The 128668-nt window shown below is 35.7% G+C and overlaps 4 protein-coding genes across 6 annotated transcripts; 1 reads left to right on the forward strand and 3 right to left on the reverse strand.

Annotated features, from left to right (window-relative positions):
- Positions 1-2320: 2320 nt before the first annotated feature.
- Positions 2321-35494, reverse strand: LOC128547291 (conditioned medium factor receptor 1-like). Its single transcript, XM_053519522.1, has 11 exons — positions 35252-35494; positions 30623-30698; positions 27573-27721; positions 24607-24743; positions 21337-21448; positions 18692-18851; positions 17674-17853; positions 16011-16100; positions 13380-13524; positions 3523-3638; positions 2321-2983 (listed from the first exon to the last, which is right to left on the reverse strand). Exons 1-11 carry the CDS (start codon positions 35387-35389, stop codon positions 2862-2864), a joined length of 1425 nt encoding a protein of 474 aa, XP_053375497.1. The 5' UTR covers positions 35390-35494; the 3' UTR covers positions 2321-2861.
- Positions 35495-35539: 45 nt separating this feature from the next.
- Positions 35540-83291, forward strand: LOC128547290 (uncharacterized). 3 transcript variants are annotated; one of them, XM_053519520.1, is made up of 8 exons: positions 35540-35623; positions 55655-56415; positions 61832-61964; positions 62514-62832; positions 67563-67797; positions 68616-68802; positions 70702-70755; positions 73115-83291. In XM_053519520.1, the coding sequence occupies exons 2-8, from the start codon at positions 55707-55709 to the stop codon at positions 73347-73349; spliced, it is 1872 nt and encodes a 623-aa protein (XP_053375495.1). In that variant the 5' UTR covers positions 35540-35623; positions 55655-55706; the 3' UTR covers positions 73350-83291. The 3 variants fall into 3 exon arrangements, with proteins under 3 accessions (XP_053375495.1, XP_053375496.1, XP_053375494.1); XM_053519521.1 differs by lacking the exon at positions 35540-35623 and adding an exon at positions 50660-50860; XM_053519519.1 differs by lacking the exon at positions 35540-35623 and adding an exon at positions 55201-55464.
- A 2840-nt stretch (positions 83292-86131) lies between these two features.
- Positions 86132-104357, reverse strand: LOC128547292 (thioredoxin-related transmembrane protein 2 homolog). The gene is made up of 8 exons (XM_053519523.1): positions 104155-104357; positions 95265-95325; positions 94531-94644; positions 93599-93675; positions 92417-92523; positions 91741-91806; positions 90558-90687; positions 86132-89350 (listed from the first exon to the last, which is right to left on the reverse strand). Exons 1-8 carry the CDS (start codon positions 104329-104331, stop codon positions 89240-89242), a joined length of 843 nt encoding a protein of 280 aa, XP_053375498.1. The 5' UTR covers positions 104332-104357; the 3' UTR covers positions 86132-89239.
- A 13051-nt stretch (positions 104358-117408) lies between these two features.
- On the reverse strand, positions 117409-119733 carry LOC128547111 (uncharacterized). Its single transcript, XM_053518836.1, has 4 exons — positions 119592-119733; positions 118378-118554; positions 117926-118085; positions 117409-117571 (listed from the first exon to the last, which is right to left on the reverse strand). The coding sequence occupies exons 1-4, from the start codon at positions 119592-119594 to the stop codon at positions 117489-117491; spliced, it is 423 nt and encodes a 140-aa protein (XP_053374811.1). The 5' UTR covers positions 119595-119733; the 3' UTR covers positions 117409-117488.
- Positions 119734-128668: the final 8935 nt, after the last annotated feature.

Consider the following 128668-nt stretch of genomic DNA (forward strand, 5'->3'; position numbering starts at 1 on the left):
TGATATTTTTCCTAATATTAGAGACCTATCAGACATAACAAGTACGAGTACATACTCTGCTTAAAATGATATATATTCCATAAAAACCTAACCAGTGTTCCTCAACAAGTAACTTTCAACTTCACATAAAACCGGAGGTGGAGGACGAATGATTTCGGACAAATACCTTCTACCGGATTGTCACGCCCTACCCAGGGATCGGAAAAGCGATTCATAGAACTGATCTAAGTGGATGGGGTAAAAGAACGAAACACAGAAAACAGTGGTTGTGATGGAAACTCGCTGTAACTCATCAGCGGTTAAACATGTATAATTCTATGTTGTAATTATCTATATGAGCGACTCAAGAATCGTAACATTGTACATAGGACCAACGGTTCAAACTTGCTGGTCTTGGTTTCGTATCTACGAGATACTAGGATTTGTACCAGTGTATGTATATGTGTAAAATTTTATATTTTATTTATTTTTATTTTAATAAGCGTCTGAGATTTCAACATTCAGAATGTAACAATTTAGCAGTTCACTCATCAGATTTTATAAAGCTACGCTTATGCGTTAATGTAACTTTAGGATAGTATTCAAAGCGATACCTCTTATTGAGCCGTGCCATGGGAAAACCAGCATAGTGCATTTACGACCAGCATATATGACATTGGGATGTGTGGGCGGGCGTGCGTGCGTGTATGCTTATGGAGGAAAAGGGATAATATCAAGAAAAACTTTACTCTCGTGGAGGGCAAACTTAAAACTACATGAAACTGCTGTATAATACTGATCTATGATATTTTACAATAATTATGCTTTAACTTTTGTTTCAAATGTGAAATCTCCGAACTATCTACACAATTGCATATGTATGAATTCTTCATTTTAGCAGTGTGTTACAACGGAAAACTTGTTAATTTGGTACTTTGAATAAGAAAAAGATTTTAAAAAATCATTATTATATAGAAAATATATTAAAAGCGATTTTCAAAATGACTGAATTATGATGTCTCGAACGTATCTGCAGACGTCGAATTATGGTACAAAATTTACGCACGGGGGTGGGGGAAATAAAATCACATGCACCGAAAAATCTAAGTCGGTGACCCCCCAGTTTTATTTGTCATTTGGACTTGGTATACATTTTAAACACCGTTTATTGAAAAAAATCAAAAATTTAATTCAGGGATTTTGTAATATACTGATTTAAAGCCGAAAAATGCTGCGAAACTGAACGTCAAATTTTAGTCAAAAACGGCGATTTTTTCCATTTTTCAAATATTTGTCGGTGTAAAACAATACTTTTTACATCACCATAAAGGATAAATTAATTCCCGTCGAATAATGTATAATTTAAGAAAATTTGTTGGCTGGTGCCATTGCAGTACTCGTAACAGTTGCCAAGGATACGCGGCAACGTCAGTTTCAAAAACGGGCTTTGGTGGTCAACTTTGACATCTCATGTACAAAAACTCGTTGGCTCTATTGGTATAAAATAAACTGCATCTTGTTTGAAATATGGTCAACTTTACACATGCAAAATTTCAAGACGCTACTCGAAAGTTCGCAAAGTGTCGCGTTCTACCTTAAAGCAATAGCTTTGACCATTAAGAAGAAAAGGTGACCTAAACGCAAAACTTAACCAAAAAATCTGATATTTTTTAAGTCTAAAAGGTGCCATTATTCTTGCAAAAAGCAGGATGGAGTTATGTTTCTTGCTGTACAAAGTCAGCTTTTGATGATGAACAAGTGTTGCAAGTTTTAAAGCAATAGCTTTGATAGTTTAGGAGAAAAGCTGACCTAAACACAAAACTTAACCAAAAAATCTGATATTTTCTAAGTCCAAAAGGGGCCATAAATCTTGCAAAAAGCAGGATGGAGTTATGTTTCTTGCATTACAGGGTCAGCTTATGATGGTGAACAAGTGTTGCAAGTTTTAAAGCAATAGCTTTGATTGTTTAGGAGAAAAGCTGACCTAAACATAAAACTTAACCTGGCAACGCCAACACCAACACCAACACCAATGCCAATGCCAACGCCGACACCGATCAAGTGATGACAATAACTCATCATTTTTTTTCTCCAAAAAATCAGATGAGCTAAAAAGTATACAAAGATATGTTAAAAAATAGAAGTTTCTAAAACATATATGCTCTCCATTATGACACGAAGGTGATTGGTAACATCCAGTCTTAAAATTGATGTACCATAGCAGGCATCATCTACTGACAATAAACAATAAGACAACCACAAGTCCAAGCATTCTCTTGTCAAAGATCATAAACCTTTGTTTTTAAATTTGAAAAACCCCGACTGCAAAAAAATGTACATGAAAGGATTTCTACAAGATATTATAGAAACTTAATATCAGTAAAAATTTTGGATTTCTAAATATTTTCCTTGTTACCTTACCAGTCAGATTTCTGTATTTTTAAAGGTTTTCCCAAAAATATTCTCAATCCCCTTTCTGTATCTTTAAAGGTTTCCCCCAATAATGTTATTATTCAAAAGTCTGTATTTTATTTTTAAAGATTTTCTCAATAATATTGTCAATGAGTTTTCTGTATTTCTAAAGGTTTTCCCAATTAAATATTATCTGACAGTTTTTTTGTATTTTTACAGTTTTCCCAAATAATCTTACTAGTCCATTTTCTGTAGGTTCTCCCAATAATAATTTATCAATCAGTTTTCTGTATTTTTAAAGGATTTCCCAAGTAAAGATTATCAGACAGTTTACTGTATTTTTATTGGTAATCCTAATAATCTCATCAGTCTATTTTTTTAGGTTTTCCCAATAATCTCATCAGTCTATTTTTTTAGGTTTTCCCAATAATCTCATCAGTCTATTTTTTTAGGTTTTCCCAATAATCTCATCAGTCACCTTTCTGTATTTTTGCAGGTTTCCCTAATAATCTTTTCATTATCAGCAAAATAAGTTCAAATGTTATTGTAAAGGAAAATTCTGGCTTTAACATGTTGATCTTCGGTACACGTCCTGAAATGAATAAAAACATACTGCATTTAAATGATGTACATTGTATCCGCAATAAGCTTATGACATATTACAGTATTAATGAATGCAGAAATGCATGAAAGAAGGACAGGACAAATGAACACACATATGCAGTAAGGAACGAAGGAAAGCATGAATGAAGGTTTTAGGGAAAAACTAATGCATGCACACAGGAAGGAAGGATGGGAAGAACAGACAAAGGAATGAATAATGAACAAACGAATATTGCACTCTAAACAAACACTCCTCATGATGGATTTTCCCATTTTCAGTCATGTAATCAATACTCAAACCCACATTGGTGAGAGGCAAGTGGTTTAAAGTCAGCGATCTTAACCACTCTGCCATGGAGGCCCCAACACCTGTGTCAGAATGCAGCTTTTTAACTGATCATTTTAAAGACTGAGCTGAGAACCAACCAAACAGATGTTTATAACCTTGGACTCTTGTCCTAGTAAGTATGTTTTATCTAATTCAGTCTGAGAGTTGTAGATGTTTTATTTTATCTAAAGCACATTTACCTGTCATGATATCAGCCCATTTCAGGAGCATTTTATCTCCCTTTCTCTGTACAGCAGCTGTAGCAGCATCCAGCAAAATTGGGAATCGATATGTCATCTGACAAAATATCATTGACCTGAAATACAGTAATACTGTTTGACAGAATAGTAAACACCTAAATATACAACAGCATCATTAGATAAAATTGCACTGAACCTAATATAAAACAGCATCATTTGATAAAACTGCACTGAACCTAATATAAAACAGCATCATTAGATAAAATTGCACTGACACTAATATAAAACAGCATCATTTGATAAAACTGCACTGAACCTAATATAAAACAGCATCATTTGATAAAACTGCACTGAACCTAATATAAAACAGCATCATTTGATAAAACTGCACTGAACCTAATATAAAACAGCATCATTAGATAAAATTGCACTGACACTAATATAAAACAGCATCATTTGATAAAACTGCACTGAACCTAATATAAAACAGCATCATTTGATAAAATTGCACTGAACCTAATATAAAACAGCATCATTAGATAAAATTGCACTGACACTAATATAAAACAGCATCATTAGATAAAATTGCACTGACACTAATATAAAACAGCATCATTTGATAAAACTGCACTGAACCTAATATAAAACAGCATCATTTGATAAAACTGCACTGAACCTAATATAAAACAGCATCATTTGATAAAATTGCACTGAACCTAATATAAAACAGCATCATTTGATAAAATTGCACTGAACCTAATATAAAACAGCATCATTAGATAAAATTGCACTGAACCTAATATAAAACAGCATCATTTGATAAAATTGCACTGAACCTAATATAAAACAGCATCATTTGATAAAATTGCACTGAACCTAATATAAAACAGCATCATTTGATAAAATTGCACTGAACCTAATATAAAACAGCATCATTAGATAAAATTGCACTGAACCTAATATAAAACAGCATCATTAGATAAAATTGCACTGAACCTAATATAAAACAGCATCATTTGATAAAATTGCACTGAACCTAATATAAAACAGCATCATTTGATAAAATTGCACTGAACCTAATATAAAACAGCATCATTTGATAAAATTGCACTGAACCTAATATAAAACAGCATCATTTGATAAAATTGCACTGACACTAATATAAAACAGCATCATTTGATAAAATTGCACTGAACCTAATATAAAACAGCATCATTTGATAAAATTGCACTGAACCTAATATAAAACAGCATCATTTGATAAAATTGCACTGAACCTAATATAAAACAGCATCATTTGATAAAATTGCACTGAACCTAATATAAAACAGCATCATTTGATAAAATTGCACTGAACCTAATATAAAACAGCATCATTTGATAAAATTGCACTGAACCTAATATAAAACTGCATCATTAGATAAAATTGCACTGACACTAATATAAAACAGCATCATTAGATAAAATTGCACCGAACCTAATATAAAACAGCATCATTTGATAAAATTGCACCGAACCTAATATAAAACAGCATCATTTGATAAAATTGCACCGAACCTAATATAAAACAGCATCATTTGATAAAATTGCACTGAACCTAATATAAAACAGCATCATTAGATAAAATTGCACTGAACCTAATATAAAACAGCATCATTAGATAAAATTGCACTGAACCTAATATAAAACAGCATCATTAGATAAAATTGCACTGAACCTAATATAAAACTGCATCATTAGATAAAATTGCACTGAACCTAATATAAAACAGCATCATTAGATAAATTGCACTGAACCTAATATAAAACTGCATCATTAGATAAAATTGCACTGAACCTAATATAAAACTGCATCATTAGATAAAATTGCACTGAACCTAATATAAAACAGCATCATATTGCACAGAGCCTAATATAAAACTGCATCATTAGATAAAATTGTACTGAACCTAATATAAAACGGCATAATTAGATAAAACGGCATCATTAGATAAAATTGCATTGAACCTAATATAAAACTGCATCATTAGATAAAATTGCACCGAACCTAATATAAAACAGCATCATTAGATAAAATTGCACTGAACCTTATATAAAACTGCACATTAGATAAAATTGAACCGACCCTAATATAAAACAGCATCATTAGATAAAATTGCACCGAACCTAATATAAAACAGCATCATTAGATAAAATTGCACCGACCCTAATATAAAACAGCATCATTAGATAAAATTGCACTGACACTAATATAAAACAGCATCATTAGATAAAATTGCACCGACCCTAATATAAAACAGCATCATTAGATAAAATTGCACCGACCCTAATATAAAACAGCATCATTAGATAAGATTGCACTGAACCTAATATAAAACAGCATCATTAGATAAAATTGCACTGACCCTAATATAAAACTGCATCATTAGATAAAATTGCACCGAACCTAATATAAAACAGCATCATTAGATAAGATTGCACTGACACTAATATAAAACTGCATCATTAGATAAAATTGCACTGACACTAATATAAAACTGCATCATTAGATAAAATTGCACTGAACCTAATATAAAACAGCATGATTTGATAAAAAAATAGCAATGACCCAATATAAAACAGCATCATTAAATAAAATTGCACTGACACTAATATAAAACAGCATCATTAAATAAAATTGCACTGACACTAATATAAAACAGCATCATTAGATAAAATTGCACTGACCCTAATATAAAACAGCATCATTAGATAAAATTGCACTGAACCTAATATAAAACAGCATCATTAGATAAAATTGCACTGAACCTAATATAAAACAGCATCATTAGATAAAATTGCACTGAACCTAATATAAAACAGCATCATTAGATAAAATTGCACTGAACCTAATATAAAACAGCATCATTAGATAAAATTGCACTGAACCTAATATAAAACAGCATCATTAGATAAAATTGCACTGAACCTAATATAAAACAGCATCATTTGATAAAATTGCACTGAACCTAATATAAAACAGCATCATTTGATAAAATTGCACTGAACCTAATATAAAACTGCATAATTAGATAAAATTGCACTGAACCTAATATAAAACTGCATAATTAGATAAAATTGCACTGAACCTAATATAAAACAGCATCATTAGATAAATTGCACTGAACCTAATATAAAACTGCATCATTAGATAAAATTGCACTGAACCTAATATAAAACTGCATCATTAGATAAAATTGCACTGAACCTAATATAAAACAGCATCATATTGCACTGAGCCTAATATAAAACTGCATCATTAGATAAAATTGTACTGAACCTAATATAAAACGGCATAATTAGATAAAACGGCATCATTAGATAAAATTGCATTGAACCTAATATAAAACTGCATCATTAGATAAAATTGCACCGAACCTAATATAAAACAGCATCATTAGATAAAATTGCACTGAACCTTATATAAAACTGCACATTAGATAAATTGCACTGACCCTAATATAAAACAGCATCATTAGATAAAATTGCACTGAACCTAATATAAAACTGCATCATTAGATAAATTGCACTGACACTAATATAAAACAGCATCATTAGATAAAATTGCACTGACACTAATATAAAACAGCATCATTAGATAAAATTGCACTGACCCTAATATAAAACAGCATCATTAGATAAAATTGCACTGACCCTAATATAAAACAGCATCATTAGATAAGATTGCACTGAACCTAATATAAAACAGCATCATTAGATAAAATTGCACTGACCCTAATATAAAACAGAATCATTAGATAAAATTGCACCGAACCTAATATAAAACAGCATGATTTGATAAAATTGCACTGACACTAATATAAAACTGCATCATTAGATAAAATTGCACTGACACTAATATAAAACTGCATCATTAGATAAAATTGCACTGAACCTAATATAAAACAGCATGATTTGATAAAAAAATAGCAATGACCCAATATAAAACAGCATCATTAAATAAAATTGCACTGACACTAATATAAAACAGCATCATTAAATAAAATTGCACTGACACTAATATAAAACAGCATCATTAGATAAAACTGCACTGACCCTAATATACAACAGCATTATTAGATAAAATAGCACTGACACTAATATAAAACAGCATCATTAGATAAAATTGCACTGAACCTAATATAAAACAGCATCATTAGATTAAATAGCATCTCATTCATTATATAAAATAGCACAGAACCTAATATAAAACAGCATCATTTGATAAAAAAATTGCAATGACCCAATATAAAACAGCATCATTAGATAAAATTGCACTGACACTAATATAAAACAGCATCATTAGATAAAATTGCACTGAACCTAATATAAAACAGCATCATTAGATAAAATTGCACTGACCCTAATATAAAACAGCATCATTAGATAAAATTGCACTGACCCAAATATAAAACAGCATCATTAGATAAAATAGCACTGACCCTAATACAAGAGGGCCATGATGGCCCTATATCGCTCACCTGTTATCATTGCACTTGAGGACAAGAAGGTCCTCAGTAAAAATATTTAAGTCCAAAGGACAGGAACAACAAAGGGAAGAAATTTAACCAAAAAGAAAAAAACAATTCTTACAAGGTACAGATATGTCAAAATGCACCTAAAAATTGGAGGTACCTTTCATGTTGTACCACAGAAAAGTGGTCTCCGTTTTTCCCTACGGCCAATAATTAAAAAGTTACTAAAAATAAGCTATTTATAGTAACGTAAAAGGGAAGTAATTAAAAAAAAAATATTGTAAGTGAACAAAAGAAGGCTCTGCCAAATAAATCTGTTGACATAAATGAAATTTCAGATCAGTATCTTCATTAGTTACGGAGATATACCCATTTTAATCTGAAATAAAGGGAGGTAATTTGACATAAAATCAGTCCATAGTTATCTACCCTGATTGTCTCAGTCCAACTAATGACAACTATGAAATTTCAAATAAGTCCTATAAGTACTTACTGATATAAATCCATTTTGATTACAATCAGGGGAGGTAATCAGATATAAAATAACTCTGGAACCTACGATTGGATCTGATTTGTCATGGAATCTAAGATTTATTGTTGTTGAAGATATTTTGGAAGTTTGTATCAAATAAAACCATAAATGAAGTCTCTATATGGCTGCAAAAGCCAAAATAGCCGATTTGGGACCTTTAAGGGGCCATAACTCTGGAACCCATAATGGAATTTGGCCACTTCAAGAAAGGAACCAAGATCTTGTGGTGATACAAGTTGCGTGCAAGTTTGGTTAAAATCAAATCATAAATGAAGCTGCTATTGTGCAGATAAGGTCAAAATAGCTAATTTTGGCCCTTTCAGGGGCCATAACTATAGAACCCATTATGGGATCTAGCCGGTTCAAGAAAGGAACTGAGATCTTATGGTGACATAAGTTTTGTGCAAGTTTGATTAAATTCAAATCATAAATGAAGCTGCTATTGTGCAGACAAGGTCAAAATAGCTAATTTTGGCCCTTTCAGGGGCCATAACTCTAAAACCCATAAAGGAATCTCGCCAAGTTAAATAAGGAACCAAGATCTTATGGTGATACAAGCTGTGTGCAAGTTTGGTTAAAATAAAATCATAAATGAAGCTGCTATTGTGCAGACAAGGTCAAAATATCTAATTCTGGCCCTTTCAGGGGCCATAATTCTGGAACCCATAACGGAATCTGGCCAGTTCAAGAAAGGAACCAAGATCTTATGGTGATACAAGTTGTGTGCCAGTTTGGTAAAAATCAAATCATAAACTAGAAAATGCTTTTGTAAAAAAGCGCATGTCTCCCCCAATGCAAAGTCCTATAGGCAAGAAGTCAATAGGGGTCAGGAGCGAAAGTCAAAGAGACACTGATGGTTGGCTGCAATAGGGATCATCTACTTGGCATGTCCAGTCATCCCGCTAAATTTCAACACTCGTGGCCTAGTGGTTCTCAAGTCACTGTTCAGTCTCCTGTGACCTTGACCTTTGATCAAGTGACCTCAAAATAAACAGGGGTCATCTACTCTGCATGTCCAATCATCCTATTAAGTTTCAACATTGTAGGTCAAGTGGTTCTCAAGTTATTTCCAAAAAATGATTTTACATGAACAGGCCACTGTGACCTTGACCTTTAATAGACTGACCCCAAAATCAATAGGGGTCATCTACTCTGCATGTTCAATCATCCTATGAAGTTTCAACATTCTGGGTCAAGTGGTTCTCAAGTTATTGATCAGAACTGGTTATCAATGTTCAGGCCCCTGTGACCTTGACCTTTAACGGAGTGACCCCAAAAACGATAAGGGTCATTTACTCTGCATGGACAATCATCCTATGAAGTTTCAACATTCTGGGTCGAGAGGTTCTCAAGTTATTGATTGGAAATGGTTTTCCATGTTCAGGCCCCTGTGGCCTTGACCTTTAACAGAGTGACCCTAAAATCGTTAGGGTTCATCTACTCTGCATGACCAATCATCCTACGAAGTTTCATCATTCTGGGTCAAGTGGTTCTCAAGTTACTGACTGGAAATGGTTTTCAATGTCCGGGCCCCTATGACCTTGACCTTTCACAGAGTGACCCCAAAATCTTTAGGGGTCATCTACTCTTTATTACCAATCATCCTATTAAGTTTCAACATTCTGGGTCAAGTGGTTCTCAAGTTACTGACCGGAAATTGTTTTCAATGTTCAGGCCCCTGTGACCTTGACCTTTAATGGTGTGACCCCAAAATCGATAGGGGTCATCTACTTTGCATGTACAATCATCCTATGAAGTTTCAACATTCTGAGTAAAGTGGTTCTCTAGTTATTGATCAGAAATGGTTTTCAATGTTCAGGCCCCTGTGACCTTGACCTTTGACGGAGTGATCCCATAATCAATAAGGGTCATCTACTCTTTATGACCAATCATCATATCAAGTTTCAACATTCTGGGTCAGGTGGTTCTCTAGTTATTGATTGGAAATGGTTTTCAATGTTCAGGCCCCTGTGACCTTGACCTTTGATGGAGTGACCCCAAAATCAATATGGGTCATCTACTCTTCATGACCAATCATCCTATGAAGTTTCAACATTCTCGGTCAAGTGGTTCTCTAGTTATTGATCGGAAATGGTTTTCAATGTTCAGACCTCTGTGACCTTGACCTTTGACGGAGTGACCCCAAAATCAATAGAGGTCATCTACTCTTCATAACCAATCATCATATCAAGTTTCAACATTCTTGGTCAAGTGGTTCTCTAGTTATTGATCGGAAATGGTTTTCAATGTTCAGACCTCTGTGACCTTGACCTTTGACGGAGTGACCCAAAAATCAATAGGGGTCATCTACTCTTCATGACCAATCATCCTATGAAGTTTCAACATTCTGGGTCAAGTGGTTCTCTAGTTATTGATCGGAAATGGTTTTCAATGTTCAGGCCCCTGTGACCTTGACCTTTGATGGAGTGACCCCAAAAACAATAGGGGTCGTCTACTCCAGCAGCCCTACAACCCTATGAAGTTTGAAGGTTCTAGGTCAAATGGTTCTCCAGTTATTGCTCGAAAATGAAGTGTGACGTACGGACGGACGGACGGACAGGGCAAAAACAATATGTCTCCTGGGGGAGACATAATAAAGCTGCTATTGTGCAGACAAGGTCAAAATAGCTAATTTTGGCCCTTTCAGGGGCCATAACTCTGAAACCCATAATGGGATCTGGCCAGTTCAAGAAAGGAACCGAGATCTTATGGTGATACAAGTTGTGTGCAAGTTTGGTTAAAATAAAATCATAAATGAAACCGCTATTGTGCAGACAAGAAATTGTTGACACACGCATGCACGGACGCACAGACCACGGACGAAGGGTGATCACAAAAGCTCACCTTGTCACTATGTGACAGGTGAGCTAATAAAACAGCATCATCAGATAAAATTGCACTGAACCTAATATAAAACAGCATCATTAGATAAAATTGCACTGACACTAATATAAAACAGCATCATTAGATAAAATTGCACTGACACTAATATAAAACAGCATCATTAGATAAAATTGCACTGAACCTAATATAAAACATCATTATATAAAAATAGCACTGATACTAATATAAAACAGCATCATTAGATTAAATAGCATCTCATTCATTATATAAAATAGCACAGAACCTAATACAATATACGGTAATATAATATAATATTATACAATTATTGACTTTTTCATAGGCGAATTGAATATAACTTTTTGACGGTTGATAAATCCTGATATCAACCTATGAAAGTCAATAATTGTTTTATTACATGAATAAATGTATAGTCAGTCTTGTTATTACAATTGTATCTTTAATAAAGAAAAAAGGAATAAATTTAGACCAAATCAGGTTGATATTGATTTTCCAAGCACCTACTTCGATCTATTTTTATTTTCGTACTCTTTATAACCCAAGATAAGTTGATATGATATGTACTCATTACTTTTTGAACCGTTTTCAGCCAATCAGAGAAACTATAGAATACAGTCATGTAATATAATATAATATAATATAATATTATACAATTATCAACTTTTTCATAGGTTGATATCAGGATTTATCAACCCTCAAAAAGTTATATTCATCGAGCCTTTGGCTCGGTGAGTATAACTTTTTGAGGGTTGATAAATCCTGATATTTTCGGCTTGGTGAATAAAACTTTTTGGGGTTGATAAATCCTGATATCAACCTATGAAAAAGTCAATAATTGTTTTATTACATGAACAGATGTATAGTCAGTCTTGTTATTACAATTGTATCTTTAATAAAGAAATAAGGAATAAATTTAGACCAAATCAGGTTGATATTGGTTTTCCAAGCACCTACTTCGATCTATTTTTATCATCGTACTATTTATAACCCAAGATAGGTTGATATGATATGTACTCATTACTTTTCGAACCATTTTCAGCCAATCAGAGAAACAAAAAAATACAGTCATGTAATAAAATATAATATAATATAATATAAAACAGCATCATTAGATATGACATCTGCTGTAGGCTTAACTGGAAATAAGTTATCCATCCATTTCAGGTGGTGACTTTCATCAACTACCCATTCTAAACATGAAATCTTAACATACAAAAGCTTTACCAATATTTTCTGAATATGAAAAACAAGTATGCCCACGGGCAGAATGTTGAGCCCACCAGCTGTCAAGTGTGACCTTGACCTTAGACCTAGGGACCTGATTCTTGCTCTGTGTCATAATGGTGAACATTCATGCAAAACTACATCAAAATCGCACCGTGCATGAAGAAGAAATGCTCCAGACAAACTTCAATTTGACATTTGACCTCCACTATGACCTTGACCTTTGAGATAGAAACATGGGGTTTGCGCATGACACTCCTTCTCATTGAGATAAACATTCATGCCAGATATAAACAAGATTGGTCCATGCATGTCAAAGTTATGGACAAAATCGGAAGGACACATGGACGCACGGACGGACGCACGGACTCACGCACATACACCGACCCGCCAAAAGTGACGACTGAGTCCAGCTCACCGCAAGCGGGCTCAACAAAAACCAGAAGAATTTTGTTAAAATGTATGGTCATTTGATGTACCTAAAGAATTGATAGATTTCAAAGCATTCAATGCATATGTTGCTGATATTTCCACTAACGTTCTATCTTAAAAAAACCTTAGTTTTGTAAAAATTTACTCAGAGATATGGTACATGGTCATTTCAAGAGTTGTCATTCAAAGATAACAAAGATTAGTGTAAAATTTGATAAAATTCTGTCCAGTAGTTCCTGAGAGACCTTGCTCACATGCAAAGCTTTTACAAGCTAAAAAATGAACAAAGAAATACCATTTGAAATCATATCCGAACAGTTTCATCCATCTGTCATGGTAAATAGACATGACCTCTTTGTCATAGTTGCCATGGGCGATGACCTCATCTAGAAATTGGGCAGCTAACTTTCCTCCTTCCATAGCATGATGAATTCCCTCCCCTGAATTACAAAATTTAAGCACATATCCATTACATCTACTTCACTTTGTTTTCATCAGAGTAACTGAAATATTGGGAATTTTTCATGGCTGAGGTACAAGAGGTTACGGTAAGTGCAAAACAACAGAATATACTTTCTTGCATACCAGACGGGGATTTCTGGTGATTTCACCGGTGCTGGAAAACTCCATCTTACACCCCGGGGGGATGACTCTCGTGCTGTAAATGACGTATAACGAACTACATATGTACTGAAGAGGTGTGTAGTAATAACAATGTTTTTCGTAAAACGGGATAAAAATTATATACCTTGATAGTTCCTCTTTGTTCCTTATAATATATTTTTCAATTCAAAAAACTTTATTTTAAGGAAATAACATAACGTTTCATTGCAGATGATAAAACAAAACCGAAACTCTTAAGGTGTTTTCGTCTCTGTAACGTCATGATGTACTTCCTGTTTATGGGCGTAAAGTTCCCGCGCTTTGTTAATACGCTACTATAAGAAGAAAGTGCTATAAGAAAATCATTTGTTTGAATTTATTTTTTACTCTTCTTTGTTGAATATGGTATGCAAGAAAAAGATTCTATCACTGGCTGTAGGTGCAGATGGGAATATCCGGCTCTTGGGTAACTGTTTAAGCGGTTACTCGGCTGGAGCCTCGTAACCGCCTAAACAGTTACCCTCGAGACCATCTGCACCTGAAACCAGTGAAAGAATCTTATAACAGATTATGTAAGTTCCTGTAGCAAGAGTCTTCTACAACTTACATCTTACCTTAAAGAGGCATGTTGGATAGCTAGCAGAATGTCCAGGTTATCTGAGAGGCATGAAAGACCTTTGGAACATGTTACAATGCCCCAGAAGTAAATGCACTGAGAAAATCTAGCACTAATGTATCATATCTAATGATTATTTGTGTCAAGCCTTGGTAGCCACTTACTTATAGGATATGACCAGCATCTTCCACAACTAGACACAGTCTGTCATATCTGTATACTGTAAACATTTTTAAAAAGGTTAATGTTGCATATCCGTATACAATGTCCTTATCCTAACTGGCACATACCCATAAGTGGATCTCTCACTCCAGCAGCATCACCAACAACTAGACATAATATATGTCATATCTGTACATTATAAACTGATTAAACAAGAAATGTACAATGCCAACAAACCAGGTTTTCAAAGTTTACGGAAAACGTTTTTCTAATTTTCCAATAATTCTAATAATTGACCCAAGTAACACATAAAATCCCAACCTGCCTCAATTAAAACTATTTACACATCAAGTTTGGTTACAAAAGGTATAATCAAACTATAGATACTGAGTGGAACCTCTTTCTATTTGTAGTAACAATGACCTTGACTTTGACCAAAGCTACCACAAATACGACCCCAATCTTTGTCTTGATAAAGCTACCTAAATACCACATTTGCTAACTACAGGTGCACCAATACTAAAGACATTAAAGTTACAAACTGGTAAACACCATTATGATGATCACAGTGAAACAAAAATGATGTCTGTTTTTAGTTACTGTGACTTTGACCTAGACCTTTTGCTGACCTTGAACTTGACTGAAATAACCCCATATACAATCCCAACCTTGGTTTTTCTACAAGCCAAATTCAGTTTCTTTACTATCCAAACAAAAGTTATTGAGTGAAAATAGCTTTTTTTTTCTATTATTAGTAACAGTGACCTTGACCTAAAATCCACTGATCTCAAATAAAGCCCCAACCTCAGTCTAACTACAAACGACTGATAGGCCAAGTCTCATTTCAAAAACTCAACCACAACTAAAGTTATTGAGAGGTACTATTCAGTTTTCCTACCCAAACAGAGACATATCCCATTTTAACATGGGATATCCTCATACAAACAATGTCCTTTACTTGCCAGGCACTTAACTGTAAGTTGATCTATCACTCCAGCAGCAGTCCTGTAACAAGGCAGGGTCCTGTAAATTATATTCAATGATTCTAGCATGGGATAATCACCAGTACAACCTCTCCAGAGCAACCCTCTCTTAAGCAAAAACCTCTCTATAACAACATCATCAAAATTTCCCTAAGCTGAAATATACTATCAAATTTACCTCTCCAGAACAACAACCTCTACATAACAGTCAATATTTGTATTTCCAAAAGGGTGTCGCTCTACAGAGGTTGCACTGTACTTTAATTACACAATGTCCTTTACCATTTAATCATTCCTGCAGTAACATTCTCAATGCCCCTTACCTGGCCTAGTGGATTTATCATTACAATAGACAACAACTGTAAAAGCTTATCTGTAAACCGGAGAACTAAAGCTAACATGGGATGTCCACATATTCAAAATGACCATTACTTCGCAGGCACTTTAATACCTGAAAGTGGATCTGTCATTCCATCAGTATCGCCAACAACTAGACAATGTCTGTTGTATCTATACTGTAAACATGATAGTAGACAATGTATTTTACCAAACAGGCACTAACCTGTAAGTGGATCCGTCATTCCAGCAGCGTCACCAACAACTAGACAATGTCTGTCATAACTATACTTTTCACCACCAAGACGCAAGCTTGCTGAAAGAAATAAACCAGCCAGGCAGGTAATTTTAACAGAGAAATGGAGTTTTATGTTTACTGAAGCATTCAATGACCTTAACTATGTTGATAATTTACTGCATCTTGTTGATTTAATGTAACTGTTTCATAACAGGAGCTCGTAGAACATGAAATGCCCACCTTGATGCATTCAGTAATTGCGCAAGGAACAGAAATTATTTAGTCAATGTACACAATAGTTCTACTATTCTGGGTCAGTGTGACCTTGACCTTTGACTTACTGACCTCAAAATCAATAGGAGTCATCTGCTGGTCATGATCAACCTCCCTATTAAGTTTCAAGATCCTAAGCCCAAGTGTCCTCAAGTTATCGTCCTGAAACGGTTTAACTCTTCTGGATCACTGTGACCTTGACCTTTGACTTACTGACTGCAAAATCAAAAGGGGTCACCTGCTGGTCCTCCCTATCAAGTTTCCTGATCCTAGGCCCAAGCATTCTCAAGTTATCGTTCGTAAACGGTTTAACTGTTCCGAGTCACTTTGACCTTGACCTTTGACCTCAAAGTCAATAGGAGTCATCTGCTGGTCATGACCAACCTCCCTATCAACTTTCATGATCCCAGACCCAAGAGTTCTGGAGTTATCGTTCGGAAATCGTTTAACTATTCCGGGTCACTGTGACCTTGATCTTTGACTTACTGACCTCAAAATCAATAGGAGTCATCTGCTGGTCATGATCAACCTCCCTGTCAATTTTCATGATCCTAGGCCCAAGCGTTCTTGAGTTATCATCCTGAAACTGTTTAACTGTTCTGGGTCACTGTGACCTTGACCTTTGACCTACTGGCCTCAAAATTAATAGGGGTCATCTGCTGGTCATGACCAACCTCCCTATCAACTTTTATGATCCTAGGCCCAAGCATTCCTGAGTTATTATCCGGAAACCGTTTAACTGTTCCAGGTCACTGTGACCTTGACCTTTGCATGACTGAACTAGGCTCATGTGTTATTGAGTTATCATCCAGAAACCAATTGGTCTACATACCGACAGACCGACCGACAGACAGACCAACCGACCGACCGACCGACATCTGCAAAGCAATATACACCGCCTTCTTCGAAGGGGGCGTAAGTATGGACTAGACTTACCCTTTCTGTCGACAAATAACACATTTATAAGCATAAATAGTGCAAGTTTTCAAAGTATTCAAAGTAATAAATAAACACAGCTTCTTTTTTTTTAAATTTCAAATAAATCACATGCTGCGTCAACTCTTCAACGCCATCCGGCTGGCTTACAGAAGGTTGGTGGTTCTAATCAGGTGCCCACTCGTGATGAAGGTCTACCTCCACCACCAAAAGCTGGAAAGTCACCATATGACCTATAATTGTGTTGGTGCGACGCTTAAGCCCAACAAAAAAGACCCTCTTCAATAGTGAAGAAAGAAGTAATCAAGAAACGTTTTAAAAATTTTGTTTTCTCTATTTTGAGCCAAAGAAGAAAAGTAGCTGTGTCTAAATATTTCATCATTTTTGAGAGCAAATTCTGATATTGTACCCTCTGTAGACAAAGTATGACTAATACACTAACCTGCTTTCATTCTTTCAATTTTATAATCATTTCCAAGGGCACGACTGATATTTGGATCGTCTTTCATGAGATGATCGTGCCAGTATGCAAGATTATCCGAGGTACATTTTGGGTTCCCAGGTATAATGTAACAGCAGAAATTTAATACATCATTTGGATGTCTAAACAATGCAGCATATCCTGAAATTTCAATAATTCAGACACAGGTCTTATTTATATAACACTTGACTTTCCAAATATCATTTTTCTATGGTAATAATTGCAAAGGAAATCAGTTTGTCATAATTTTTTCTGTGTATTTCGTTTTTAGGTGGTGGGGGATGATGTCGTATACGTCAATTACTCAATCCTAAAATGACATTAAATACTGATGAACAGAAGTTTGAGATTTTTTATGGTAAATATGCAGTAAAGTACTGTAAAAGCGCATATTTTCGCTGGGTCAAAATTTGGCCAATTAATAATTTTGAGTATGCTTGCGAGGATTAATATTCGCAAAAATTGTAAAAATAGTATCCTACATGAATTTGAATTATATTAATGGTGAATATTTATGCGAGGATTAATTTTCGCGAGATGTAGGGCCTCGCGAATGTAGCGAAAATTAAACCCTCGCAAAAATTTCTGCTTTTACAGTACATGAGATAACGCATGTATCATGTTAATATGCAAAACTACAAAAGTTTAGGTTCGATAGCTTTTTTCTAGCATTACTGGAGATGGAAGACGCATTGCATGCCACTCTGAGGTCATTTCAGTAACTGTGAAATCAATAATATTCCTGGGGAACTAATTTTTGTTGATTTCATGGATGAGTCAACGCATGTTTAGGTACATTGTATTTAGAAAGAAGTCACTGCATGGAGTTTAATAACAAAACATTAACTTGACCTGGCTTTACAATCAATATTATTTAAGTTTCAATGTTTACTTTTTTTCAGCTAAAAATTGTGGCATAAGATGATTTCAGCTAGAGACTGTTAACTTAATATTTCTTTCTTCAGATTTAACTATTAACCTGGCAGAAGTTCTTTATTGTAGAAAACAACACCGTCTGCTTTAAATTTGTGTGTTCCACCTTCGACATATGCTCGTGAGCACGTGCTATCTGGTGGGCGATTCACAATTCCAAGCTGTGTCGCCAAGCGTGAAGGAGCTCCATCAGCACACACCAACACCTGAACAATCAAAACATACAGCATCTCCTCATTTCACAACATCTCTAAAGAGCAATCACTGTCTTATACCGTATATTTTTGCTTATAAGATGCACTCACTTATAAGACACGCCCCTAATTGGACAGGCAATCTCGGGTTTCTTTTTGTTTTAGTTGCCTTATAGTACATGCTAATAAGATGCTCCCCACTCTTGAACTGGAAATATGGCTCCTAATAATGAGTCTTATAAGGAAAAAAATATGGTAAAAGCACCTTCATTATGCATAATATCAAACTGAAAGTGTAATTCAAGTACAACCATTCAACTACAACAAAATTAACAAGATTGCATAATTATGTGGACTGTATGTATATAGTATAGTAACAAAAAACAAAGTCCAATAACTCTGCAGAATTTTTTTCTGAAAGAATCTTACACATACCATGCACGAGTAAGGTTGGTACTGATCACTTGCGTGAAGTTTCATTAAATTGTATGCAATGGTTCGAGAGATTAGGCGCGCACAAGATTGCATATGCAGACTCTATGTATACAGCATAGTAACAAAAAACAAAGTCCCATAACTGCAGAATATTTATCTGAAAGAACATAACATGCACCATACACAACTAGGGTTGGTACTGATCACTTGTGTGAAGTTTCATTGAAATGTGTGCAATGATTTGGGAGATTATGCGTGTGCAAATTGCATAGGCAGACTGCATGTATATAGTAAAGTAACAGAAAACAAAGTCCCATAACTGTGCAAAAGTTTTTTTCTGAAAGAACCTAACATGCACCATGCACATGTAAGGTTACCACTGATCACTTGTGTAAGTTTCATTAAATTGTGTGCATGGGTTCAAATTAGGTGCACACAAGATTGCATAATTATGCAGACTCTGTGTATATATTATAGTAACAAAAAATAATGTCCTGTAACCCTGCAAAGTTTTTTTCTGAAAGAACGTAACATGCAACATGCACAACTACTGTTGTTACTGATCACTTATGTGAAGTTTCATTAAATTGTGTCAAGCGGATGAGGAGAGTTGGTGTGCACAAGATTGTGTCTACAGACAGACAGATGGATGGACAACCTGAATCCTGAGTACTTTGAACTCTAATTGCCTACCAGTAAATAACTAACAAGAGGACCATGATGGTCCTGAATCACTCATATGTCCCAACATGACCCAGTTTTGAACTGAGTATGACTTTGTTTTTTCTATTATTTGACATAGTGACCTAGTTTTTGAGCTCATGTGACCCAGTTTTGAACTTGACCTAGATATCATCAAGATAAAAATTCTGACCAATTTTCATGAAGATCCATTGAAAAATAGTGCCTCTAGAGAGGTCACAAGGTTTTTCTATTATTTGACCTAATAACCTAGTTTTTGAAGGCACGTGACCCAGTTTTGAACTTGACCTAGATATAATCAAGGTGAACATTCTGACCAATTTTCATGAAGATCCATTGAAAAATATGGCCTATAGAGAGGTCACAAGGTTTTTCTATTTTTATACCTACTGACCTAGTTTTTGACTGCACGTGACCCAGTTTCGAAATTTATCTAGATATCATCAAGGTGAACATTCAGACCAATTTTCATGAAGATCCATTGAAAAATATGGTCTGTAGAGAGGTTTAAAGGTTTTTCTATTTTTAGACCTACTGACCTAGTTTTTGACTGTAGTTCACCCAGTTTCGAACTTGACCTAGATATCATCAAGGTGAACATTCAGACCAACTTTCATACAGATCCCATGAAAAATATGGCCTCTAGAGAGGTCACAAGGTTTTTTTATTATTTGACCTACTGACCTAGTTTTTGATGGCACGTGACCCAGTTTTGAACTTGACCTAGATATCTCAAGATGAACATTCTGACCAATTTTCATGAAGATCCATTCATTAATATGGCCTCTAGAGAGGTCACAAGGTTTTTCTATTTTTAGACCTACTGGCCTAGTTTTTGATCACAGTTAACCCAGTTTCGAACTTGACCTAGATATCATCAAGATAAACATTCAGACCAACTTTCATACAGATCCCATAAAACAAATATGGTCTCTAGAGAGGTCACAAGGTTTTTTATTATTTGACCTACTGACCTAGTTTTTTAAAGATATGTGACCCAGTTTCAAACTTGACCTAGATATCATCAAGGTGAACATTCTGACCAACTTTCATGAAGATCCATTGAAAAGTATGGCCTCTAGAGAGGTCACAAGGTTTTTCTATTTATAGACCTACTGACCTAGTTTTGGACCGCACGTGACCCAGTTATGAATTTGACCTAGATATCATCAAGATGAACATTCTGACCAACTTTCATAAAGATCCCATGAAAAATGTGACCTCTAGAGTGGTCACAAGCGCAAGTTTACGGACGGACGGATGCACAGACGGACGGACGCTGCGCGATCACAAAAGCTCGCCTTGTCACTTTGCGACATGTGAGCTAAAAACGATAAAAACAAGAATTGCATTGCTATACCCTTGCTTTATAAGCTGTTTCACTCTCTTCAATATTAATTGTCCATAGATTTGTGTCATTATCAAATTTTGCATCTGCCACAGGCTGTTCTTCTTTCAGATCTGCACCCATCCTGGAAACATACCAAAATCTTTTTAGAAGCCTTTTAATATATACTCTTTGAGAAACTTTGATGAAACATCAGAATATAATTTTTCTGTTTCATTTATGACAGTCTTCTTAACCCTTACACTGCTAAATTTCTATAATGAACTTGTCCATCTTTCAATTTGGACAGTACCATTAACTGTTAAGAGGGTGTTTACCAAAAAGATACTGACTGAATAGTGAACAATGCAGACCATGATCAGACTGGCGCAGTGCACGGATGTGCAAGCTGATCTTGGTCTGCATTGGTCGCAAAGGCAGAATCATTTGCCGCCAGCATGCTAAGGGTTAGTATTTATTGGTTTTGATCACATTTTGTTTGTTTGTTTTCATACAATTACATATCTGGGGTTATGAAAGAAAAAACCATGTTATTTTAAAAATGTTAAAATATACGCTTTAATCTTAAGGTCACTGTTACCTTAACCTTTAACTTGCTGACCAATAAAACCATATGGATAATCTACTGACCACAGGCAACCATCCTAAGAAGTTTGAAAGCTGTAGACCTAAGTTTGCTCAAGTTATTAATCGGAAATATGTTTTCAGTCTCATTGTCAACGTTACTACATGAAACTTATGGATGGGCCACAATACAACAAGATAAAAATCAAAAAGTGCAGTTACACCGATAATTTTCAAAATTACTTAGTCAAACGTGCAAAACGTGTATAATTTTATACGTAAACAAGAGGACCATGATGGTCCTGAATCGCTCACCTGTCCCCACATGACCCAGTTTTGAGTATGACATCGCTTTTTTCTATTTTTAGACCTACTGACCTAGTTTTTGACCGCACGTGACCCAGTTTCGAACTTGGCCTAGATATCATCAAGGTGAACATTCTGACCAATTTTCATGAAGATCCATTGAAAAATATGGCCTCTAGAGAGGTCACAAGGTTTTTCTATTATTTGACCTAATGACCTAGTTTTTTAGGGCACGTGACCCAGTTTCGAACTTGACCTAGATATAATCAAGGTGAACATTCTGACCAATTTTCATGAAGATCCATTGAAAAATCTGGCCTCTAGAGAGGTCACAAGGTTTTTCTATTTTTAGACCTACTGACCTAGTTTCTGACCACACATGACCCAGTTTCAAACTTGACCTAGATATTATCAAGGTGAACATTCTGACCAATTTTCATGGAGATCCATTGAAAAATACGGCCTCTAGAGAGGTCACAAGGTTTTTCTATTATTTGACCTAATGACCTAGTTTTTGAAGGCACGTGACCCAGTTTCGAACTTGACCTAGATATAATCAAGGTGAACATTCTGACCAATTTTCATGAAGATCCATTGAAAAATATGGCCTATAGAGAGGTCACAAGGTTTTTCTATTTTTAGACCTACTGACCTAGTTTTTGACCACACCTGACCCAGTTTCAAACTTGACCTAGATATAATCAAGGTGAATATTCTGACCAACTTTCATACAGATCCCATGAAAAATATGGCCTCTAGAGAGGTCACAAATTTTTTCTATTATCTGACCTACTGACCTAGTTTTTGACCGCACATGACCCAGTTTCGAACTTGATCTAAATATCATCAAGTTAAACATTCTGACTAATTTTCATGAAGATCCATTGAAAAATATGGCCTCTACGGAGGTCACAAGGTTTTTCTATTTTTAGACCTACTGACCTAGTTTTTGAGCGCACATGACCCAGTTTCAAATTTGACCTAGATATCATTAAGATAAACATTCTGACCAATTTTCATAAAGATCCCATGAAAAATGTGACCCCTAGAGTGGTCACAAGCAAAAGTTTACGCACGCACGAACACCGCACGATCACAAAAGCTCACCTTGTCACTTTGTGACTGGTGAGCTAAAAAGGGCGGGGCAAAATAAACAACTTGATGTGTAACATTTATCACAATGCATGTATTTATCTTTAAATAGCTCTTAAATAAAATAGTAGGAAATCTTCTGAATTCAAGACATCCTCAGTATTTTTACCTTTTTGCACCCATAGCTATGGCTTCATCAAGAAATCTTAACCTTTAACTTGCTGACCACTAAAACAATATGGATAATCTACTGACCACAGGCAACCATCCTAAGAAGTTTGAAAGCTGTAGACCTAAGTTTGCTCAAGTTATTAATCGGAAATATGTTTTCAGTCTCATTGTCAACGTTACTACATGAAACTTATGGATGGGCCACAATACAACAAGATAAAAATCAAAAAGTGCAGTTACACAGATAATTTTCAAATTTACTTAGTCAAACGTGCAAAACGTGTATAATTTTATACCTAAACAAGAGGACCATGATGGTCCTGAATCGCTCACCTGTCCCCACATGACCCAGTTTTGAGTATGACGTCGCTTTTTCTATTTTTAGACCTACTGACCTAGTTTTTGACCACACGTGACCCAGTTTCGAACTTGACCTAGATATCACCAAGGTAAACATTCTGACCAATTTTCATGAAGATCCATTGAAAAATATGGCCTCTAGAGAGGTCACAAGGTTTTTCTATTATTTTACCTAATGACCTAGTTTTTGAAGGCATGTGACCCATTTTGAACTTGACCTAGATATCATCAAGGTGAACATTCTCACCAATATTCATGAAGATCTCATAAAAAATATGGCCTCTATAGAGGTCACAAGGTTTTTTTTATTTTTAGACCTACTGACCTAGTTTTTGAAGGCATGTGACCCAGTTTCAAACTTGACCTAGATATAATCAAGGTGAACATTCTGACCAATTTTCATGAAGATCCATTGAAAAATATGGCCTCTAGGGAGGTCACAAGGTTTTTCTATTTTCAGACCTACTGACCTAGTTTTTGATCGCACGTGACCCAGTTTCGAACCTGACCTAGATATCATTAAGATAAACATTCTGACCTACTTTCATAAAGATCCCATGAAAAATGTGACCCCTAGAGTGGTCACAAGCAAAAGTTTACACACGCACGGACGCCGCACGATCACAAAAGCTCACCTTGTCACTTTGTGACTGGTGAGCTAAAAAGGTTGGGGCAAAATAAACAATTTGATGTGTAACATTTGTCACAATGCATGTATTTATCTTTAAATAACTCTTAAATAAAATAGTAGGTAATCTTCTGAACTCAAGACATCCTCAGTATTTTTACCTTTTTGCACCCATAGCTATGGCCTCATCAAGAAAGATTCGTTTACAAGCAAGAGCTGCAGGTATTTCTCCATAATCCTCCTTACTTCTCCCAATATAGCTAAGGCCTCCGGGACTGCACATACCTCCACTGTCTGACTAAAAAAGTTACAAATTACATTTAATCTTAATTCACTGATATATGCATCTGACTATTTTTTTTTTTTGATTTTGTGGTAAAGTCAATCCAAAAAATTTAACCCCAATGAACATAGAATATTCTTCTAAAGACTTCATTTTACCTTTAAATTTTGATTTCCACAATTTTATGCCCCCAGGACAAAGCAGTTTTAGCCAGAACCTCATTCATTTATACTTAATACACACAAATCTATAGCTGACATACAGTCAAATTCTGATATTCTCAGATTTTGACTGTAATATATCAGCAACAGGTTTGTGTGTATTAATTATGAATTAAATTTAAAATTATTGTATTCATTAATGAATACATTATCTGGTTAAAAAATTCATGTTAACAAAGGTAAAATCAGACCTTTAAAATGGGGTCACAACTATAGTTAAGACGAAATTTACTAATCCTTACTTTCTATGACAATTTCCCAAGTTATTAGCAACACTTTATGACATGTTTTACTTCATGTATATTCTGATAGAAATTTATTTAAGGAACAAAAAGCCACATTTCTTGCTGAAATGTCTGTTTTTTTGCCCTTTAATAAAGTTTCATAGCTACCTCCCTTTAAGGTGGAAATAATTAAAAAACTGGGTATTTCTTTTGATTCTTAGAGATTTCCTGTTTTTTATTTTGTAGATATTGTGACAGGGTGATGTTTATGATTTAATTTTTGATATTAAATATAATGTTTAACCCTTAGCCTGCTGGTGGCTATTGATTCTGCCTTTGTGACCAGTGTAGATCATAATCAGCCTGCACTTCCATACAGTCTGATCATGATCTGCATTCAGTCAGTAACTCTTTTGGTATGCACCCCTTTTAACAGTTGTTGGTACTGTCCAAACTGAAAGATGAACAAGTTCATTACAGGAATTTAGCAGGGTAAGGGTTAAAATGAATATTCAATATGCATTTAGGTAATTAAATTTACAAAAGCCCAAGGTATAAGTTCTTGCAGACTGTAAGGGTCATTAAAGCATTAGCTTCAGGTTGATAGTAATAGATTTATAAGTCTTTGAAACGTAATCAGGCATAACTATTCTCTATAGTTGGTCCAGTATTGTAGACACTGCATCAATTTGTAACATCTGTTTGAACCAACATTCAAAGACTTATCTATTACTATCATTGTTTCAATATCAATAGTATCGCAAGCCATTTGTACAATATCAATAGTATCACAAGCCCTTTGTACAATATCAATAGTATCGCAAGCCCTTTGTACAATATCAATAGTATCGCAAGCCATTTGTACAATATCAATAGTATCACAAGCCCTTTGTACAATATCAATAGTATCGCAAGCCCTTTGTACAATATCAATAGTATCACAAGCCCTTTGTACAATATCAGTAGTATCGCAAGCCATTTGTACAATATCAATAGTATCACAAGCCCTTTGTACAATATCAATAGTATCGCAAGCCCTTTGTACAATATCAGTAGTATCGCAAGCCATTTGTACAATATAAATAGTATCGCAAGCCATTTGTACAATATCAATAGTATCACAAGCCCTTTCTGCAAAATCAATAGTATCGCAAGCCAATTCTGCAAAAACAATAGTACCGCAAGCTATTTCTGCAATATCAATAGTATTTCAAGCCCTTTCTGCAATATCAATAGTATCACAAGCCATTTCTGCAATATCAATAGTATTGCAAGCCCTTTCTGCAATATCAATAGTATCGCAAACCATTTTTGCAATAATCAATAGTATCGTAACTCCTTTCCTAAATATCAATAGTATCACAAGCCCTTCTTGCAAAATCAATAGTATCGCAAGCCATTTCTGCAAAATCAATAGTATCGTAACTGCTTTCCTAAATATCAATAGTATCACAAGCCCTTCTTGCAATATCAATAGTATCGCAAGCCATTTCTGCAATATCAATAGTATTGCAAGCCCTTTCTGCAATATCAATAGTATCGCAAGCCATTTCTGCGATTAATCAGTAGTATTGCAAGCCCTTTCTGCAATATCAATAGTATCCCAAGCCATTTTTGCAATAATCAATAGTATCGTAACTCCTTTCCTAAATATCAATAGTATCACAAGCCCTTCTTGCAAAATCAATAGTATCGCAAGCCATTTCTGCAATACCAATAGTATCGTTACTCCTTTCCTAAATATCAATAGTATCACAAGCCCTTCTTGCAATATCAATAGTATTGCAAGCTATTTCTGCAATATCAATAGTATTGCAAGCCCTTTCTGCAATATCAATAGTATCACAAGCCATTTCTGCAATAATCAATAGTATTGCAAGCCCTTTCTGCAATATCAATAGTATCGCAAGCCATTTCTGCAATAATCATTAGTATCGTAACTCCTTTCCTAAATATCAATAGTATCACAAGCCCTTCTTGCAATATCAATAGTATCGCAAGCCATTTCTGCAATATCAATAGTATTGCAAGCCCTTTCTGCAATATCAATAGTATCGCAAGCCATTTCTGCAATAATCAATAGTATTGCAAGCCCTTTCTGCAATATCAATAGTATCGCAAGCCATTTTTGCAATAATCAATAGTATCGTAACTCCTTTCCTAAATATCAATAGTATCACAAGCCCTTCTTGCAATATCAGTAGTATCGCAAGCCATTTCTGCAATAATCAATAGTATCGTAACTCCTTTCCTAAATATCAATAGTATCGCAAGCCATTTCTGCAATATCAATAGTATCGCAAGCCATTTCTGCAATATCAATAGTATCGTAACTCCTTTCCTAAATATCAATAGTATTGCAATAGCACAAGAAGGCCTCAATAGTCACTTCTACTTACAACATGAACTTTATTTTCACGAACGAGTTGTTCATAAATTCCCATTTCCTTGAGTAACTCAATGGCAGTCTTGCACACTGCATCGCCGCAATACTTGTCTCGTGGAAACTTCTTTTTCTCAAGTAACAGACATTTCCAGCCAAGTTTTGCTGAAAGTTAAAATCACAGTAAGTAATAAATTACCATTAAAACAAAATTTTTGTGTTGAAACACTCAAAGCTATACTAGTCTATGTTGCTTTCCTTAAGTGCTCAGTCCTTGAACACATCATGCCAAAGACATGAAAAATGGTAGTAGAAACTCTCTTGTTTGGCACACACAACTTAAGTGGAAGCTGGCTATTCTTTAAGGTAGTTCTGCACATTTGGATCAATGTTTTTTCTACAATGTAAATTTTGATTAAACCTTCCTTTTTCAAAACTTCAGAATATATACTTTAAGAAAAATCAACAAATAAAAAAGATAGGGTTGTGTGCTCAATTTCTTTTTTTTTTTTTGCTAGACCGATTTAAAATATTTTAACCTAACGCAAGTTTTCATAATGGGAGTCTATGGGAAAATCACAATTTTGATAGCATTTTCACGAAAAGATTTTTCTGAATACAATGTAGATTTTAATGGAACTTCTCATAAGGCGTAATAAAAAAAATTGTTCATTTCCGGTATCCCAACCTACCCTAAATTTTTGACCTGACCCTAAATGTTTTTATGGCCTTGGAGAATAATTTTTTTAACTTTTTAACAAAAAAGTTGCAAAACTGCACTTTTTATGCTTTAAACATGGTCAGTGATGTTAGAAATCAACTTACTGATGCTCTAGGGGCATAACCCCCTTATTTGTAGTCATTTCTGACACAAAAATAATTTCCGAAAAGTCTCCCTTAATAAAAAGAAATTCCAAAAAAAAAATTTCCGACCTACCTACCCTTATTTTTTTTGGCATGTAACCAGAAACAAAGAATTTTTTTTTAGGCCAAGTCATAAATAAACATATGGCCTATAAGATAGTGAAATAAAATGTGTCGGTCTGTGTGCTCGTTTTCGAGATATTTGCCAATTATTAAAGAGATCCATGCATTTTTAGCCGATTTTAAGACATTTTTTTATCTATTTAACATGTCAGATGTTTTAATATCATATTTTAACTTAAGCAAGATAGTAACGTTGCTGAACTAAATTTACTCACCTGTTGCCCTTAATTCATAAAATGATTTTCATTGCCGTACACAGAATCCAGGCTTTATTCTACCTTTCCATGATAAATGACATAACACCGTTACTTCCGGTTTATTAAACATGCAGAAGTACCTTAAGAGGTCTAGAGTGATCTCATACCCTCATGGTGATGGATAACATCAGGAATGAGGTGTCCAGGGTGATCTCATACCCTCATGGTGGTGGATAACATGAGGAATGAGATGTCTAGAGTGATCTCATATCCTCATGGTGATGGATAACATCAGGAATGAGGTGTCCAGGGTGATCTCATTCCCTCATCGGTGATGGATAACATCAGGAATGAGGTGTCCAGGGTGATCTCATACCCTCATGGTGATGGATAACATCAGGAATGAGGTGTCCAGGGTGATCTCATACCCTCATCGGTGATGGATAACATCAGGAATGAGGTGTCCAGGATGATCTCATACCCTCATGGTGGTTGGATAACATCAGGAATGAGGTGTCCAGGGTGATCTCATACCCTCATGGGGATGGATAACATCAGGAATGAGGTGTCCAGGGTGATCTCATACCCTCATGGGGATGGATAACATCAGGAATGAGGTGTCCAGGGTGATCTCATACCCTCATGGGGATGGATAACATCAGGAATGAGATGTCCAGGGTGATCTCATATCCTCATGTTGATGGATAACATCAGGAATGAGATGTCCAGGGTGATCTCATACCCTGATGGGGATGAATAACATCAGGAATGAGGTGTCCAGGGTGATCTCATACCCTCATGGGGATGGATATCATCAGGAATGAGGTGTCCAGGGTGATCTCATACCCTCATGGTGGTGGATAACATCAGGAATGAGGTGTCCAGGGTGATCTCATACCCTCATGGTGATGGATAACATCAGGAATGAGGTGTCCAGGGTGATCTCATACCCTCATGGTGATGGATAACATCAGGAATGAGGTGTCCAGAGTGATCTCATACCCTCATGGTGATGGATAACATCAGGAATGAGATGTCCAGAGTGATCTCATACCCTCATGGTGATGGATAACATCAGAAATGGGGTGTCCAGAGTGATCTCATACCCCCGCGTCAGAACATACTAGCAGAATTATATGAGGTGTTAAGAATGATGTTCTAACTTTATGGCGGCGGATACATTGTACCAACAGGAATGAGCTGTCAATAGTGATCTCATACCCTCGCGGCAGGGTACCAGCAGCGATGAAAAGCTGAGAGTGATTAGTCCAAGTTATAAAACTTGTTTAGAAACTGTCGTAAAATAAATTAGTATATACTAAAGTTGTGCTACAGATCAGCTGAACATAGGAACAACCTAGCTGTAAAGACCACAGCATCTGTTTTGTGTAAAAATATTTGCTGTGTATTCCAGTTCAATTAGCACTGGAAATTTCTGAGATACTCTTGAATGTCTCCCACCTAACTAAGAGGCCTGTACTTGTTCTTCCCAGGAAAGACGGCTTCGCGTGTATCGGTGCTATACACCGGGCACGTTAAAGAACCAGCCTGTCTATTCACAAACAGCTAGGCTAAGTTAGCCCGACAGGCCTGATCTAAAAAGGATTTCTTTCTATCTGTTATCAGGGCTTTATCTCACACTGTCCCTCTGGTCAGATCACTCTGTGTCTGTACTAGTAGAGGATGAATTTCGCTGTGTGAACACGTTTATCATGAAAAGGGAGCTACATAAATCTGGTATAATAATAGTAATAAAATAATAATAGTAATTTTACCTTTAGCGGCTGTTTAAGCAATCAAAGCTATAGATGGCTTTTCTACTTCATGACTTTTTTTGCACAGACAGATAAAATTTCTGAAAATGATTTAAAGAAAGTATTACCAAGAAAGAAAGCTGTACTTGCTCCCCCAGGTCCAGCACCTACTATTGCCACATCATACCATTCACGCTCAAATGACTGAAATACACACAAAAAGACCTTAAGGCACTCACCTAACTGTGATCAGTTAAACTGAATATATATACAAGTGTGTAGTTCAGCTTAATTGAAGCAAGTGAAGTTTGGGTGGTAGGAGGAGCATATTCTTCCCTTCAAACTACACCCACTCCCCACCGCACCCACATAATTTTTGTGCCCCCCCCCCCCCCCATGAGTGGTGGGGGCATACAGATTTTGGTCTTGTCCGTGCGTTCGTCCGTCCAAAGTTTGTGACGCATCTAGCTCGAAAAGTATTTGATATAGATTGATGAAACCTTGCATGAGCCTTAATCATGATATGAACTTGCGCACCTCCTATTTTTCGTCTGGCTCTGCCCCCTATTTCAGAGTTATGGCCCCTGAAATAGTCAAAAATGCACATTTTCACCTTGTGACACGCCTAGCTCAAAAAGTATTTGATATAGATTCATGAAACCTTGCATGAGTCTTAATCATGGTATGAACTTGCACACCTCTTATTTTTCATTTGGGTCCACCCCCTATTTTTAGAGTTATGGCCCCGGAAATAGTCAAAAATGCACATTTTCACCTTGTGACGCACCTAGCTCAAAAAGTATTTCATATAAATTGATTAAACATTGCACGAGTCTTTATCATGATATGAACTTGCGCACCTACTATTTTTCGTCTGGCTCTGCCCCCTATTTTCAGAGTTATGGCCCCTGAAATAGTCAAAAATGCACATTTTCACCCTGTAACTAGTAGCTCAAAAGTATTTGATTTAGATTCATGAAACCTTGCATGAGTCTTTATCATGATATGAACTTGCGCACCTCCTATATTTCATTTGGGTCCGCCCCCTATTTTCAGAGTTATGGCCCCTGAAATAGTAAAAAATGCACATTTTCACCTTAGATTATGTGCCTAGCTAAAAAAAATATTTGATGTAAATTCATGAAACCTTGCTTGAGTCTTTATCATAATGTGACCTTGCACACTTGGCGTTCTTCTTGAGAATCTTAGCACTTATTACAGAGTTATGGCCCTTGAAATAGCCAAAATAGTGGATTTTTTGTTTGTGATGCTCATAGCTCAAAAAGTATATGGCCTAGAAAAATGAATCCTTTTCATAAAATGTTTGTTGAGGCTTTACCCCATTAAGACTGCAAACATTTGAATTACTGCCCCTTATTTGTGACAAATGTACCAGTAGGGGGCACACCCTGTGTCCAACAGACACATTCTAGTTAATTATTTTCTACACATGTTTCCACCTTAAAAAACTGACCCCTTCCTACTAATAGAAATGCTCTGTAACAATATGGAGAAAAATATTTACACTTAGTATTTAGACAGTATGAAATTCCTATAAATGCCGAGTGTGACCTAGCTTGTAAATACTCTCAGTCAATGGATTGATTAAAAATTTCATGTTGTTGGTCAGTTTACATCTTCTTCTTGTCTGGCAACTTGTTAGTCAGATGGACATGGACAACATGATAACAGATATTCCATTTAACGAGTGTTTATGCTATATGCAAGAGAGCATTCTCTACAATGAAACATTATTATAATGCAGTCTGACAGGAGATACAGATTCAAAGTGCCAAAATGATGGACAAACTCATGCACATGAAAATGGCAGAAGTCAAAGTGAATGCTTTAATTGATCCAAAACCAGCAGTCAGAAGGTGGTGGTTAACTAGAGAAAGGAAGAAAAGGCCTAATACAGCTCCTTAAGGAGCCAGAAATTGATATATGCTTACAAGTGCTGGAACTGTATTGGTTACTTATGCTGCTCTTTCAGTTGCTGCTATGGTGTTACCATTATGTTAGTATAGGTTATAGATCATTTATTGAACTTCTAATGCAATTAAGTTTGCCAAAATGGAGTGTAGCGTAGTGAAGGCAAAACTTAATGCGTTAGAAGTTCAATAAGTGTATCTATAACCTATTTATAGTTTAAACGCCCCATTTCATTTAACTGACAGGTTAAAGAAACAAAAAGCTCTCTCCGAAGTAAACTAAACCACGCCTTCTTCAGTCTCTTGGAATTCATTGGCTAGTCTTATCTTCACTAATGATGGAGAAGTACATGTTTACTACAACTTTATTCAACCTTTAGCAAAACAGAGGTTGATCCAGTGCTGGAAGATTTTAATTTAGTTATCATAAATACATAGCAGACGACTAAGTCTTATCGAGTAGTTTGTGGAACATAATTTTATATTCTTATTCAATGAAAATATAATATGCAGGTTTAACTCGTAATGATCTAACAGTAAAATTTAAGCAACTACTTGTTGCTTGCACACTGGCCTTCCAATCCTGAGGTCGGGAGTTCGATCCCAGGCAGCTACTTGGGAATTTTCAGGAACGCTTTTCAGTGTTTCCCACCCAACTAGAGGTGTACTGGTTAGGAACCCAGGCAATCCTTGCGTGTATCAGTGCTATACACTGGACACGTTAAAGAACCAGGCTGTCTATTCGCAACTAGCTAGGCTAAGTTAGCCGGACAAGCCTGTATCTGATTTCTGATCTCTCTGTAGTGGGGGCTTTGTCTCACTCTGTCCCTCTGGTCAGATCACTCTGTGTCTGTACTAGTAGAGGATGAATTATGCGCCCTGTGTGGCTGCATCTGAACTATGTAAAGTGCCTTTGAACGTGAAATTGATCATGAAAAAGGCGCTATATAAATCTGGTGTAATAATAATAATAATGTATAAATAAAACAAGACAAAGTAGAATCTAAGTGCACCCTGGTTTGTTTTTAGACCAGTAGAGGTAGTGAAAGGTGCAGAAAGGTCAAACTTGAACTATGAAAGTACAGCTTGCATTAAAATGAAATTAAAAACATAATGTGACATTTGAGCCGCACCATGAGAAAACCAACATAGTGGGTTTGCGACCACCATGGATCCAGACGTCTGGTCAGGATCCATGCTGTTCGCTTTCAAAGCCTATTGGAATTAGAGAAACTGTTAGCGAACAGCACTGATCCTGACCAGACTGCATGGATGCGCAGGCTGGTCTAGATCCATGCTGGTCGCAAACCCACTGTTGGTTTTCTCATGGTACGGCTCGTCCGTTTATTACACAGACACATTATTTTTTGTAAGCAGTCCCTGCTTTGGTAATTGCTCCGTCTTCTAGAATGTGGGAAATCCATAGTAGGTGAAACAATGAATAAATTAACTCATTAATTTTGAACTACTTCATGATTAAGTGGATCAGATTCTTCAGTTATGAAACAATATGAAAATAAGTTGGTTACTTTTTTGAAAATCCCTCACTTGTCATTGGATAAAAACGATGTTTGAACTATAACATTTCAAAAAGAACATGCTTAATGTCTAAGTACTAAAACACAAGAATTTCATTTTGCATAATTATATTTTTCATTTTGTGCGTCAAGAATAAATCATCTCGCAAAAACTTGCTAGTGATGATTTCTGATAAATTCTAACCTAGATCGCTAGCTTTCTCAAGCTCATCAAATCAAACAGGACACTCGCGGTAATATGTATATCTCGGTAATAGGTACATCTACATCTACATCTACATCGTTACAACCAACAATCGATTTCCGATTATGACTGGTCGGCGCTGTCAGAGAAACAGTTGTTAAAGAAATTTAGTATATTACAGTATTAAAAGTAAAAGATAAAAGGACAGTATGCTACAGTTAAAATAGGACAGAATGGAAGAATTACATAGTGACCGCCGCCAGCCTCTCTGTAAAGATACTGAGGCTAGGGCTAGCTTTGACTGATGTGGGGAGGGATTTCCAGAGACGGATGGTTCTAGGGAAATAAGAGTTAACAAAATATTGAGTGCTGGAATAAGGGATCAAGTAGTTCAGGTTTCTAATGGGGGATAAATAACCTTGGTCAATAGCAACGGTCTGGGTCCTTACTTTGTAAAACAAAAGTAATGAACATTTTAACCTACGGTACTGGAGAGTTTTCCATTCTAAGGATTTCAACATTTCAGTTACACTGCTTGTATAGTTGTAATCATTCATAACATACCTAGCTGCTGACCTTTGGACTCGTTCAAGTTTATGGGTGAGGGTTTTCTGCCAGGGATGCCACACAGTTGAACAGTATTCTAGCTGGGGGCGGACATAGGTGGTGTATGCAGCTTCTTTGACCTTTATGTTATCTGTCTTGACATTTCTCTGAATAAATCGAAGGGAAGAGGTTGCCATAGAAGTTATGTTTTCTATGTGTTGTGACCAGTTCAAATCATTGGAGATAGTTATTCCTAGGTATTTAGCTGATGAGGTGGACTTCAACTCTGTATTGTGTAACCTGTAGGGATATATAAAGGGATTTCTCTTCCTACTTACTTTAAGGACTTCACATTTGTCGGGGTTAAATTCCATTTGCCAGACTCTTTCCCATGAAGGTATACAATTAAGGTATATTATAATCCAGGTGAAGTCTCTGACCTTTTTACAAGCTTGCAATTGGCAATTAGCAAATGATGAATAGCATTTAGCAGATTACAATATTGGTAAATGGCAACTAGTTGACATGTCCCATCCCCCACACTGTAAATTCAATTACCTTTTCCTTATTCTTATCTTCTGGAAATTTTACTTCAAAGTCTGTGATTTTCTTTTTAAATATGAATTCTCTATTGAAAACAAAGTAAATTATTAATGCAATCACAAAAAGGACTGCACATGCAGTAAACGACAGCATGTTAAAAGTGAAAGATCCAGTCAGAACTGACTGTCAATCCTAAATCTCAGAATGAACTTTGTTCCGTACTGTCATCTGGATCACCTGATGTTGTTGTCGGATTATATACCAGAGGACAAAGTCAATTTTGCACCGCCTGTAGGTAAAGGGAGACTACCGAAACACTTTGCAGTGTAAACAAAATCCAATTAAATTTTATATTTTATATTTTCATATAAAAGCACGCTTTATGTGGTAATATAATGCTTATATATTTATTTTTAAGTTAATGATTCAATGTAACGGAATGAGTTTAATCTGTCAGTATATTAATGTAGCGATGAAATCGTCCAAAAAGTTTTCATGTTGCATAATTTTTCATAATTAGTAATGTCATTGTTACCGGATAATGTCACAGAATGGATACTTTTAAAGAAGAAATTTCAAGCACTTGGCTATTTTTGATAAACATGCTGCGTTTACTCATGTATATTCAGTGACCGACCCATTATAGCAAAGTCGTCTTTATTTTTTCTATTGGAAGTGTTTAGCAGTCTAGACTAGTAACGTTACTACATGCCTGAGTGGTCAATAGCTTACATGTATGTTTGAAATATTATTATGTTTACTGACAATAAATAAATACTGAATTGCCAAGGCTGTTCTGTAACATGTTTAAGGGTTTTCTAGGCATCTGATAGCCAGAAGTAACAAGGATTTTTTGAAAAGCAATTAAGTCCCCAGGCTAAGTGGGATCGAATTTCTTTAAGCTATAATTAAATTGTCAAACTGGGAAAAATATGTTGAGAAAACAAGTAAAATTGTGTTGTTTTTCTTAACATTTAATTATATTAGTTTAAAACCTTTTCTTCAAGATCTACTGGTAGACATTCAAGTGAATTACAAATTCAAAGTTTCCCGAAGAGAATGAATTTTTTCAGGATTTTTTTCTAAGTTGCTGATTCTTGATAGACCATGCAGAAATAGAATAACTCTTCAATTGTCATGTCTAAAGTTTTGTTTACTTTAAGTACGTTTTACCATAATTACAACTAAATTGTCCAAAAAGTAGTGTATGTGACATCAGGCCCTTCCCCAGCCGCATAAGGCGCCGCCCTACCGCGGCGCTTAAAACACGAAATATACCTTCCCGCAGCGCTTAAATTTCCCGCGCGGTGCCTCAATTATTAGCGCAGCGTCTTAAATCAGTAAGCGATTTAATCCCCGTAAGATACCTCAGGTAAAATCTATCTGGGTAGTTTATATGAATACACAGTGTGCTAGCTGTTTACCGTGTACTGATAAGGGTTTAAATACGACACGTGTTTATGAGTCTGTGTTTTCACAAGTTTGGGAACAGGAGTGATTGGAATATAATTAGTTAAGGATTATAATTAGTCTATGCAAAAAAATGGGATAACAGTTGGTGGCGGCATGCATGGGTAAGTTGATTGTTATCGAGTAATGATTAGCAGAGAAAGGCAACTGTATTAAAATGATCAGTGATTCTTTGACTGTTTGAAGTTTGAAATCATAATTTGTACCCGATAAACTGAAGCAAACTTTTTCGAGGATGTTTAATTACTATTGTTTAAGGTGCTATTAATTTCTAAATATTAAACTTTATCTACTATGATATTTTTGTTTCACTTTGCTTTTGTATATCTCTCAAAGTAAACATAAAAAGACCAAATGATACAAGTTTCAGTGGAATAACAAAATTTAGGGCAGGTTACCTAACCATCGTTCCTGGACAAGACCAGTTCCAAATAAACTGCCTACTTTCTCACGTAAAGAACCGGGCTAGTCGGTAAAAAGGATGAATGAATTCTCTTCTGCTGTATTTCAAGGAAGTCAGTAGTCTATTTCTATGCTAAATAAACATTGATTTATTTAGAATCTCTATTTACTGAATATATTTACAGCATCAAGTATGGTCCAAAGAATTTTAGAGGAGAAAAAAACAAGAAACTTATCAACAACAAAAAAGTTATGATTCATTTTGTCAAGTCATTGAAACATGTCATTGTAACTTGTGTTTCATTTCAGGCTCTTTCATCACACTTCTCCCTTGAAGAAGACTGGGCGGTTATTGAATGGGCACAGGCGAAAGCCACCCTTACCACAGATGAACACTTTGAGCACAATGGAGTGGATTATTGGTAACACCCAAACCTGTGCAAATCGCTACAGAGGGACTGCTTCTACCAACCTCCACAGCTGGTGTGTATACATGTTCTTTCTGAAACTTGCTGCTTGCAGTAAAATACATAGTTAAACTTGAAATACAGAACCTGCTTGTGTGTGTAAAAAAGCTGCAGTGGTGTTGTTAACACCCACAAATATTTAACAGAAATACTGTTGCAATTCATTGTGCAGAAGAACACAAGATAAATGTCAAATCTTAGGAACTTTTACAATATAAATCCATCCTTGGTTATCCTTGCTCTGGGAAAATAACAAATACTTTTTTTTGTACTTTCAGATTGTGAGAGAGGTTTCAGCAGTTGAATGTGTAAAGACCAACCACCATTCACCAGTGAGCTGCCTTACTCATGGTGTCCATGCAGGGACAAAAAATGAATGACTTTAATTTCAGTGGTGCAGTAAAGGAATGGCACAGTGCCAAAGACAGACACTTGAAAAAAAAATGCCTATGTGTTGTACAAAAGATGTGGAAGGACATATGTGTTGTTCGAAAATACTTATAAAAGAAGTGGACATCTGTGTAGTGTATATGATATATTGATGGTTATATGATTATGTGAAAATGCAGAAGTAATGAAATACATGTTGTTGTGTTTTTTTGCATATGGTATACTTAAAAAAGCACCATTTGGGTTCGATTTTTTTAAAAAATCAAACACGCGAGGGGAAACCCCTCCCGCACCCACCCCTTATCCCACCACGCAAACTTTACCCCAGCGCCTTAAAAAAATTTCTGGGGAAGGGCCTGATGTGTATTTGGGTACAGAAATCCAGTTGCAATTACATACATTGTATGTGACTCCTTACAGAAATATTATAATTTGCTGCAAACACTTGTTGCGATCATGCCGTGAATATCAGGTGCCAGAACATGCCGGCAAACACTTTTGATAAATTAGATACAGTGAATGATAGTTGGTTTAGTTTTCATTTTTCACATGCAAAGTAGATTTGTTGCAAACAAATTGTCATGAACTTCCCGGCAGGGTTGGCAAAAACCCGGGTAAGTTCATACATAATTTATTTATAGGTCGATTGTGAAGGAAGTTCTACAACTTATATTAATCTCTCTCTACACCTCATTCCTGATGGAATCCATCGCCACGAGGGTATGAGAGAAGAGGCCAGTTTCTGCCCTTTTAATGCTGAGCGCCAAGCAAGGGAGCCACTGGTACCATTTTTTACGTCTTTGGTATGACGCGGCCGGGGATCGAACCCACGACCTCCCGCTCTAGAAGCGGACGCTCTACCACTAGGCTGTCGAGGCGGTCTTATAAAAAACCCGGGTTTTAAGCATATTGCCCAGCCTAGTGGGTAATACTGGGAAAACCAGGGTTTTACTGGGCAATAGACTTTTTATTTATTTTAGTGGTCAATACTGGGCAATATATATTTCAGTTCAAACTTCAATACATATTTCAACACTTTAATTAACTAACAACCCATATAGTGATAGCAGTGACACCTGCATGCCTAGTGCTATTATATCTATAAAAATCTTAGTATTGAATAGACATTATTATGATGATGATTGAGCAATTATTGAGCAAGATTAGGGGGTTAAAGTTAAAGTGTGAACAACTTAAATTTGGTCATTTTACTCATGAAAATCAGTTAGATCACATTGTCATTTCTATCATATAACCATAAAACCTAAGGACCCTTAATGTTAATGTTACTGTGGATGATTAAAAAAAGATTGCAAAATGTAAAGACTGTGCCACTGTAGTGAGTGCCAAAATTGAGAGTCTGAAAGGTTATAGACTGAAATGTTACACTGTGTTAGTCAACTGAAAGGGTGTTTTCTAATTTTGGTATTATTCAGACAAAACTCAGAAACAGACTTGGGATCGAAAAAACTGCAAAACTTGTGCTCAGATACAGAATGCTTTGTGATAAAGAAGAACTAGACTGGTAGGATCTAGTTGTGACCTAGCAAGATCTAACTATAAATGTTGAAAGTTTTTTACTTTCACATAAAAATATTTTGTTGTGTAAATAAACAATAATTTTGTTAATGAAACTGTTCTGTCAGCTACCTATCACTTCACCAATGGTTTCAAAGTATGTAAAACTTAATGTAAGAATAAGCTCACATTTTATAGCATAGAAACTCAATTTTTTAGTATAAAAAAATCTTCTTCTTGAAAACCACTGAGCAGAATAACACCAAACTTCACAGGAATGATCCTTAGGTGGCCCCCTTTCAGAATTTTTCAAAGAATTGAATTCCATGCAGAACTCTGGTTGCCATGGCAACCAAAAGGAAAAACTTTAAAATTCTTCCTGTCCAAAACAGCAGGGCCTAGAGCCTTGATATTTGGCATGTGACATCATCTTATGGTCCTCTATGAAGATTGTTCAAATTGTGCCCCTGGGGTGAAAAGAGGCCCCTCCCCCAGGGTCACAAGTTTTACAAAGACTTATAATAGGAAAAAACTTTAAAAATCTTCTGGTCTGAAACCACAAGACCTAGGCCTTTGATATTTGGTATGTAGCATTACCTTGTGGTCCTCTATCAAAATTGTTCAAATTATGCCCCAGGGGTGAAAAGAGGCCCAGCCCGGAGGTGGGGGTGGGGGGGGAGCGGTCTCAAGTTTTACATAGACTTATATAGGAAAAAACTTTAAAAATCTTCTTGCCTTAAACTGCAAGGCCTAGGCTTTTGATATTTGGTATGTTGCATTGCCTTGTGGTCCTCTACCAAAATTGTTCAAATTATACACCTGGGTTGAAGAGAGGCCCTGCCCTGGGGGTCCCAAATTTAACATAGACTTGTATAGGGGAAAAAATCTTCTTGTCCAAAATTTCAAGGCCTAGGCCTTTGATATTTGGTATGTTGCATTGCCTTGTGGTCCTCTACCAAAATTGTTCAAATTATGCCCCTGGGGTGAAGAGAGGCCCTGCCCTGGGGGTCCCAAATTTAACATAGACTTGTATAGGGAAAAAAAATCTTCTTGTCTGAAATTTCAAGGCCTAGGCCTTTGATATTTGGTATGTAGCATTGCCTAATGGATCTCTAACAAGATTGTTCAAATTATGCCCCTGGGGGTCACTTGTTATATGAGTTATATAGGAATAAATACTTAAAAAATTATCAGATAATATTTCCTAGACTGCTTAATTATAATTACCTGATGACCTCAAGTGATTAGGGGTCACTTGAATGTGACCTTGACCTACTGACCTACTTTCTTGTTTTTTTAAGATACAGCCTTGAAATTTGGTTGACATGTACAGTTTTGCACACCGATCTTAAAACTGACTTTCAGTGACCATGAATGTGACCTACTGACCTACTTTCTAATATTTTAGCATCAGTTTGCCATTTTAAACATGTGGCTCATATTACCCAGTTGAGCGATTCAGGGTCATCATGACCCTCTTGTTTAAAATTTTACCCTGTCAGTCCTTCCGTTTGTCAGTCATCAATAGGTAACTGGAGAACCATTTCACCTAGAACCTTCAAACTTCTTAGGGCGAAAGGACTTAAGAGTAAATGACCCCTATTGTTTTATGGGTTACAAACAGGGGCACTAACTTATATGTAAGCAGGTATCTAAGTATCCACAAATGGGAATGGATTGGAACATCACACACTTAGTCTGACACTATGATGATCTGACATGCACACACAGGTTCTGTAACTCTACTGTATAAGTGGTTAAGTTAGCGAGGTGGAAATATTGGCAAATTTCGCGAATTGACAAAATTCGGTAACATATTCTGCAGCGTAAATATCAGCCAACCCATTATATGTTTTCAAGTAATTATTTTTTCATAAAGAAAAGACAAACAATTTTAGTTATGTGTAGCACATTCTTTTATATATGAACGTTCACTGGCTCCATATAAGGGATAATAATGCTGTCATGCTGCAAAAATGTAATTATTACGCCAGACACATTAGTGATTCTTATGAAAAGCTATTTTTACGCAAGTTGGAAAAAGGGAATTCGCTAATATTTCCGCACGCCAGTTGTCTGGAATTCCGAATTCACTAACTTTGCGACCCGTGGAAATATCTACTTATACAGTATTTGGCATTTTTATAAAGTTATGCCCCTGTTTGGACTTTTGTTGTTAGGTTTTGTATTTAAGCTTGTTAATCTCAGTGTGAGGGAATGGATTGAAATTTCACATACTTGTTCACTGTAATGATGTGGACATGCAGTGTCAAGTTTCACAAATTTATTTAGCATTTTCACGAAGTTATGTGTGTTTCAACTTAGTCATTTTTTAGCTTGACTATTCAAAGAATAGTAGAGCTATTGGACTCACCCATGCATCTGCGTCGGCGTCCGCGTCGGCGTCCCGATTTGGTTTAGGTTTTGTATGTAAGCTGATATCTCAGTAACCACTTGTGGGAATGGATTGAAACTTCACACACTTATTCACTGTGATAAACTGACCTACACTGCAAAGGTTCCATAACTCTATTTTGCTTTTTTACAAAATTATGCCCCTTTTTCAACTTAGAAATTCTTGGTTAAGGTTTGTATGTAAGCTGGTATCTCAGTAACCACTTGTGGGAATGGATTGAAACTTCACACACTTATTCACTGTGATAAACTGACCTACATTGCAAAGGTTCCATAACTCTATTTTGCTTTTTTACAAAATTATGCCCCTTTTTGACTTGGAAATTGTTGGTTACGGTTTTGTATGTAAGCTGGTATCTCAGTAACCACTTGTGGGAATGGATTGAAACTTCACACACTTATTCACTGTGATAAACTGTCCTACATTGCACAGGTTCCATAACTCTATTTTACTGTTTTACAAAATTATGCCCCTTTTTCGACTTAGAAATTCTTGGTTAAGGTTTTGTATGTAAGCTGGTATCTCAGTACCCACTAATGGGAATGGATTGAAACTTCACACACTTGTTCACTGTCATGATCTGACATGCACTGTGTAGGTCCCATAACTCTACTTTGCATTTTTTTTTCAAAATTATGTCCCTTTTTCGACTTAGCAGTTTTTGGTTAAGTTTTTGTATGTAAGCTGGTATTTCAGTATCCACCTATGGAAAAGGATTGAACTTCACGCACTTGTTCACTTAATGAGCTGATAAGCACTGTGAAGATTCCATAACCCTTTTTCCCATTTTTACAAAATTATGCCCCTTTTTCGACTTCCGTATTAATTCAGTTGACAAGGCTGTTGAATAGTCAAGCGTTGCTGTCCTCCGACAGCTCTTGTTTGCATAATCTGTTACCTCATTTAGCATCACTAAAGCGGAAAGTTCCATGACTCAAAATTATTGCACCTTTTATGCTTGTTTAAATTTATATTTTCATTATCATGATTATTTGAACTTTGTAAAGTGAAGCTTTTGAATAGTCAAGGATTACCATCCTCTTACAACATTTGTCCAGGAATGTCGCAATCACAAATGTTTACCGCAATCAGTCTTTTTGACAGCTGGCTGGCTGGACATGTTGCCCGTGGGCATCTAGTTTTTTTATAACACCTAAAATTAAATGCATGGGGATACATACATTTTGTAGCTCAACCAATTGAAGTTGCACTCGCCCCAATGTTGGTGTCCACATTTAGCTTAAAATTTTATGAAGTCCACTTCAGATATTCAATTGAAACTTGCTGTGCAGTATTAGTGTGACAAGATGTGTAACTCTGTCTGCAGTTTTTTCAGAGTTATGCCTCTTTTTTACTTAGAAGTTTAAGTTGAAGTTTTTCAAAAAGTACTGTTCCTTGTTTTTAACTTTTGCAGATTTTCACACTCATCTATCGGGTAGTAACATTAAAAGCTTTTGGCGTCAAGTCCTAATTTCTCTTATATGAATTTTAACAAAATTCTCCCCCTTCTTAGACTAGGTTGAAGTTTTGCATACAAAATGGTATATTGCATATATTGAATTGTAACTTGGTACAAGTTATTGAGGTGGATAAAACATACTGAAAGGTGCATGCCCCACAACTCTGAATTGTATTTTGGCAATCTACACTGGTGAGAAAAGAAACACCCTTATTCAAACTCATTGTACAATATTTTGTTAACCGTGATTCAAAATTAGAAAAGAAGAATTCCATTCACAAATCTGATGATTTAAAAGAATTGATGGTTGATTAGACAGCATTTCATGGTCACATTATGCTTAAAATCTTAAATTCCAATAGACTTATAAGAGGAATTTCACTGACACAGTGTACCTCTACTGGCAACCACAGCAGCAAGACGTTGCCTCATGGACCCTCACCAGTCACGTTGCAGATACCATGGGATTCTGGCCAACTCCATGTGGAGCACTGCTATCAGTTCCTGGACATTGGTAGACTGTGGTTGACATCGACGTAACTGCTGTCCAAGGTAATCCCAGGCGTGTTCAGTCAGATTGCAGTCCGGTGAGCACGCCGACCAAGGCAAAAGGTCAATGTTGCTTGTCTGTAAAAAGGTTCCTTATGACATGTGCAACGTGAGGTTGCACGTTGTCATGCTGAAAGACCAAGCCTTGAAGCTGACGGAATATTTGGACAACACAGGACGTAATATCTGGTTGATGTAACGCCTGGCTGTGCGATTACCTCAGATTACCTTGGCACACAACAAGTTGGGACTTAAACCTATGATTGATGGTTGCCCAGACCCATAGCTCCCCCCCGCATCCACTGTAAGGATTGTGCTGCAGAATGCAATTGTTAGCCTAGCATTCACAACATCATCTGTAGAAATGGATATGTCTTTGGCGTTCCACAAGTTGAAACATTACTCATCACTAAACACTACGTTCTGCAAACGCTGACCAAATGGTTGTAGGCCCAAATTAGACGTTGATGACGGTGAAGTAGCGTAAGAACTAGACCTCTGTAGTGCCTGTAGCAGATAATTTCCTATTCTCTAAGCCATTTCCCACTGTATGTTGACTTATAGGCCATCCGCAGTCAACTACCACTAAACATGACGTGGATTCAGCCGTCACAAATCTATCATGCAAATGCCGTTGATGTATGTAATTGTCCTGCTGTACTGATGTTACACGGGGTCTACCAGAACGAGGCCTATCAACAAGCATTCCCATGTCTCTGACACATCGAATGAGATGCAGTATTGTTGAACGAGAGACGTTAAAATGTCTAGCGACTTGTTCTTGCGTTCGCTCACATTCGAGCATGGCCAGAATTTGGGCCCTCTCTTTGAAATTTAGCCTCGGCATTATCAAAAACTGATTGTCAGAAAATTTCTGAACATATTTCATATGTCAACTAACACATGTACCTGTATAAAATTTGCTCAATAAAACCACATGGTTGACACAATGTCATATGGGCTGCATGAGGAAATCATGAGCAGGTACATGAATTTAACAATGGGCTGAATAAGATCGTATGAGTTTCGGTTGACTGTGTTTGTCGGTCAGAGTACATGTACATTACTGACATTGCCCAGCAAATTTTAACTACATGTATGTAATGAAAATTACGCCAACTTTTGTGTTTCTTTATCTCGTCATTAATAGTTATGTCAATTTAAAGTTTTGCATGGAAATTTTTAACTCCAAAACTAATGCAGATTCTTTGTTGAAACTTCACGCAGATTTTGGGTGCAATTGAACAAGATTACAGCCTTTTACTTGAACAACATACCTATTCTAAGATTGAAAATCCAGTTTACTGACAAGCCTTTGCTGTCAGCTGAGACAGCTCTTGTTTAAAAACAACTTTTAAGTTATCGAGTTCATATACACAACTGTTTTCAGGCAGTTAGCCAATCAGTGAACTGGTATCTAATTGACAAGCCTCTGTTGTCATGCAACAGCTCTTGATTCAATTATCGAGTTCATATAACTGTAACTGTTTTCAGGCAGTTAGCCAATCAGTGTACTGGTAACTTGTTCAGAAAGTAGTTTTAAATTTTTTTAATCTTTCAACAAGGAATTTAATTGCTTCATTTGTAGTCAGCCCGCCCGCTTAGCTCAGTAGGTAGAGCGTCGGTCTACGGATCGCGGGGTCGTGAGTTCGATCCTCGGGCGGGGCGTATGTTCTCCGTGACTATTTGATAAACGACATTGTGCCTGAAATCATTAGTCCTCCACCTCTGATTCATGTGGGGAAGTTGGCAGTTACTTGCGGAGAACAGGTTTGTACTGGTACAGAATCCAGGAACACTGGTTAGGTTAACTGCCCGCCGTTACATGACTGAAATACTGTTGAAAAACGGCGTTAAACCCAAAACAAACAAACAAATCATTTGTAGTCACCTGATGTCAATTGTAAAAAAAAGAGGAGCTGGATGTCCCTTCTGTTTGAGGAGGAAAGTCGGTCTCTGTCAGTTTTATAGGCTATTTTAGCTTGCCTGGTAAATAATGGATCAGACAGGGTAGGGGATTGACCATGATTTAGTTCTGTGCTATATATTCCAGACAAAAGACATAGAACTTTATATCTACATCTGTAACAGTAATTACTAGACACATGTCTAGGGAATGACTTCCTGCAATCAGTCAAGTGGTCTGGATTGGAAGTTCAGTGGCTTTAAAGCTGCCCTGCCAAAAAAAAAAAGAGCAGACATTGAATTGAAGAATGGATAACTCAGTCGTTATTGAAAAATTTGAAATATATATAATTATATTCTGAATATATAAGTATTAACTTTGAAGTCTTAAAAATATTTTGTAAATTTGTGGTTCACATTTACACAGTTCCTGTACCTGTAAGTTTAAGACTTTTTAAAATGGTGCAGATGTGATTTTGCAGCCATTGGAAGTGTGCTGCATGCAATAAATAGCAAAAATGCCAGCTATTTATTGTGTTTTAGGTTTGGGACTGGATTTAATGAAGAAAAACAATGAAAAGAGCTTTTGCTAAATCCTGGGAATTACAGCAGCCCTGTGTCTTTTTGATTATAGTTTCTGCAAGATGAAATAGGCCGACTATAAAAAGTTGTGTTTCTTTGTGTAGCCAGAAGTTCCTTTTCAGGAAACGAAGACTAAGAAAAGAACATCGATAATTTATTTCTGAATGTCATAATACTAGTTTGTGAACTGATGAAATTTTAATTGATGTTGAATATAATTTTCCAGTCCCCAGCCTTTGTTTCAAGAGAGGGGACTCTCTCAGTGAGTTTGCCCACTGACTTCATCCAACAAGCAGTCCCTGGGGAAGTGGACTGTTCTTGACATTTTTTTTTATGAAACATTGTACATAGATAAAGGGCAATACGGAGAATATGCGCCTGCTTTTATTTTGTTGCCTCTTGAAGTGTTTTAGCTATGGCATATTGGTTAAACATATATTGCAAAATTAATCATGTGTTAACTTCAGAAGTACAAGAACTTTCATGAAACTTGATACATGGATAGAATTAGGCAACAGTCAGGATACCACATCCTTTTATTTTGTCCAGCTAACAAAGAATATTGTCAGAAACTGTTTTATGGTAAAATGTTTAGCATTTATTCAGCTTGATGAGAACATGAATGGAAATAAGAACGATATCTCAGAACAGTTATCTAGTTCATGAACAATAATAAGTATTACTTAACAAATACTGTAAAACCTGCTTTAGCGGTCACCTCTGTTAAACAGCCAACCTGTCTTAAGCAGACAGTGTCTCATTTCCCAAAATGGTCACTCATTCTATAAATTACCTGCATTAAACAGCCACCTTCTGTAAGCAGCCACTTTTTCCCACTCCCTTGGCTGACTGCTTAAGACAGGTTTTCCTGTTCATAAAACAGTTTATCATTGTTTGGCATATATGGTTAAAAACTGCAGAATCCTTTATGTTTTGTATTAAATTTTTCTTACAGAATGCTGTTGCTGTCAGACTGGAAACATTCTGGAGACAGTTATTTTACTTTTTTTGGCCTTTCTAATTTACAGTTATGACAAATTGTACTTGAGAGAAGAATCAGGAAAATCTTCATGTTTAAAGCTCACAGCTGTTACATGTAATATTTCATGCAGAATAAAATTATAAATGATTGTGTAACATCTGGCTTCAATGTCTAGCTCTATGCATCCATACTTTTTAAAATGTAATATAGGTACAGGTACAAGAATTACGTATGACTCATGTTTAGGGGCTATTTGTCTGGTAAATTTTGTATTACTCAATCTACTGTCCTAATTTTGCTGTTGACTGTAAAGTTATATATTTTTGTGAGGCAAAAAGTTTGCACTATTTAAAATTGGTATTTTAATTTTCTCATGGTAGAATATTCGCCATTATGGCCAACTTGTTAGAACTATTTATAACAACAATTTGTCGCTTTCATGTGTATTTGATTTCGCAAATATATACAGTTTGTGTATACATGTGTAAATAAATCCCTCCTGAAAATTTTGGATTTTACAATATAATAATTATTACTTTTGATTTGGTTTTTGTTTTGCATCTTCGTGTTTTTTCCTTGATTTGATAGACTTACAGTCATATTAGCATAACTGAGAACTTACACTTCTACACTTAAATAATGTTCTTTTTGAAGTATTGCTGCTTATAGTTCAAGCAGCCTTTTCATCTATAATGTCTGAGCAAAGGATTTTTATGAAAAATGCAACTTTACCTACAGGTAGAGAGAAAGTTACTCACTTACGAAGTGTGCTGTGATAAATTGCAACACTGAAAATTTATAACAGTTCCTACATTATAAACTGCTGAATTTACCTTTATTTCATTACTTTTTTAAGACCTACATTCTGAGAAGTGTACATTTTCATAGAAAGAGTTTTAATTTTGCTTTGAAAACACATCAGATACATGGCAATTGAAAATCCATTATGTAAAGCACTCCAAAAGCACTTTCAACTAATGCAAGTATTTATAATGTAATGTTAATTTAATGCATTATTCTGTAAAGAACATGTAATTGACCCCCATATCTAAATGTAATGGTAATTTAATGCATTAGTCTGTAAAGTACATGTAATTGACCCTCATGTCTAAATGTAATGGTTATGTAATACATTACTCAGTAAAATATACATGTAATTGACACCCATGTCTATTAAAATGTAATGGTATTTTAATGCATTACTCTTTAAAGTACATGTTACTGACCCACCTCCCCGTGTCTAAATGTAATGGTAATTTAATGCATTACTCTAAAGTACATGTAATCCCATGGCTAAATGTAATGGAAATTTAATGCATTACTCACTAAAGTACATGTAATCCTGTGGCTAATTGTAGTGGTAATTTAATGCATTACTCTCTAAAGTACATGTAATCCCATGGCTAATTGTAATGGTAATTTAATGCATTACTCTCTAAAGTACATGTAATCCCATGGATAAATGTAATGGTAATTTAATGCATTACTCTCTAAAGTACATGTAGTCCCATGGCTAATTGTAATGGTAATTAAATGTGTTACTCTCTAAAGTACATGTGATTGACTCCATGTCTGTCACAGAGAGAGGGACAATGACATTCATCTGTCATTTACCTTTTCCATAGCTAGTTCATTTATTGAAATGGGGTGTTGGTTATAGGTCACTAATTTACTTTGAAATGAATCTTAAATTTTATTTGTTCACTCTGCTAATAATGCTCAGTTATTGTAAAACAGTGTCAAAAAAATAATGATTTGTAACCTTTATTGCTATACCTTGCTCAGGTGAACATGTCTAGACAGTTACAGCAAAAATTATCCAGTTTTCGGTACACACAGATGTGCAGCAATAATGGGGATATATTTTTGCTACTTCAGTCAATTTGTAAGAAATTAAGCATGGATGCTAACAAGCTTGAGGATATATAGCAAATTAGGAAATAAGGGGTTGTGAGAGTATACTTCCTGTCAGAAATATTTTGAAGTGTATTAATTAAGCTTTGTTTGCAATAAATGATTCTTTTCTGTGGTCATATACTGTTTTCAAAAAATGAAAAAAGTCCAGCTAGGATTGAAATATCTGTTCAGCCTTTGTTTTTTAAAGGGATTATTTCACATTGAACTTGGAGTTGTGAGTGATATGCTTAGGGAAGCATAACAAGTAAGAGGACTTTGCTGACCATCACTCCAGGTTTATTTCCAGAAACAGCAGTAATATTATGAATTTTCAGTGTAACAATTTTAGGTGACAATTATATTGAATTTCCGCCACAACATAATTATGGCAACTTTTCCAGCATTATAGATGGTGGAGGAAAGCCCCAGGTGCCCCATACAGGCATTATTTCAGGCATCGAACTGGGTAGAACTTAAATAACCTTCCAAAAATCCAGCTGAAAAGCTTCCTCTTATTTAAGAATTGTACTGCCCACTCAAGGTTCTCAACCCATAACCATTAGGGCCAAGGGATTAGAAGTCAGCAACCCGAACCACTTGGCTACCAAGGCCCCCGTGATAACTATGAAATGTAGCATTTGCGTAACAGATTATTTTAGGGTCAGTAACCATTGAAGTATTCCTCGGACAATGTGGTATTGAATTAAATATAATTCACTTCCAATGATAGCTTTATGTATTATTTATCCACCTCCTAAACACATCTCTCTGAGTACCTTTCACTGAAGTGAACCAATATTGATCAGAGTTTTCATTTGAAAACTGACAGTTTAAACTATTTTACTGGAAACATTTAAATGCTTCATTTATTTTATTTATTTTGTTGGGTTTAACGTCGCACTGACACAATTTTAGGTCATATGGCGACTTTCCAGCTTTAATGGTGGAGGAAGACCCCAGGTGCCCCTCCGTGCACTATTTCATCACGAGCGGGCACCTGGGTAGAACCACCGACCTTCCGTAAGCCAGCTGGATGGCTTCCTCACGTGAAGAATTCTACGCCCCAAATGAGGTTTCGAACCCACATCGATGAGGGGCAAATGGTTTGAAGTCAACGACTCTAACCACTCGGCCACGGAGGCCCCTTTAAATGCTTCAGTTTACAGAATATGCCAGTTTACTTATGTTACTGGTTACTTGTTGTTAGTTATGTCAGTACTTGATATTTTGCCAAAAAATCAGTGTGAATTTCTTTCTGCTTCTGCAGAAATAATCACAGGATTTTATCAATGGGGATTTTGCTTTGGATACAAACTTTTGTAGTCAACTATACATACAATGTATTTGTTTTTTTTGCACAAGCAGAATATATATATATATATTTCCCTTGTTGTATCGATAGGAGCTTCACTAATTGTTAACGTTTTCAGTTTCCCTTGTATCAGTAAATTATTTATCTCATTTAAAAGCCTGGAGTATCATGTTAATATATGCATTAAAAGTGCTTTTCAGCTGACTGCTTTTTGTTCCTAGGAAACATTTGTGAATTGGTTGGATCAATGGATATTTGCAATAATTTGGAAAAATGGTATGTTCTCATATCAGTATGATAAAAGTGATCAGGGGAACATAGATTTAGTTTATGGACTGATATTGATTTTGTCTTGTTTCGGATGCTGGCGGAAAAGTTTTTCGTTTTGTCTACTGCTGTTTTTATGTCACAGTGCAAATGGAAATTGATGTATTTTGTAGTTTAATGTTGGGTATTTTCTGACTGAAATATTCTGGAATTTCTGTGAGTTTATTTGATGTAGAGGGAAGGTTTTCAAATGTTTGGTGTAATATTTGCAACTTTTTCTGAAATGATATTATAATGCAAAGAGATTTTTTGTCTATACTGCTATTTTTATGTCACAGTGCAAATGGAAATTGATGTATTTTGTAGCTTAATGTTGGGTATTTTCTGACTGAAGAATTCTGGAATTTCTATGAGTTTATTTGATGGAGGGAAGATTTTCAAATATTTTATGTAGTATTTGCAACTTTTTCTGAAATGATATTGCATTATAATGCTTTTTCTGCATGATTAAATTATGATGTTTTATATTTTGTTTGAATTTTTCGGGGGAGGGGTAGTATTGTGTATAGGCAGAGGTCCTGTAGTAATGACACTGTCTGTCTGTCTATCTGTCTGTGTCAGGTCACCTTGTCCAAACCATAACTTGGTGACCGCTATGGTGGCTGTTACAGGCATATAAGTGTCTAAAAAATGAAACTGTTTTAGTCAACGACCATAATTTTGCACTTGGTATTGCAGTTCTGGTCATTTGAAAGATAAGGTAACATTCTGGAGCTTTTACAATATATATGCAGGTTTGATTATATATGCAAGCTGCTGCAGTTCTGTGCAATTGATATAAACAATAGAAAGCACACATACACATGTTTGTTGTATTATCAATGTTTAAAGGGTATTAAGTGATTTTTCACTGTATTCTTTAGCTCACCTGAGCAAGAATGGCTTAATTTGTTGAGCTTTTAGAATGGTTCAGTGTCTGCCTGTTTGCCTGTCCATCCATCATCACTCCATCCATTAATGGTTTGCTCACACTTTCAGACTTCTGAAATAATCTAAAACAAACTTGAACTCACTATGATATATAACGGTCATTCAAGGCTTTTGTAAGACTTGATCCAAGGCAAAATCAGATCATAATTCTAAATTGACAAAACTGTCTCTGAGTTTAACATTGATACATCAATAATTTCAGGGGAATATCTCGTCTGTGAAATATTTCGAGTCTAAAACATATAAAAATTGCTTGTAGAACAGTGCTGAAAAGTAAATGAAAAAAAAAGCATCTTTGCAAACTTAATTAGTCCAGTTTAGTATATTCTAAATCTAGGCTGAACTCTGGGACAAATCAATAATCTTTCAGTTATTCCATGCACAGTTTATAACATTGATTGCTGGTAGAAAAAGATTGATTTGAGATGATACTGTGTTTTCCACACTTACTGTAGGGGAAAATTGGTGCAATATGGGTGTACGAATTACCATGGGAAATTAGATAAATTAAATACTAGGTGCTTTACGAAGAAAAATGGTGATTTGTTTAGCAAATGAGAAAAACAAATTTTTAGGCTAATTAGATTTTTTTTCTGCAAAGTAAGCTAGCTGAATATGCAACTATACAATTACATTAGTACTACAATACTATGTCGGCCAAAAATGATGTTAATTTCATTATTATAGGATTTGCCAAGTTTTTTTGTGATATCTGCCAAGGCTTTTTTTTTCATATGCACCAGACATGATGTAGTACAATGAGGCAGCTCTATTTATTTTTAGGTTTACAATTACTTTAACGATTCCTTCTGAAGAAACTTTTTGTAAATATTGAAAATGCCATACTTCAGTCAGAATACTATTTCTGTAGAGGTTACAAGAACATGAGTTTTAGCAAAATTCAGTTTTTTTTTGGTTTTGTTTCTTTTAGTTCTATATACAGTCGAGTACCATTACCTCGATATTCAAGGGACTGTAAAAATTGCATCGACGTATCAGAAGTTCGACGTAACGATATCGACAATCTGGGACTTCTTTATACTTGTGTTGGACGTCTATATTCTCATTATATCCAATGCTTTTGTTCAAAGGTTTGAAAGGGGAAAAAAATAATATAAAATGTATTAAAATACGATTTTAATTTTATTTACAATAAAACATCTTAATTAAATACCTACATACAACTTCTTAATTTTTCAAAATATACATTTAAACATTAGCATTTTTATTCCTTCCCTAAACAAGTCTGAATGCAGCGGTAACGTTCCTAGTTTAGTAGTCATTTTGACTGTGCTTCAATAACTAAAATTAGCCAGTCAAATACGCATATTGTTACTCGATCCTAAATGGCAGATTTTTACTCCGTCAAACAGAAAATATTTCATCCAAATTAGTTGTTATATTTGAAAGCAGCTTTCCTGCTTGCACGGTATTTTATAACACTAATTATTGGGAATTAAATGCAAACTTCCTGACATTTAAATTGGATTAAAGATTAAATAACAAACAAATCAAACACACAAACTAACTTGAATATGATTAATACATCGCCGGACAACAATAGGTTGATTTTCACACCTTACAAATAACATGGATATTTTTGACAAGCTGTGATATAGACGAAACCAGGTGTAAAAACAGTACAGGTAAGTTGACGGGACTGAAAAATCTCATTGAGCTAAACACAATATCGAGCTAATCATATCGAGGTAATGATAAATATTTATATTAAGATAAATAGGGAAAAATCGGGACCGACTCAAACACATCGTGCTAACCGGAGTATCCAGCTAACCGATATGGAGGTAACGATATTCAACTGTATATATGTTTTTATTTAATAGGATAATGTCAAGTTCCAGAAAGATGCAAGTCTTGTAAAGTCAATGGCCCTTTTCACTCTTTAAGCACTTAATTTTTCTAAATGCTACAGCAAGATACTACTTTAAATGTCAGTGTAGAATTAATGCAAAAGTACTCAAGTACTTAAAAGATACTTTATAATGAAAGGATTACTATTAGGTGAAATAGAGCAGTGACTTACATACATGTATATACAATATTACCAGTAAGCTAGTAAAAATGAAACTGTAACCATTTAAGATCTTCATTCAATCTCAATTTATTACTAATGCAAACATCAAAAGTAAAGTTTTTGAATAAATTAAGATATAACAAAGAGCTGTAAAAGCTTTTAACTTGAGGGATATTTCAAGATCTATTGTGATTGATTTCAAAATCAAGTCTATTTAAATTATACTTGCATTGCTGTGTAATTATTTAGTCTTTGAAGGATCTTTAAGGAGTCAGCTAACATAGTTAAAATTGTAAGTTGTAAGAATTTTCTTAATATAGTTGATAATGTAAAGTATATTAGTGTTTGAAATTATTTTTTGTCCAATGGCATTGCAGTATTTTTCAAATTATCGGGAAATTAATTTTGGTAAATCAGCATTTACTTCCAGTCGTTTATTAACCCGGTAAGTAAACATACTGTAGGTGGAGCTTAAGTTTGTAAACAAAAAATAATTTCAAACTCTAAACAGGATAGTGTTTATTAGTAAGCATTTATTAAATTAAATTGGTCGCATGGCAGCCGATGTGCCAGACCAATTTAATTTGATAAATGCTTACTAATAAACACTAACCTGTACTAAGTCTAAATGATTAAGATTAAAAGGGATTCACATTGATTTTCAAAGAATATATGCTTAAATTGCTATTTTATACAGAATTTGTCAGATACATTGTCTCCAATCAAGAAGACAGATCTACAAAAACTAAAATCAGATAGATTGTCTCGTTCAAGAAGACAGATCTACAAAAACTAAACTTTTAAGGAGAAAATTTTCCAAGTATGATGCAAAATCCAAAGAAGAGATTGCAATTTAGTCTGTAGAACTTTCTCAATTCTGATATATGAAAACTGCAGAAGTTGCAATTTTGTTGGCTTCTTCGTCATGGTTTGACAGTGAATCAAGCAATTATTTTTGGACAGGACTGCATATTTGTCATTTTCCAAGATATTGCTAATTGAATTCCTATATTTAATCATGCAAAAATCCAGAAATGGCTGAAAATGTAAGTTCCACATCTTGAATGGGAGACTTTAAATACATTTGAAGTATATAAATGTAAATATTTTGCACATTGTTCAAACTTTTCATGCAAACAATGTTGATGAAACTGTATACTAATGTGGTTTAAAGTTAAGGTGAATTTACTTGATATGTACAACATTTTAACAGTTGACTGATCCTACAGGTAACATAAAAAAACTAGATACAAAAACTTAATACATCATTTCAAAATATAAAACTTCCATAAAAATCGGGTATGTAACTAAATTTGTGGGAATGTTACTTAGTATATATTTAAAGAAATTATTCATCATTATTCAGTGACGTACTGGGTGTATTAATTTATTTGACTGTATTTAGATATGATTGTTATTTAAGTCATAAGTTTCTTGGAAATCATTAATGTGATATTTGCTAACTATTTTCTACAAACTGTTTCAGTGGTATAGCTTGTTAGGCTGTGTTTTCTTGAAAATTATTTACAAATCTGAACACATTTGTTTAGTGAATATAATCTGGATGCCTCTAAAATGTCCTTCATTGGTGAGTTTTGGCTTCTTGCTATGTATCTGATTTGTTAAGATTATAAATGCACCCTTGTCTACAGGTATGAGTAGAGTGAATTCTTTTTAACATAAATTTTGTTCTCTGTCAGTGATGAAATAAAAGCGACATTTTCTTGTTAATTTTGTTTTAAAATCCTAAATTTTTAATGAAAAATTTTTATTTTCAGGGCAGAAGAAATGTAGATGAAATTGTGGTAAAGGTATAGTGGAGAAGATAGAATGAAAATACGGGTGTATAATGTCGCGCACGGAGAACATATATCATTGCACTTACCGCTGATCATTGGTGATATCGATTTTAAAACCGATGATGGTGATATTGAGGTGTGGAACTGTAGCAGACGAGAGAAATTGGCGACAAAATGGCCAGTTATAGAAGGGGCATTCAAAGTTTTAATTCGATTAATACCAGGAGAAAATGATATTAATTTTAAATACCAGGACGAGGTTCTTAAATTAACTCTTGTTTTTACATTCCCGCATTTCAAGCAGTTTGTACGACCTGTATATATTGTGTTAGCAGATGACGATGGATACTTTCAGGGCCCAGAAGATGAAGATTGTTCCGTTGATTCTGCCCTCGAAAGAATCAAAATTGGTGCTATGCTTATCCAGACGTTTACCGCGGAGAAGATGAAGGAGCACGGGTTTGGTCGTCAGACATTTCAGTTAGAGTGTGACGCAAATTACGAACCAGTCTGTAATGTGTTCAGAAGTAAATTAACTTTAGAACGTGCACACACTATGACCGGAAATGAGCTGTGGACTCATTTTGCACGAGAATTGATGACATCATCAAGTTTTACCGACAAAGATCTCTCCAAATGGTACTGCTTTATGTCTTTCACGCGCTACGAACCTCCACCTTTAGAAACCCCAAAAACTCACAGTGAAATTTTAAAATACACTAAAGGACACACAGCCTTAGGTGAGTTGTAGTTTGAATTTCAAATTAATTTTATGATTTATGTTATTTAGACTACCGGTATATTGAAATGAATACACCATGGATTTATATGCTTTTTCCTTCAGCTGATCTAAAAATAATACATTTTGTTAGTCTGTGGCTTTGCTAATTTTCTTGATCTATATTATTATGCTCTCCTTTAAAGAAGAGGGTGTATATTGTTTTACTCATTGTTGATCTGTTGGTAGACCATTTGGTTTCTAGTCAGTAACTTGGGAATGCTTGGTCTCACTATGGTCAAGTTTTATAGGATGATGCCTGTTGTCAGTAGAAGCCCTTTATGTTTTTGCCATCAATATGTCAAGATCACAATGACCTTGGAACTGAAAACTGTTTACACATGATAACTATTGAAAGTGATGAACTATAGGCATCAAATTTCATACGGCGATTGCCTTTTGTTTCAAGAGTCAGTAGGTCAAAGTTCCTGTTGACCTTGAGACTGAGAATGCTTTCCACTGCATCGGTAAAGAATACTTTGGTCTACAGTGTTGTCAAACTTTAAAAACTGATAGCCTGTGGACAGTAGATGAACTCTGTTGCTTTAAGAATCAGTAGGTCAGTGGTTAGTGTCACAGTAACTTTGAGACTAAAACAAGTTTTTTTTTGCTCAGTGAGTAAAGAAGTAAATGATGATTGCCAATAGTCAGTAGATAACCCCTGTTGTTTTGTTGTCAGTAGTTTCAAAGTCAAGGTCACAATGTCCTCAAGAGGGAAAATAGTTTCTGCTCAATCACTAAAGAATGCTTTGATCTACATTCATCAAACTTCATAAATTGATTTCCTGTGGTCAGTAGATAACTCCTGTTTATTTGGGGGTTGGCAGTAAAAGGTCAAGGTCACAGTGACCATGAGACTTAAAAGGCTGCTGCTCAATAACTAAAGAACACTTTGGCATATAGTTGTCAATGATTGCATTTGGTCAGAGGGCAAGGTCACATTGACCTCAGGACTGAAAACATAGATGACCCTTGTGTTTCTGAATGCATTCTGTTATAGGTCAAGAACATATCATACAAAAGTACATACAGGCCATCATAGGGGGCTTATTTGTTTTACAAACAACCCCTATCATGTAGCTTTATGGTATTGATTGTTTACGTGCTTGGCAAGCTTGTTTTGTATGCACTTTCAGTTGCTTTGATTTACTGATTATGAGTTTACATTGCAAATCAATGCTTTAGGCAAGAAAACAAAAAGATACTTCAATCATATTTTTTATTCATTATTCAAGGTTGTGCATTATACAATCTGGCACATAACAACATCTTGTTAACTGCAATCTGGTATGCAATCTTTTAACTGTATGAGGGGCATTCAAAAAGTTAGAATAAAGTGGTCATGATATTTTAGAAATGGACTGTATGAGTTAGCTTCTTTATTTTGCTAGTAGGGCAACGTGCTGCAAGGTTCTTGGCATTATTTTCAACTTGAAATAATTTTGAGTTGTACATCTTATTGGTTTTAATATGAAACTTCATAGTAACCTATTTATTATACGTTGGTATCACATTTCAAGTTCAACTTTAAGTTACACGATACAATGGGGAATATGGAGCCCGCCTGCTTAGCTCAGGAGGGAGAGCGTTGGTCTGCTGATCGCGGGGTCGTGAGTTCGAATCCTGGGAGGGGAGTATGTTCTCCTTGACGATTTGCTAACAACATTGTGTCTGAAATAATTCGTCTACCTCTGATAATTCATGTGGGGAAGTTGGCAGTTATTTGCGTAGAACAGGTTTGTACTGGTGCAGAATCCAGGAACTCTGGTTAGGTTAACTGCCTGCAGTTACATATTAACTGAAATACTATTGAAAAATGGCATTAAACCCAAAACAATGGGGAATACAGTCAACATGTATACTTTAAGCAGTCAGTGAAGAGTTTACACAATCTGTCTGCTTAAGGCAAGGTGAAACTGAACATGTGCTAGTACTTTCATATGCAAGTATTTGTTCTTGAGTAATGACCCCTTTTTGGACTCTGAAATATTACAACTACATCAGAACATTGTGTTCTCAACTACAGGTGAAATGAAACTAGGTATATAAATGATCTGTACATCAAGTAGACATGCCGATTTTATCTGGAAGTTAAGTGATTTGTGCCTGACTTTTTGTGCCCCCATCACACAGTGGAGGGGGCGTATAGATTTGGTTTTGTTCATGCATCTGTCCGTGCATCCATGCATCTGTCAGTCCGAAAAGTTTGTGACACGCCTAGCTCAAAAAGTGTGTTACATAAAGTGATGAAACCTTGCATGAGTCTTTATCTAGATATGAACTTGCGCACTTCCTATTTTTCGTCAGGCTCTGCCCCCTATTTCCAGAGTTTTGGCCCCTGAAATAGTAAAAAATGCACACTTTCACCATGTTCACCTTGGGACGTGCCTAGCTCAAAAAGTATTTTTCTGAATCATATAAATTGATGAAACCTTGCATGAGTGTTTATCTAGATATGAACTTGCGTGTCTTCTATTTTTCGTCTGGCAGCACCCTCTATTTCCAAAGTTATGGCCCCTGAAATAGTCAAAAATGCACATTTTCACCTTATGATGTGCCTAGCTCAAAAAGTATTTGATGTAAATTCATGAAACCTTGCATGAGATGTATCAGGATGTGACCTTGCACAATCTTCTTGAGGTTTTAGCACTAACTACAGAGTTACGACCCTTGAAATAGCCAAAATAGTGGACTTTTTGTTTGTGATGCTCATAGCTCAAAAAGTATATGGCCTAGACTAATGAATCTTTATATAAAATGTTTGTTGAGGCTATACCCCCTTAAGACTGCAAACATTTGAATTATTGCCCCTTATTTGTGACAAATGTACCAGTGGGGGCACACCCTGTGTCCCACAGACACATTCTAGTTTTCAGAATATGCCCATTTTGGTCTATCAACTTGAATCATTATGTGTGTTCATGTGTCATACAAGGTTGACATCATTCTAAGTTAATGTTCACCATAAGTCTCATATGAATAGATCAAAATTTATTAATGGCTAGGGTTTAAAGAAAAAAGTTAGAGCCTCTTTAATATGGAAACTTTCTGAATGCCCCCTCATTTAATGGATTGACAATGTTATTTCTTCGTTTGGGGTGTTCTGTGCTTTTGGGAAATCTACCTTTTACCTTTTAGTTTTTTTTTGTGTTTTGTGGGACAGGGTTTGTTCAATATTTATAGTTTAGTTTCACATTTGAAAGAGATGCCATTTGGCATTTTTAGCTTAGATTGACTGTTTGAAGAATAGTGAGAGCTATACACCTAGGTGTCAGCAGTGTTGTTGGTATCACACAATGGGAGCAGGGCAGTATCTTGGTAACCAATGCATTTCTTGGATTGAAACTTTACACGAGGATTTCCAGTCAGCAACCTACTTTTTATAACTAAAAACAAAAATTGGGTTAAACTTCTGTTATCTACTATAAAGAAACAGTTATAGATCAACTTTATGCATTGAGGGGTGCCTGCACTTTTAGCTCATAACAGTACTGCGGTAAACGCCAAGGATAGCGGATAAGTCACACCTCACTATTTGTCGTTGAATTATACATAATTGTATTGAATTGCGACCTAACATGTATCAGATATACATAACAAAATTAGATGACCTTTTCATCAGTGTCATTATCATTGTCATTATCACTATAAACATTCCTCCCAAATAGTCTAGTGAACTGTCTATAGACAGCTCTTGTTATTTACTGCTTTTGATCTTTGTTCCAAATGTGGTTATAATGACCCTTGTTGATTTTAGGGACAGGCTAGGCTAAAGTTCAAGATCACAGTCAACTTAAGATTGAAAGCAAATTCAGATCAATAATTAGAGAACCTTCTGACTTACAGTAGTTGAACTTAATAGGATGAATGCCCTAGAAGGTCAAGGTCACTGTGATTATCTGGAAGAAAACTGTTTATCAATTATTGGAGAATGTAAAGATCTACTGCTATCAAAATTAATTGAGTGATTGCTTTATAATGTCAGAAGTTGATTCATGCTATATTTGAAATTAATACCTGTGGTCACAGGTCAAGGTCACATCATGCATGAGGCAGAAAATTACGTACCCAGTTACTACCCTCAGGCTGTCTTTGGGAATATGTATTTCAACCTTCATCAATATTTGCCAGTAGAACATTGAGCTTGTTGTATAACCTTAACCTTTATATGTTTATAGTTTTTTGTTTTATTTATTTTAGCTCACCTGAGCACAAAGTGCTCAAGGAGAGCTATTGTGATCACCCTAAGTCTGTTGTCATCTGTTGTAGTCATGCATTGTGTGACATGTGTTGTCAAGAATTTGACTTTTAACACTCTAGAAGTCACACTTTTTGCCCAATCTAAATAAAACTTGATCAGAACATTACCCTCAATAAAATATCAGAGGAATTCATTAATCAGTCATCTAGGTCAAATCTTAGAAAAAAATACTTGTCTCTGTGAAACATAGGTCAAGTTCAAAACTTAGTTAATTAGGTCAAAAACCAGGTCACTAGGTCAAATCATAGAACAGCATTGTTAACACTCAAAAGGCCACATTTTCTACCTGATCTTCATGAGACTTGGTTGGAATATTTGTCTCTTTAAAATCTAGGATAAATTCGTACATTTAACTGGGTCACTTGGGAAAACTAGGACTGGTCATTATGTGAAATCACAGAAAGACTTTGTTAACACTGTAGAGGCCACTTTTTCAGTTTGATCATGATAAACCTTTGTCAGAATGTTTGTCGGTATGGAGTCGAGGTCAAGTTCAGAACGGTATCTGAGGTCAAAACTATGTTACTAGGTCAGATCATTGAAAAACTTAGGAAATAATCGAACCTGATTTACGTAAAACATGGTCAGATTGTTCATTGTTGTAAAATCTAGGCCAAATTAGATACTAAGTTATGTGGGGTATGAACAAGGTCAGGTGAGCGATGCATGGCATTCAGGGTCCTCTTGTTTGTTTGTTTTATGTTGGTCACTTGACAACTTTTCATTATTTCTTTTTTGTGTGTGATTTTTTTTCTGTAGTCACAAGTTAACTTTAGTTCAGTTTTCCTCTTTTAATTATTCTTGTTAATTCTTGTAATTATCTTGGCCACAAGATAACAATATATTTTTTTTTTGGAAAAACTGACATATTAAGCATAGCAATTTCTGTGCAATTATGTTTTTATTATTTTGCAATTTTAATTTGTTATTGTAGCTCATTTGAGTACTTTGCTTTTCTACACTTGAGAAATGCTGAAAAAATACACAGATAAAGAAAATTACTAATTTCCATTACAGGACTTCTAAAGTTGCAAAAATGGTGTCAGTCAAATGGTAAATGTTTACCTTTTTGTGTTAACTTGTCAGTATATAGAAAAGGATTGCTTTTATTTGTCAGGAGGTGGTGGACTTGCACTTTTTGGAACGGGTAATCTTCATACATGGGCAGCAAAAGTGAGTGAAATCTACAGGCGCTTCACAGACACGCGGAAAATTGACCGCACACAGCTTATGGATGACAGTGCCTATAGGTAGAAAGTATAGCTACTTGGCTAATATGCAACTGCCAATGGGTGATGAGCGGGGGTGGGGGGTTAATTAAAACCCACGTTTTAAAAATAATTTCTGGAGTGAATTATAAACTTAAAATCCAACTTCTCATGAGTTAAAGAATCATAATGATGCCAGTGTAATACTGATATTCAGTATGAACACATGACATAAATTATTTTTTGTTAATATGAGGGATAGGGGAGGAGTTTATGGGAGCGGGGAGGGTCACATATATTAACCAGATATTTCAGAAATATACTTTTTACCTGAATAAGGACTTTTTCCCTTCGCAAAATGCTTTCGACTTTTTCCCTTTGCAAAATGCTTTCGTAGTTTTTGGAGCATAAATATAAGTAAATTTATAACAGTTGTTAGATAATTTGAATGGTGATTTGCTTTAATGTAATTTTTACATGAGTTCATGAAGGGTTAATAATATTAAATCATTCAGTAAGCTTTATTCAAACCTAAAATTTGTGTTCATCATCAGCAGCCTCATATACAAAAGAATATTTTACTTATTGTAGAGAATTCTACTGGGCGAACTATGCCACTGGTCTTGGTGCTTCACTACATGAATTGGGCCATACATTTGATCTCGCACACACACCCTCAGGAATAATGGCACGAGGATTTGATGACCTTCATAAGGTGTTCACAGTTCAAAGGTCAAAGGTGACTATACAGAATGGGGATCATCGCTATAGCAACCATGAACGGTCACCTAGCAACATTACCATAGTGGATGTAAATGAAAGTCAAAAAGAGCAGATAGAAGTGAAAGTAGTTAAAGTCAAAGATAGCAGACGATATAAAGATGTTTGCTATGGAAGTCCATTCAAAAGGGTATTTTTCACTTTTCACTACTTTACTTTAAATCACCTTGCACCATGGTTTATAAAACTGAATTTGGAGACCAGCCTCTGAATGTTGCCATTTCATTGGTCATTTAAAAATTGTATTCAGAAACAACCAATCAGATGCTTGAGTTTTGCCTAAAATGTGTGAGTTAGTCCCTTTAAGACTCCAGTTGGATTCTTTGTCCGTGATCTGTCATCTTTAAAAAGAAAAAGGAGAGTGTTAGTTTAATGGTGAGGCATTGTTGGCAACTTTAAGTGTGTGTGTGTGTGGTTGGGGGCAGGGGGTGTAGGGATTTAAGCCCCACTGGAGTCACAACTTGGTCTATATGTATGGCTTCTTTTATATAATCTTTTTTTGGGAAAAAGGGCATATTATATGATTGCATGTGCATCCATATGTAAGTCATATTTTGTGTCTGGAGCATAACTCAATATCCATGCAAGATAATTGACTTTAAACTTTAAGCATATGGGTAGATGGGGGATGAGATTATGTGCAGAGCACAAGCACCAGGTCATTAAATCAAAGGTCAAGGTCACAAATTTTGTTCAAAGTTTTAAAAACTTGACCCTCATATTTTGTGTCCAGAGCATAACTAAAGTAGTAACTATTTAGAATATTGACTGTAAACTTGGCAATTAAGTAGATGATGATAGACATTGTGAATCAGGTCTGTAGGTCAAAGGTCAAGGTCACAGAAAGGTCAGTTCTTCTGTCATATTTTTTGTTCAGAGCATAACTTGATAGCTGTCCAAAGTATTGACTTCAAACTTGGGATATAGGTAGGTGGCAATGGACGAATAGCTTATGAACATGGTCCATAGGTCAAGGTCACAAATTGAGTTCAGATCTGTCCTTCATATTTTGTGTCTGAAGCACAACTTAAAAACTAATCAAGGTATTGACTTTAAATTGGTGATGATATGATGATTTGAAGAGTGCAGCAATCCTCATTACTCACCTACCCCCACCTCCCCTCTCTCTAAAAAAAATCACTCAGTTTCTTGTGCCTTATCACTCCATCACTATTACCACATGAAACCACCCACCCACTGACACATTACAGCCTCACTCCCAAAAACATCCTGAAATTCAACTTCCCTCTTGTCTGATCTAGAACTTTGGACATATATTGCCCCATTTTGCAAAGCTCTTGTTCCAAATGTTTGACTCACAAGCATAACTTATTATGCCCCTCTTCGAAGAAGGAGAGGTATATTGTTTTGCAGATGTCAGTTGGAATGTAGACCAATCCGTTTCCGGATGATAACTCAAGAACGTTTGGGCCTAGGATCATGTAAGTTGATAGGAAGGTTGGTCATCACCAGCAGATGACCCCTATTGATTTTGAGATCTGTATGTCAAAGGTCAAGGTCACAGTGACACTGAACAGTTAAACGGTTTCCTGATGATAAATCAATAACACTTGGGCCTAGGATCATGAAAGTTGATACGGAGGTTGGCCATGACCAGCAGGTGACCCCTGTTGATTTTTAGGTCAGTATGTCAAAGGTCAAGGTTACAGTGACCCTGAACAGTTAAACGGTTTCCGGATGATAACTCAAGAATGCTTGGGCCTAGGATTATGAAAGTTAATAGGGAGGTTGGTCATGACCAGCAGATGACCCCTAAAGATTTTGAGGTCAGTATGTCAAAGGTCACATTGGCAAGGAACAGTAAAATGGTTTCTGGGCGATAACTCAAGAATGCTTGTGCCTAGTATCAGGAAAATTGATAGGGAGGTTGGTCATGAGCAGCAGATGACCCCTATTGATTTTGAGGTCATTATGTCAAAAGTCAAGGTCACATTGGCCAGGAACTGTTAAACAGTTTCTGGACGTTAACTTGAGAACGCTTAGGCCAAGGGTCATGAAAGATGATAGAGAGGTTTATCATGACCAGCAGATGACCCCTATAGATTTTGAGCTCAAAAGTCAAGGTCACAGTGACCCTGAACAGTTAAACGGTTTCCGGATGATAACTCAGTAACACTTGGGCCTAGGATCATGAAAGTTGATTAGGGAGGTTGGTCATGACCAGCAGATGACCCCTATCGATTTTGAGGTCAGTAGGCCAAAGATGAAGGTCAAATTGACCCAGAACAGTTAAACCCTTTCCGGATCAGGCTTCGGAAATTTGCCGGTTTGTCGGTTTTGGACCGATTTTTGACTTTTCAGACCGATTCGTGAAGTGAAAAAACGAAAAAAAATCGGTCCCGTAAAAATGGAGAAAAGTATAAATTTCGGTCTTATATCTCAATACACGATCACCTGCCAAGTAGGAAATTGTTGGTCGCACCTTCAGTTAATCAATAAACGTGTCAATCGGTCTGATTGTCACTTTGATAATCGGTCTGTAATTAGCGCGTGACGCAATCAGTGCTCGCGCGGCACATCCTTTAATGTTTGCAGACAGCCGACTGCGGTGTATTAAACATTTTTGACTGGTTTCCTAACGTTTCTGGCTGGATCCAAATCATTTCGATGGGGATCCAGTTCTTTTATTTAGAACCCGACGGATGGTTTATTTCAAAAGGCTATGTTTGATCACGGTAACAAACAAATGGTCGCTGCATTTAATCAAAGAGTTATAATTGTACATTATAGGTCTTTGATTTAATGAGACATCACACGGAAAACCGATAAAAATAATTTTTATAATTACTTGATTTGAAAAAAATACATGATTCATTTGTTCGGGCTCCAGTTGAAACAAATGCAGAAAATCGTCTTTGCAACCCTACCGTACAAAAAAGAAAAAAATGGACGGGCAACCACGAATGATAAAGAAAACCGGAGTGGCACTGTTTATCAAATCGGTCTTTTAAAAAACGTTTCAAAATGAAATTTTGTTTACATCAGAAGAGAACATATAACTTTATAAAATGTAGTTGCTTATTGAAGTACAACGTAAGTGAAATGAAATATCCGTGGCCAACCCGCGTGACGTTTTGGTACTATACATGCGGGAAATTCGATCTCAGCGTTCAAATAACGTACACGTTCGGTCCGCGGCAGAGTATTCTTTAAATACTGAGGCTGCTTAGCAGAGAACATGTGTCGTGTAACTCACTTTGACGCATTGTATTTTACAGAATTCCGTCAAAGAATGAGGAAACATCACAAAGTATCTGCCGTGTATACGGTATTGAAGTCACGTGCGTTGGCTTTTTAGACTAGTTACGCACACGGTGTCAATGCCTCGTATTATCTCAGAAAAACATCGAAATTCAAACAAAGTAACGATCACACATAACACTGAATAACTGTCTTCATTGTATGGTAACGCGCGGTGACTGGTAACACAGTTTTAATGCATGACATGCTTATTTCTTTACCCTATCACGTTTTACAAAATATGTAATATTGGGAATGCGGTGGGTGGGGTAGCGCCGATGTCAGGATTTTCGTTTCGGACCGATTGGGTTATCAAAATTTCCGGAGCCCTGTTCCGGATGATACCTTGAGAATGCTTGGGCCTAGGATCATGAAACTAAATAGGGAGGTTGATCATGACCAGCAGATGACACCTGTTGATTTTTAGGTCAATAGGTTAATTTCAAGGTCAGATTGAACCAGAACAGTAGAACTTTTGTTTACAGTGAGCATATAATTTCTGTTCCTTGTGCAATTACTGAATGCATCAAGGGGGACATTTCGTGTTCAACGAGCTCTTGTTAATAAAGGTTTTTTACGAATCACGATTGATTTATTTAAGTTTAAAGCTTTAATGAATTGAAAACATCCCATGATGAAAAGCAAGTTCATAGTCATTTTAGGTCATTAGCTTGCCATTTTCCTAGGTAAAACTTCTACTTGCTTGGTCAGATTTAATCAAGTTGTTCAGTTGTGATGGTTTCATGTTAATGGAAGCACGCTAAGACTGCTTTGATATTCAATACTTAAAGAAATAAAAGGTTGGTTGTTTCGTAGAATCATAATTATAAAAGAACCATTTGCATTCCATTAAAGATAATATAAAGTCATTTCTGTATTTAAAGACCAGGCTTCAAGGTTATATAAAAGAGCTTTGAATCCAGGTTCAGATCTGCCCATCCGATTACTGTTAAATCATTTAATTTCGTGGGCATGAAATTTCGTGGTTTTGGTCAAAACGGCAATTTCGTTGGGATATGAATTCGTGGATTTCAATTTTTGAACATAAAATGAATGGGAATTTTACTTGTCTGTTGGGATTAAATTTCGTGGATTGACTCAACAACGAAATCCACGAAAATGAGTCCCCCACGAAAATTAATGATTTCACAGTATTAGATTTAAAGATCAGTCATGAAATCTATCAATGGCAAGGTTGCAGTTTTAGACTGGTCCCCAAATTCAGTTTGATAACCTTTGATGGACCCAGGCTTTGGAGAGCCAACCAGTGGTACAAATAAACTTCAAGTATGTTAATTAGAAAGAGAGTCAGGCGGACTCTGTGTAAACATGGTCTTTAACCTTTAGCCTTCTGCCTTTGCATCCAGTGCAGACCAAGATCAGCCTGTACATCGTGCAGGCTGATCATGGTCTGCACTGTTCGCTATTCTGTCAGTAAATTTTCATTGAATACCCTTCGAATATTAAATGGTATTGTCCATATTTAATGATGGATTAAGTCAGGTTTGATTTTCTTTGTTTCATATCTAGATTAAATATTGCATATTGTTTTATTATATAGCGAATGAAAATTTATTTGTTAATTCTTTTTCTTTTCAGCCAATCAGAAGAAACAGCAGCAGTGGTAATGTGTATATAGCTCCGCCTCCAGTTGTGTTCAAGGTTGAGAAAGGTTTCAAACCAGTGGCTTTCCAACAGACAGTCAATATAAGCATGAAAAACTATGATGGTAGTGAAACACACCAGACAATCACTAAGGACAGGAGCTATGAGACTGTAACTGAAGTCACGCTTGGAGAATCTGGTCAGTTGTTAGCAAAGACTTCAAAGAGAGGTAAGTTTGATCGGAAGTTTTATGATTTTGAAACAACTTACTGTAAAATCATTAAATTTCGTGGACATGAAATTTCGTGGTTTTGGTCAAAACAGCAATTTCGTGGGGATATGAATTCGTGGATTTCAACTTTTGAACATGAATGAACGGAATTTACATGTTCGTTGGGATAAATTTTGTTGCTGATCAACACGAAATCTCGAAAATAGTCCCCACGAATATTAATGATTCACAATATATAATAGGCTCTAACACCTATTCCTGAGGGTATCCATAGCAGCTGAATGTTAGAAGAGTTAGTAGTATCTAGTTAAATGCTATTGCAAGCCGGAGCTTCTGATACATTTTTCACATTTTGGTATGACATGGCAAAGAGCATGAGTCACTGACCTCCTGCAAATTTCAAAGCTGGTGCTCTACCACTAGTCTACAGAGGCAATCATCTTCATGCTAAGTTTACACATCATACTTGATTATTAACAACCAAAGATTTAACTTGTAGAGGACACAATGAGATTTCCAACTTTCAAAAGGGGGCTTTGCTGCTCTGTACATGACATCTATGGTATTGTTGTAATCCTGTTAGCTCAATATATACCTTGTTCCATGTTAATTACATCATTTTTAGGTGTACCATGTAACCTATGTTAAGAAGACCTTCAGAGAGTAAGCACCTCTCTTCAGAGGCAGATGTTCTTTCCAATTAGATAAGATTATAAGTTATTTAACCTTTACATAGCAACATCCTCTTTATAACACTCCTTTTACCCTACCTGCTGTTCACTGTATAGGGTTTGCACTGTTTACTGTAATTGCAGAGAGACATCCAAGTTCAGGTTCAAGTTGCAGTTCACTGTCACATTCCTCGCAGTCGCCAACTCGCGTCATTCCATCCAGGCTTCCAAACTCTCCAACAGAAACAGAGCTCCATCTTCCAAAATTCCAGTATGCTGATGATGGGGCGCATTGGTACAGGGCCTCTGCTGTTTTACTTAGATTTCATAGGTAAGCTGTTTGAGAGTGAATGTCTAGTATGCTGATCATGGGGCACATTGGTACAGGGCCTCTGCCGTTTTACTTAGATTTCATAGGTAAGCTGTTTGAGACTGAATGTCTAGTATGCTGATCATGGGGCACATTGGTACAGGGCCTCTGCTGTTTTACTTAGATTTCATAGGTAAGCTGTTTGAGAGTGAATGTCTAGTATGCTGATCATGGGGCACATTGGTACAGGGCCTCTGCTGTTTTACTTAGATTTCATAGGTAAGCTGTTTGAGAGTGAATGTCTAGTATGCTGATCATGGGGCACATTGGTACAGGGCCTCTGCTGTTTTACTTAGATTTCATAGGCAAGCTGTTTGAGACTGAATGTCTAGTATGTTGATCATAGGGTATATTGGTACAGGGCCTCTGCCGTTTTACTTAGATTTCATAGGTAAGCTGTTTGAGAGTGAATGTCTAGTATGTGATCATGGGGCAATTGGTACAGGGCCTCTGCTGTTTTACTTAGATTTCATAGGTAAGCTGTTTGAGAGTGAATGTCTAGTATGCTGATCATGGGGCACATTGGTACAGGGCCTCTGCTGTTTTACTTAGATTTCATAGGCAAGCTGTTTGAGAGTGAATGTCTAGTATGCTGATCATGGGGCACATTGGTACAGGGCCTCTGCTGTTTTACTTAGATTTCATAGGTAAGCTGTTTGAGAGTGAATGTCTAGTATGTTGATCATAAGGGACATTGGTACAGGGCCTCTGCTGTTTTACTTAGATTTCATAGGTAAGCTGTTTGAGACTGAATGTCTAGTATGTTGATCATAAGGGACATTGGTACAGGGCCTCTGCTGTTTTACTTAGATTTCATAGGTAAGCTGTTTGAGAGTGAATGTCTAGTATGCTGATCATGGGGCACATTGGTACAGGGCCTCTGCTGTTTTACTTAGATTTCATAGGTAAGCTGTTTGAGACTGAATGTTTAGTATGCTGATCATAGGGTATATTGGTACAGGGCCTCTGCCGTTTTACTTAGATTTCATAGGCAAGCTGTTTGAGACTGAATGTCTAGTATGTTGATCATGGGGTATATTGGTACAGGGCCTCTGCTGTTTTACTTAGATTTCATAGGTAAGCTGTTTGAGACTGAATGTCTAGTATGCTGATCATGGGGCACATTGGTACAGGGCCTCTGCTGTTTTACTTAGATTTCATAGGTAAGTTGTTTGAGACTGAATGTCTAGTATGCTGATCATGGGGTATATTGGTACAGGGCCTCTGCTGTTTTACTTAGATTTCATAGGTAAGCTGTTTGAGACTGAATGTCTAGTATGCTGATCATGGGGTATATTGGTACAGGGCCTCTGCTGTTTTACTTAGATTTCATAGGTAAGCTGTTTGAGACTGAATGTCTAGTATGCTGATCATAAGGGACATTGGTACAGGGCCTCTGCTGTTTTACTTAGACTTCATAGGTAAGCTGTTTGAGACTGAATGTCTAGTATGCTGATCATGGGGTATATTGGTACAGGGCCTCTGCTGTTTAACTTAGCTGTTTGAGATGGTGATTATGGAGTATGGTACATGGCTATTGCTGTTTTACCTAGATTTCCTAAGTAATCTGTTTGATATATTCAGTTTTGTATTCAATTTTCAAAATGCTAACGATGGGGCACATTGGTACAAGGCCTAAGTCAGCTCATGATATTTAATTTAGCTGAATTTTAAAGTTGATGACCTTGCACCTTGGTGTTTCACCTTAATAACATAATGATCTGTAATTTCTTTAAAAAAAACTGTATTTAGGGAATATTTATAAAATGTGCTATTGCCTCTCATAATAAAGTGCAAAAAGAAAATTAAGTCCCTCAGTATAATCATTTTATTTGAAGTGACACTTGTTTTATGTTACAGGTGGTTTAATAGATTCAATGTACGAGAGTCAAGGAAGAACATGTCTATATGTGGGTATGTAAAATACACATGTTTATGATAATAAATTTTAAGGTTTGTTTTGTTTATCCATTTCCTGGCATATCCTTAAACACAGAAAAGTGATTATGATGTGATGTTTTTGTATCTGGAAAAATAAATTTTGGTTGTAAAAAAATCCAGCAGGAGGTAGGGCTTAAGGACACGGTGTGAGGTCACAAGTTGGAGCCCAGAGATACAGCTAATTTCTCCATAATGACGTATCCCTGTGGGGAGGATGCATTCTCCTTATTAATATTCATGTGGATAAGCTTTTCATTTTAAGTTTTGAAGAGAACAAATTAATGTTGGTAAGGAGTTCATGAAATGCTGATTAGGTTTTAAAACATCAGACAAAAATACAAGCAAATATTTTGATAGCTGAAATATTAAGCTCAGCAGGGTGTTAAACTGTTAAGCATTCCTGCATCAAGTGTAAAAATATTGCCATTTGAAATATGATAACCAAAACTATAATTATGTCTCCCAACATACAGTGGTGTGGGAGACATATTGATTTACTCCAGTCTGTGTGTGTGTGCGCGTGTGTGTGACTGTCACAAAGCTTGTCCGCACTCTAAGTGGAACATTTCTCATCCGATTTTCACCAAACTTATACAAAATGTATTTGACCATGAGACCTCAGCCAAGTTCGATAATTAGCCAAATCCGTCCAGGCGTATTGGAGTTATGGCCCTTGAATTACCAAAAATTGGCCTTTTTACTCTTGTCCGCACTCTTAAGTCGAACATTTCTCATCCGATCTTCACCAAACTTGAACAAAATGTGTTTGACCATGAGACCTCGGCCAAGTTCGATAACTAGCCAAATAGGTCCAGGCATTTTGGAGTTACGGCCCTTGAATTACCGAAAAATCAGCCTTTTTACTCTTTTCCGCTCTCTTAGTTGAACATTTCTCATCCGATCTTCACCAAACTTGAACAAAATGTGTTTGGCCATAAGACCTTAGCCAAGTTCGATAACTAGCCAAATCTGCCCAGGCACTTTCGATTTATGGCCATTGAATTACTGATTGGATCCACTCATCCAGACCATCTAATTGGATCCACTCGTCTAAACCATCTAGAGAATCTAGACTTTTTTTATAGAGGCAGTTGTGGGAGACATGCGCTTTTCTCAAGAGCATCTCTAGTTTTAACAAGTGAGATTCACACTAAAATTTAGGTATTTTGAAAAACTGAAATACAGTTACTATGTGCAGATGTGATCAACTTTTTAATAAAAAAAACAAATATTGTCTCCCCACCACTGGGGGAGACATATTGTTTTTGCCCAGTTGGGGTTGTGGGGGGAGACATATTGTTTTTGCCCTGTCTGTCCATCCGTCACACTTCATTTCCGATCAATAACTGGAGAACTATTTGACCTAGAACCTTTAAACTTCATAGGATGGCAGGGCTTAAGGAGTAGACGACCCCTATCATTTTTGGGGTCACTCCATCAAAGGTCAAGATTGCACAGAGGCCTGAACATGGAAAACCATTTCCAATTAATAACTTGAGAACCACTTGACCCAGAATAGTGAAACTTCATAGGGTGATTTGACATGCAGAATGGACGACCCCTATTGATTTGGGGTCACTCTGTTTAAGGTCAAGGTCACAGGGTCCTGAACATGGAAAACCATTTCCGATCAATAACTTGAGAACCACTTGACCCAAAATGTTGAAACCTAGAACCTTTTGACCTAGAACTTTCAAACTTCATAGGGTGATAGGGCTTACAGAGTAGATGTCGCTATTAGTTTTGGGGGTAGTAGATCAAAGGCCATGGTCACAAGGGCCTTAACATGGAAAACCATTTCTGATCAGTAACTCGAGAACCACGTGACCCAGAACATTGAAACTTCATAGGATGATTGGACAAGTAGAGTAAATGACCCCTAATGATTTTTTGTTCACTTGATCAAAGATCAAGGTCACAGGGACCAGAACATGGAAAACGGTTTCTGATCAATAACTTGACAACTGTTTGACCCAGAACCTTCAAACTTTATAGGATGATAGGACTATCAGAGTAGATGACCCTTATCTTTTTCTCGGGTCACTTGAGCTAAGGTCAGGGTCACAGGGGCCTGAACATGGAATGCCCTTTCGATCAATAACTTGAGAACAAATTGACTCAGAATGTTGAAACTTCATAGGCAAGTATACAAATTACCCATTTATCGCAACTGTGTTACCATGGCAACCCATCACATAATGTTGAAACATCACATCAAATTAACTAATAAATATTTAAAGAAGATGCCATTTTTGTATTCTCATCTTTTTCATTGCTTAAATGATATCAAAGTGAAGTAAAAAGGAAAGAATATTAACTTGTTGAATTACAGGTCTCGTGTAAAGTCCAATTTTGGTTTGCGACTGGTTGAGTTAAGAAGTGATCCGGAAGGTGAAGTTTTCCACCACTGGGAATTTCTGTCAGAAACTCCTCCAACAGAATTTACGTTAAAAGAATCTCGTGTCAAAAATGTTCCAACAGAGGCCAAAACAGTGACTATTCTAGCAGAAGATAATGTTGGCAATGTACTGAAGAAAAAAGTGGAATTGACGGACTTTGAATCATGATGTTGTGTTTGTGTTTGTTGTAAAACTTGAGCTGTGATCATTTATGTTTTAAGCTCGGCTGTTAGATATCGTACAGGTGGCTAATGTTGCAATATGGAAATTTTAGTGACTTGTGAGTCAGTTTGGAAAATATTCTCAGATCAAAATCATGCAAAACGTTCAGCCAATTATTACTTCAAAATATGATCAGTCCCAATATTGGCTTCTTATTTTGAAATTTTTTAAATAAACTTGCTGGCTATACTATCATACCAGTTTTTACCAATTAATTTATGAGAAAACATGTACAAAATTCTTGCATATCGACTAATTCTATTGGACAGATTTTAAAATGAAAATTGATTATCACACTGAATACTTGTCAAATAGCATTTAGAGTCCATCTTCCCTCTAGAGCCGCCTTTAGTTGTTCGTATTTGAAACATGTTTTTGTAAACAGCTAAATATTATAGTTTTTCCTGTCCTGCCGTGCTATTGATTATTTTTAATTTTCTCCACTTTAGTTGCATGATCTTTGAATAATTTGATGAAAAGTTATTCCTATCTTTTATAGCATGCCCCCAGTTGTTTGACTCAGTGGCATTTACACTCAAAGAAACTGACAGCCTTGTATCTTCAACTTACATACCTCAAACCTTTGCTTAGCAAAATTTTTAAAATATTTTTATTGTTTTATGCGTATTATATTTATATTTTATCCTGCTTTGTTTTTAGCTCACCTGAGCCACATGTGGTTGGTGTGAGCTATTTTTTGTGATCACTCAGCATCTGTCTTACAGTCCCTCCGTCATCAGTCACCATTTAAATCTTAATAAAATATGTAGGCCAACCTAGCAGAAATGTTTCTTGGGTGACTATCAAAATTGATACTTGTTGGAGCTGGGAAATGCAGGTGAGCGAACTTGGGCTGTCATGGCCCTCTTGTACATTTATAGTTTTAGTTATCGCATTTTAACCGGGTATTTTATGATATTTCAATTCATGTTGGTAAAATGTTGTGATAAAATAGTTTTTATAGAAATTTTTATTTTGTTTACGGAATGTGATCAACTCTATCAGTGTATTGTAATTTTATATTGTTATGATATTCTTAAAATTTAAATCTTTAAATGACATGTTTAGTACTTGAAAACAGCAACATTTTATTACATTGGAAACTAAATGAAATCTTACTCTGCTAAAATTATACATGTTGATGTAATTTGAATATTTGTTTGATGATATTTTGATTATAAAAAGAATTCATTCAATGGCAACCTTAATTTTATATGCTCATTTGGAAAAAAACCAGACATATTATGAAAAGGGGAAGTTTGTCCATCTGCCAACATTTTCCTTTCCAGATTCTAGGTCAGAAAGCTACATGTTTCAGATTTTACAGAAAGACTTAGCACCACTTGAAGAGGATCCCTTTTGTTTTGGTGGCCAGAAGATCAAGGTCACATTTACCCGGACACTAAAAATGGTTTCCGGACTCTAACTATGAAATAAAACATCTACAGCTTTCAAACGTCACAGAGTGATTGAGTCCTGCCTAGGGAAGATCCCTATTGGTTTAGGGGTCATTGGCTCAAAGGTCAGGTCACAAGGATCTGACTAAATTTCTGGTTATTATTTCACTTTCAGGCTGTAAGTCACAAAGTATATTACATACAGCGTTCAGACTTTACTTGATGACTAAGCACTGCTTGGGAGAGGATTTTTTTTTCAAGATCAAGGTTACAGTAACCTGGAGACTGAAAAGGGTTTCCAGCCTGTAAATCATTAACAGCTTTGTCTTTCAAACTTAACGCAATGGACAAGTACCACTGTTGGAAGATAACTATTGATTTTTGGGATAGCGATTAAGTCAAGGTTACAGGGATCTCTTGTTATTGTGCCCCCCCATGAGTGGTGGGGGCATATAGATTTGGTCTTGTCCGTGCATCCGTCCGTCTGTCCGAAGTTCGTGACACGCCTTGCTCGAAAAGTATTTGATACAAATTGATGAAACCTTGCATGAGTGTTTATCATGATACGAACTTGCGCACCTCCTATTTTTCGTCTGCCTCCGCCCCCTATTTTCAGAGTTATGGCCCCTGAAATAGTCAAAAATGCACATTTTCACCTTGTGACACGCCTAGCTCAAAAAGTGTTTGATATAAATTGATGAAACCTTGCATGAATCTTAATCATGATATTAACTTGCGCACCTCCTATTTTTCATCTGGCTCCGCCCCCTATTTTCATAGTTATGTCCCCTGAAATAGTCAAAAATGCACATTTTCACCTTGTGACATGCATAGCACAAAAAGTATTTGATATAGATTCATGAAAAACTTGCATGAGTCTTAATCATGATATGAACTTGGGCACCTCCTATTTTTCGTTTGGGTCCGCCCCCTATTTTTAGCTCACCTGAGCACAAAGTGCTCAGGGTGAGGTATTGTGATCGCTCACCGTCCGGCGTCCGTCCGTCCGTCCGTCCGTTGTACGTCCGTCCGTTGTACGTCCGTCCACACTTTCCTTTAAACAACATCTCCTCCTAAACCAACAGGCCAATTTTGATGAAACTTCACAGGGATGTTCCTTTGATGGCCCCCTTTCAAAATTGTTCAAAGAATTGAATTCCATGCAGAACACTGGTTGCCATGGCAACCGAAAGGAAAAACTTTAAAAATCTTCTTCTCAAAAACCAGAAGCCCTAGAGCTTAGATATTTGGTGTGAAGCATTGCCTAGTGGACCTCTACCAAGTTTGTTCAAATCATGACCCCGGGGTCAAAATTGACCCCGCCCCAGGGGTCACTTGATTTTACATAAGAAAATCTTAAAAAATCTTCTTCTCAAAAACCAGAAACCTTAGAGCTTAGATATTTGACATGTAGCATTGCCTAGTGGACCTCTACTAAAATTGTTCAAATCATGACCCTGGGGTCAAAATTGACCCCGCCCCAGGGGTCACTTGATTTTACATAGGAAAATCTTCAAAAAATTTCTAAAAATAAACCAGAAGGCCTAGAGCTTAGATATTTCACATGTAGCATTGCCTAGTGGACCTCTACAAAATTTGTTCAAATCATGGCCCCCGGGGTCAAAATTGACCCCGCCCCAGGGGTCACTTGATTTTACATAGGAAAATATTTAAAAAATCTTCTTCTCAAAAACCAGAAGCCCTAGAGCTTAGATATTTGACATGTAGCATTGCCTATTGGACCTCTACTAAAGTTGTTCAAATTATGACCCGGGGGTCAAAATTGACCCCGCCCTAGGGGTCACTTGACTTTACATAAGAAAATCTTCAAAAGTTTTCTAAAAATAAACCAGAAGGCCTAGAGCTTAGATATTTCACATGTAGCATTACCTAGTGGACCTCTACAAAATTTGTTCATATCATGACCCCCTGGGTCAAAATTGACCCAGCCCCAGGGGTCACTTGATTTTACATAGGAAAATCTTCAAAATTTTCTAAAAATAAACTAGAAGGCCTAGAGACTAGATATTTGACATGTAGCATTGCCTAGTGGACCTCTACAAAATTTGTTCAAACCTTGTCCCCCGGGGTCAAAATTGACTCCGCCCTAGGGGTCACTTGATTTTACATAGGAAAATCTTAAAAAAAAATTCTAAAAATAAACCAGAAGGCCTAGATCTTAGATATTTGACATGTAGCATTGCCTATTAGACTTTTACAAAGTTTATTCAAATCATGACCCCTGGGGTCAAATTGACCCTGCCCCATGGGGTTACTTGATTGTACATAGAAAAATCTTCAAAATTTTCTAAAAATAAACCAGAAGAGCTTAGATATTTGACATGTAGCATTGCCTAGTGGACCTCTACAAAAAGTTTTCAAATCTTGTTTTAAAGTTACTTAAAGAAAATTTCAACTATATTTTCTCATAATTCTTTTGATTGATTTCTATTATGATCTTTTGACCTTGAAGACTTGTCCTTAAGTGCAATGATAACAGGTGAGCGATATAGGGCCATCATGGCCCTCTTGTTAGAGTTATGGCCCCTGAAATAGTCAAAAATACACATTTTCACCTTGTGATGCACCTAACTCAAAAGTATTTAATATAAATGGTTGAAAACTTGCATAAGTCTTTATCATGATATAAACTTGCACACCTCTAATTTTTTGGCTGGCTCCAACCCCTATTTTTAAAGTTACGGCCCCTGAAATAGTAAAAAAATGCACTTTTTCACCTAATTATGTGCCTAGCTCGAAAAGTATCAAATCTAAATTCAGGAAACCTTGCTAGAGTCTTTATTTTGATGTGAGCTTGCACACTTGGCATTCTTCTTGAGAATCTTAGCTTTTATTACAGAGTTATGGCCCGTGAAATAACCAAAATAGTGGATTTTTTGTTTGTGATGCTCATAGCTCAAAAAGTAAAGGGCCTATAATAATGAATCCTTTTCATAAAATGATTGTTGAGGCTATACCCCATTAAGACTGCAAACATTTGAATTATTGGCCCTCATTTATGACAAATGTACCAGTGGGGGGCACACCCTGTGTCCTACAGACACATTCTAGTTTTACTTTAAGTTTCTTGATACTGTGTCTAAGTATCGCCCATCCACATCCTGCACACCCTGCCCAATACCCCTCAACACATCACAAAATACATAGGTATTTTTAATGCCAGGTTTTTTCTGCCCTGTCCGAGTGTGCTTGTAAATGGGCATTTTATGCCCTGTTAGGCAGGGCTCTGGTTTAGTTTTGTATTACTTTTTGTCTAAGAGCCCCATGTGGTTCTGGGACAATCTGTGTATGAAAAGAATGGGAACCATTGTTTTACCCTTGCATGATTGTAAGAGGCGACTAATAGGGTCTTAACACTTGGTTTTGTTGTAACTATGTGATTCCAGCAGGTATAAAAATTTTGATTCCATTGCTCATGTTTTTATTTCAATGTAAGTGAGATGTGAAACCAAAATTTTTAGTCCTGTTTGGCGCCATATAACCTATACTGTATTGGTGCGCCGTAAAACCCAATTCAAATCAAATTTTGTCTTTAGAATTGATTGTTAATATCTGATATGCCTGTGCTTATACCCCATATCCCGGTACTGGTAGAATTATTTTATTTTAGCTCAATTGAACCGAGGGTTCAAGGTGATGTGTGGATTGTCTGGCATCCATTTTCCTACTTTTTACTTAAATATCTTTTGTTCTGAAAGTACTAATTAGAATTACACCAAACTTGGCATGAGGTATCCTGGGAATGACTTTTTCTCAAATTTGTTCAAATGGTTAAGTTTGATTGCAATAAGGGACCATCAGAACTTAGTCTAAAAATAGGAAAAAAAACTCTGTAAACAACCTCCTGTCATGAATCGCTTGGCGGAATTTAACTTAATTTGTCAAAAGCAGTGTCAAGGTCAGGTGACAGACTTAGATCCTCTTGAAATGATGCTTCTTTTACAAGTACTTCAGAATTTAAATCCATATTTTATTGACACTATTTCAAGATTTGATTGCTTATTGTTGAGCAGCACACACAGGATTTTAAACATAAAAATATGCCTTTGTCTTGTCAACTTCTTTCTTCAACACTTCACAATACTTCCAGGTAATTTAACACTGTTTTGTATAGAATGACGATCTGTTTGGACAAGACCTAGTCAAAAACATACAGGATGAGCTATGATGCAAGTTCAGTTTGTTTTTCTGCTGTACTCGAGTGTAAATATATCCCTTATTGTTCAGGAAAATTTAAAATATTTTTTTAAGGCATATTAGTTTTCAACTGTCCGTCCATTAGTTCGTTCGTTCGTTAGTTTGTTTGTCACGTCAACTTTTTGCATGAAGGCAATTTACTTGTGGACCACTGCACCCAGGACCTTCAAACTTCACATGCTGATAGTACTTAATGAGTGCACGACCCCTACTGACTTTGGGATCACCAGGTCAAAGGTCAAGGTCACAGGGGCCAATGTTAACTTTTTGCAGGAAGGCACTTTACTCGCGGACCACTGCACCCAGGACCTTCAAACTTCACTTGCTGATAGTACTTATTGAGTACACGACCCCTACTGACTTTGGGATCACCAGGTTAAAGGTCAAGGTCACAGGGGCCAATGTTAACTTTTCGCATGAAGGCACTTTACTCGCGGACCACTGCACCCAGGACCTTCAAACTTCACTTGCTGATAGTACTTTATGAATACATTACCCCTGCTGACTTTGGGGTCACCAGGTCAAAGGTCACAGGGGTCAATGTTATTTTTTTGCATGAAGGCACTTTACTTGCGAACCACTGCACCCAGGACCTTCAAACTTCACCAGCTGATAGTACTTATTGAGTACACAATCCCTACTGACTTTGGGGTCAAAGGTCAAAGTCACAGGGGCCAATGTTAACTTTTTTGCATGAAGGCACTTTACTCACAAACCACTGCATTCAGGACCTTCAAACTTCACATGCTGATAGTACTTATTGACTACACGACCCCTATTGACTTTGGGGTCACCAGGTTAAAGATCAAGGTCACCAGGTCAAAGGTCAAGGCGCTGCGGGGGCATTTGTCACCATTAGTGACAGCTCTTTGTTTTTTTATTCTTTGCTTTTCTGTGTAAAAATGAAAAACAGTTCACATAGGCACAATTCCATCTATATTCCAAGTGTTAGAAACAGATAATAATCCTTCAGTTAAACTGAAAAATTCCAGGGTAGGGTAGCTGGTGTGATTATATAAAGTACTCCCACCTATAAGGTGGGGAACCAATCAGTGTTGGTAATGCCCTGCTTATCCTGTATGGTCATTATATGCAGGGAACCATACCTGCTCTGCTGTCAGGGAAGATATGGTTGGTAGTTACTATTACTTTACCTGAACTTGCTCAGAAAGAGCACAGCATGACATGTTTATTGACCTTGAACTTCATATTGATTCTTATATCAGTTGTTGGCTTTTATCGTTTACTTAACATCGTAATTCATGCCAGTTTTGCATTGCAATATGGTAATTGCGCTTCTGTATGGAGTACATTTTATCTAATGTAGAAATATATTGTATGGTCACTTGCTGATTGGAAGACAAAATAGGTATAGAATAAAATGCACGTGTTACAACCTATATAAAGTAATAAACAGATGGTGCAACATATTTTTTAGATTCACAGAGTTGGTATTATTTCAGTAATGCTGATTAACATTTTATATTTGATTAAAATTGTGTGCTATTATATCCAGTTATTGCATTTGATAGTCCATGTATAAATATGCTATATATCTCCCTAATAGAGTGAAATATTATAAAAGGCAGTGTGCACTATATGCTGTATCTAAAAAAAAAGTGTTTAGTATTTATTACATGATTTACAGTGAAAAAACCTTGTTACTGGCATTCCAGCCCATGTGCATTATTATACAAACATGCACATTATTTGATGGGTTCATATAGACTGGGGCAATACAACTTTTTTTGTATTGCCCAGTCAAATACAACCTTTAGTTTTTTCTGAAGCATAATTTGTATTGCAAGTCAGATTATCTTTTGACATGAATTAGATTTAAACAAAAAAATAAAAACCAACTGAAAATGATATGTAATAAAATTGGTCAATGCTCAATGTGTTGTATTGGCCCTCGGCATACGGGCTTGGTCCATAACAGACCTTGGATGTAATGAATTTCAGAACATTTTTATGCCCCCAAAGGGAGGCATATTAGTTTTCAACTGTCCTTCCGTCAGTTCGTTCGTTCGTTAGTCACAACGTTAACTTTTTGCATGAAGGCACTTTACTCACGAACCACTGCACCCAGGACCTTCAAACTTCATATGCTGATAGTACTTATTGAGTACACCACCCCTACTGACTTTGGGGTCACCACATCAAAGGTCAAGGTCACAGAGGCCAACATTAACTTTTTGCATGAAGGCACTATACTCGCGAACCACTGCACCCAGGACCTTCAAACTTTACATGCTGATAGTACTTATTGAGTACACCACCCCTACTGACTTTGGGGTTACCAGGTCAAAGGTCACGGTCACAGAGGCCAACGTTAACTTTTTGCATGAAGGCACTTTACTCGCGAACCACTGCACCCAGGACCTTCAAACTTCACTTGCTGATAGTATTTATTGAGTACACCACCCCTACTAACTTTGGGGTCACCATGTCAAAGGTCAAGGTCACAGGGGTCAATGTTAACTTTTTGCATGAAGGCACTTTACTCGCAAACCACTGCACCCAGGACCTTCAAACTTCACATGCTGATAGTACTTATTGAGTACACCACCCCTACTGACTTTGGGGTCACCATGTCAAAAGTCAAGGTTACAGGGGCCAACTTTAACTTTTTGCATGAAGGCACTTTACTCGCGAACCACTGCACCCAGGACCTTCAAACTTCACATGGTGATAGTACTTATTGAGTACACCACCCCTACTAACTTTGGGGTCACCATGTCAAAGGTCAAGGTCACAGGGGTCAATGTTACCTTTTTGCATGAAGGCACTTTACTCGCGAACCACTGCACCCAGGACCTTCAAACTTCACATGCTGATAGTACTTATTGAGTACACCACCCCTGCTGACTTTGGGGTCACCATGTCAAAAGTCAAGGTCACAGGGGCCAACGTTAACTTTTTGTATGAAGGCACTTTGCTCGCGAACCACTGCACCCAGGACCTTCAAACTTCACATGCTGATAGTACTTATTGAGTACACCACTCCTACTAACTTTGGGGTCACCAGGTCAAAGTCACAGGGGTCAATGTTGATTTTTTGCATGAAGGCACTTTACTCGCGAACCACTGCACCCAGGACCTTCAAACTTCACTTGCTGATAGTATTTATTGAGTACACCACCCCTACTAACTTTGGGGTCACCATGTCAAAGGTCAAGGTCACAGGGGTCAATGTTAACTTTTTGCATGAAGGCACTTTACTCGCAAACCACTGCACCCAGGACCTTCAAACTTCACATGCTGATAGTACTTATTGAGTACACCACCCCTACTGACTTTGGGGTCACCATGTCAAAAGTCAAGGTTACAGGGGCCAACTTTAACTTTTTGCATGAAGGCACTTTACTCGCGAACCACTGCACCCAGGACCTTCAAACTTCACATGGTGATAGTACTTATTGAGTACACCACCCCTACTAACTTTGGGGTCACCATGTCAAAGGTCAAGGTCACAGGGGTCAATGTTACCTTTTTGCATGAAGGCACTTTACTCGCGAACCACTGCACCCAGGACCTTCAAACTTCACATGCTGATAGTACTTATTGAGTACACCACCCCTGCTGACTTTGGGGTCACCATGTCAAAAGTCAAGGTCACAGGGGCCAACGTTAACTTTTTGTATGAAGGCACTTTGCTCGCGAACCACTGCACCCAGGACCTTCAAACTTCACATGCTGATAGTACTTATTGAGTACACCACTCCTACTAACTTTGGGGTCACCAGGTCAAAGTCACAGGGGTCAATGTTGATTTTTTGCATGAAGGAACTTTACTTGCGAACCACTTCACCCAGGACCTTCAAACTTCACTTGCTGATAATACTTTATGAGTACACCAACCCTACTGACTTTGGGGTCACCAGGTCAAAGGTCAAGGTCACAGGGACCAACGTTAACTTTTTGCACGAAGGCACTTTACATGCAAACCACTTCATTCAGGACCTTCAAACTTCACATGCTGATAGTACTTATTGAGTACACCACCTCTACTGACTTTGGGGTCACCAGGTCAAAGGTCAAGGTGCTGCAGGGGCATTTGTCACTATTAGTGACAGCTCTTGTTTTATTTTGTTTATCATCATTTTAAAAACCTACATTTGAAAATGGAGAATAATGTAGTATTGATTTTGAATGTAGAATAAAGGAACACTTTGAGTTGTTAGAGTAAAATAACTTTTACATTTTATCGTTTGTCTATATAGTTTTACAGAGCAAATACAAAAATGTTTTATCAATAAAACTTGTTTAAACAGTCTTGTCCTGTTTTCTGTCATGTGCTGGAGGTCTAGGGTTTGCTTCCTGGCCAGGTCACACCAAAGATGTTAAAAATGGTTCTAGTAGCTTCCTCGCTTGGTATTCTATCTTCCGTAACTGTTGAACCCCTTGCGGGGACGTAGACGTATTCAATATTAAGAGGATAGTACTAAGGACTGGTCAGGCTGGTGTCAGTACGTGACTGGGTGGGATATCATATCTACAATGTGATGTTCCAGTGAGGCAGCATTCTAAAGTCTGGCATGGTGCTCACTGGTACAAGAAGCTGTCCTTTTTCAGGACTGAAAAATTGTTGAAAAAGATGCTAACCCCAAACACATGTATAATTATTATTCAAATTTCATTGTATAGGTAAAGGTAAAGGTCTTGTTTATTAAAGTGTCACCCCTATTGAAAGTGCCATCCAATTTGACTTATGAGACACCTTTATTGTGCATACCAATTACCTCCCAACTCTTACAACTTTGCCAGGCGCCAGGCGGATAGAAGTCGGTAATCATTCATTTAACTAGCATGCGGCTCACGAACCTGCCATTTCTGAACGAGTCCCATGACAAACATCACCCAGACAAACACTCCCCATGGGGGTCGAACCTTCGACCTCCTGGTCCCCTGAGGCGGACGCCTTAACCACTGGGCCATGGTGATCGGTTACTGTATACTTGCTTACAACTTACATGTGAATGTTTCATACTTTGTATATTTAAGGCCTAAGGTGACATATAGGCCCACTGGGCTGGATGTTAAAGTTGCTATAATTAATGTTTGTAAATGTACATAATATTATGATGCTTTGTCACTTTAATGAATGATATCTTACACACTCTCTCACACATACCTATGTACATCAAGACAGGTAATCAGTTCTTTGTACATCAGTTCCTCAAAAATGCAGGATGGCTTCAAGTAACGTAAACATTGTTCTGGTCATAAAGCAACTTTCCAGATATTTATAGTTAACAAAAACACAAGGAACCAATCTATGACATTTTTCCAGTGCTTGTTGCATTCCCATTTGTTGTGGCTTCAAGTGTTAACAAGCTTTCCTTTGATTTAAGCGGATGACCTTGTTTTTGACCCACATGACCTAGTTTCGACTTGGCATAGGAATCATCAAGACAAATATTCTGACCCAAGTTTCAGGAAGACAGGAACATAAATGTGGCCTCTAGGGTGTAAACAAGCTTTTCCTTTGATTTGACCTGGTGACCTAGTTTTTGACCCCACATCAACCAGTTTCTAACTTGATCTTAAAGATAAATATTCTGTGCAAGTTTGTATCAAATCAAGGCATAAATAAAACCTCTATATGGCTGAAAGGGCCAAAATGCAAAATTTCAAGGGCAGTAACTCTAGAACCCGTGATGGAATCTAGCCTGTTTTCGAAAGGAAATGAGATCTTGATGTGACTCAATTTGTGTGTGTGGTTAAAATCGAATGTAAAATACCACTGCTATTGTATTCACAAGGTAGAAATTAACAAATTTTGGCTCTTTCAGGGGCTGTAACTCCAGAACCTATGATTGGATCAGACAGATTCATCATGAAATCAAAGATCTATTGTTGTTAAAGACATGTTGCAGGTTTGCATGAAAATCAAACCATAAATGAAGTCTTTATAATTAATAGGCTGAGAAAGCCAAAATAGCAAATTTTTGTCCTTTAAGGGGCCATAACTCTGGAACTCATGATGGGATCTGGCCAGATTTCAAAAGGAACTGAGATATTACACCAATACAAGTTGTGTGTAAGTTTGATCAAAATAAATTGCAAAATGTGATCTCTATCGTGTTCAAAAGCCAAAAATGGCAAATTCTGGCCCTTCAAGGGCCCATAAGATCTGGCCAGTTTTCGAAAGGAACCAAAATATCATGCCAATACAAGTTGTGTACAAGTTCGATTAAAATCAATTGCAAAATGTGAACTCTATCGTGTTCACAAAAAAGTGTGGATGGACGGACGACGGATGGATGATGGACAAAGGGTGATCATAAAAACTCAACTGTCATGTAGCTATAAGACAGTCAATTTTCAAAGTATTCTACACTAGATCCGTTAAATTAAATACCAAATATATAATTCTTTTAAGTAACACAAAATTAAATACAGAATTTGCTCCATTTTTTTACTGACACTGTCAGTTTGAAAAATTTTGGGATTTTGTCCTTCAGCTTATCGACACCGATGGAACAAGGAAAATTTCTAAACTTGTTTAATCTTTACAAATGTATACAATTTTTATAGCTGAAATATATAGGTAGGTAAATGCATAACCTTCTTAAATGTTTTAATTTTTATGCTCTCAGAAAATGTTCATGAAAACGTATGATTGCATAATACTGGGCACCAACAGGGGTGACTGACAGGGTGGGTAGGGATATTCTCTCTCATTGCTGAGAAACTGACTGAAAGTAATGATATTAAGTCTTGCTGTTGCTTACTTAGATATGAAAGAAGGGCCATCACAGTGCCTCGTTCAACTGTTTCTCTTACACATTAATAAACTCCCAGTTGGTGTACAATAATAAAAGTCAAAACATATTATTATTTCTATTTTTATCTAAAGCAACTGTATTCAATAAACAAAACATCAGAGATTCAACTGTAACAAGAGCTGTTTGAAAAAACACATATGCACCCCTCCTCCCAACCCCCTTTGGCCTGTCCGAGGTAACTGGGTGTGTAATTTTCAGTCTAAATGTGCTGTTTTGACCTTTGACCTACTTGACCAAGAAAACCCAAATGGGTTCATCATGATAATAAGTTGATAATTTCCGCTGTACATTAAATTTCACCTTGACATCTTTGACCTGACAATTAATTTCCAAAAACAGGGTCATTTGATGACCATAGACATCCTGCTTCAAAGATGATGGGGTGTAGGCCGAAGCGTTCTCCAGTTATTGATAGATTTTTCTTTTAATCTAAATGTCACTGTGATCTTTTACCATCTGATCCTAAAAAGAAAAATGTCATTTAGTAGCCACAGGCAATCATCACATGAAGTTTGACAGTCCCAATCATTCTCCATCTGTAAACCAGAAAATGTTTTAGTCTCCAGGTTATTGTGACTTTGACCACTGATTTATTGACCATACACAATAGGGGTAATCTACTGACTACATTCAATCATCCTATGAAATCTTGACTACTGTAGGGCAATCTCCAGTTATCGAGTGGAAACTAATTTATGTCTCAAAGTGATTGACTGTTGACCAACTGATGCCAAAAACATCAAAGGTAATCTGCAGACCACATGCGATAATCCTATGCAGATTTACCACTGTAGGCCAAAGCAATTTTGAGTTTTTTTTTATCAGAATCCAAAACATATACAGACCAACCGAAAATGAACAAAACAATAATAACATATACCTCCTCTTTTTTCAAAGGAGGGCATACAAAGTACATTGTATCATCAAAACAAACAATAGCTGTCTCCATAGGATGACACATGCCCCCCGATGGCACTTTGAATGAATAGTTATGGCCGAGGTTAGAGTTTAGGACCTTTGACCTACGGACCTGGGTCTTGTGCGCGACACGTTGTCTTACTGTGCCACACATTCATGCCCAATAACTTTAAAATCCATGCATGAATGACAAAGATATGGACCGGACACGCCCATCAATGCACTATCATGAAATATGACCTTTAACGTCTAAGTGTGACCTTCACCTTTGAGCTACAGACCTGGGTCTTGTGCGCGACATGTCGTCTTACTGTGGTACACATTCATGCCCAATAATTTTAAAATCCATGCATGAATGACAAAGATATGGACCGGACACACCCATCAATGCACTATCATGAAATATGACCTTTAACGTCTAAGTGTGACCTTGACCTTTGAGCTACAGACCTGGGTCTTGCGCGCGACACGTCGTCTTACTGTGCCACACATTTATGCGTAGTTACTTGAAAATCTATCCATGGATGACAAAGATATGGACCGGACATGCCCATCAATGCACTATCATGAAAAATGACCTTTAATGTCTAAGTGTGACCTTGACCTTTGAGCTACGGACCTGGGTCTTGCACGCGACATGTCGTCTTACTGTGGTACACATTCATGCCAAGTTATTTGAAAATCCATCCATGGATGACAAAGATATGGACCGGACACGAAAATAGCGGACAGACCGACAGACGGTTCAAAAACTATATGCCTCCCTTCGGGAGCATAAAAATGAAAGTTTTGATAATAAGACAGAATTACTTATGCACTAACAGTAAAGTTTTCTATAATTTGTTAAATGCTCACAATGCCTTTATCTGAAATGTGGCTGCCACATTTTACGTCATGAATACAGAAACTATAAATTTAAAAATTACGTTGTTAAATCCTAATTCTTATAACTTTCTTTCTCTTAAATTTGTTAAAGGTTTGAAATTTGATGAATATTGCAGAAAGTGTATTTTGCATTTACTGTTTTTGATTACCTCCCTTTATGGCTCAAACTGTAAACGTTCATGTACAGACTTTAAAAGTAGCATTTTCCTGACCATGTAATTGTGCATATCATCTATTTGGACAGCTGTTTCATTTGTTTCTAACATAAAATTTAAAGTCTTATGGAACTTTTAAGTGAACACAGTAGCATATGCTTTATTTCAAATAATTAACCCTTTATCATGCTGGACACAACTGATTCTCTCTTTGCGACCAGAGCAGATCTTGATCAGCCTGCATATCCATGCAGTCTGATCAAGATCTGCACTGTTTGCCATTCAGTCGATATCTTTTTTTTTTTTTTGGTAAACATCCCTTTTTACAGTTAATGGTACTGTCCAAATTGGGAGATGGTCAAGTTAATTATATAAATTTAGCAGGTTAAACTTTCAGTACCTATACTGCTCAAATTTGGTGATGTCTACTTTATTTGATCCATTCATCAATAGCACCAATCAATTTTGCTAACACTTCATATCTGAATTAAGATTTCTGTATGGGCCTCATACTAACAATGCAATTATTCAAAGATCAAAATATTATGCCTTTTAATACAAAACAGAAAATAAAAGAAAAGAGTGGACCAACTATAAATGTGTATTACATTGTATAATGTGGAAAAAAACAATTTAAAACAAATTCATATGTCTTACAATTGACACCCTGTAAGACTTGAAATTTTATGCAACAGTGTATGGTACATTTGTATTTGACATCTAAAGAATGTAACAAAAATCAACTAATGTATTATGACATAAAACAATTGATGTATCACAATGTCCTTATATAATACAATCTGATGTTTGACCAATTACTTTCCCTGTCATTAAAGTACCTGAAGGCATAAACACTTCACCATACCCTTACAAGTAGAAAGGCAATACAAATAAAGTTGTCACCTTTTCTGTATGTATAAGTGCTGTATTGTCTGACATCACCTTTTCATTTTTGACAGATGGAAACATTAATTTAATTGTCTCACAATGACTTTTTTTCTCTTTTGTTAGCCTCTTCAGTCTTTAACCCTTTCCCTGCTATATTTCTTAAATGGTCAGGTCCATCATTCAATATTGGCAGTACCACTTATTATTCAAAGGGGTGTTCACTGAAAATTTACTGACTGAATAGCAAACTGTGCAGAGATATTCAGCTTGCATGAATGTTCAATTTGTTTTTCAAAACATGGATCAAATCTTTTAAATGCTGAAATCCCCATACTCTTGAATGTAATAAATGCTAAAATGCTACCTGTGTTCTGGAATCATGAAAGAAAAGTCTATGATTTTTTTTTTATCCAGCCTTAAACATGTAAACAAATAAACAACAAACAACCAGGTTTTGCCAGATAATAAACTGCACCAAAAATTGTCTCCACATCAAATTCCAAAACCCAATTCCTGACTAAAATATTGCATATGAAAGAACAGAGGTGAAACATATGACACAACTTTATGAAATATTCAAGTTCTTAATTTTCTTTCTTCTCCTGTTGGACATCTTTGTCCTTTTTTGCCTTGGGTAGCATCTTCTTGCACTGATTATACACTTCGTTCAGCTCAAAGTCATTGATTATGTTTTTCTGAAATAGAATACATGTACATTAAACTGAATGTAAGGTCTCAACGATAAAGGCTCATAATGCCTTTGTTTAAAATGCGGCTGCCACATTTTTGGTTATGACCATAAAATATGTCTTTCCTTTTTAAATTCTATTTTCGATAGTTGTTTTCTGATATAGTTGTCAAAGATATGAATACCGATAACCATAGTGGAAAGTATTAGTGAATCCATTGTTGATAATTACCTCCCTTTATCGCTTTAACTGAATAAGTTCATGTGTAATTTGAAAGTAGTGATTTTCTAATCATGTAAATATCCATTTCATCTAAAATAGACAACTGCTTTACCGTATCTGTTTTTGACATAAAATTAATGGCCTTATGGAACTTTAATTTTAATCACAGTCACTATTATTCCTGGTGACTGATATGCATCAAACAGGTGAATCAATCAAGAAATAAAATCCCAATGAACAAGTAAAATTTCCATCTATTGCATCTGTAAAATCTAAATCCATAAAACATATTCCCTGAAAAAAAAAAAAAAGCTGCTTTGGCAAACAAAATTTAAACTTTTTCAGTAACTAACACTTTTCTTTTAATCTATGGCATAACTAAACTATGAAAGCATTTTTAACATCATTCTTTTATCTTTTGTTGTTTTTTTCTAAAGTCAGACACTGTTGAATGTCAAACCAACAATGGTCAGGACAAATTAGGTTTATGTCTGCAATTTTAACTCTGCAGCTAAAAAGGCCCTTAATGGTACAGGACTATAAGAAGTTATTTTGTTCCTTTCTACCTTCAGTTCTTAAAAAGCTTTCTTAACATTTGCATGATATATAGCAGGTGCATACAGCAAACAGGTTTGTATTAACTTTTGTAAATCTGGGCCTTATTTCATGTGTTTTGGGACTGAAATTCAGGAAATAATTACTCCCCTACCACTTAAGTTGAAACTCCCCCTCCCTTCAAAGGTATGAAAGTAAAATTGTGAAGGCCTAATTGTCTGCAGTCCAAACGTAAGTTTATAAAGACTTAAAATAACTTAATGAGTAATTATTCATCTACAGGTGTTTTATTTCAGATATCCACTGCTCACAATGTAAAAAAAAAATTTGCTAAAAAATTCCCAAATCCTTGAAAAAAAAATTGCTAAGGTTTCCCAAATTGGAGGGTCCTTGCCCGAATTTCCCTGAGAATACTGATCATGCAACTAGTGAATACCTCGGTAAATACATATTTGACAACAGTTCCTTTTGCACTCATGGCTGGTCTTCTCATTTTTTCCTTGCCATCTTGGAATAGTATAAGTGTTGGTAATTGCTTGGAAAATGATGATGTATTCACCTTGTACCTGTAATTGATATAACATTTCTTAGGTCATTTCTTACATCTTGACATGGGTTAAACACAGATTATAACAACAACATTTCAGTTATGTAACTCTCAAATATAAGAGTACACATAACTTACTGGATATTTTACAACACTCATATTATAATAATACAAACATAACTTACTGGATATTTTACAACAACACTCATATAAACAAACATAACTAACTGGATATTTTACAGAAACTCAATATAACAACATAACTTACTGGATATTTTACGACAGCACGTATTAAACACATAACTTATAGATATTTTACGACAGCACTCATATAAACAACATAATTACTGATTTACAGCAATGATATAACAAACATAACTTACTGGATATTTTACGACAGCACTGATATAACAAACATAACTTACTGGATATTTTACGACAACACTCATATAAGAGCCCACATAACTTACTGGATATTTTACAACAACACTCATATAACAAACATAACTTACTGGATATTTTACGACAGCACTCATATAACAAACATAACTTACTGGATATTTTACGACAGCACTGATATAACAAACATAACTTACTGGATATTTTACGACAACACTCATATAAGAGCCCACATAACTTACTGGATATTTTACAACAACACTCATATAACAAACATAACTTACTGGATATTTTACGACAGCACTCATATAACAAACATAACTTACTGGATATTTTACGACAGCACTCATATAACAAACATAACTTAGTGGATATTTTACAACAACACTCATATAACAAACATAACTTACTGGATATTTTACAACAGCACTCATATAAGAGCCCACATAACTAACTGGATATTTTACAAGAATACTCACATATAAGAGCCCAAAACTTACTGCATATTTTACAAAAACACTGGTATGTAAGTGTACACATAACTTATTTGATATTTTACAGGAACACTCGAATATAAGAGCACACATATCTCATTTGATATTTGATAGGAACTGAGTAACTTTTAAGAGCACACATAGTTTACTAGATATTTTACAATAACACTCATACTTACTCTTCTGCCTCATCTGCAAACTTACTAACATCCAGCTTTCCAAACTGTAAATTGTCTAAATGATACCTGAAAAGAAATGTTGTATCAAAGTGACCAGCGAAATTCAAACCGCTGAGAATATTCCTACAGTAATTTGAAGCAACTGCAATCTAATCTCATGATTTCTTCTAAAGAAACATTACATATAGGCTTAAAATGGTGAATGACACACAGTTAATTCCTTTTTCATGTTGCACAGCACTTCTTTCTCCATTTTGTATACTGTAAAATCATTTAATTTCGTGGGCATGAAATTTTGTGGTTTTGGTCAAAACGGCAGTTTTGTGGGGATATAAATTCGTGGATTTCAACTTTTGAACATCAAATGAATGGGAAGTTTACTTGTTCGTTGGGATTAAATTTCGTGGATTGACTCAACCACGAAAATTAGTCCCCCACGAATATTAATGATTTCACAGTATTTTTTTAAGCAAACCTTGCTTGTATCAAAATGTAATACTTTTCATTCGAAGTGTGTTCCCAGATTTTACAAGAGTACTAATCACCATAATGAATAGTTTAGTAAAGAGAACGAGCTGGTTTTTACAGCAACTGGATGCAGGAACGTCATATAATAATGGGAGCAAAAGGACTAAGCATTCACTAGAAGTGATAGGGAATAAGAGTTGCAACTTACTCATTCGAGATCTCAGCAAATACTGGAGCTAAATTAACACATGGCGGTGACCATGCTGCGTAAAAACATATCACCCATGTAACACGCTTGTCTCGAGCTATCTCATTCTAAAAATAAATGTAACATCATTATTACAAAATCAGAATCACTTAAAAAAGTGAATATACATGTAGTAGTACTCTACAGATTTTCTTTGAAAATAAAATGAGTTAATATATGAAAAAAAACTGAGTTTGGAGACCAGTCTATGAACGCAGCCTTGTCATTGGTCAATTTCAAAACTGGGCTCAAAATCAGCCAATCATTTGATGAGAGTTTTCAGACTGGTCTCCAAACTAAAGAATTATAATCTCAACCACTGACCTTTAGAATCTGAAACTAAACTGGAGACTATGTATGACTCACAGTACAGCTATTAAATATATAATATATAATATAAAACAGAAGTAGAGCACTTCAACTCGGTAGCCATATGGTCAAGGAAGCTGACCTAGAATCCAACCACATATTGGCTCAAAACGCTATTTGGGATTAAGTCTGATGAGATAGCTATCAAGCTGGCTTCAGTGAAGTTGATGATTCTATCAAAATGGTAACATGTATCTGAAATGTCAAGTGGGGTGCCTGATACCAAAAGCTTGCAAACTACCACACCACCCGGGCCAACAAATCACAATAATTTCATTAAACAATGCTAGCTTTAATTTTATGAAAGTCTCCTCTGTGGACTAAGTGTGGGATTGGACAGGAGGTAAAACTATATGAACTTTTACCTGCAAGCGTGTGACCTTGGTTGTGAATGTATCAGGTAATATGTAGTTACTGTGAAATCATAAATATTCGTTGGGGACTAATTTTCGTGAATTTCGTGGTTGAGTCAATCCACGAAATTTAATCCCAATGAACAAGTAAAATGCCCATTCATTTTATGTTCAAAAGTTAAAATCCACGAATTCATATCCCCATGAAATTGCCGTTTTGACCAAAACCACAAAATTTCATGCCCATGAAATTAAATGATTTTACAGTATTTGAAAACTAAACTCTTTTTGAAGATATGCCTTCAGAAAAGAAACACAGAAGGTTCAGAGTGTCTTTTTAATAAAGTCACCGACATGCTATATGTATCAGACAGCATTATAAACAAGATACAAAAGAAGAAATAAAAATGTTTATGGTCACCTTTAAATGAGGTCCTCTGAAGTAAGTAACAAATTCTGGACCTTTGTACACTGGCAATGGCAGGAACACAAAATGTACTGAAACACGTTTAATGTATTTTTTTATAACATTATGCCATGTATTTACAAAATGCAGTGAATTATTTTACAAAAAAAAAAAAATCCTAAATATTAGTTACTAAAATCTCAATAATGCATACTGTAATAACAGGTTTTAATTAGTTCTTATTCAAATTATTTCAGATTTTCATCAATTATATTATAGTATAAACTTATTGTCCAGCAAACCAATTCAATAAGTATTTTATTACATGACATCAGAAATAAATTTCAAATTATTTTTCTATCAATTTCTGACTGCAGCCCAGCAAACCTTGACTAAATAGTGACAGTCACCATTCAACAGCAATGGACTGATGACATATAAATGTAAGAAGTCATGTTCAATAGCTTCATGTCTCTTGAACTCATGAACTTTCACACTTCCTAATATAACTTTTAAAACCATTGTTTTTTAATGGGTTTAACACAGATTTTCAACAGTATACAGTGGTCAGTTCATCTACAATTTGATACACTTTTTACATAGCAACAGTTTTCCTTTATTACTCTTTAAAAACAATACCCATCATTTAAAAAAAACACTTTTTTCAACAGTTTCAAATTCAGACATTTTCCAAATTGTAAAGACCAAGCCCCATTTCCAGATCAGTGGAAAGAAATCCTGGATCACTTGTACAGAAAACTGTTTCTGTCGGATACAGTTACGCTGTTATTATTATAAATGGATAGTTCAATTCTTTTCAAATTTTTCCTAAAATTTCTAAAATTCCCATGACCAAGAATAGGCTTCATTTCCCCAAATAATTAGAAAAAACAACCTGTATACATAACTTCTAGCAAATGACAATGCTTTGAAATCACCATACTTACATAGACAGAATATACCATAAACAAATGCATATGGCACGCTGATTTGGTAAAATAAGACTAGATTCAACACTTTGGCAAACATGCAAGCCACTGACAAGTAGTCTGTTACTGTCACTGAAAAATGTAAAAATATCTCAGTTGAAAGAAATTTTTTGTTCTTATTCATATTATATCAAAGGCCCTGTAATCACTATCTATAGGTTTTAAACATATAATATTCTTAACAGAAGAAAATGCTTTTTTTTTTTTTTTTTTTTTTTTTTTGGGGGGGGGGGGGGGGGGGTGTTCAACAGCATTTCAGTCATGTAACAGTGGGCAGTTAGCCTAACCAGTAACCAGTGTTCCTGGATTCTGTACCAGTACAAACCTGTTCTCTGCAAGTAACTGCCAACTTCTCGACATGAATCAGATGTGGAGGATGAATGATTTAGACACAATGCTGTTTATCAAATCATCACAGAGAACATATGCCCCGGTGCCTGAGGATCCAACTAGCAACCCCGCGATCCGTAGACCAACCACTTTACCTACTGAAATAAGCGGGCAGGTTAATGCTTTGAGTTGCAAGATAAATTTTTCACATTGCTTTTAATACTACATACATTATACAATTACAAAAAGTATGTTATAGGACAACATCAAAGCTTAGAGTAGAAAAATCATTGATGAAGTAATGTTGTGGTTTGATTATAGGCATGTATGCCTCCAGATATGAATTCATATGAATTTCTTACCTTGTTTTCTATTCTTGAGAACAATAACACAGCCAAGGAAAGTCAGCCACTCCCATTGTTTCTGAAAAAGTAAAGCCGTTTTACAAGTCTGAAGAACTTTTTTTGGTAAAAAAAATATTAGTACCTCCAACTTTCAAAAGTAAAACTAATAGGAGTGCAGACAAAATCCCATTTCTGTTTTTTTTTGCTCCAACTCTGATTCCTTTGAAGTAGCTGGCAGTGACTTGCAGAGAACATGTAAGTACTGGTGCATAATCTAGGAACACTGGTATGGTTAACTGCCTACTGTTATATAACCAAAATAATGGTGATAAACGGCGCTAAACCCAAAATAAATTTTTAAAGCGAACACTTACAACAATAAATTTTAAAACAGTTACTGATATTTTTCCAATTTTAAAGGTTTTATTCACAAACAAGAGCTGTCTTTAAGAGAGAGCCAATGCTCAACTATTTGAATTGTTCCAGAAGCAAGAATATCACCCTAAATGTTGAAATATCAATCCAGTTTCTGCATTAGTTTTGGTGATGGTAACTTGTATGCAAAACTTTAACAAGGATTTTCTCTGTCTAAAAGGGGGCATAATTTGGCCAAAATGCATGTCTCAATGCTATCACCTAGTTTTATAACCCTGAAGGTGCTTGTGAGGTTTCAATTCAATATCTACATTAGTTTTGCAGATAGTACAAAATGTAACCTGCATGCAAAACTTTAACCAGGATTTTGTAAGTCCAAAAGGGGGCATAACTTGGCCAAAATGCATGTTAGAGACTTATTGGATTGACCCAGTGAGGTTGGTAATTGACCTAGAAAAAGAAAAGTTTCAAAGCTATATGCCTTTAAATGATAGCTGTATGTACTTACAAGTTAACCAAGGTGTGATGCCGATGCCAGGGTGAGTTGAACAGCTAGGCTATTCTTTGAATAGTCAAGCTAAAAGTTAAACTGAGGGAGGATTCCGTGATTTTTTTAGGGCCAAGAGGTGGGGATTTCACCCTGCTATAATGGTCTGTAGCCATGGCTACTTTTCCTGTACACAGAATATAAAGTTAAAAATGGGAGGCCCGCAGACCTCTCTAAGTTGCAACAAACCCCTAAGGATTTTGTCTACCTTGGCCAAATTAAGCAAGAGGGGGAAGGGACACTGATAAAAACAGAAAAGCTGCATCACGCTGAACTATTCGAAACTACATGTATTCCTAAAATACTAGGTTACATACAAAAGCTTTACCAAAGTTTCGACTTGAAGAAGGGGCACAATGTTGTAAATTTTAAGTCAAAGATATGGAACCTGCTTCAGAATCAGAATAGTCATTTGAGCCGCGCCATGGGAAAACCAACATAGTGGGTTTGCGACCAGCATGGATCCAGACCAGCCTGCACATCCGCGCAGTCTGGTCAGGATCCATGCTGTTCGCTAACAGTTTCTCTAATTGCAATAGGCTTTGAAAGCGAACAGCATGGATCCTGACCAGACTGCGCGGATGAAGATTGGGTGTAAAATGCAGCCCCTATTGCATACACAAGGTTTTTCTTTGATTTGACCTAGTGACCTAGTTTTTGAACCAAAATGACCCATATTTGATACTGGCCTAGATTTTATCAAGGCAATCATTCTGACCAAAATTCATAAAGATCAATTGAAAAGTACAGCCTCTATTGCATACATAAGGCTTTTCTTTGATTTGACCTAGTGACCTAGTTTTTGATCCCAGATGACCCACTTTCAAAATTGGTCTAGATTTCATCAAGGTAATCATTCTGACAAAATTTCATGAAGATCAGTGGAAAAATACAGCCTCTATCGCATACACAAGGGTTTTATTAGATTTGACCTAGTGACCTAGTTTTTGAACCCAGGTGATCCATTTTCGAATAGGCCTAGATTTCATCAAGGCAATCATTCTGACAAAATTTCATGAAGATCATTTGAAAAATACAGCCTCTATCACATACACAAGCTCAATGTTGACTAGACAAGTGACAACCCGGACATTGATGATCATCAAGAATCACTGACATTTGCTCAGTGAGCAAAAAGATTCTGAAATAACATCTGTTACTTGTACACCTGAAGAGCGAAATTTTCACTGTTCCTGGTGAGTAATACTATCAGGGACTATAATAGCTTCATACATCAAAACAAATTGGACCTGTCAAAAGGACACATCATATCTGCATAAATTGGTCAAATCAAAAACTTAAATCGCTTTATTGCAAAATATAAAGACACAATTTTAAATTTTCCAAAATACAGCGGTGTAGACTGTTTTAAGTTATGTAACCTATTTCAGTTACTTTTTCAAGCATTTTATAACCTGTATTAGTTATAAAATATAGTTAACTCAGGTACGTTATTCAAAAAAAATCTTTTTGCTGTTCTCACAAAGTGACTTTTAAAGTAAATTTAGTAGCAAACTGTGGTTAATCAAATTCTCTTTTTGTTGTATCATGACCTGATAAGAATCATGGGATGTCAAGAGTTTTATAGCTTTAAAACTTTTGCCTAAAACTTTATCAGCCTTGCGTAAATTTTTTTTACTGCACAGCTGGAAAGATAAAAAGTCAAGGAATCAGGAAATAATTGCATTAGTCTCATCAAAATGAGGAATTGGCACAGGAGTGCTTTGTAATATTTTATGATAACTGAAACAAGTTATGAAAGTATAAGCAATAACTCAAATGGGTTATAAACTGCGATAACTTGAAACAGTTACACCCCTGAGAAATTCTTGGCAAAGAACAGACGCTTGATGTGAAGAGTCATGTTTTATCTAGAGACTAACACTAGTCATAAACAGATGATTATGTTTTTAAGTTAAAACACTTATCTATTTTAATAAGGTTTCTTGACCAGAATCTGCTAGATACATATTTAAACTGGAAATATTTGCATTAAATTGTGTGTTGAAGAAAGTTTAGAAAGTTAACTAAACGAAGTCAGCAAATTGTATTAACTCATATGTTTCATTTGATATGACGAAGTATTTACAATTAATGATCAATTGTATTAACTTTGATATAATTAATGATCTGTTTGTAAAATGGAAAATGAAATTGTGTGTTTAAGAATATAAAGTAGGCCTAAGTTAAGAAAGTCAACCAACAGTATTAACTGACATGCTTTATTTGATATGTCTTATGTGTACTATATGAAATAATGTTCTTTTTGTAAAAGAGTGAATTAAATTGTATGTTTAAGACATTGTTGTATGTTACTTTTTGTTCATCAAAGTTCAATGATCTAAATTGACTGATAAAATGCCCTTTTTGCATAGCGGACCGCGGAAAAGTGCCCTTATGCCCTGGCAGCACCACGCCCCATTCTGGTCCTGGGAAAAACACTACTGACTGATAATTAAATTCATTTATATAAATGAAATTAAAGCACATATGTTAAGTGGAGGTTATTTATATTGAGTTCAGTTAAACTGATACAATATACTGACTTGAAGTGCATCTATCATTTACCTAAAAGTGAAAACTGATTCTGAATGGTCTTCTGGTTTCAGCAGTTTATTTCAATGGAATAGAAAAATCAACCTGCATACAAGAATACTGTTAAACATTAGCATCCTTGCCCACTAGCAACTTATGCGATGATAGTAACATTATGTGATCATTATATGGTGACACATTTGGCAATGCCTGTAAATCAAACACTTGGCATATCTACAGTACAGGCATATTGACAGTTACATGTATAACACATCCTTTAAGAACATAATGAAAGTATTCAATCTGTTTATGTTTTGTTGTAAGCGATTCGTCAAAGTCTTTGTCTACTGAAAATACTCTAAAATAATTTGAGCAAATTTGCATCACAATGCAAAAAACAGAAGAAATAAATTCAGTATTACTGTATTTAATCAGGTTTATGCACTCAGAGCAAATTATATGAGATATAAACTGTGTACAAAAAAAAAATCAAAAATGAAAAAAATACATGACTGAAACTTAGCCCGATTTATACTGATGGCATTGTCTACTGAAAAAGTACTGTAGTGATGAGGGAAAGTTACATTGTGCTGAATTTGTGGAATCATGACAGACTGACACCAAATCAATCAAATAACTCAGGGTTTCAGAAATCCCTATTATCAGGTTCTAGAGGTACGGATCCATCCATAACCATAGACAGTCACTTCCTTCACCTTAACAGTATCAAGTCAAAATGTCCCCTAGTCAAAACACCCCATTTTGACCAGTCAGGGGTGTAAAACTGTTTCAAGTTATTGCAGTTTATAACCCATTTGAGTTATTGTTTATACTTTCATAACTTGTTTCAGTTATCATAAAATATTACAAAGCCCTCCTGTGCCAATTCCTCATTTTGAATGAGACTAATGCAATTATTTCCTGAATCCTTGAACTTTTATCTTTCCAGCTATGCAGGGCTGATAAAGTTTTAGGCAAAAGTTTTAAAGCTATAAAACTCTTAACATCCCATTATGCTTATCAGGTCATGATCAGACTAAAAGAGAATTGGATTAACCACAGTATAACTAACCTGAGTTAACTATATTTTATAACTAATACAGGTTATAAAATGCTTGAATCATGTTGAAAAAGTAACTGAAATAGGTTACATAACTTAAACAAGAGCTGTCACAGGAGACAGCATGCTCGACTATTTCGATGCTGGATAGTGAAACTGGGCACATCGGAGGAAACTAGAGCTGTCACTGGAGTGTTTAATGACTCCAGTTGTGGATGAAGATATTGCACAATAGCCTGAGTCAATGTCAAAAATATCAACTTAAAGTAATAAGAGAGGTAAAGATAAAATGTATCAAAACACTATATAAGTATATCCTAATCAAAAAGGGGCATAATTCATTAAATATTGGTGCCAGAGTTGTGCAGCTTGTGTCATATAGTGTGGGTGATGATGTTGAACAACTATTTTAAGTTTGAATCAAATGCATTCAGTAATAACAGAGACAGAGTGAAAGTGCATCAAAACTTTAACCTAAAATTCTAAGTAAAAAGGGGAAATAATTCATGAAAAATTGGTCCCAGAGTTATGCACCTTGCATCATATGATAAGGGTAATGGTGTTGAACAATTGTTTAAGTTTGAATCAGATCCATTCAGTAATAACAGAGATAGAGTGAAAGTGCATAAAACTTTAACCTGAAATTCTAAGTAAAAAGGGGAATAATTCATGAAAAATTGTGCCAGAGTTACGCATCTTGTGTCATATGATGTGGGTGATGATGCTGAACAACTATTTCTATTTTAAGTTTGAATCAAATCCATTCAGTAATAACAGAGGTAGAGTGAAATGCACCAAAACTTTAACCTGAAATTCTAAGTAAAAAGGGGAATAATTCATGAAAAAATGGTGCCAGACTTATGCATCTTGTGCCATATGATGTGGGTGATGATGCTGAACAACTATTTTAAGTTTGAATCAAATCCATTCAGTAATAACAGAGGTAGAGTGAAAGTGCACCAAAACTTTAACCTGAAATTCTAAGTAAAAAGGGGGAATAATTCATGAAAAAATGGTACCAGAGTTATGCACCTTGTGTCATATGATGTGGGTGATGATGTTGAACAACTATTTTAAGTTTGAATCAAATCCATTCAGTAATAACAGAGATAGAGTGAAAGTGCATCAAAACTTTAACCTGAAAATCTAAGTGAAAAGGGGGGATAATTCATGAAATATTGGTGCCAGAGTTATGGCCCTTATGTCAGATGATGTGGATGATGATGAGGAATAAGTATTTCAAGTTTGAATCAAATCCATCAAGTAATTACAGAGATATTTTGAAAAAAGAGAAAGTGCACCAAAACTTTAACCAAGGTGGGGACGCGGAAAGACGCCGACGCCGGGGCGAGTAGGATAGCTCTCCTTATACTTCGTATAGTCGAGCTAAAAAGTTACTCCCCTGACTGTTGTCTAGGGGAAGTGGTAAGTTTTGACTAACAGCCTACTTTAACCGGTGTTTTGAGTTAAAATGTATAGTGGTGTCCAGTAATATCGCCGGTTCTCTTGTATCACGGTAATCTCCCTTTGCCGGAAATTCTTTGCTGAGCAGCACCGCAGTGACTTACATTAATTTGTAAATCGGAACCACTGGATTTTGTTTACAAACATTTTTTTGCAAAATTCCATCGTAAATGGTAAGTATTACTTAGTTTTATCGCAACCATATATCTCAAAATTATGCATCTGCTCATCACCAATTCCAAAACACACCAAAAACACTTTTATTTAAATAAAACTAAATCCACAACCTGAACAGCTTCAGAAAGTTCGACTGATGTATTGTTTTTATGAATGAAATTATTGCGGTCACATGATGACGCAAGTAGGCGTGTCCCGCAGCTATCAAATACCGTGATATTTGAGAACTATGGGATTGTTAAAGTAGGTCAAATATGGCTGACATTTTATTGTGTTTTTTACACATTCTCCCCTGGCTCAGACAGAAAGTAGTCAAAATAATTCAGATTGTTTATATTTGTGACTGGCAATCTAAACGTCAAATCTTTATATTTACATTCGCCCTATTCTTTTCCACTGAAAATTATGACGTTCATTTCGTATGAACAGCAAAAGGAAAGGCGCGAAAGTTACGTCATCGCTGCTTAGTGATAACTGGCCGCTGTTTTGACGACGTCCGCGTATAGTCAGGGAGAACGTTCTTTAGATGAAGTCGCAGTTGTTCCGTCTGGTGCACAGAATGGTCAGGAAGCTGATTTTTATGTTAAATGCCACAAAATATGTGCAATATATAACATTATCTTATTTACAAATGGAAAGGAAATATAATGTAAATATAAGAAAAGAAATAATTTTTTCGGTGTTCATTCGAAATGAACGACAGAATAGGATTGGCAAATTAAACATGAATCGCTAGTGCGATTCATGGATTTGCCGATCCTATTCTGTCATTCATTTTGCATGAACTTCGAAAAAAATCATTTCATTTCTTAAGAAGGTCCAAAATAATGGAAGATGAATCACAGTACACAGTCAAGTAAAGTTATTTGTTTTACTGCTTGCCCATATTTGCGTGTATACATGAACGTTAATCGTATACAGTACATAGTTTACACAGGTATAAATCACCAGAAAATTCATAATTTTGGATTATTATTTGATAATTTTTACATAAATCAATGAGGAATTGAATCCCCTTTTGATACATGTAAGTTTTATTTGAATTTATGGCCAATTCGTGAAATAATCAGCATTTAAATCTATAAAGCATGTAAAGCGTCCGCAGCGATGAAAATTTCATCAGTAATTGCTTCAACTTATTTGGTCTTTCAAGTGTTTGATGTGATCCTAGGAAATATTGAGATAATTTTTTCATATGGGCAATATCCCCACTCGCGTCAAATTAGTTGGACTAAGAAAGAAAGATGATTTGCAAGTTATAACAGACAGTTGGTTTTAAGTTTTAATGCAGAAAACAAACTAAAGGTCAGACTTTATTAATATGTTATTTATGTTCCGACTGTTAGAACTGCGATATGTTCAAGTATCACCCTTATCCAACTATCACAAATTTTCATTCTGCCTTCGTACAGTATATCATCAATGCCTTGCCTTCAGATATTGTCAACTCGTCTGGGCCAGTGTTCAGTCAGGCTGTAAGCCAGATTGAGCACATCTCACCTTAAATATCCCGGCACAACCAGTTTTCGACCGCTTAACAAGTTTTCTGTGCAGTTTTGTACAAATGCAAGTCCAAATCTTTGGTTTATTGTCTAACACTTTCTATCAGCATAAGTGCTATAAAAGCATACCATTTAAGTTTCAAGTTTCTTACCGATCGAATCCCTGGCATGATGATTTTGAAAGCCATCAGTAGGAAGTCATGCTGAAAATTTACAACCTAAATTCGACCACAGGTGGTATTTTCCTTCCAGCAAAATGAAACAGCACTAAACTTTTACTGTAGTTTCATTACAACATGGCAAACATAGAACACTCAAAATTCAAGTCTGGCAACAAACATCAAAACCAACATGGCAGATCAATATACTGTAGGTACACTTGACTAAATTGGCACCTAAATTACAGGGGGTAGGGTAAAGTAAATGGCAGTCAAAATTTAGTGGATTATCTAAAGAACTATATCATATGCTCAGTTACTCCAGAGAACCAGGGTGTCACATCTGCCACATTGATAGCTGTCAGAGATGACAATGTATTATATAATTGCTTTAGAAGCTTTTGACACTCCGAATATTTCAAATTGCTTAGAAAATGAAGAAAACTGTTGTAAGGACAGGCATCATGACTGCATTGTCAAAATAATTCAATAATAGTATGCTTCACAATTCTGGCAGTAAGCATGTGATGAGCAATAAACATTTAGTGTGCAAAAGATATATAAATACTGATATTGGCTTATGCAAGAATAGGTAGTAGATAAGGAAAGATGCAGGTTTTTTAGTAATAAGAAAAACCTCATGAAAACATTGTACTGCTACGTAAATGGAATTTATATAATTTTCCAATTTTTTATCATACAAAGTCCTAGGCGGTCAAAAATAGATTGTGTGGCCTGTGGGGATACACAGTTCTGCCCCGTTTTTAACTTGCTTTTTAACACTTCTTCTTCTTGCTTTTTACCACTATTAATACTCTTTTAACATTCTTGATAGTTGATGCGCAAAGTCTCCAGCAGGGGTTTGGTTTGACGTAATGGAAGATAGATAGATAGAATAGATAGATACGAGGGAACTCCATCCTAATTTCAACAGAATCCATACATCCAGTCTGTAAATTTATAGACTCAAAAGTCCATAAATTTATAGATTGTCTGTATATTTACAGGATATCTGTAAAAACGACGAAATCCTTACAGTGTATGCTGCAACAAAAATCACCAACATCCGAAAATAAAAATGTCAACTTACGAGTTCAAGAGAGCAATCCTCAAATAAGAACTCACATATCGGTGGAAGCGTTTTCAAAATGAAAAATGATGTTGAAAGTAAAATATTTGCAATAAAATGCGGTATAAATACTGATTTTACTCCGTCTGTAACAGATTTTAAATTTGGAGGTCGCAAAAGTCTTCCTATCGCGTCCATTTTGAATCTGTGTCAGCGGGCGCTTGGTGTGGGTCAAACAAAACCAAATCTAATAGGTATCAGCTCTCTAAATTATTGGATGGAGTTAAGGTTGAGGTTATAACACACTAAATAGTTGTTGTTCTTTGTTTTATATAAAATTGACCGCAGCACACATCAGGACCCATTTTAAATGTCTGTAACTTACATTTTCTTGAAGAATATTGTCAGTGCTAACTAAAAATCAAAAGAAAAGCGGGGGTCATGTTTGATGCAAGAAAAATAATTTCAGTCGAACACACAAACTGCAAAATCAGCTAAACAATGAGACCCCAAATTATACTGGTGGTGTATGATCTACGTTTCCATGAAAAATTTTGTCATGTTGTTATTTCATTATGAAAATGCTACCTACATGTCAAGCATAGATCTGTCATGTGAATTTAGCAAAAAAATGCAAAGAAAATAAGGAAAATAGCTCTGCAGAGCAAAAAAAAACTGAGGACTATTTGTATCCGCCATTATGCGACTACCATTTTTTTCGCGCCATTTTTCTTTTTAGTGTCTGTATGCCTTGAAGGTCAGTAATTCAAATCTTTCTTCGTTACAGAACATCACTTTTACCAGACTCTAGTCCGACCCCAGCTTGAATATGCCTCCGAGGTATGGTCGCTCCACACCCAAACCCAGATAGACCAAATTGAAAGTGTCCAAAGGAGAGCCGCCCGTTGGATCAAGACTGACTACGGCCGTACTTCAAGTGTAACAGATATGCTACACTCCCTAAACCTTCGTCAACTGGATTTAAGGCGTATAGATTCTCTAGAGGTTATCACTCTTCTATAAGATTCATCACGATCTGGTTGCTATCCCAGTCGTAGATTACCTTACCCCAATGACCCGATGTGTCCGCTATGGCCATTCCCTAAGTTATAGGTTAATTACTGCAACCACTGACTATTACAAGTTCTCTTATTTTCCGAGAACTGTGTACCATTGGAACCAACTTCCCCCAGTGTCGCCCACCTCCCTACCCTGAACTTTGGTCAACCATCCAGAATATCCCCCATAAAGTTCTATCTGGGTCCTTGGTGATTTTAACATGCCTGGTGTTGACTGGACATCAGAATCCATCTCTGAAAACTGTAGGTACCGTAGCTTGTATACCTCCTTTCTTGAAAATATAGTTAATTTCAATTTCCAGCAAATGGTCACAATGCTTACTAGAGGAAATAATATCTTGGATCTTTTCCTCACAAACATGCCCTCTCAAGTCAATAACACCACTACTTTACCCCCCCCCCCCCCCTCCCCTAGGTTCTTCAGATCACGACATTGTCTTTCACGAGATAAAGGTTAATAGAGGCCGCCTTATACAACAGGTCAGAAAAATGAAATTCTACAAGAAAGCAAACTGGAATGGCATCAAACAAGACTTTGAAATGTTTTCAAAGCAGTTTCTTGCAGCAAATCACACTGATCCAAATACTGCTTGGTCATCATTTAAGGATGAGCTAAACCGCATTAGCTCTATCCACATCCCAACTAGATGTACTAAAGTCCGTCGTGATCTCCGATGGGTTACTCCTGCCATCATTAGGCAAATAAGGAAACGGGACCGTCTGTTTTCCAAAATACAAAGGTCAAATTCCCACTCCAATTCTGAAAAACTGGTCAAAGGATATAAATGCTTAAAGGGAAAAATACAAAAAGATATTAGGAATAGCTACTGGCAGTATTTAGACACCATAATCTTCACTGCCGACTCCAAACCAGGTCAAAACAAAAAGTTTTACTCATTTGTCAAATCGAATAGGACAGAAAACAGTGGTGTTGCTCCTCTTAAAAATGAAGGTCAAACATTTGTCGATCCGACAGCAAAAGCAAACATACTCAATCAGCAATTTGAGTCAGTTTTCTCACGGCCTCAACCCCTAAGCCTCGCCCAGTCATGCAAACAACTGCTTACCCCAGTAAACAAACCAGTCGTGCCCAAGGTCAACATATCCCAGGATGGTGTAGAAAAGCTCATTAAAAGCCTGGATCCAAGTAAAGCCTCTTGCCCAGATGAACTGCCACCTAGGTTATTGAAGGAACTAGCCCCTGTCTTTACCTACATATTCCAAATCTCCCTCAATACTGGTATTGTTCCCAATGACTGGAAGCATGCAGTCATTGCCCCTGCATATAAAAAAAGGCCCTAAGTGGTAACCCTCTAATTATCGCCCCATATCCCTCACATGTATTGCCTCAAAGTTAATGGAACACATTCTTGTTACCAACATCATGTCCTTCTATGATCAGTTTAACATTCTCAGTCCCTACCAACATGGTTTCAGGTCAAAACACAGCTGTGAAACCCAGCTAATAAGTTTTTCCCAAGAAGTCAGTGACAGCTTAGAACAAGGTCAACAAACAGATATCATAGTCATGGACTTCAGCAAAGCCTTCGATAAGGTAGATCATCACAAACTAGTCCACAAGTTACAAAGACTAGGTGTCAATCCACATGTCACATATTGGGTCAATTCCTTCCTTCAGGGTCGCACTCAGCAGGTAGTCGTCGAAGGTCACAATTCAGACAATCACCCCGTCCTCTCTGGTGTCCAACAAGGCTCGGTCCTCGGACCTTGCCTCTTCCTCTCGTACATAAATGATCTGCCTGAAAGTGTTAAAGGCAAGGTGAGGCTGTTCGCAGATGATACAATAGTCTATGTTACGGTCAAATCAAACAGTGATGCACAAGCTCTACAGCAAGACCTTTTCAGTCTCGAAACCCTGGAGTCTGATTGGTCCATGGAATTCAATCCAGATAAGTGCGAAGTCCTAAGAATCAGTCGCAAAAGAAACCATGTAATATTCCCTTATAAGCTGCATGACATCGAGTTAAATTCGGCTGATTCTGCCAAATATTTAGGCGTAACCATTAGTAAAGACCTATCATGGACCAATCATATCAATAATGTAACATCAAAAGCAAAAAAATCCCTAAGATTCCTCAAACTTAATGTCAAAACCCCAATTAAAAGAGTCAAAGAGGTTGCATATAAAACCTATGTTAGACCCCAGTTAGAGTACTGTTCCACCATATGGCATCCATGGCAAAAATACCTAACCCATAAAATTGAGCAAGTTCCAAGATCTGCAGCAAGATATGTCTATAATGACTACAATTACACAAGTAGTGTCTCCAAAATGATAAATGAACTAAACTTGCAAACCCTAGAACAACGCCGTAAGATCGGCTCAGTTACTATGTTATACAAGATCCAACAACACCTTGTTTTGTTGACCACAGTCATCTTATACCTACTAGAAACTTGAACTACTTGATACCGTATTCAAAGACACATTATCATGCAAACTCCTTTTTTCCCAGAAGCATACGTCTGTGGAACAGTCTCCCTGTGTCTTTGCAAGCTAGTCCCAACTTAGAAGTATTTGTTGGGCAGCTACCACCCTTCTATCAGTTCTAATTCAACTTCCTGCTTTTACTTTTTTAACCTGGCCTGTAAAATAGTACTTTTACTTTATCTTTGAGATGCACATAATCTCTGTATTCTTATATTTTTAACAGCTATCCCTGACAAAGCGCCTGCTAGTTATAATCGATAACGATTGTTAAGCAGTATAACATAGACATAGACATAGACATAGACATAGACATAGACATGCCAGCCAGTTGTGGTCTGCTACCCTGTCGCATATTTGCTTTTGCCCGCACAGCAAACCCCTACCTTCGGTTTGGATTTGCAAAACTTGCCATATGGGGTGTTAAAAACATGGAAACCTTCTCATTTCACGCAGAATGTAATCTAGCAGTGAAAACGTGTGATTAAAGCACTCGTTTTACACGAATTTGCGCAAAAACAATGGGAAAATTAAGATCTACTTACTTTGGACTTCTTTTGACTACACTACGAAAGCACATTTTCGACCGAATTACTGGCCTTATTTCTATAAGAAATATTCCTTATCAAATTTCATTACTTTTTTCAGCTCTATTTTCAAGAAAGATGTAATATCAAACATATTACCAAGTTTTATTGTGAAAATTGAAATTTTTACAGAAATATAGGCATTTAATTGAGGCCATCCCTACACATTTATTGGGCTTGATTTAGGCCCTATGGCCGCTTAACTGTAATTTTTGGTAAATGTTTCACTTGTTTGCATCATTTTTCACTTGGATTCCAAAATATTATTCATTCCGTCAAAAATAAGGCACAGATTTTTGTGCATTTTCTGACATTCTACAGACAAAAAATGTCCTTTATATTGCAGAAATCGTTAAAGAAATAGACGCATCTATGCAAAATGGGGCCAAACTTCAATCTTTCTTTCAAAGTTCATGATTATTTTGCATTGGAAACACCATTTTATAACATATACAACATATTTATGACTTGTAAGACTAATTGTGATGTGTTCCTAGAAAAGTCATTATAGAACACCACCTTTTCCTACACTTATTTTTCGTGAAAGTTCTATCATGCATTAACAAAAAAATGAAAAGAAAATAAGGGTTGAATAGTTCCTAGTGAAATGCCAGCCAGTTGTGGTCTGCTAAATTGTGTCGGAGTTTTATGACTTTTATATTTTTGTAAGTGTAAATAATGTAAATATATTATTATGTAATGATTCGTTGCATTAATTTTGGATAAAATTTATTGATTTTTACATATTTGTTGGAAGAGTAAATTTATTAAGAAAAAGAAATTTTATCTTTTAAAATTGAATTAGATCATGAACGTATGTAAAGAAAAACTTAGGAGTACATATATAGCATTTCTATTACTTTGTTCTATTTCATATTTTTCTAGAGGTGTTATATTCCAGTCGTGTACCCGTTTACTGAACTTAGCTATTAGTTTTCATGTAAACTTCCGCGAAAATAAAGAAGGTGTTCATGAAAACTAAAAATATCGTGAAAACAGATTTTTTTCATGAATGCAAGATAAATATCTAAACATGACAATTTGCTAGTTAGTGCTTTAAACTGCCACAACACACCAGATAAAGTTTCATAATGCCAGCTAACTATTTCATGATATTTTTCACTAAAGGATATAAATTTGGAATTCATAAGAGTCCAGTGGTAATAGTGTCTGACTACGAAACAAGTGGTCGTGAGTCCGAGCCCCAGCACCAACTAAAATTTGTTGTATTTTTAGGAGAAAAACCATGATCAACAATTTGGTAAAATTTGCCGCCTTATCGGTAAAATTATCCCCCTTGAAATCACCTGGCTGGGCGATATCGATTTTTATCTGGTTGATATTTTCCAATAGAAACAAAGAAGGAAAAAAAGTTTGAACAAATATTGTTTTTATTAGAATGAACACACAATATTTATTATCCTATTGAAGCGTTCGTCATTCTTTTCTCATTTCAAAGATATAAAAATTATATATCTAAAAAGAAGATTTAATGCTTCCCTTGGCGATTAAAAAACACCACTATCAGTCTCAGTTTACGGCATATAGTTACTGAATAAAATAAGCAAAAACCTGTGGTACGTATCTTATTCTTTCCCCTGTACCCATTTTATTCATAATTTGAGAATATTTATTATCCTGTTGAAGTATTCTATAGACATTAAATTTTGTATATATGTTTTTATTTTGAAATTATTTTAATGTCTTCTTGCTTCCCTGGACGTTTAAAGGTAGTCAATCACATTTAAACAACATTTAATGACATTTTTTTACTTTTTGTATATTCTGGTAGAGAATTATTTAAGAAACAAAAAGACCGATTACATAGAGTTAGATTCCTATTTGAAATGTATATTTTATTATTTTTATAAAATTTTGTAATTACTCCCCTTTAATATGAAAGTATATAAAAAGCTGGGTATTTCTTTTTATTTCGATACAATGTCTAGTTTTACATTTGCATTTGATAGACATATCAACTATTGAACAATCTGAACCAAAATGCAAGTTTAAAAGCTGTGTGTAGCTTCTGAATTCTGAATTTATTTCCAATCTATCTTAGTTGCGCAACCAAGATAGGCAAAGGGAGGTAATAATAATTTTTCAAACTTGCGTTTCTAATGAATTCCATCTAAATACATAGTTTTTAATGCAAATATTTTACAAGTATATTACAATATGTCTAATATTTATACATTCCCTTAGGCAAAGTATGTTTATCAAATTTATACTTATGATAAAATAACTCTATCTTGGATTGGCAACAAGGATAGGAAAATGAAATTTTAAAAATACCTCCAGTGAAAATCTAATTTGTATTAAGTGTTAAGTGAACATAAATGAGTGTAAATGATCAGATGCTAAAGTTTCGAACAAATCCGTTACATAGCCAAAATCTGATTATCCACCTTTAAAAGTTGGTGATTTTATTGCTCGTGTCCGTGGTATTTCCGAACGCGCGCGGAAACTCTCGAACTCGACCGAAGTTAAGCTGTCTATATGATACAGAGAGCTGATGGTTACAAAAGAGTATTATTATTGATAGGCGTTATATTTATTATACAGTCTGTAGTTACTGACATGTATCCTTGAAGAAAGAAGGAAATATTGTATTGTTGTGTTTGTAATTCTTACTGCATGCATCAATATAAAAGAAAAAAAGAAAGACAGGTAGATAGAGAGAAGAAAGGAAAGTCATAACAATTTCATGAGTGAAATTTACACAATTAGAAGAGAAGCTAGTCGAGTATATAAATGGTCTATATTTTACTGCTCGCTAAAAATTCATAATGCAACTATATATATTTCTTTCTAAAAATGATATAGCCACTGTCTCGTATTTTAAAGATTCGCATAATTATATTTATACCCCTTAGTTTAAGTTTTCGGAGCCTCTCAAACAGCCATATTAAAGCACTTTTTGATGGTTATTTATTACCAATTAACAGCTTTTTGCAAGTTTATTGCGTGTCGACACCTTTTTTTATTAGGGGATTAGGGGTGATCAGGTCTTTTTATTACACAGATAATAATCTTCTCGCTGACAGCGTCTATATTGAGAACATTTTGAAAATTGCAACATGTTTAATGAACGCCACCTAAATACACTGTAAATAAACATTTTTTTAGCTCATCTGATTTTTTGAAAAAAAATGATGAGTTATTGTCATCACTTGAGCGGTTGTCGGCGTCGGCGTCGGCGTCGGTGTCGGCGTCGGCGTCGGCGTCTGCGTCGGCGTTGCCTGGTTAAGTTTTATGTTTTGGTCAGCTTTTCTCCTAAACTATCAAAGCTATTGCTTTGAAACTTGGAATACTTGTTCACCATCATAAGCTGACCCTGTATAGCAAGAAACATAACTCCATCTTGCTTTTTGCAAGATTTATGGCCCCTTTTGTAATTAGAAAATATCAGATTTCTTGGTTAAGTTTTATGTTTAGGTCAACTTTTCTCATAAACTATCAAAGCTATTGCTTTGAAACTTGGAATACTTGTTCACCATCATAAGCAGACCCTGTACATCAAGAAACATAACTCCATCTTGCTTTTTGCAAGATTTATTGCCCCTTTTGGACTTAGAAAATCAGTTTTCTTGGTTAAGTTTTATGTTTAGGTCAGCTTTTATCCTAAACTATCAAAGCTATTGCTTTAAAGCTTGCAACACTTGTTCACAATCATAAGTTGACCCTGTATAGCAAGAAACATAACTCCGTCCTGCTTTTTGCAAGATTTATGGCCCCTTTTGGACTTAGAAAATATCAGATTTCTTTGTTAAGTTTTATGTTTAGGTCAACTTTTTCTCTTAAACTATCAAAGCTATTGCTTTGAAACTTGCAACACTTGTTCACCATCATAAGCTGACCCTGTACAGCAAGCAACATAACTCCATCCTGCTTTTTGCAATAATTATTGCCCCTTTTGGACTTAGAAATTCATTTTCTTGGTTGAGTATTATGTTTAAGTCAACTTTTCTCATAAACTATCAAAGCTATTGCTTTGAAACTTGCAACAGTTTTTCACCATCATAAGTGGACACTGTACATCAAGAAACATAACTCTTTCCTGCTTTTTGCAAGAATGATGGCCCTTTTTAGACTTAGAAAATCATGGGTAGGATAATATTTCTATTACACAAAAAAAATCAGATGAGCGTCAGCACCCGCAAGGCGGTGCTCTTGTTTCATTTTCTAATCAACAACAAGTGATGAAAAATATATAGGATAATGTGACAGTGATTTAGTATTTACTTGTATTTGATTTACAAGTATTTATTTTCCTGAATACAGGTTAATTGTTGATACTAATGTATAGAAACATAGAGCACATGTTAAAGGTTCGCCTTAAAATGAAAATATTATAAGTTTTCCGACAACATTGTGAAAAATTGCCGTTTACTGATATATTAATTTATTGTCTCTTCTGAAAATTATTATGTATTCTTTGTGCTCCATATCATATAATGCTTTCACTTGCTGTAAGTATTGCATTTATAAGCTTTATGCAATAAGTCGAAATTGAATAGAATTGAATGTACACACAGATAATCTCAAGCAGATATAGCACGCGCTAATTTTGTATTTTTAGGAGAAAAATGATTTGCCCAGTGTAGGACTCGAACACATGACCCCTGCTTGCAAGTCAGGTACTCTACCAACTGAGCTTACCGGGCTCCTGATTACTCAGAAGCCTCGAATCACTAAACTCCTCCTCACTTTAACTTTGAAGGCTTAACCTTATAGTGGAATCGAGAGCGGGGCACCAACTGTTGAGCTTCCAACAGAGTATAGCCCTGCAAACTGCTCTTCATAAATTTACCACATAGCTTTCCTTTACAGCTGAATCGCAGAGCGAGGCAAAAACTGTTCATCTTCTAACAAAGTATTGCCCCTGCAAATACCGCATATTCTGGCAACTGTAGCCTGCACTTTCCAATTTACCTCATCGCCAGTGTTGTATTTTTAGGAGAAAATATCTGCCCAGTGTAGGACTCGAACCCACGACCCCTGCTTGCAAGTCAGGCCCTCTATCAACTGAGCTAATCGAGCAAATATAATTTTGTTTTCATGAAAATTTATCTTGTTTCATGAAAACCACTATCATTTTCATGAACACTTTCTTAAGTGGTGTCAGTTCAGAGCACTAAGAAGCATAATTTCGTGTTAAGATATTTAACTAGTCTTCATGATATGTTTCTGTTTCCATGAAATCCTCCATTATTTTGTAATACGAAAGCCCGGGGTTGACTTCATATTTCAGTAACACCCATTTCCTATTTATCATTTCTCAATTTACACAATAAGACATATAGAAACTATGAAATGAGATGTGTGAAACGAGAAATAGGAAATGGGAAAACTGAAATATGAAGTCACCACCGGGCTTTCGTAATTATTAACGTGAAAAAACTTCCTTCATTTTCGTGAAAGTTTTTATGAAAACTAATAGCTAAGTTGTGGCAGTTTTATGTCACCATAGATCCGCTTTTCACTTTGATATTAAAAATCGTTAGGTAAACCTCCTGCTTGTAAATATATAGATATGTCCAGTCAGATAATGACCAAAACTGTTAATTATCGATTTTGTCCCCGGGTTACTACAACAACAATTAGTACGGAAATCGACGATCCGTCCGGTAGCAGTGATATTGGATTATTGGTTTTATTGATTTTTTTTTGTGATAGGTCAGGCTGTCCCAAGTTCGTAATGTGTCCGTTATAAAATCAAAATCAAATCTGTCATTGCTATTGCATCTGTGAGCATGTCAAACTAAAGTCTTCTTTCATCAAGGGACAGTACCCTGTATTTACCGTTGATAAGAAGAATTAGATATGCGAGTTTCTCCCCTTATCTACCCGTTTGGTAACATATGGTAACATAACGTATCTTATCACCTAGCCTGAGATTCAGTCGATGATATTTTTTGCTTTGTCATAACATTTTGTCAACTCCAGTTCTTCGGGCAATTGTGTCGCCTTCCGTGTCAGTATCTAGCTAAACACATATTTCTCCACCGGTTAACTAGATTTTTGAATTTTGATAATCAAACTTGTGGTTTTTTGCCTGATATTTACAGAGTACTTCAAAAATACGAATTGTTAGGCTACTTGAAAGTCTACGTACGCACCGGGGTTTTCCCGTCAAACTTGTCGTGGAAAGTCATCTTACAAAAGACAGTAGTGAAGCCAGATCACCTCAAACGGATAGTTAGGCTCTGTGAAAATAGACCGATTTTAAATACCGTTCTCAATGTAGAAAAGCCAAGTCAGTTATGGTTGTTAGCAAGGAGAAACCCAAAACTGTTAAACATATGTTCATTTCTTGTAAATTTGATAGGTTCGATGTTGTCTTCACACTTTGTGCAAAGATGTAAAAAGTGTGAATTGCTGTGTGAAGACATTAACGTACATCTTATTTGCTTCTGTCTGAAAAATGCCTCTATACGGATGCAACTGTGGGATTCTATAATAGACTTATGCGGCATGAGGGCATTTACACAGCTTTTCCCACTGTGCCCGAAAGAGCAGTGCTGGTACCTCCTTAATCTCGCAATAGAAAGCAATGAATACTGTCTTAAGTACTACAGTATTACCAAATACATGAAACGTATGATACTGCATGAATAAGATTACGGTAATCATTTATAAAATGTATATGCAATTCAAATTTGTTATGCTCGTACGTCAGTTTTAATAAAAATAATGTTTGTTTTCATGCAAGGTTTACGGGCACTGCCGGGGGCACGGCTGTATTGTGTTTCACAAGTACATCTTTTTCCAAACTGATTATGTATAGAATTTCTTAATTGATGATCCTGTTGACCTGTGCTAGTTAACTCTTACTGATGCCTTAAAGTGTATGTAATTAGAACTTATGTGACATTGTGTAAACATATAAATATGTGTGGTATGTGTATGTTTATATAGGATTTTCCATTGACATGTATATATTATGATATTCAATGTTGTATATATGTTCAGCTCTTCAGTATTGGAGGAAATAAAAGAATCTATCTATCGTCCGGTAGCAGTGATATTGGATTATTGGTTTTATTGATTTTTTTTTTGTGATAGGTCAGGCTGTCCCAAGTTCGTAATGTGTCCGTTATAAAATCAAAATCAAATCTGTCATTGCTATTGCATCTGTGAGCCTCCTTGGTGTCACCTAAATCACATTGTAGGTATTCATCAAATAAATGTCACAGAGTTGTGAATGACTCTCCTTAGTGTAGTAGTAATTTTATGTATATAACTGTGAACAATGAGTGAACTCTCAACTAATTAAGACATGAACTTGTAACTTACTAGCAATATTTGGACAATTCAGTCTTTGATAAAAAAAGGGGGACCAAAGCTTTTAGTTCATAGAATACAGGTTTATCTTTTTTGCCCCTTTTTTTAAGATGAAGATTGGCAAGTTTGTGAAGTGACTAAAATGATTCAACTCATTTATTTATGGTGAAGTTTGCATAAAAAATGTAATTTGTTTACTAGATCTTTGAAGAGCTGTTTATGAAAATGTATCACTGTGACAGTTTTCTAACAAGTAGACCCGTTGTCTATTAGTATCAAAGCTTTTCATTCAGCAGGGAAGGAAATGGGTATCGTAAAATTATTGACTTGTCTCTGTTATGTTTCGGGTAATTTCAAAAAACATAATTGTGATATACTTTTGTAGCTCATGGATTTTCACACCGCACACAAAACGTTGGCTGATTTGAAGTATTGGTAAGAGAATTGAGTCTGTTTGAAGACAACAATAGAGTTTAACAAAATTAATATACTGTTATCTCAAAAGACTCTTAATACATAGATGCCCTTAAAAGTAACCAATCTTTCTAGTTTATTATGGTATGCAACATAATTTGATGTAAAAATGCAAAGTGTTTCCCTAGTTATACTGCACAAATGTATGTTACACATTTAGAGAGATATTTACAGCGACATAAAAAGAAAACAGCAGCAAAAAATAGAAGTAAGCTATATAAAATTCTGGCAGGAACTATAATTTAACTCAGATATTTTTGTAATTTCTTAGATTAACTGAATTCTTTCTTGAAAAAAAAAATGAAAGTACTCAGTTATCATCAGAGTTATTTTACAAATCAAACCAACTGTTAGTAAGGTTTGCTTCGAGGAATTATTTAACATTATCCATACATCTACTGCTCTGGGGCCGCAGCGGTTTCATGATGCTTTGGTGTCTGGAACGTGGCTTTTCTTTGTTTTCTACAATATGCTATTGAAAGAGAAGTCGTAGAACGCATTAACGTTAGCGTGCTTAAATCTATAAGAGCACTATTGGTTTGATTAATAAACAGACGTTCCTTATTCAATTCGAACTCTGTTTTAGCTGTTTCCTTTTATTCAGCTGCTTCAAGACTATTTATCTTGTAGCAGTAGTAACTGGAACTACTGTCTGTTATTAATTACAAATTCACCAGACAAGAAACAGAACGCACAGAACTAGTAATTAGTATTTGTAAGCATATATGACATACCTTTGGATATTTTTTTTGAGAAAGGAAAGTTTGTTTGTTTCTTTGAATGGGTAATCAGATAGTTTGTGTAAAATAAATCACATTATTCAGTTCTTTAACGGCAGTCAAACGAAGTAAAAACATTGCAGTTTTTTACTGTTCCTTTCTCTTGTTTTCGCTTTTCTTTTGTAACTGTTTTTTCTAAAACCTAAATGTTAGTTACTGTTTACTGTGATTTTACAAAGGCCAGGAGAAGAAGACCCCGACCGAGTTAGGATACATGTAAGTAAAAGTTTGCATATATTTTCTCTATTTCAGAAAATACTAGAAATAAATATTTAACACAAATAAAAGGCCATGTCATTTTTATATGAAAACAATCAATTCACTGTACCTTGTCTTATTGTATGTAACAGTACTGTAATTGTTATTTCCATCACAACAATTGCCTGTGCCGGGATTTCATGTCCTTTCATTAAATATATATGACCAGATAAAAAAAAATGAATCTTTGTTTATTGATGTGTTTATAGTAATATACGGCTAAAATGTTAAAATGGGAATAGTTTGTAATATAATCCTGTTTTATCAATAAACGCTCACGTTACAACCTACTAATTGGAACATTTTAACTAAATACCTTTAGCTTATAAAAAGCAATGTTATCCTATTTAAAACAAACACAATTTACTTTAATGTCTTTTATTGTCTGTATTAATTCTATTGTTATTACAAACATCACTTTCACGGAAATAGACACAGGATGTTATTCCTTGTCAGAGTCGTAACATTCAGCTATCAACATAGGTACCAAGGCATAGAATTCGTCCCGTTTTATTACTCTGCCTTCTGAAAGAATAAAACGAAACATGACATCAAAATTTAATGAAAGGATAGCATAAAAGTAAGTGTTTATGTACTATAGTGTCATCGTATTGAAGTTGACTTATGAAACACCTACATATATTAATATTAAACATTGTTACTTTCTTATTCAAACTTCTTAATACCAGGCACCAACCATGTAGCAACCAGTTACCATATTTAACTAGCTTGCGGGTAACCAAACAGTTTCTACCGCCTACGACTGGACCGGAATTTTCGACCTCCCGCAGGTTTCTTATACATTTTACCTCTTTTTCAATAATTTTGTCCTTCTGTTTTGAAATTACTGATGAAGAAAATAGGAAGCCTTTTACAAACCTGCCATTAAGTCTACGAGAGCGAATAGAGTGTCGTTTGCCTCATTTATACTGAGTATAGCTAGAAGTTCGTCCTTAGCAATTGCCCCGTCCTGGTCGATGTCGTAAGTATTGAAATTACATGGATCATCTTGAAGCTTGATACTGTAACGATGTCCTTTCTGAAATAAATAGCATGTAGTTTTTATCAAGTTAAAGGAACATGATTGTAAATGTAAATGAAAAATGTAATATGCATAAATTCAAAATGTTGATTAAAGCTTTGCAGTTTTAGACAAATCAAAACTATTTGGCACAAACGGCAATATTTTAGCTTATAGTTCGGAAGTATATCAAAGTGTCCCAAGTGAAGGTGTTTCGAACCCACATACTTGAATGATTTTATCATATAATGAATAGAGTTAAGACAATCATACAACGCTGAACGATCTCTTATATAAATAGTTCTTCTACCTTTTCAGCATTTCCTTCCGTTCTCTTGGCGAAGTCATCTAAAGATCGTGACGATCTGCGATGATTAGATCTACATTGCAAGATTGTACCCCCATGACAGTCGCTAGAATTTCTGTTACAGCCATTTACGAGCCAAACACAAGCGCAGAAAACCAAAGATAGCACGATTTTGACCTCCTGTAATAGCAATCACGGAGAATTGCATAATATTACCATTTGTTTGGTATAAAAAGTCAAATGTAGTGTAATTCTCAATAATATCTAGCCTTAAAGTAGTACACCAGGTTTCAATGGAAACTATATTACAAAGTTGTAAAATGTATGTTGATTTACCGATATAAAACAGTATAAAGGAATTATGCTCGCTGAATATCTTTAAAACGCACATTAATATAATTCTGAATATTTGTAGTTCCTACTATCAAGCGTAGGTAACTTTTAACAATTTTTTTTAACCGAGCACTATATTTTATTCTTTCATGTCTATGTGAAATTCACACAAAGACACAAAATTTATTTCAAAACATGTATTTGCTGAGCATGCTGAGCAGATATGCAAACGCCAATAATTGAATTGAAGCAGAGTGAAAAGTTTTGAAATCAATGCCACTTATATCCATGATTACTAATTTTTAATTTTAGCTGTTCATCGGAGAGCATACCTTAAGGTCGGTTAGTTATCTGTTTTATATTAAGCTAAAATTTCAGGAATCTAACAATATTAGGAAAATTATGTCGATATAAGAATAGAAATGTAAACAAAGTCAATCATTTTAAATGAAACAGTTTAACATCATTCAATATATGCATTAATATGGAAAAGTCTTACATTTTGAAATCTCTCCATCTGTTTAATGAAATTTGAAATTTGTCCGACAATTGTTGATTAAAATAATTTTCATTATTACAATCCATGTGTCGTATCATTTCGTGTCAAATAATCCACTATATTACCGCGGACGATTGGTTTCAAAATGTCATCGATGTGACGTTAAACCAAAAAAACCTAAACAAAAAAGATCTAACACATTACATTTTACATGGTAGGTCTTAAATTATCTTTCTATAAAACATTTTACGTCCCATATCCGAAAAATATTATTGAGGAACCTCAAAAAATTTCTACTAAAGTGTTTTGGTGAAAGACAAATAACTTTTGCGCTGTCTAATCACTACAATGTACATATTTATTGAATTGTTTAAGTTTAACTTACCATGATCACTGTTGTTATTGTCACTGTTCCAGTATTAGTAATTTTCACCGATATTGGGGTATATAAATTGGAAAGTAGAGCGATTTCTTAAATAGTATCTCATCGTACACCACGTGATTTGATGTGGAAAACTCATAGCTTATTTTTGCTTTTTTTAGATGTCTATCCTGTTTGGTCAAGTGCTCTCTTCAACTAAAAACATATTAGAATATTTAAGTCTGTCATTTGATTGGCCCTCTGTAAATGTACTTTCGAAACTAGTGGTTGCAAATTCGTGGAATAACTCAGCTTTGCTTAAAACACTCGACGAAAACACTTATGTAAAGTTCACATCGCCTACGAAGTAGATGATGTCATTCACAAAAGCATTGCAGAATTTGATGACTACAATATAATCGGTTGTGCGCTTCAAAACTATTCTAAAACATAAAATGAAATTTCGTTAGTTGATCAGATGCTGCAAGAGTTATAAAAAAAATTCTAAATGCATTGGGAAATGCTTCGTTTCTATGAACACATAATGATTATAACGATGAAAACCATTAATGCTTATTTACCCATTACAAGTACTTACATAATATCGGTACTATTTGAACACTCAAAATGTCAGTTGAAATAAGTCTATCCGTACATACATGTGCATACATATTCAAAACTGCAGATGAAGCAAATAGAGTGACATTCGACATTAAGATATCGGTATGGTATTAGAAAAATGCATATTCATATAAATGCTTCAATTGTTCTTCATTGCCATGGTAAATAATAATTACTCTTCAAACTCTTCTACAAATGTTCATTTATCGAAAGCATGAATATGTCAGTTCTACTTTCTTATCAATAATTTAAAAGCGAAAAACCTCCACACATGCCTACGTTCAATCTTTAAAATTGCACATCATCATGTCTAACATGTTATTTAATTAGTATAACTGAAAAGTTAACATACATCAACTAATGCTGATATCTGTCTTGTTTTGAATTAAGCACAAAAACAGGAAACAACATTGCTCGATGAAACATGTTAAAGGAACGAATACGAATGAAAATAATAGTTTAGGAATGGCTTTTTTTAAAATCATTATTGACAAATCGTTAGAATTCGTCATAAATTCCATACAGTCGCTTAAATACAGAGTTACGAAACTAATGTCGTATTGAGTAAAGTTTGATCCAAACGAGCTTAGATAAGCTAGCATGTTATAGATACTAAGGTGTCTACATCCATCGCGGTCGTCGGCGGGCTGGATATATAGATATATCTACGGCGACCTAAATATAATTACCCTGACACATTTTACAATTAACATCTGTACGCCGCACTTCTTTTCCGTACCATAATGTTATTGCATGAGAGGACTGAATACGACTGTCATTTTCGAATCTGTGCTGTTTGTTTATACATACATTTGAGCCGCACAATGAGAAAACCATAATGCCTTTGCGACCAGCATGGATCCAGACCAGCCTGCGCATCCGTGCAATCTAGTCTGGATCCATACTGTTCGCTTTCAAAGCCTATCGCAATTAGAGAAACCGTTAGAGTACAACATGGATCCTGACCAGACTGCTGCGCAGATGTGCAGGCTGGTCTGGATCCATGCTGGTCGCAAATGCACTATGTTGGTTTTCTCATGGGGCCGCGGCTCATTTCTATTTCTAGTCTGTCTTGTTTTAGGAACATCTGTGGCTTGGTGGTTACGGTCGCTGGTTTAAGATAAATTGCCGTTTAAGCCTTACCAATGTTGTCATTCAGCAAGCCAAGGTGTCCATTTGTGCCAGAGGATTACCATATTACATAAACTGTATATGTTGGGCGACATGTAGTTTTCCATTTTTTTCATTTTAACCTCAACACAAATGTTACCCCGGAAACAATTTCTCCTGGTAAAAGCTCGATTTATATATCTATGTGCAGTTGCATGCCGCTCATTTCAAAAAGTGCAGGAAATCAAATATAAAAAAGACGAAATATTTGAGATAAAAACTTTCTATCATAACTGTTTAAAGTAAAAGAAACAGCTCTGATAAAAATGGGAGAATCAATATTGAAAGCATTTTTTCTCAGGGAATTCACGTATTGAGATTTTTAAGACAGTCTTTCATGTATCGTTGTCTCTTCTGTCACAATCTGCATGCTCGTCATGTTGCGGTCCTCAAACGTAAATTCAAATTGCAACTAATACTGAAAATAGTTGTTAAAGACTATTTATGAGATATCATTTACTAAGCCATGTATTGCATTCGAAAATAGGTTGCTCTAACACAATATTGCACAAGACATAAACATCACAACAATTAATTGCACACGCCTGGTTTTATGGTTTCATCTTTAACTCAATCGAATGTTCATTTACAATATAATCTATAAATGCTCCTTTGGAAACATATAATGCAACCAAGCACAGTTATAACAGGCTCAGTTTGATCGTCTGTTCATAAGTGGTACTGGAAAAAGCTACAACCCTCATGCCCCCTAGCACCGCCTTAATTGGAATGTTGAATGCGTGCGCGGGGGATTAATGTGCCAAGCCATGCTCAGTCCTCTTCTGTTGGTTGAAAAAATGGCGAGAGAACTACCTTGTCTTTTTTAATGTAATAGGACAATTCTGAATAGTTCAAACAAGCATTTAAAAAGAAAGGTTTTTTTTGGTGACTATACGTACATGTATTATGTAAATAATTTTAAATGGGATAAATATTGGTCAAATCGCGGAGGGTAGTCAACACGGAGGCTATATGTCCAGACACAGAGTACCGTAGGTTGATATTACTCATTCAAGTTGAAACATTTAGCTATGACATAAAATTCTTTTGGAGAAATGAAGAAAAAAGTGAATCAATGAATCATCAATACAGAGTGGGAAAGGTCAAAGGTCAAATCTGTCCGTCATATATTATGTCTTGAGCATAACTTATTAACAATTCAAGGTATTGGCTTGAAACTTGGCGTGTAGGTAGGTAGTGATAATACGATGTGCAGAGAACATGAACCTAGTCTGTAGGTTTAAGGTTAGAGTCACAATCTGAGCTCAAAGGTCAAATCCGTCCGTCAATGCAGGAACCATTTGTCTTGATCAAATATGCATGTATTTTGAGTGTGAAATCTTAGAAATATGATATAAACTGTTTTGCAACAATTGTGAGGTGATCTACCTTTACAACGCTTGAAAACCAACGTAGTAAGATCACGACTTTTTTCGAAGTGCTGAGTTTTCATACTGTTTAATAACAAGTTGTGTCATTAAGTAAAAATTAACACTAAAAATATGTCTTGATGTTCGATCCACTAAAACCATGACAACATTTTTTTATCGCGAATTTCTTTCGATCCGTAGTCATTTGCTGCATTTTCTTGCTTTACTCATGTCAGGTGAATCTAATTTTACATAAAATACGGAACAAAAGTTTTATTTGTCATCATTATATACAGCATACGTGTGTTGTATTTAATTAAACTTTACAACAGGAATTGTAATGTTGAAAATTCATAAACCAACACAGTTTTGTCAAAACATGTTTCGCTTTAACCCTTTTGCTGCCAACCGAAAATTCTAAAGATGCCAAAGTTACGTCGATGACGTCGAAAACCGTTAGAGAATCCTGACGTTAGTCATTGCGCTCTGGTTAATTGATCATGCGTTAATAGAGTTTGTTTTGCATGTGGTAGAATAAAGTTGTTTTTTTTTTTATATTTTAAATGAACATTTCATAAAACTGATCATAAGCAGATAATTGCATTTGCTTAGCAGTAGATAGATGTAGAAAAAGTACGTTTCTAGTTTACTGGATTTTCAACGTCAATCTCTCATAAACTTTATGGAAAATAACATATAATTTTCCTCTGTTGTTAAATATTCTAGTTACAAATCAAAATCACGTAAAGTATAATGATGCTATAAAAGAGGAAGAAATGAACTTGTGCGAAAATAAACTATAACATAGAAATGAAAAGCATAATCCGTTGGAAGTCATTGTCTGCTAGACAATATACGATATTAAACTAGAATTATTTCGCTGTCAAATAAGCTATAAAATTTAAAAGGTAACGTTCAAGCTGGCATGGTCAATGCTTAGATCTGTTATGTAAACTTTTAGAAACTGCCATGATTTTACGAATCAAAAGCAAATCAGTTGTGGCTGCGTAATGATTTACAGAGACATATTGCCACCTAAGAATGCACTACTGCTTCCCAAAACTTTTATCCAAAATATGTCTGTTTTCAGCAAAATAATTGCCCTTTGAATGTATGTATAAGTTTTTCATATTGATTAAGTACCACCTTAAGTATTTATCAAGATTATTTACTAGTGCGTTCTAGATCAATATATCATTTTAGCAGCGCTCATACAAGTAAATTCTACACGAAAATATATGCTTTCGTTTTTCTTTTGCCTTTAAGGCATAAAATATATGTAAAACAATAAATGTGACACTCAACATACAACAACTGCTCATAATATTGCCAACAATCTATTAAAGATAATTTACTTAGCTATATGTATCAACCCGCCAGTACCTGTGTAAAACTGCAAGAAAACATTTTATCTTTAATGGGATTTAACGCTATTTCTCAAGAACATTTAAGTTAAAGTATAATCTCTGATAAAGACACCTCTGAGGAGCAAATACCTCGCTATAAAGACAATATTTTCTTTCTCATTTAATTCATGGTAAATTAACCTAGTTCATACTAATTTATTTTGGATCGGTTGTGAAACAAGTTCTACAACTTATACTAATCACTATCGACAACTCATTCCTGATAGAATCCATCGCCATGAGGGTATGAGAGAAGAGAAGCCATTTTCCCTTTTAATGTTAAGCGTCAAGCAAGGAAGCTACTGGTACCAGTATTCACGTCTTTAGTATGACGCGGCCGTGGATCGAATATCTTCGCGCACTCGAAGCGGACGCTCTACTACTAGGCTCTCGAGGCGGTTAAATTAACTTCTCAAGAGCAACAACCTCTGTACAACAAATAAATTTCCGTCTCGCTTTAGAAATTGCATTGAGCATACGGCGCAATGAAAAATATTTTTCAACTGCATTTTATATACATACGGTGTTAAGTTAACATTAACAGTGTTGCTGGATTCCTTACCCGAACCCTAACAGTATTAACATACATGTATAGCAGCTACTGTATATGTAATTCTTATATTCTCTGCAAGTGACTGAAGGAAGTTTCAATCAGAGGTGGACATCGAGTGAGATTAGACGTGGTACATAAATCACCATGTAGAGAATGATTTTAAGTATTTTGTTTTTTTTTTTCCTGTTGAGCTAAGTAGATGATAGAAATGTTTTGTAATAAGGACACATATTTTCCATTCATCTGATCTTTCTTCACCTCAACCAGAATGTCAAGCTACAACTTCCTGATTTTAAGTATTTTGTTTTTTCCTGCTGAGCTAATAGATTAAGGTAGCAGGGTACACTTTCGAATTTTGGCCCCCGTCAATATTTGTTATAAAGAGAACATCGTGATAATGATTATTAATTCTTTAGAAAATTTATACAGCCGATACATGTAAAATTCTGATGTCAGTTGGAAAACTAACTGCTGGTAGCTTTGTATGATCAATAAGACACCATTTCGCGGAAAAATTCAATTCACGGAAGGGTTCTGTGCTTGTTGATTGATACTCAGGAACATTTTCGTTATTTTCCGAAAAAACGAGCTGGATGGGCCCCAATTCCGTTTATGTCCTGACGTTCAGTAAGGACTATTAAATTAAGAAATGTAATAAAATTGGACAGTGTTCTTGCAGCGGGATCATTGTAGACTGTTCAAAAGGTGCAAAATTGATGATTTTGGCACGCTATTTTTCATGGATGATGTAAACCTTTCGCTTTGATAACTTTCTTTATTCTTGTATGAGAATCCTGATCTTGCCATTAATTAAAAGCACAAAACATGCACGCAATTTATAAAATAGCCACCCAAATTTTGCTCATAGGGGAAGTGCAATATTGCGACTCGCTACATGTAAGACCGTCCGTGCCCAAAATTTTCGCATCTAAGTGTACCTTGCTACCTTACAAGTAGATGCAAGAGATGACTGTAACAATGAAACATATCTACTTTTTTCCAGTTCATTTAAAACAGCTATGGCATTCTTTCTTTTCATTTTGTTACATGTTCTCTTACATAAGTGTGAAAGAAAAGAAGAAGCTTGTACGCCTTTAAATAAGTAAGACAGGGATTATGTGGCGTTAACACAAAATGCATGGAATTGAAATAATTGAGAGTTGATTAATCTCAATCGTTGAGCAAAGAATGTTTCTTATCACAGTTCCGCATACCTGCAGGAATTAATCCCTCCAAACTGGCAATTTCATATGTAGCATGTATAAGTTATTTTAGAACGAAAGGCTGCTGTGTATACGCCACTATATTGTCTATTAATGTCTATTTACTCGGTAATCAAGCTCCAGTTGAATACTCTTTTTTTCCCAAAGTCGTTTAGATATAAAAACGAGACACATTTATTTGTGTAAAAAAATGCCGTTGAACCATCTAACAGATGTTGTTTGAAATACGATAAACATGACTGTAGAAGCTATGTATTTTCTTAAACATGAAGACCTTTTATAAAATTTGGAATATCAACCCAATTATCTCCAATTTAATATTCACTGAGAAAAATTATATAAGTAAAATCCAGCAAATCCATCAAATTAACTTAAACACTCAAATAACATATCACAATTTAAGTGTTTTTATAAGGTTTATTATAACGGCTATTTTATCAAAGATGTTGTATTCGACTCTAGTTAATTTTGCCAGGCCCCGATCACACGAGTCGTGCAAGCGTCGAGTTTAATCCTGCCTTGTAAAATCCACAAGAGCCGAATGCAGCTGTTATTTTTGCTGCTTAATAAAAAACTGATCTGATTATAGAACACAACCGAACAGGTACCAAAAGATGACTGAAACAACACTGAAACAAACAACTATTTATCTATCAGGTGATGATTAATGAAAATACTCCAGGCACATGTATGATACGGATATCCATCCAGCGCATACGGATTTTTATTTCTGTCAATTCGTGCTTTTTTTGTGAAAAACAAGCCACATTTTAACAAAATATTTCAAGGTATTTATAGTCACATTTGAATGTCTTCAATCAAACAACTGCTTCCTATCCAATACATTTGACCTGCAATTTTCCGTAAAGTCATGTTTTAACGATATAGCTCGAAAACGATTTTAAAATATTTCTAGCTTTGGAATTAATTAAGACTTTCAATAATTCTTACTGAGTAGTAAATTTGGATTAAGTGAAATGACTACTACACGAAATTATTGTTAAAATGCCTGAAGTAAATATATTAGTTAGGTTTTCCATGACTGCATACACTGGTAACCATAGCAACAAAGTGCGAGTATTATTCAGTTCAAGATCATATTTCTTTTTTACAGTTGTAATATATATACACCAAATTTTATATTAAAACAATCAAATAAACAAACAAGTGCAGATTTCGTGTTTGTATAACTATAACAAATTTGAAAAAGTTTCAAAGGCAGTCTACGACAGTTTAGGACATTCCTTGAATAAGGACGATTTAAACGAAAACATTTCAACAAGAAACTAATTTGTCCGTTGTTTTTTTTTATTATTATTATTATTAGCGAGCTCGAAGAGCAGGCCCGAATGGCCTGCTCGAGAATCGAGCTTTACGGTAAGTATACTTTCACATTTGGTGATGGATTTGAAAAGTTTCGTCGGAAGTTCTTAAAATGCGCACCCTAGCGGACAGGTGCTCACAGGAAATACTTCTTTCCGGAGTGAATACAGAACTTCATTTAATTACTAAAAAATATTCATCACTCAACAATAATGAAAGAATGATTTCCAGTTGTTTGATAAAAATATTTTCATTTAACAGATCAAGCATCGGCCAGAAAATGGAAATAATGTCATTAATAAGCAGAAAGAAACGGGAACGCGGTAATGACGTCAGAGTGACACCGGCTTCCCATAAATTTTGCGACGTATGATATTCACTGTTATAGGTATGGTGACACTAAATGTAGACTTTTTCAAGTGAATAGGTTCTCCTGAATTTTGTGAGTAGTGAATAGTTTCTTTGTGACAAATAAATGATGCATAATATTTTTAGCTAAATCCGATTTCTTTGAGCTCGCTTTGAGGCTTTGCCTTATTTCATATTTGTTTCTTTGATGACATGATTGAATTATGTATTATAATTATAGCGAGCTCAAAGAGCTGGCCCAAAGGGCCTGCTCGAGAATCGAGCTTTACGGTAACGCAAGTATACTTTCACACTTGGTGATGGATTTGAAAAGTTTCGTCGGAAGTTTTAAAAAAGCGCACCCTAGCGGACTGGTGCTCACAGGAAGTACTTCTTTCCGGAGTGAATACAGAACTTCATTCAATTGCTAAAAATTATTCATCACTCAACAATAATGAAAGAATGATTTCAAGTTGTTTGAAAAAAATATTATTTGCATTCAACAGATCAAGCATAGACCAGAAAATGGAAATATTGTCATTAATAAGCAGAAAGAAACGGGAACGCGGTAATGACGTCACCGTGACACCGGCTCCCATAAATTTTGCAACGTATGGTATTCACTGTTATAGGCATGGTGACAATAAATGTAGACTTTTCAAGTGAATAGGTTCTCCTGAATTCTTGTGACTAGTGAATAGTTTCTTTGTGACAAATAAATGATACTATTTTTAGCTAAATCCGATTTCTTTGAGCTCGCTTTGAGGCTTTGCCTTAGTTCTTACTAGCGAGCTCGTTGAGCAGACCCAAAGGGCCTGCTCGAGAATCGAGCTTTACGGTAACGCAAGTATACTTCCACACTTGGTGATGGATTTGAAAAGTTTCGTCGGAAGTTCTTAAAAAGCGCACCCTAACGGATAGGTGCTCACAGGAAGTACTTCTTTCCGGAGTGAATACAGAACTTCATTCAATTGCTAAAAACTACTCATCACTCAACAATAATGAAAGAGTGTTTTCCAGTTGTTTGATAAAAAATATTTATTTTCATTTAAAAGATCAAGCATCGGCCAGAAAATGGAAAAAATGT

Source organism: Mercenaria mercenaria, chromosome 12, assembly GCF_021730395.1.
Source record: "Mercenaria mercenaria strain notata chromosome 12, MADL_Memer_1, whole genome shotgun sequence".
In the NCBI taxonomy this organism is placed as follows: domain Eukaryota; kingdom Metazoa; phylum Mollusca; class Bivalvia; order Venerida; family Veneridae; genus Mercenaria; species Mercenaria mercenaria.

Coding starts and splice junctions, on each gene's coding strand:
- LOC128547292 (XM_053519523.1), bottom strand. CDS start 104,331: ATGGACGCGATAGGAAGACTTTTGCGACCTCCAAATTTAAAATCTGTT. Junction 92,524..93,598: donor TCAGAGGACCTCATTTAAAG/GTGACCATAAAC, acceptor ATTTATTTTTAG/AATGAGATAGCTCGAGACAA. Junction 90,688..91,740: donor TTTGCAGATGAGGCAGAAGA/GTAAGTATGAGT, acceptor TATCAATTACAG/GTACAAGGTGAATACATCAT.
- LOC128547111 (XM_053518836.1), bottom strand. Junction 118,086..118,377: donor CGGAAGGAAATGCTGAAAAG/GTAGAAGAACTA, acceptor TATTTATTTCAG/AAAGGACATCGTTACAGTAT. Junction 117,572..117,925: donor TCTCGTAGACTTAATGGCAG/GTTTGTAAAAGG, acceptor TTATTCTTTCAG/AAGGCAGAGTAATAAAACGG.
- LOC128547291 (XM_053519522.1), bottom strand. CDS start 35,389: ATGCTGTCGTTTACTGCATGTGCAGTCCTTTTTGTGATTGCATTAATA. Junction 30,699..35,251: donor AAGATAAGAATAAGGAAAAG/GTAATTGAATTT, acceptor TGTGTATTTCAG/TCATTTGAGCGTGAATGGTA. Junction 13,525..16,010: donor AATGACGGATCCACTTACAG/GTTAGTGCCTGT, acceptor TTTGTAATTCAG/GGGAGGGAATTCATCATGCT.
- LOC128547290 (XM_053519520.1), top strand. CDS start 55,707: ATGAAAATACGGGTGTATAATGTCGCGCACGGAGAACATATATCATTG. Junction 56,416..61,831: donor TAAAGGACACACAGCCTTAG/GTGAGTTGTAGT, acceptor TTTATTTGTCAG/GAGGTGGTGGACTTGCACTT. Junction 62,833..67,562: donor ATGGAAGTCCATTCAAAAGG/GTATTTTTCACT, acceptor TTTTCTTTTCAG/CCAATCAGAAGAAACAGCAG.